Raw genomic sequence first — 103,571 nt, 5'->3', positions numbered from 1 at the left:
AAAACAAAAAAAAGCGATTGTCTGCTATTGGCTGATGGAGAATTTTTGACAGGAATTTGGCCAAATAGATTTATTTTAAGGAAATTCTTGTAAATTAACATCTAATAACAATAGGAAACCAAAAAATCATTGTTATTCAACAAGTTAATTTTTTAGAAGCTATAACTCTCGAAAAAACTAAAAAAATCGATTGTCTGCTAATTGGCGGATGGAGAATTTTGACAAGGAATTTGGCCAAAATTATTTATTTTAAGGAAATTCTTGTAAATTAACATCTAATGAACAATAGGAAACCAAAAAATCAATTGTTTATTAACAATTTAATTTTTTGAAAGCTATAAACTTCGAAAAACTAAAAAAAATCGATTGTCTGCTAATTGGCGGATGGAGAATTTTGACAAGGAATTTGGCCAAAATTAATTATTTTAAGGAAATTCTTGTAAATTAACATCTAATGAACAATAGGAAACCAAAAAATCAATTGTTTATTAACAAGTTAATTTTTTGAAAGCTATAAACTTCGAAAAACTAAAAAAAATCGATTGTCTGCTAATTGGCGGATGGAGAATTTTGACAAGGAATTTGGCCAAAATTATTATTTTAAGGAAATTCTTGTAAATAACATCTAATGAACAATAGGAAACCAAAAAATCAATTGTTTATTAACAATTTAATTTTTTGAAGCTATAAACTTCGAAAAACTAAAAAAAATCGATTGTCTGCTAATTGGCGGATGGAGAATTTTGACAAGGAATTTGGCCAAAATTATTTATTTTAAGGAAATTCTTGTAAATTAACATCTAATGAACAATAGGAAACCAAAAAATCAATTGTTTATTAACAAGTTAATTTTTTGAAGCTATAAACTTCGAAAAAACTAAAAAAAATCGATTGTCTGCTAATTGGCGGATGGAGAATTTTGACAAGGAATTTGGCCAAAAATATTTATTTTAAGGAAATTCTTGTAAACTAACATCTAATGAACAATAGGAAACCAAAAAATCAATTGTTTATTAACAATTTAATTTTTTGAAGCTATAAACTTCGAAAAACTAAAAAAAATCGATTGTCTGCTAATTGGCGGATGGAGAATTTTGACAAGGAATTTGGCCAAAATTATTTATTTTAAGGAAATTCTTGTAAATAACATCTAATGAACAATAGGAAACCAAAAAAATCAATTGTTTATTAACAATTTAATTTTTGAAGCTATAAACTTCGAAAAACTAAAAAAATCGATTGTCTGCTAATTGGCGGATGGAGAATTTTGACAAGGAATTTGGCCAAAATAATTTATTTTAAGGAAATTCTTGTAAATTAACATCTAATGAACAATAGGAAACCAAAAAATCAATTGTTTATTAACAATTTAATTTTTTGAAGCTATAAACTTCGAAAAACTAAAAAAAATCGATTGTCTGCTAATTGGCGGATGGAGAATTTTGACAAGGAATTTGGCCAAAATTATTTATTTTAAGGAAATTCTTGTAAATTAACATCTAATGAACAATAGGAAACCAAAAAATCAATTGTTTATTAACAATTTAATTTTTTGAAGCTATTAACTTCAAAAAACTAAAAAAATCGATTGTCTGCTAATTGGCGGATGGAGAATTTTGACAAGGAATTTGGCCAAAATTATTTATTTTAAGGAAATTCTTGTAAATTAACATCTAATGAACAATAGGAAACCAAAAAATCAATTGTTTATTAACAATTTAATTTTTTGAAGCTATTAACTTCAAAAAACTAAAAAAATCGATTGTCTGCTAATTGGCGGATGGAGAATTTTGACAAGGAATTTGGCCAAAATTATTTATTTTAAGGAAATTCTTGTAAATAAACATCTAATGAACAATAGGAAACCAAAAAATCAATTGTTTATTAACAATTTAATTTTTTGAAGCTATAAACTTCAAAAATACTAAAAAAATCGATTGTCTGCTAATTGGCGGATGGAGAATTTTGACAAGGAATTTGGCCAAAATAATTTATTTTAAGGAAATTCTTGTAAATAAACATCTAATGAACAATAGGAAACCAAAAAATCAATTGTTTATTAACAATTTAATTTTTTGAAGCTATAAACTTCGAAAAACTAAAAAAAATCGATTGTCTGCTAATTGGCGGATGGAGAATTTTGACAAGGAATTTGGCCAAAATAATTTATTTTAAGGAAATTCTTGTAAATTAACATCTAATGAACAATAGGAAACCAAAAATCAATTGTTTATTAACAATTTAATTTTTTAAAGCTATAAACTTCGAAAAACTAAAAAAATCGATTGTCTGCTAATTGGCGGATGGAGAATTTTGACAATGAATTTGGCCAAAATATTTATTTTAAGGAAATTCTTGTAAATTAACATCTAATGAACAATAGGAAACCAAAAAATCAATTGTTTATTAACAATTTAATTTTTTGAAAGCTATAAACTTCGAAAAACTAAAAAAAATCGATTGTCTGCTAATTGGCGGATGAAGAATTTTGACAAGGAATTTGGCCAAAATTATTTATTTTAAGGAAATTCTTGTAAATTAACATCTAATGAACAATAGGAAACCAAAAAATCAATTGTTTATTAACAATTTAATTTTTTGAAGCTATAAACTTCGAAAAACTAAAAAAAATCGATTGTCTGCTAATTGGCGGATGGAGAATTTTGACAAGGAATTTGGCCAAAATATTTATTTTAAGGAAATTCTTGTAAATTAACATCTAATGAACAATAGGAAACCAAAAAATCAATTGTTTATTAACAATTTAATTTTTTGAAGCTATAAACTTCGAAAAACTAAAAAAAATCGATTGTCTGCTAATTGGCGGATGGAGAATTTTGACAAGGAATTTGGCCAAAATAATTTATTTTAAGGAAATTCTTGTAAATTAACATCTAATGAACAATAGGAAACCAAAAATCAATTGTTTATTAACAATTTAATTTTTTGAAGCTATAAACTTCGAAAAACTAAAAAAAATCGATTGTCTGCTAATTGGCGGATGGAGAATTTTGACAAGGAATTTGGCCAAAATATTTATTTTAAGGAAATTCTTGTAAATTAACATCTAATGAACAATAGGAAACCAAAAAATCAATTGTTTATTAACAATTTAATTTTTTGAAGCTATAAACTTCGAAAAACTAAAAAAAATCGATTGTCTGCTAATTGGCGGATGGAGAATTTTGACAAGGAATTTGGCCAAAATATTTATTTTAAGGAAATTCTTGTAAATTAACATCTAATGAACAATAGGAAACCAAAAAATCAATTGTTTATTAACAATTTAATTTTTTGAAGCTATTAACTTCAAAAAACTAAAAAAATCGATTGTCTGCTAATTGGCGGATGGAGAATTTTGACAAGGAATTTGGCCAAAATATTTATTTTAAGGAAATTCTTGTAAATTAACATCTAATGAACAATAGGAAACCAAAAAATCAATTGTTTGTTAACAATTTAATTTTTTGAAGCTATAAACTTCGAAAAACTAAAAAAAATCGATTGTCTGCTAATTGGCGGATGGAGAATTTTGACAAGGAATTTGGCCAAAATATTTATTTTAAGGAAATTCTTGTAAATTAACATCTAATGAACAATAGGAAACCAAAAAATCAATTGTTTATTAACAATTTAATTTTTTCAAGCTATTAACTTCGAAAAACTAAAAAAATCGATTGTCTGCTAATTGGCGGATGGAGAATTTTGACAAGGAATTTGGCCAAAATATTTATTTTAAGGAAATTCTTGTAAATTAACATCTAATGAACAATAGGAAACCAAAAAATCAATTGTTTATTAACAATTTAATTTTTTGAAGCTATAAACTTCGAAAAACTAAAAAAAATCGATTGTCTGCTAATTGGCGGATGGAGAATTTTGACAAGGAATTTGGCCAAAAATATTTATTTTAAGGAAATTCTTGTAAATTAACATCTAATGAACAATAGGAAACCAAAAAATCAATTGTTTATTAACAATTTAATTTTTTGAAGCTATAAACTTCGAAAAACTAAAAAAAATCGATTGTCTGCTAATTGGCGGATGGAGAATTTTGACAAGGAATTTGGCCAAAAATATTTATTTTAAGGAAATTCTTGTAAATTAACATCTAATGAACAATAGGAAACCAAAAAATCAATTGTTTATTAACAATTTAATTTTTTCAATCTATTAACTTCGAAAAACTAAAAAAAATCGATTGTCTGCTAATTGGCGGATGGAGAATTTTGACAAGGAATTTGGCCAAAATTATTTATTTTAAGGAAATTCTTGTAAATTAACATCTAATGAACAATAGGAAACCAAAAAATCAATTGTTTATTAACAATTTAATTTTTTGAAGCTATAAACTTCGAAAAACTAAAAAAAATCGATTGTCTGCTAATTGGCGGATGGAGAATTTTGACAAGGAATTTGGCCAAAATAATTTATTTTAAGGAAATTCTTGTAAATTAACATCTAATGAACAATAGGAAACCAAAAAATCAATTGTTTATTAACAATTTAATTTTTTCAATCTATTAACTTCGAAAAACTAAAAAAATCGATTGTCTGCTAATTGGCGGATGGAGAATTTTGACAAGGAATTTGGTTAAAAATATTTATTTTAAGGAAATTCTTGTAAATTAACATCTAATGAACAATAGGAAACCAAAAAATCAATTGTTTATTAACAATTTAATTTTTTCAATCTATTAACTTCGAAAAACTAAAAAAAATCGATTGTCTGCTAATTGGCGGATGGAGAATTTTGACAAGGAATTTGGCCAAAATATTTATTTTAAGGAAATTCTTGTAAATTAACATCTAATGAACAATAGGAAACCAAAAAATCAATTGTTTATTAACAATTTAATTTTTTAAGCTATTAACTTCGAAAAACTAAAAAAATCGATTGTCTGCTAATTGGCGGATGGAGAATTTTGACAAGGAATTTGGCCAAAATATTTATTTTAAGGAAATTCTTGTAAATTAACATCTAATGAACAATAGGAAACCAAAAAATCAATTGTTTATTAACAATTTAATTTTTTCAATCTATTAACTTCGAAAAACTAAAAAAATCGATTGTCTGCTAATTGGCGGATGGAGAATTTTGACAAGGAATTTGGCCAAAATATTTATTTTAAGGAAATTCTTGTAAATTAACATCTAATGAACAATAGGAAACCAAAAAATCAATTGTTTATTAACAATTTAATTTTTTAATCTATAACTTCGAAAAACTAAAAAAAATCGATTGTCTGCTAATTGGCGGATGGAGAATTTTGACAAGGAATTTGGCCAAAATAATTTATTTTAAGGAAATTCTTGTAAATAAACATCTAATGAACAATAGGAAACCAAAAAATCAATTGTTTATTAACAATTTAATTTTTTGTAGCTATAACTTCGAAAAACTAAAAAAAATCGATTGTCTGCTAATTGGCGGATGGAGAATTTTGACAAGGAATTTGGCCAAAATATTTATTTTAAGGAAATTCTTGTAAATTAACATCTAATGAACAATAGGAAACCAAAAAATCAATTGTTTATTAACAATTTAATTTTTTCAATCTATAACTTCGAAAAACTAAAAAAAATCGATTGTCTGCTAATTGGCGGATGGAGAATTTTGACAAGGAATTTGGCCAAAATATTTATTTTAAGGAAATTCTTGTAAATTAAACATCTAATGAACAATAGGAAACCAAAAAATCAATTGTTTATTAACAATTTAATTTTTTGAAGCTATAAACTTCGAAAACTAAAAAAATCGATTGTCTGCTAATTGGCGGATGGAGAATTTTGACAAGGAATTTGTCCAAAATATTTATTTTAAGAAATTCTTGTAAATTAACATCTAATGAACAATAGGAAACCAAAAAATCAATTGTTTATTAACAATTTAATTTTTTGAAGCTATAAACTTCGAAAAACTAAAAAAAATCGATTGTCTGCTAATTGGCGGATGGAGAATTTTGACAAGGAATTTGGCCAAAATATTTATTTTAAGGAAATTCTTGTAAATAACATCTAATGAACAATAGGAAACCAAAAAATCAATTGTTTATTAACAATTTAATTTTTTGAAGCTATAAACTTCGAAAAACTAAAAAAAATCGATTGTCTGCTAATTGGCGGATGGAGAATTTTGACAAGGAATTTGGCCAAAATTATTTATTTTAAGGAAATTCTTGTAAATTAACATCTAATGAACAATAGGAAACCAAAAAATCAATTGTTTATTAACAATTTAATTTTTTGAAGCTATAAACTTCGAAAAACTAAAAAAAATCGATTGTCTGCTAATTGGCGGATGGAGAATTTTGACAAGGAATTTGGCCAAAAATATTTATTTTAAGGAAATTCTTGTAAATTAACATCTAATGAACAATAGGAAACCAAAAAATCAATTGTTTATTAACAATTTAATTTTTTAAAGCTATAAACTTCGAAAAACTAAAAAAAATCGATTGTCTGCTAATTGGCGGATGAAGAATTTTGACAAGGAATTTGGTCAAAATTATTTATTTTAAGGAAATTCTTGTAAATTAACATCTAATGAACAATAGGAAACCAAAAAATCAATTGTTTATTAACAATTTAATTTTTTGAAGCTATAAACTTCGAAAAACTAAAAAAAATCGATTGTCTGCTAATTGGCGGATGGAGAATTTTGACAAGGAATTTGGCCAAAATATTTATTTTAAGGAAATTCTTGTAAATTAACATCTAATGAACAATAGGAAACCAAAAAATCAATTGTTTATTAACAATTTAATTTTTTGAAAGCTATTAACTTCAAAAAACTAAAAAAAATCGATTGTCTGCTAATTGGCGGATGGAGAATTTTGACAAGGAATTTGGCCAAAAATAATTTATTTAAAGAATTCTTGTAAAATAACATCTAATGAACAATAGGAAACCAAAAAAATCAATTGTTTGTTAACAATTTATTTTTTGAAGCTATAAACTTCGAAAAACTAAAAAAATCGATTGTCTGCTAATTGGCGGATGGAGAATTTTGACAAGGAATTTGGCCAAAAAATTTATTTTAAGAAACTTCTTTAAAATAAACATTTGAACAAAAGAAACCAAAAAAAATTGTTTGTTCAATTTAATTTTTTGAAGCTATAAATCGAAAAACTAAAAAAAAGTCGATTGTCTGCATTGTCGGATGGAGAATTTTGACAAATTTGGCCAAAATAATTTTTTTAAGAAAATTCTTGTAAATTAAACTAATGAACAATTGGAAAAAAAATCAATTGTTTATTAACAATTTAATGTTATTCAATCTATTAACTTCGAAAAACTAAAAAAAATCGATTGTCTGCTAATTGGCGGATGGAGAATTTTGACAAGGAATTTGGCCAAAAATATTTATTTTAAGGAAATTCTTGTAAATTAACATCTACTGAACAATAGGAAACCAAAAAATCAATTGTTTATTAACAATTTAATTTTTTCAATCTATTAACTTCGAAAAACTAAAAAAAATCGATTGTCTGCTAATTGGCGGATGGAGAATTTTGACAAGGAATTTGGCCAAAATTATTTATTTTAAGGAAATTCTTGTAAATAAACATCTAATGAACAATAGAAAACCAAAAAATTAATTGTTTATTAACAATTTAATTGTTTGAAGCTATAAACTTCAAAAATACTGAAAAAATCGATTGTCTGCTAATTGGCGGATGGAGAATTTTGACAAGGAATTTGGCCAAAAATATTTATTTTAAGGAAATTCTTGTAAATTAACATCTACTGAACAATAGGAAACCAAAAAATCAATTGTTTATTAACAATTTAATTTATTCAATCTATTAACTTCGAAAAACTAAAAAAAATCGATTGTCTGCTAATTGGCGGATGGAGAATTTTGACAAGGAATTTGGCCAAAAATATTTATTTTAAGGAAATTCTTGTAAATTAACATCTACTGAACAATAGGAAACCAAAAAATCAATTGTTTATTAACAATTTAATTTTTTCAATCTATTAACTTCGAAAAACTAAAAAAAATCGATTGTCTGCTAATTGGCGGATGGAGAATTTTGACAAGGAATTTGGCCAAAATTATTTATTTTAAGGAAATTCTTGTAAATAAACATCTAATGAACAATAGAAAACCAAAAAATTAATTGTTTATTAACAATTTAATTGTTTGAAGCTATAAACTTCAAAAATACTGAAAAAATCGATTGTCTGCTAATTGGCGGATGGAGAATTTTGACAAGGAATTTCGCCAAAATTATTTATTTTAAGGAAATTCTTGTAAATAAACATCTAATGAACAATAGGAAACCAAAAAATCAATTGTTTATTAACAATTTAATTTTTTGAAGCTATAAACTTCGAAAAACTAAAAAAAATCGATTGTCTGCTAATTGGCGGATGGAGAATTTTGACAAGGAATTTGGCCAAAATAATTTATTTTAAGGAAATTCTTGTAAATTAACATCTAATGAACAATAGGAAAACAAAAAATCAATTGTTTACTAACAATTTAATTTTTTGAAGCTATTAACTTCGAAAAACTAAAAAAAATCGATTGTCTGCTAATTGGCGGATGGAGAATTTTGACAAGGAATTTGGCCAAAATTATTTATTTTGAGAAAATTCTTGTAAATAAACATCTAATGAACAATAGGAAACCAAAAAACCAATTGTTTATTAACAATTTAATTTTTTAAAGCTATAAACTTCGAAAAACTAAAAAAAATCGATTGTCTGCTAATTGGCGGATGGAGAATTTTGACAAGGAATTTAGGCAAAATTATTTATTTTAAGGAAATTCTTGTAAATAAACATCTAATGAACATTAGGAAACCAAAAAACCAATTGTTTATTAACAATTTAATTTTTTAAAGCTATAAACTTCGAAAAACTAAAAAAAATCGATTGTCTGCTAATTGGCGGATGGAGAATTTTGACAAGGAATTTGGCCAAAATAATTTATTTTAAGGAAATTCTTGTAAATAAACATCTAAAGAACAATAGGAAACCAAAAAATCAATTGTTTATTAACAATTTAATTTTTTGAAGCTATTAACTTCGAAAAACTAAAAAAAATCGATTGTCTGCTAATTGGCGGATGGAGAATTTTGACAAGGAATTTGGCCAGAATTATTTATTTTAAGAAAATTCTTGTAAATAAACATCTAATCAACAATATATAACATAAAAATCAATTGTTTTTTAACAATTGAATTTTTCAATGATAGCTATCTTTACGGCACCATAAATATTCTTATCAGTTGTTAAATTTCAAAAGGCTTTGAATTTGAATGTTTTTGCAGAATTTTAATTCATGTGGAAAAATAATAATAATTAAATATTTATAAAAAAAAGAAGTTATTGATCTTTTCGAATAATTTTACAATCGTTTTTAACCAATAGAAATTTTGTAAATTCGTTTTCCAAAATAAATTTAAAATTTCTTAAACAAAATTTGATTTAAATTTTTTTTACTTAAAACTTGTACTTTGTTCATGAATTGTAATTGAGAAGCAGAAAATGTGCAGAATATTTTCATTTTTTTTAATTTTACTTCTCCAACAATTTTTTAATTTTTTTTAGAAAAAAGGAAAAAATAGCCGCATAATTTCGATTTGTCAATCAATATTAATTTTTTTTTATTAAAAAAAAGGATAATATTTTGCAGGATTTACATTTGTTAATTACCTAAAACGTTTGTTACAAAATGCTAATTTTTTTAGAAACAAAGAAATAATGAATAACAAAATTAATCATATTTTTAGATTAATAAAAATATAATAAAACTTAGTCTTTCCATCCAGTAATAAGAATATTTTTTAATTATTTGAAAAATAAAGATAATGTTATTTAATTAAAAAACAGTAAAAAAATAAAGAAGATTTTTATATTTTATAATAATACAAATAATGAAAATAATAATTCATTTGAATTAAAAAATATCCTGTATAATATAAATAAATGTTCTATTTCCAGAGCAAAATTGTTTTCCTTAATTGAAATAAAATATATACATATATATATTTAGAGGTAAATTTTCAAGTAATAATGACGCTCAAGACGTGACAATCATAGAAATGTCCCCTGATCAAAGCAGATAAATTTAGCGGAATCATAAAGACCTATAACTTGTCTATTATCTTGCACAATTAGATCCTCTTTGACAATCGGATCGCAGAAATTTCTAAAGGAAATTGTTCGTCCAGAGCAATAGCATTGAGGCGTATGCGGCTTTTTTCTTGCAAGATACAGAAAGGAAGAAGAAGAAAAGATAAAAGAAGAAGGAAAAAGAAGAGAGAAAGAGAAGAAAAACTGTCTCCTTCTCTTTTCTGAATTCTCAAGATGGGCGAGTACCTTGGCAGCGTCCAACGATGCATAAAAATCTGCTACGTTGTCCGCAGCGCCAACTCTAAATTATCACGATAGCAAAAGAGGAGAGCGAAGAGTAAGAGAGGACAGAAAAATAGTTCGATAAATAGGATAGATAAGGGAGGAGGGTGGAAGCGAACAAGAGCGAGCAAGAAAAAGAAAGAGATAGGTAAATTGGTTTTTTACATTCAGAGCTGGGTTACGTAAGAACAGTAAATTACAAATGCATGACGCTTCCCTTGACGAGAAAAGTTAATATTCAGACTGAAGATTACTTTGCGATCCAATGAAAATGCGCAGATGGCTATTTGAAAATCTCGGGAGAGTCTGACAAGTTTTTTCTTGCTTTTATGGTTTAATTCGTAATTTGCTACTTATGGACGTCGCTAAGAAAGTAATGATCCAAATAAACTTTCTCATCTCCTCGCGCGCGCAAACTGTAGAAATAAAAATTCCTTCTCAATTGATTTTACAAAAGTACATTATTCTAACGCTTCGTTTAAGAACACAAACATTTGTTTAATTATCAGGGCGATAAAAAGAAAATTCAATTTATTCTTAGAAATTGGTTTGCAATCTAAAGTCTTTAATTTTAGATTCAGTTGCGCGCGCATCATCTAAATAGACGAGCACGGAGAAAATTTATTTATTATATTATACCGAATTTTTAAAAAAAGTTGCAATTTAGTGTCATAATTGTAATTTTCAATAACTTTTAAATTATTTCCTCTGACTTTAAGTTTAATTTAAAAGAGAATACGAAAATTTTTTTATTACGTCTGACTTAAACCTGTTTTCACTACTAATTCAGGAAAAGTACGAAAAATAGGATTATGTCTGACTTAAATGTGTTATCACTACTTATTAATGAGAAAAACGAAAAACCACTTGTAAACCATTATAAAAAAGAAATCATCATTTGATGGATTATCAAGTATTTCGTAAAAATAATAGCCCACGAATTTCTGATTGTATTTACGTCTGACTTAAACTTGCTATAACTACTGATTAAGGAAAACTACGAAAAATCTTATATTATGTCTGACTAAAATTTGTTTTTACTACTGATTGAGGGAACATAATACTAATAATTTTTTCAAAATTATTTTCATCTTTTCAATTCAATTATTATTCTCTAGAATTTTAAACTCAAATTCTTCTTTGAATCAATTATTTTTAGTAATTTTTGAAAAAGTCATATCCTATTTTTCGTGTTTTTCTAAATTAAGTAGTAAAAACAAGTTTTAGTCAGACATCATATACTATTTCTCGTATTTTTCTAAATTAAGTAGTGAAATAAATTTTAGTCAGACTTAATTTCATATTTTTCGTATTTTTCCAAAATAAATAGTAAAAAACAAGTTTTAGTCAAAAATTAAAATTTTTGAAAATAATTGAATCCTTGTAAAAAATTTATTATTTATAAAGATAATTGAAATTTTCAAGAGAACTTTTTTTAATTTCTGAGTAAATAATTGAATTTCTGCGAAGAATTCTATTACTTTTTAAAAATAATTAAATTTCTGTAATCATTTGCAACTTCTCCAAAATTAAATTATTTTTTTTTTTTGGTCTTCAACTAAAGTTCTGCTATAAATCCATTATTTTTAATATTTAATATCAAATTTTCAAAATTTTTTATTTGAAACATTTTCAAAATTCAATTATTTCTAAAAATTTATTTTTAAATTAATTATTATTTAAAAATTATATTTAAATACAAAGATAAATAATTTATTAAATAATTGTATGTTTCTGAAAATTGAATTTTCATAAAGAACTTTATCAACAAATTTTTAAATAATTAAATTCTTTTGACGAATTTTAATAAAATTTTGAGAAATATTTAGATTTTTCAAAGAATTTGATTAAAATTCTATTACAAATAATTAAAATTCTGCGTATAGTTTAATTATTTATGAAAATAATTGAATTATTGTGAAGAAATTTATAAAAAAATTTATTAATAATTTAATTCCTGTGGAATTTTTATTAATTTATAAAAATAATTAAATGTTTGCTTAGAATTATATTAAACATTTTTTTTAATTATTAAATTCTTTTGGAAAATTGTATGAAAATAGTAGATATTTAAAAATCATTGAAAATAATTGAAATTTTGTCGAGAATTTTTTTTTTAATTTTTGAACATAATTGAATTTCTGCAAAGAATTTTCTTACATTTGAAAATAATTCAATTTCTGCAAATTCCAAAATCCAATTGTTTTTAGTGTTTTTAACTAAAATTCTTCTATGAATCCATTATTTTTAATAATTAATTGAAAGGATTTTAAAAAATGTAACTAATTTCAGAAGAATTCGAATAATTAAAACTTTTCAAAAATCTAAGTTTTTCAAAATTTCTAATTAAATTCATTCAAAACTTAAATTTTATAAAACTTTAAAATTTAAATTGAAAGCTTTTGAATTTTATCTATGTATAAAAATAATTGTAATCGACACTTTTTTAAGATTCAATTAATTTTGCAATATTTAAGTAAAATTATTCATTAAATAATTTATTAGTATTAAATGATAGTTCTTGAAGAATTGTTATTTAAAAAGAAATTATTGTCAGTAAGTTATTGTGTTAATTTTGTATTTTTGTTCTCGAAGTTTTACCGAACTATTCAGTAAAATATAAATACAGCAAATCTTACTATTTTGGCCATTCAACTCAATTTTAGCGAACTAAATTCAGTAAAACTTTAGGAATAAATTTTCTTTTTGCAAATTTCAATAATACGAATTGAATTAATGAAAATTAATATTTAATTTCTATTATAATAAATACTATTTGGAAAATTCATTATTGTGTTTTGCTACGTATATTTCACGAAGCGAATAAGAAAATGTGTATATTTCAGTAAATTGAAATGTCGCAAACTATATTGTTGAACATGTCGTTTACATATTTCACATATTGTGACACACCAGCGTGGCAAGTGTGATATTCTCGCAGTAGAATAAATCTGGTCTAGTCAGGCGAGGTGATAGGAATACAGAAAAACAATATCACATCGTTCGAACGTATTTTCTTTGGCTACCGTCTGACTACACGAAACTCGTTCTACTTCCCACTGTGAAATCCCCCTTCTCACTGCTTCGCTCTTGTAGCATTTACACCCAACTGAATTGCTCACAAATTTCCCCAAGAAAGAAAGTCCCACTTGAAAGTAAAAAATTTCCCTCTTAATACGAAAATTTTTATGTTTCAGAAACAGAAAATGTTTTTTTAATACGAAAAAAAAGAAAAAAACCTTTTTCAAAATAAAAAAAAAATATTTTTCAAAATGAAAAAAAATATTTCACCAAATAGTTAAAATATAAGTAAAAATAGAAAAAAAACTGTTTTGTTTGTTTAACGCAATAAAATAAAGATTCGTTATTCCATTGTCCATTTTAATTATCGTGTGGCTCAATTTAAAATTAACATTCTTTTATTCTTTTGTTTTTTAAGCTTAGCGAATGCAGGAGAGAATTCAAACAGTGCTTAGCGCTTGAACGGTGAAACTTTGAAAAGTGGTTCATAATCCCATTACGCATGCATGGTTGGTTACTGTCGCCTTGTCATTTCCCAAAGGTCGTCGACGATGTAATTTCCTTTCCCTTTGTGTGCAATTTATAGAAGTGTCTCTTACAATCTTGTTAACGTTCTTTTATCCAGACCTATTATAATCACAACCTGGATTGATTTTTAATGCAACTCTTGAGTACCACTTTTATACAAGCTGTGACAGACTGAATTTGCCCGTTAAGGGAATTACTATCAAAGAAATGTTACTAATTACGTAAAGAGTATTTCTGTTCAAGTTTCCATCGAAAAACATTCTTTTGACCTATTTTTCATTATTCTCCTCATTCAATTGGTGTATCTTAGAGATTTTTCTCTCACTTTTAAATTTTAATGTCACTTTACTTTACTATCTCAGTTTTTGCACTCATCTACTAAAACCTACTATTTACTACTTTTTTTACGTTATACTATCATTTGGATACTTTTTTTAAAATTTCAGCTACTAAAAGCTAATATTTCTGTATTTTTTAAAATTTTGAACTACTCTCTAAATTTTAGTTAGTAAAAATGTTTACTAATTTAAATTATTGACTGACTTTTTGCTTTTAAATTAGTAAAATTTACTAAAAAATCAGTAGAAATTACTATTTATAAGTAAAACTATTTACTATTTACTAATTCAAAAGCAAAAAGTCAGTCACTAATTCAAATTAGTAAACATTTTTACTAATTCAAATTTAGAGAGTACATTAAATTCGCTTATACTAGAAATCAAAAAACTATTCTCAAAAATTATAATCAAATTCTTTAAAACGATTCTATTATTTTCAAGAAATATTTAAAATTCAATATCACTACGTATTTTCACAAAATTTTGCAAAAGAATTCAATTATATAAATAAAATTGATAAAATTAATCCAAAATCCCATTATTTTCATAAATAATAAAATTTCCACAGGAATTCAATTGATTTTAAATAGAATTTTCAAATAAATTTCGAAAAAATCATTTATTTAACAGAATTTATTATATAATTCTTCACAATAATTCAATCAATTTCACTAATAATAACATTTTTCATGGAAATTCAATTTTTAAACAAATTTTTTGTATAAAATTCTAAGCATGAATTCAATTATCTTCATAAATAATAAAACTCATCAAAGAATTTCAATTATTTTTAATTTAATAATAATATTTTAAATTAATTAATCGAAAAATTTAGTTATTTTCACGATTAATTCTATCCACAAAAATTTAATTATTTAAAATATTATTTAAAACGCAATATTTATAAAAATCTTATAAAGAATTCAATTATTTTCAAAAATAACAAAATTTTTCACAGAAATCCAATTCTTTTCAAACATTTAAATAAAATTTCTCTCAATAATTCAATTATTTTCAAAAATAAATGAAAATTCTTCTCAGGAATTCAAATTATTTTTAAAAATTTTAATAAAATTCTTAGCAACTATTCAATTATTTTTATAAATAATAAAATTTATCGCAGAATTTCAATTATTTTCAAATATTTTAATAAAATTGTTCGAAAAAATTGAATTATTTAAAAAAATTCTGATTAAATCATTCGCAAGAATTTAATTATTTTCATTCATAAATAATAAAATTATTTTTAGGAATTCAATTATTTTTTAAAAACTTTAATAAAATACCACACTGACATTTGATTATTGTCAAAAATTTTAATATCATTCTTTGTAAAATTTAATTATTTTTTAAAACTTTTTTCAATATCTACTATTTTCATAAAATTTATACAAGCAGAATTCAATTATTTTCGTAAATAATGAAAATTTCTTTCAAGAATTCAATTATTTTTAAAAATAATGAAAATTCTTCTGAGAAATTCAATTATTTTTAAAAATTTTAATAAATTTTCTTAGCGATTATTCAATTATTTTTATAAATAATAAAATTCTTCTCAGGAATTCAATTATTTTTGAAAATTTTAATAAAATTCTTATCAACTATTCAATTATTTTCATAAATAATAAAATTCATCGTAGGATTTCAATTATTTTTAATTCAATTTTACAGGATTTGATCAAAAAATGTAATTAATGTTAAAAATTTAATTTCAATTCCTCGAAAAAATCAATTATTTAAAAAATTATTTTTTTTAAATTCTTTCAAACAATTCAATTATTTACAAAAATATTAGAATTTTTCACAGGAATTCAATTATTTTCAAATATTTTAATTAAATCGTTCGAAAGAAATTAATTATTTTAAATACAATTTGAATTAAATTTTTTTTGAAATAATTCAATTTTTGTTTTAGATTTTAATAAAAAATTCTTCACAAGAATTCAATTATTTACATAAATAATTCTTCGAAAGAATTCAATTATTAAAAATTTTTGAAAATAATTGAAATTTTGACAAGAATTTTCAAAAAATTTCAAACATAATTGAATTTTAGCTAAGAATATAATTATTTTTTGAAAATAATTGAATTTTCACAATCATTTGTAACTTCTACAAAATTTTTTATTTTTTATTGTAATAATATTCTGCAAATAATTGAATTGTTGCGAAGAAATTTATAAAAAATTTGAAAATAATTTAATACTTGAAAAATTTGTTTTAAGCAATTCAATTGTTTTAGAAATTTTTATTAAAATAGTAGAGATTGAAGATCATTGAAGTGAGGGAAATTTTTTTAAAATAATTAAAAATTTAACTAAATTGCAGAAGAATTTTAATTATTAAAATTTTTCGAAAATATAAGTTCTTTCAAAATTTCTAATTAAATACTTAAAATATTAAATAATTTATTAGTAATAATTTTATGATAGTTGTTGAAGAATCATGTTATTTAAAAAGAAATTATTTACAGATATATAAAAAGTTGAAGGTTATTTAATTAGAATTCGTGTCATTTTCCTAATTCAGGGAGCAAACAAAAAAGTCATAAAAATTCAGAATTTTCTTATGAATTATAAAAATTTATTAAATTAGTACTTTAATAGTGATTCAGAGTAAGCAAATCTCTTTAATATTCTGTAACAATTTTTAGATTCTATTAATTTTTACAGCTTTAATGGATTTTTTTCTTTGATTTGTACGCCTAATTGCAATTAGCATAATGGAAATGTTTTGTTTTTATTTTTTTATGAAAAAAAAAATGTTCAACAAAACATGTCATATCAATAACAGATATGTGTAAAAATAATTTTTTATTTGTAAATTAAAGTAGTTAGGAATAAGAAAAAGGATATTAGACAATTTTTTTCCTTTAACATTAACACAAATAATAAAAATTAATCATCATCAGAATTAAAATGGAATCAAAAGTGAAAATCAAATTAAAAAATCGCTGCCCCTGGTGTAGAAGTTGAAAATGAATAAAAAATAAATTAAGCAAACGGAATGCTCAGGTGTATGTTTGATCTAATAAAACATATCACTCTGTTTGCGCGGTAATAACCTGAAATCGAATTCAAAAAAACTTGTTGCAAGAGACTTTGGCGTTAACAAAAGTAAAATTAGTGAAAAGTGATTATATGGAGGAACGAGAGTCTAGTGCAATTCGAAGTGAACGTAATCCTCGCAACAAATCACTTTCGTGCAAGTGTTAAGGCGATAATCCGTTTGACGTGTACACCCTACTTAATCGATACTGGGTTTTCCGTATTTCTCCCATTCACACTATTTCTTTATACTTATATTGCAGTACACAAGCGATAGTACTCAATATCCTCCTAACATTTTCACTGCCAATACCTTTTACTTTTTTTTTCTGTTACACTCATAAAACGTCAAATTACGTGACATTAAATAACTGGCACCGTCAATATAAACGCCGAGGTGCGCGGCGCATACCATTTCGATTTGACGATTACTGCTTATCGTGGAATTGCAATTTGCAATTGCCTCAAGCAAGGTTTCGTCCCAATACAATTCGAAAAATAACTCGAGAGATATCGATATTGCGCACGTGCCTTTCTAAGTTGCCTGTCGCAATTTTTTTTTTTTTTTTTTTTTTTTTTTTGAAAGGTAAAAAAGGGGAATGGAATTTTCGATACGAGAGCTCTGGTTATTTTTATAAAAAGCAACTTGAATAAATCAATAAATTCGCGGCATTGAGGTTTTAACTGTCACTTTATTTTAATTCACACTCACTTTACTGTCACTTCACTTTCAATTCACTATCACTTTGCTCTCACTTCACTAACACTTTATTCTCTGCGCATCAATTCACTTTCTTTATACTCTCACTTCACTTTAATTCTTACTCACTTTACTGACACTTCACTTTCACTTTACTCTCACCTCACTTTAATTACGCTACTCACTTTACTATCACTTCACTTCAAATCACTATCACTTTAATGACACTTCACTTCCATTCACTTTCACTTTAATGACACTTCACTTTCATTCACTTTCACTTTAACTGACTTTATTCTCACTTCAATTCATTAGCACTTCACTTTCACTTCACTATCATTGTTCTTTCACTTCACTTTACTGTCACTTTATTTTCACTTAATTACTTAAATTCTTACTCACTTTACTGTCAGTTAACTTCACTATCACTTTAATGTCATTTTACTCTCACTTCACTTTAATTCAATTTCACTTTAATGACACTTCACTTCCATTCACTTTTACTTTAGTGTCACTTTATTCTCACTTCAATTCACTAGAACTTCACTTTCACTTCACCATCATTGTTCTCTCACTTCACTTTACTGTCACTTCATTTTCACTTTACTTCAATTCTTACTCACTTTACTGTCACTTTAATGTCATTTTACTTTCACTTCACTTCAATTCACTATCACTTTAATGACACTTCATTTTCATTCACTTTCACTTTAATGACACTTCACTTTAATTCAATTTCACTTTAATGACACTTCACTTCCATTCACTTTTACTTTAGTGTCACTTTATTCTCACTTCAATTCACTAGAACTTCACTTTCACTTTACCATCATTGTTCTCTCACTTCACTTTACTGTCACTTCATTTTCACTTTACTTCAATTCTTACTCACTTTACTGTCACTTTAATGTCATTTTACTCTCACTTCACTTCACTTTATAAATTTTTTCGCAACAATTCAATTATTTTCGAAACAATATTACACTAAAAAATAAAATTTTTTGGAGAAGTTACAAATGATTGTGGCATTCAATTATATTAAAAAATAATGATATTCTTAGCTAAAATTCAATTATGTTTGAAAATTTTTTTAAATTCTTGTCAAAATTTCAATTATTTTCAAAAATTTTTGCCAGTTCAATTATTTTCCAATATTTACTATTTTTAAAAAAACTTTTCCTAGATAATTGAATTTAAAAAAAAAATTCAATAATATTGTACGTAAACATTTAATTATTTTCATAAAAAATAAAAATTTTACATGAATTGAATTATTTTTTAAAATTTTTTATAAATTTCTTCATAACAATTCAATTATTTTTATAAATTATAAAACTCATAGTAGAAATTCAATTATGTTTGAAAATTAAAAGAAAAAATTCTCATCAAAATTTCAATTATTTTCAAGAATTTTTTTCAATTAAATTATTTTCAAGAATTTTTTTTTTATTAAATTATTTTCAATATTTACTATTATTAATAAAATTTTCCAACAGAATTAAATTGTTTAAAAAAATTTTTTAATAAAATTGCACGTAGACATTTAATTATCTTCATAAAATAATAAAAATTTCACAGGAATTTAATTATTTATAAATTTTTTTATAAATTTCTTCGCAGTAATTCAATTATTTTCATAAATAATAAATTCTTTACAAGAATTCAATTATTCTCGTAAATAATAAAACTCATCGCAATATTTCAATTACCTTCAAACCACTTTTAATGAAATTCTTTGAAAAATGTAATTATTCTTAAAAAATTTATTAAAATCCGTCAAAAGAATTTAAATATTTAAAAATTTGATGATAAAATTCTTTATGGGAATTTAATTTTGAGAATCATTTAATAAATAAAAATATTTAATTTTAGTATTTATGTAATTGAATTTTTGTAGAATTTTCTAATAAAAATTAATTAAAAAACGACTTTTAGTTCAAATTTTAGATAATAATTGAATATTAAAATCATTATATCGTGATTTTTTAGAAATAATTGAATTTTGAATAGGTTACAAATTGAAATCTTTACAAACTTGAATTTTTCATACTTTTAACTAATAATTCGATAGATATAATTTTTTTGAAAAATTTTAATTGAATTTTTTTAAAATTATTTGATGGTTTTATTTTCTAATATATATTTAATTGAAGAGTTTCCGAATAACCAAAATTTCCGTAAATTTTAATTGTTAACAAATGGATTTGAAAATTCTCAAATGACTTTTTAAAAATTATTAAAAATAATGGGTTTTTAGAGACATTTTAGTTAAAAGCACTTAAGAAAATTTATTTTTAAGAAGTTACAAATGATTGCAGAAATTCAATTACTTTTAAAAGGAATAAAATTCTTTGCAGAAATTCAAATTATACTAAAAAAATTTTAAAAATTCTCGTCAAAAATTAAAAAATAGGTATTTACTTATTTTTGATACACGGAGAGAAAATATATATTAAATTTTGTAAAAGTATTTTACAAATTGGGAAAAAAGTGCGACAAAGCGAAATTTTAGTATAAAAAATACTAAACTTTAAAAAAACTTATGTGAAATATAGTAAAGTTTTATTAGAATTTAATTAATATTCTTGATATTTGATATAATTATACTACATTTCACATAAGTTTTTCTAAATTTTAGTATTTTTTATATCAAAATTTCCCTTTATCGCACTTTTTCCCCAAATTGTAAAATACTTTTCCAAAATTTAATATATATTCTCTCTCCGTGTACAGAATTTGAAAAATATTGTTTTAAAAAAAAATTTTTTTTGAGTGAAAATTTCACGGAGAATGCCACATATACTTGTGAACACATTTTTTCACATTTTCTTCAGCAGCATATTGTCAATAAGTATAAATCTGTTATCAAATTATTTTCCTGACAAACAAAAATTGGCAAAACACAATATTGAACACACGTGAATGGAAGAAATTTATATGAATGAAAAATGATGGGGTTTTTTTTTGTGTGGGTGAGTGGAGAAAAAAAATTGGTTACACGCGGTATAATTGTTTGATCTGGTTTGAATTTATTTGATATGCATTGGTAGCGGGAGTAGATCGAACGAGTAAAATCGATATATAATTCAAAGTTACTGCGGGTTTCGAGAGAATTTGACCGAAGCAAATAACGGCGAGTATGTTGATTCGCGGGCAGCACCTGTAAACACGAATAATGGAGAGTACCAATTGGTAAATTGTGTACTTCGGGTTGTCGGTGAGTGGCGCGAGTTGTTTCGTACCTACATTGTCCAACGAAGACAAATGCTCTCGTTAAATGCTGTATGCATAATGATACGAATGTATACAGAGTGCGAAACTTTCTAAAAGTTTTAATTATGTTGACCCTATCATTGTAAATTAATCTTAAATCTTTTATTTCTTTCATTTTTTACTTAAATCTCCATTTCTTTTTTTTTTAAAGAAAAATATTCAAAGTTGACAACAAAAATTTAATTTTGATTTTCCCTGACTTTTCCCTGGTTTCCAGACAAAATTTTTACTTTTTTCCTGAAGCTAAAGAATATTTTCATTCACTTTAAAAATTATTAGATACTCAAAAAGATATTCTTTTACATTTATTTACGAATTTTTTCAAAAGTAAAATTATTCGAAAACACCAATAACTTCTTTTTTAAATAAATATTCAATCAATAATATTTTTCCATAGGATTTTTTTCTTTTTTTTCCATTTTTGATTATTATAGTTAATCATAACTTCCGTAATTTTAATCAAATAAAAAGAAAAAAAACAGGTATTTACTTATTTTTCATATAATTCGAAAAAAATTGTCTTAATAAAAAAAAAAAATTTTTTAGTGAAAATTTCACGAAGAATGCCCCATATATTGTATGTGTGAGTATATATCACAGATGTCACTGTTGGAAAAGATAAACATAAAGTAAATCGTGTGATGCAGCTGTCATGAGAGAGAGGGTAGAATGTAGGTGCAGAAATTGCAAATTTATCAAGTTTTCAGGAAGAGAGGGGAGGGGAGATCCTTCTACAGAGGATAACATTCTGGGGGGATACGCCTCGAAAGTCTAATTGCGGACATTTAGATTCCCATGAGACTTTGGTGGAATCCCTTCCCAAAACTTAGTGGTGAATCTGTGGTTTGTTCCAAATGTTTCTCAGATTTGTCTCTCCTGAGTAACTTTAACTTTTGAGCTTAAATGAGTTGATGTTACCATTGATGCAGAAATTCAATTAAAAAACTCTTTAAACAAGTTTTATGCCAAAAGATTTTAACATTAAATTCTAACAATGTTAAAATGTTAAAACAATCTTAAAAATAATTTCAAAAAAATAACAAAAAAATTTTTTCTTTTCCGAAACATGATCTTTAACAAAACAATTAAATAATTATTCAATCTACAAGACTAGAAAATGTTCATTGAAAATTTCAATCACGAGTTAATGTTTTTATTGAAAAAAAAGAGAACTGAACGAGTAATCTGTTAATTGATTTGGTTTTATGAAGAGCGATCAATTGTTAATGAGAAACGGTTTTGAAATCACCAGAGGGAGATGAGAAATGATTCGTGAAAAAGAAGAAAAGATGTTGGAAAGAAAGAAAGAGCGAAGGAATAATTTCTATAGACGTTTAAGTGATCTCGTTTTCTTCGGTTTTTTATCCTTGTTTCTCGGAGAATACCGCAGCGTCGATGGCAAGGAAAATCCAATCGCTTTTCAACGATATACGTCATTGTAACTCGATAAGTTGCCCGCCAGTAATGCCAAAGGGAAAAGAATATCAATACACGCTCAAAATCCTTATCACGAAAAATGTCGGGTCATAAGATCAAAGCTATGACCAAGCAAGCAATAGAATTTTCCTTTTTTCATATAATATACACAAATCCTTTACTATAAATTTTTATGTGTATCAGGCTTAGAAAAAAAATATTTCGCTACTACACTTTATATTGTATGCATTTTTGGTTATTATCAGTAATAAAATGTAGGTTTCATCAGACATAATAAAAAATTTATAGTACTTTTTATTTACTGACTTATAAGTCAGTAGCAAAAACAAGTTTTAGTCAAACGTCATATCCAATTTTTTGTATTTTTCCAAAATAAGTAGTAAAAACAAAATTTCGGTCAGACATAATATCGTATTTTTTGTATTTTTCTAAATTAAGTAGTAAAAATAAATTTTAGTCAGAATTCAGATCCTTGTTTTTGTATTTTTCCAAAGTAAGTAGTAAAACCAAGTTTTAGTCAGACTTAATATTCTATTTTCCTTTTTTGACTGAATTAAGTAGTAAAAACAAGTTATAGTCAGACATAATTTCCTAATTTTTATATTAAGTAGTAAAAACAATTTTTAGTCAAACACAATTTCCTAATTTTTATATAGAGTAGTGAAAACAAGTTTTAGTCAGACTTGATATTTTTTTAAAGTAAGTAGTAAAACCAAGTTTTAGTCAGACTTAATATTCTATTTTTCTTATTTGGCTGAGTTAAATAGTATGAATATATTTTAGTCAGACTTCATATACTACTTTTCATATTTTTTCATAATAAGTAGAAAAACCATGTTTGAGTCAGACGTAGAACTCAATTTTTAGTACTTTTTCGTAATAATTAGTAAAAACAAGTTCAATTCAGACATATTTTTTTATATTAAGAAGTAAAATTAATTACAGTCAGGATTCATATAGTATTTTCTATATTTTTCCAAAAAAAGTAGTAAAACAAGTTTTAGTCAGACATAATTTGCCATTTTTCTAAGTTAAGTAGTAAAAGTGTAAATTTTAGTCAGACTTCGTATCGTATTATTTTTTTTTCCAAAATAAGTAGTAAACACAAGTTTTAGTCAGACTTAATATTCTTTTTTTCGTATTTTTTAAAAATAAGTAGTGAAACCAAGTTTCAGTCAGACTTAATAATCTATTTTCCTTATTTGGCTGAATTAAGTAGAAAAAACAAGTTTTATTTAGACTTCATAACCTAGTTTTCGTATTTTTCCAAAATAAGTAGTAAAACCAAGTTTCAGTCAGACTTAATATTCTATTTTCCTTATTTTTCTCAATTAAGCAGTAATAATAAATTTTAGTCAGACTTCATACTCTACTTTTCGTATTTTTCCAAAATAAGTAGTAGAAACATGTTTTAGTCAGATGTAGGAGTCAATTTTTAGTACTTTTTCTAAATCAATAGTAAAAACAAATTTAAGTCAGACATTATTATCTATTTTTCTATACTAAAAAGTAAAAGTAATGACAGTCAGGCTTCATATCGTATTTTTCCAAAATAAGTAGTAAAGCCAAGTTTTAGTCAGATTTAATATTCTATTTTTCTAAATTAAGTAGTAAAAATACATTTTAGTCAGACTTCATATCGTATTTTTTGTAATTTTCCAAAATAAGTATTAAACACATTTTTCAGTCAGACTTAATATCCTATTTTTCATATTTTTCCAAAATAAGTAGTAAAAGCAAATTTTAGTCAGACGTATTGTTCTACATTTCTAAATTGAATAGTAAAAACAAGTTTTGGCAAGACGTTACTTAAAATTTTTTGTGTAATTTCTAATCAGTAGTAAAGACTAAGTTTTGTCAGACTTTATGATGTTTTTTTTTATTTTTCTATATTAAGTAGTAACAATAAATTTTAGTGGACTTAATATTCTATTTATTGTGTGTTTTACTTTAAGTAGTAAAACAATTTTTAGTCATACGTTATACATTTTTTTTGTATTTTTCCAAAGTAAGTAGTAAAAATAAATTTTGTTGTCACAATAATATACTGTTTTCCTGAATTATGTAGTAAATAATTTCACTAAATAAATTTTAGTGAAAAATAATATCATATTTTTTTTGCATTTTTCCGTATTTTCAAAATTAATTAGTATGAACACGTTTTAGTTGGACGAACATATCATTTTTTTAATATTTTTCCAAAATAAGTAGTAAAAATTAGTTTTGGTCAAACATAATATTCTATTTTCGTTTTTTTTTTAATTTAAGTAGTAAAAATAAATTTTAGTCATACTGCATAGGTATCCTATTTTTAGTATTTTTAAAAAATAAGTAGTAAAACCAATTTAATTATTATGTAATTATTATTTTTTTTCAAATGAAATATTCAATTTTTCAGATTTTTCTACATTAAGAAGTAAAAATAAATTTTAGTCAGACCTATTTTTCGTATTTTTCCAAAATGAGTAGTAAAAACAAGTATTAGTCTTATGCAATATCCTACTTTTCTAAATTGAATAGTAAAAACAATTTTAAGCCCGCCCTATCCTATCTATTGTATTTTTTATATTAAGTAGTGAAAACAATTTTTTTTCCATACTTTTCTGTATTTTTTCAAAATAAGTAGTAAAGAACAATTTTTGTCTGACAGAATATGCTGTTTCCCTGAATTATGTAGAAAAAATAAATTTTACAAACAAGTTTTAGTCAGAAGAAAGAATAAATTTTTAAGAATTTTTCTAAATCAGTAGTAAAAACAGGTTTTAGTCAGACTTCAATTTTTTTTACTTTTTCTAAATCAGTAGTGAAAACTAGGTTTAGTCAGACATCATATTATATTTTTTGAATTTTTACACATTAAGTAGTAAAAACAGGTTTTAGTCAGACTTCAATTTTTTTTTTCTAAATCAGTAGTGAAAACTAGGTTTAGTCAGACATCATATTATATTTTTTGAATTTTTACACATTAAGTAGTAAAAACAGGTTTTAGTCAGACTTCAATTTTTTTACTTTTTCTAAATCAGTAGTGAAAACTAGATTTAGTGGGACGCATGATTATTCCCCAAATGTCATTTTTCCGAAATGTCATTTTACCGAACTGCACTTTTGCGAATAGTCATTTTTGCGAAAAGCCAATTTTGCGAAATGTCACTTTTGCGAATTGTCATTTTTGCGAAAAGCTATTTTTGCGAATTGTCATTTTTGCGAATGGCCATTTTTACGAATTGTCAATTTTCCGAAAAGTCATTTTTGCGAATCGCCATTTTTCCGATTTGTCAATTTTTCGAAAACTCATTTTTGCGAATTGTCATTTTTACGAAAAATACAATAGAAAACTTGTAGGTCTATAAATTCACTATTGTATTTTTCGCAAAAATGACAATTCGCTAAAATGACTTTTCGAAAAATTGACAATTCGTAAAAATGGCGATTCGTAAAAATGACTTTTCGGAAAATTGACAATTCGTAAAAATGTCGATTCGCAAAAATAGCTTTTCGCAAAAATGACAATTCGTAAAAATAACTTTTCGCAAAAATGACTATTCACAAAAATGACAATTCGTAAAAATGGCGATTCGTAAAAATAGCGATTCGCAAAAATGACATTTCTTAAAAATGACAATTCGCAAAAATGGCAATTCGTAAAAATGACAATTCGCAAAAATGTCTTTTCGCAAAAATGACATTTCACAAAAATGTCTTTTCGTAAAAATGACAATTCGCAAAAATGACTTTTCGGAAAATTGACAATTCGTAAAAATGTCGATTCGCAAAAATGACTTTTTGGAAAATTGACAATTCGTAAAAATGGCGATTCGCAAAAATGACAATTCGCAAAAATAGCTTTTCGAAAAAATGACAATTCACAAAAGTGACATTTCGCAAAATTGGCTTTTCGCAAAAATGAGTATTCGCGAAAGTGCAGTTCGGTAAAATGACATTTCGGAAAAATGACATTTAGGGAATAATCATGCGCCCCAGGTTTAGTCAGGCTTCATATTATATTTTTTGAATTTTTACACATTAAGTAGTAAAAATAATTTTTAGTCAGACTTAATATCCTATTTTTCGTATATTAACTTCAAATAGAGTTTTTATTTGAAGTTGCAGCTTAAAGTTTGTAAGTTACAATTATGCAATAAATTGTTTCAATTTCAAAATTTTACTAACCAAATTTTCTATAGTATATACTTAAAAGTTGTTCACCACTTAAAAATCTTGAAAATCTGTAAAATCTTGAAATTACAGGTGAACTATCGTTTACATTGAAGTTTTTGGACGATTTTATTCTGTTATTACTCGCCAAGTTAAATTTAAATTTAATGACTTATTTTAATTTGATATACAAAGTTCAACAAACACACTTCTCTCGACGTGTGCAATTCCCGGGCCCTAGACGACTACTCGCAAAGTTTTAAACACAAATGGAATTTCCAATTAGTGTAATTAGCCTAATTTAATTATTAAGCACTCGTGTTATAAAAAATACGTCAAAGGGTTAATTCTAACTTGTGATTCGGTGGAATAGGGATAGATACATATATGTATATATGACGAAGTTTGCGCGAATTGAAACTTGGCGAAGACAATTCGTGAAAAGCAAACTTGGCTTCTATCGTATCTTTTGTCTCGAAATTCATTCTCCCGCACTGGGTTACTTTTCAAACAAACAGAAAAAAAGAAAAAAAAGGAAAAGAAAAACGAAAGAGTGAAGTGGATGAGGGAAAAAGAGGCATTAAAAGAAGGAAAAGAGGGTTGAAGTGCAGGGTTATCGCGTTTGACCACGATGGACCTAACCCAAGCGATTCCAAGACATTAGTCGACTGCACCTTTTCTCCAAACTACCCCTTACTTGCCTCGCTCTAGTGACCTCTGATCTCCTCCCACTTTTCTGCCAATCCCTTTAACCCTCTTTCTTCGATCGTCGGAAATCGTAATTCCATCCCCCTTTTGATTCTTAGTTTTGTACGTGAGAGCAGGTGCTCTAAAGTACAAGGCGGTAAAAACAAAGGAAAAACGAAGAAGTGGTTCCTAGTCAGAATATAGGGTCGGGGGGTTAGTTGTTGGCAAAAAAGACGATAGAGAAGAAAAAAGAAGAAAAAACCTCGACTGCCACGGGTGCGAAACCGCCTTCGAGTCGACGGCGGAACGAGAGTTCCGCGGAACACATTTCGCCTCTCGAATAAATTGGAGAGAAACGTGAAGGGGGAAGGGGAGGGGAAGGGGGTAAAAATAGGAGTACGGGGTTTTTTTCAAGGCGTAAGGACGAGAACAACAGAGCAATAAAGAAAAGGGGTGTCGGGTAACCCCACGACGAGAGGCACTACGTTATTCCTATCCCGTAACCAAAGAACCTTGTTTCGCTCTCGGTTGTATTGTGCGAGCTCTTTTTCATGTAAAATGTCAAGTACGAGAATTTTTAAGGTGTAGAATAATAAAATCTACTTTAATGAGAAATCTCTCTTCTACAAAGACTTAAAGTCTTATAGGATGTTTCAAAAATACAAGAAAAAGGAATAGTGTAATTTTTCTTAAGCTGGATTAAAATTTAAAATAAATTCATTCATTCATTCATTCATATTTTCACATAAAAATAAGAATAATTCATTTCATTCACTTCATTCATTTCATTCATTTTATTTATTTCATTTATTACATTTATTGTTTTGTTTATTTTATTTATTTTGTTTATTTTGTTTGTTTTCTAACTATTTAGATTCTCATTTTACGAAATAATTATATTTTTATTTTTACGTTTTTAGTTTATCTAAAAAGTTTTTTTTTTAAAAAAGCACAGGAGAAAGGAGTAGAGAGTGCATTACACGGACAACTAAGTTTTTTCTCGAGTAAACTAATCCGGCTAATTAAAAATATTTACCATGCGATGACTTTAATAAAAGTTTCAAACAAGTTTACCAGTGCAATTAAATTACATAATGTAACTAAGCCCTTTAATTTAATAAGCAAACTTCATAAATTTAAGTTTTCAAAATAATTTCTATATATAATCTAAAAAGTAAAAAAATTAATCTCTGACTAATTTAATTTATAATTATGAGGGTTACCACGAAAAATTTAATTTTCATCCTCCCTGACTTTTCCGTTTCCCAGAGAATTTTTTTACACTTCCCCTAACCCTAAAGAATATTCTTCTTCACTCTAGAAATTATTATCAAAAAATAATCTATTACATATTTACAAATTTATATAATTATTTTCCTCATTTTAATTAAATTAGGGTAGAGTGGGGTAAAAAAGCCATGGTGTAAAAAAGCCATTTGAGTTTTATTTAAAAACTATTAAGCCGATTTATCAGCTGTTTAGAATATAAATACTATTAGGTAATACGCAACTTTTGAATCTAATTTGAATGTTGTACCTAGATTAATATTGTTTTTATTGTAATTTTAATTTTTTGTTGCTTTTTTGAAAACATTTTGGTGAACTTTTCAAACATATTACAATCTGATTAAGTGAACAAATAATAAAAGTAAATGTTTGTACATAAGGAGAAAAGTATACCGAAAACGTATACAATGTTAATTTTTGGAAATTGAACTGAATTAACAATTTATTTTTGCTTTTTTTAATAACTGGTCTTGGGTGTAAAAAAGCCAGGGCAAAAAATCCATTGAATATTTTGTGAAATTCACTTGTTTTCTATTTAAACTAACCTTCTTATTTTACAAAATTTCTCGTGTTTATTTAATAAAATAAATTAAACACGACGAAAAAGTAGTTCAAAGTGCATTTAAAAAATAAACAATGAATAAACGGTTGCAACGAAATATGTTATCTGTGGTAAAACTTAAAGAGAACTTCTAAAAAAGGTACGAAAAATTGGCAGTGCAAATCGAAAACAGGTAAACTTAATATAATTTTCAATTTTGCTTGCTAAAAACTCTTTCATAATTATTAAAATATTTTTCAAATAAGACTATTTGTCATATAAATAAAGGAAAAATATAAAAATACCTAAATTGATAACATGTTTTGCTAAAATCGTAGGGTGGCTTTTTCACCCCACCAGGTGGTGCAAAAAAGCCACTTGCAGTGCTTTCGTAAAACTCTTATAACTTAGTCCTTTCATGGAATAAAAAATATTTCTGTTAAGAATATTCAAGCTTAATAACTAAACTTTCAATAACAATTGGAAATTTGAGAAAAAAATTTTAAATACAGATTTTACAGCATCAAAAGTAAAAATGTGGCTTTTTTACCCCACTCTACCCTACTATTTTCTGGAAATTTTTAACTAAAATTCTTCTCCAAATCAATTATTCTTAATAATCTTTCAAAAAGTTTTTTGAGAATTTTCAAATCCATTTGTTTACAATTCAATTTTTCGAAATATCGATTATTCAGAAATTCAATTTAAAACCTATTCAAAATTCAATTATTTCTAAAAATTCACACTATAATGCCTATAATATTTAATTATTATCAAAAATTTGAACTCAAATTAATTTTTTAATAAATTTTTATTGAAAAATTCTACCAGGTTTCATATATTTAAATACAAAAATTAAATGTTTTATTAAATAATTGTATGTTTCTTAAAATTAAATTATCATTTAAAGAATTTTACCAATAAATTTGTAAACATTTAAATTCTTTTGACGAATTTTAATACATTTTTTAAGAATAATTACATTTTTCAATAAATTCCATTAAAAGTGTATTAAAAATATAATTGAAATTCTGCAATGATTTTTATTATTTACGAAAATAATTGAATTCTTGTAAAGAATTTATTAATTATGAAAATAATTTAATTTTTCCGAAGAAATTTATAAAAAATTTGTAAATATGTCAATTCCTGTAAAAATTTTATTTTTTATGATAATAATTCAATGTTTGCGTGTACAATTTTATTAAAATTTTTTTTAAAACATTCAATTTTGTTGGAAAATTTTATTAATAATAGTAAATATTAAAAAAATTTTGAAAATAATTGAAATTTTGCCAAGAATTTCATTAAAATTATTGAAAATAATTGAATTTTAGAGAAGAATTTTATTATTTATCAAGATAATTGAAATTCTAACAAGAATTTAAAAAAATGTTTGGATATAATTGAATTTCTAGGAAGAATTTTATTACTTTCGAATATTATTGAATCCTTGTAAAAAATGTATTACTTATGAAAATAATTGAATTCCTAAGAAGAATTTTATTATAAATAATAATAATTGAAATTTTTTTGAGAATTTAAAAAAATTTGTGAATATAATTGAATTTCTACGAAGAATTTTATTACTTTTGAATATCATTGAATCTTTATAAAAAATGTATTATTTAAGAAAATAATTGAATTCCTAAAAAGAATTATATTAATAATGAAAATAATTATAATTTTGCTGAAAATTTTTTAAAACTTTTGAATATAATTGAATTTCTAAGAAGAATTTTATTACTTTTGAATATAATTGTATTTCTTAAAAAGAATATTATTATTTATAAAAATAATGGAATTCGTAAAAAGAATTTTATTAATAATAAAAATAATTGAATTCCTAAGAAGAATTTTATTATTAATGAAAATAATTGAATTATTGCGAACAAATTTATAAAAAAAATTTGTAAATAATTCAATTCTTGAAATTTTTTTATTATTTATGAAAATAATTAAATGTTTACGTAGAACTTTATAAAAATTTTTTTGAAACAATTTAATTCTTTTGGATAATTTTATTAAAATATTAGAGATTGAATATCATTGAAGTGAGAAAAATTTTTTTAAGGTTTAATTCCAGCAAAAAAGAAATTATTGTTGTAAATTGAAAAAAATGAAGTATTTGTATTGGAGTTCGTGGTAATTTAATTGTTTATGATTCAAATAAAAAAGAAAACAAAATTCAGAATTTTTTTATGAATTCTAAAAATTTATTTTTTTTCATCACTCTTAATAAAAATCCCTGACTTTTTCTGAATTCCCTGACTGCTCTGATCTGTGACAATCCTGATTATAGACTTCTTTTATATATTTAAAAATTCGGATAAAATATTTTCTACCAGTGAAAACTATAATTAATAACAGCCAGCAAATTCATATTCTTCTTTTATAAATTTTGCAGAATGTAAAAAGAAGAATTTTTTTCCAAGTAGAGTTTTTCTTAATGAAAAGCACGTAAATTAAAAAGTAAATAAAATATCGTCCTCTACCTATATTCTCCTTAATTTTGATAGTATACGGTGTGTATGTGATAAACGGTGATAACTGTTACTTCGCCAAGTAATTGGCATTCAGTTGGCAATAAATAATTGTCATTGAAGTGGAGCGCATCAAACCCGGAGTGAAACTTTGAAACCTGGTGCCATCGTGAAATTTCCCAGGTGGCCATCACGTGGCATGAGAATACCAAAACCCCTACCACTTCCTTTTACCTCAGAAAACCAGAACTGAAGATCGAAAGGGTGATATGATACGAACACGTACATTGCGTTTACGCCATCCCATGTGCCCAAAGCGTGCTTCGAATTCACATAATGCATAGAAAAAAGGTGAACCCTTCCATTCGAAAGAAAGATACGAGAGCAAAGAAAAAAAAATAAAAAATAATCTAAAAGTATCAAGGACTTGAAATTAATACTAAATCAAAAATAAACATAAAATATCCAATAAGAAAAAAAATAGTAAAGGAAAATCTTCAAAGAAATTTTCCTCATTACTTTCAATTAAATCTCTCTTTAAAATAAAAGAAATAAATAGTTAAATACAAAAATTAGATGTTTTATTAAATAATTGAATGTTTTTTAACATTTAATTCTTATGAAGAATTTTATCAGCAAATTTTTAAAAAATTGAATTCATTTGACAAATTTTAATCAAATTTTTAAGAACCATTACATTTTTCGGGAAATTCGATTAAAATTATACTAAAAATAATTAAAATTCTGCGATGAACTTTATTATTTATAAAAATAATAATTGAATTCCTAAAACAAATTTATTATCTATAAAATAATTGAATTCACAAAAAAAAGTATTATTTATGAAATTAATTGAATTATTGCGAAGAAATTTATAAAAAATTTATTAATAATTGAATTTCTATGACATTTTTATTATTTATAAAAATAATTAAATTTTTTAGTACAATATTAAAAATTTTCTTTAATTCTTGAATTTTTTTGGGAAATATATTTAAAATAGTAGATATTGTAAATCATTGAATTTTGGAAAATTTTTAAAAATAATTGAATTTTGGAAAAGAATTTTGTTATTTATAAAGATAATTGTGATTTTGACGATAATTTTTTTTTTAATTTTAAACATTAACGGAACTTTGCAAGAAAAATTTAATTACTTTTGAAAATAATTGAATTTCTGCAAATAATTTGTAATGTCTCTAAAATTCAATTTTTTAGTGTTTTTAACTAAAATTGCTCTATAGATTTATTATTTTTAATAATTTTTTAAATAGCTATTTGAGAAGTTTCAAATACATTGGTTTACAATTCATATTTGTTTAAAAAAAAATTTGTTTTTTTTCAAAAAAATTAATTTTAAAATTCAATTATTTCTAGAAATTTCAGCTTTTATTGCTTTTAATATTCAAATTATTTTCATACAATTTTAACTGAAATTCATTTTTAAATCAATTTTTAAAAGAAAATTCTAATAGAATTCAATTATTTAAATACAAAAATAAATAATTTATCGAACAATTGAATTTTTTTTAAAATTCAATTCTCATAAAGAAATTTATCAACATATTTTTAAATAATTGAATTCTTTCGAACGATTTTTAATAAAATTTTTAGGAATAATTACATTTTCCGAGAAATTCGATTAAAATTGTATTAAAAATAATTAAAATTCTGTATTGAGTTTTATTATTTATGAAAATAATTGAATTCCTAACAAGAATTTTATTATTTTTTAATATATATATATCTAATTCAATTTCTGCACAGGATTTTATTCCTCTTGAAAACAATTGAATTTCTGCAATAATTTGTAACTTCTTCAAAATTAAATTTTTTTTTAGTGTTAACTAAAATTTTTCTATAAATCCATTATTTTTTATAATTTTTCAAAAAGTTTTTCGAGAATTTTCAAATTCATTTGTTTTTAACTGAAATTCATTTTTAAATCAATTTTTTTTGTTTTTGAAAATTCTACTAGAATTCAATTATTTAATTGCAAAAAAATTATTTTTTTGAATATTTGAGTGATTCTTAAAATTGAATTCTCATAAAGAATTCTTTTGACGAATTTTAATACATTTTTTAAAGAATAATTACATTTTACATGAAATTTGATCAAAATTGTATTAAAAATAATTGAAATTCAGCGATGAGTTTTACTATTTAAGAAAATAATTGAAATCCTTAAAAAGAATTTTATTATTTAAAAAAATAATTGAATCGCTGTAAAAATTTTATTATTCATAACAATTATTGACTTATGTTGCCAAGAAATTTATAAACAGTTTGTAAATAATTGATTTTCTAAGAAATTTTTTATTATTTTATAAAAATAATTAAATATTTGCGTAGAATTTTATTTAAATTTTTTTAAATACTTGAATTTGTTTGGGAAATTTTATTAAAATATTAGATTTTGAAAATCATTGAATTGAGTAAATTTTTTGGAAATAATTGAAATTTTGCAAAGAATTTTGTTAAAATTTTTGAAAATAATTGAATTTCAGAGAAGATTTTTATTATTTATAAAGATAAGTGAAATTTTAATGAGAACTTTTAAAAATTTTTGAATATAATTGAATTTTTGCGAAGTATTTCATTAAAATTATTAAAAGTATGTAATTGAATTTCAGAGAAGAATTTTATTGTTTATAAAGATAATTGAAATTTTGACGAGAATTTAAAAAAAAATTTGAATATAATTGAATTTCTAAAATAAATTTCATTACTTTTGAATATAATTCATTGAATACTTATAGAAAATTTATTATTTATATAAATAATTGAATTCCTAAAAATAATTTTATTATTAATGAAAATAATTGAAATTTAGCGGAGAATTAAAAAAAAATTTCGATTATAATTGAATTTCTACGAAGAATTTTATTACTTTTGAATATAATTGAAATCCTAAAAAGAATTTTACTATTTATAAAAATAATAATTGAATTCCTAAAAAGAATACAATAATATAATGTTAAAAAAATTCTTTCACGTAATTTATATTCTTTCCAATTAAAAATCACTAAAATTTATTAGAATTCATGTAGAAATTGTATAGAATCATTCTAGTGAAATTCTAAAGAATATTCACTAGAATTCAAATAGAATGATTCATATAGAATGATTTTAGTAAAATTCTATATACAACTTTTACAGCCGGGTAATTTGAAACATTTGAATATTTTTTTTTCACTGCAATTCTTCTCTCTTAAAACGAAATGTAAAGCTATGGCAAAAGCAGGGAACTAACGCAAATCCATTAATCATTTCAATTACACTAGTTTTCTTCACAGCTATACTGGGAACTTGTGACAGTTATATACGAAAGTGGATTGAACCAACTAATATAAATCTAAATAAAATTAGAATACAAATGAAATTGTTGAGAGAAACGAGATGTGCGAGATTTAGAAAATGAATGTGCACAGCGCAAGAATAAATAATACAAGAAAAAGAGATGAGACTCTAGAGTGAATGAGAGTAGAGATTTCTGGCGAATATGAAAAATAAAGTGACAAAAGCTAAATTAAATTGAAATATGCAAAATATATTACATGTTTATATACATTTCTCTAGCACTCACTCTAGGGCGTACATATTGTTATATTCTATATATACAAAAACAAAATTTTAAATTTCCACTTTAAAAAAAATTCCCACAACGCTAAGAAATAGTAAAAAAAAAAAACTCCATTAAACCAAAATATGTAAAAATTAATTACTCAGTTAAGAAATAAGAGAATAATTTAAAAAAAATTAAATTAGAAGAAAAATGTTTAATCAACATTTTTTAATGAAATTATTAAAAATACTCTCTGTGTTTAAAATAGTAATTAATTTTCAAGTGGTTGGAAAGTGGTTTTACATCATTATGTGTAACATTTTACAGAGCATTTCTGAGGATGATGGAATGAACCCTTAGTATCGTGTATATGAAAGGGGAATTACCTAGTATCGTTGAACACTTTATCAAGGGCACTCTTGAGGGTTATCTCATCAAGCTCGTCGTATCTCACGATCACTGCAGCACCCCTGGCAGCAGCTGCTGCTGCATTATGAAACTGATCTCCATACATAGGAACTATAACCATTGGTAAACCCACGTAAACACCTTCAGTTAAACCCAAAAGTCCTCCATGACTCAGGTATGCCTTAACGTTTGGATGATCTGAAACAAAAAAGAATTCATAATTAATTAAAATTGTTATTCTCATTTTAATTGGATGCAAGGCTAATTGAAGTTGGAAAATTTCCAACATGAGTAATTAAGAAATTATTCTCATACACTTGTACTTATACACTTTATATTTCTATTAAAAATAGTGGAGATATAAAAAAAAATTGTTTAAGAAGAATTAAGGAAAATTAAATTTGAGGAAAATCCTCAAATTTAACTTTCTTTAACTTTTCTTAAACAATTTTTTTTTCTATATTTTCGTTTTTTCTCCATTTTGTCTGCGAAAAGTGTTCGAAATTTATCTATAGAGAAAAAGAGCAATTATAGCCCAGGTTACTTTCAGTAACTGCCAGTTAATACTGGCATTAATCGTCTCGGCTTAGTGAGACAGTACTCATTAATAATCATGATTTATTGAATGCTTTCAAAAGAGGAATCTATCTATATTAATAACACTGGTTTTACAAATTTGGTTCAACTTTTTAAAAAATTATTCAAAAATTAAAGTTGATATTTGAAAATATAAAAGATTTGTAAAGTAATTTTTTAATTTTCAAAATAATAATAATAATAAATTGAGTACCACGTTTCGTGTAATATTTGCTAGTAGATAATAATTTAATTAGTATCATTTCATTATACGAATACAAAAATATTCATTAAATCAAATTTTCTCCTATACAATTTCCAATAAGGCATTTCGAAAGTCAAGAGAAATTTTTCTAGGAGACAATTACCATTTCACCTTAACGAGAGGCTGTGAGCCGCTTTATACCAAAGCTTAAGAAAGAAAATCCCTTAATTTTAAAAATCCCCATAATCCATTTAGAAAATTTAGCAATTCATATCTGGAACCAAGAATCGTAGCATTAAATTAAAATTAACATTTTTTCATAATTAGGAAAAATGTGTCTAAAACAACCAGTCAAATAAAATTGTAAATTCTTAATTAATCGCTCTTGCATAAGACATAATACTAAATTATAATACTTTTTCCAAATCAGTAGTAAAAGCCAGTTCAGGACAGACGTAATATCCAATTTTTTATGCTTTTTACAAATCAATAAGGAAAATTTTTGGTCAAATCTAATATCCTATTTTTTCGTATTTCTCTAAATTACTTAGTGAAAACAGGTTTTAGTCAGACATCATAATATTCTTTTTTTTCGTATTTTTCCAAACGCAAATTTAAGTCAGACACTATAGTTTTCGTACATTTTTAAAATCAATAGTAAAAACAAGATTCAGTCAGATGTAACCTAAGGTTTTTAGTACACATTTCCTGATTCTATTTTTAGTATTTTTTTAAAAAATAAGTAGTACAAACAAGGTTTAGACAGACATAATTTCTAATTTTCCGTATGTTTCCTAAATAAGTAGTACAAACAAGGTTTAGTCAGACATTATATCCTATTTTTAGTATATTTTCCAAAAATAAGTAGTTTAAGCAAGTTTTGATCAGACATAACATTTTATTTTTCTAAATTAAGTAGTAAAAATACATTTTAGTCAGTCAGCATCTCCTATTTTTAGTATTTTTCCAAAATAAGTAGTACAAACAAGGTTTAGTCAGACACAATTTCTAATTTTCCGTATATTTCCAAAATAAGTAGTACAAACAAGGTTTAGCCTGACATTATAACTTATTTTTAATATTTTTTCCAAAAATAAATAGTTTAAGCAAGTTTTGATCAGACATAACATTTTATTTTTCTAAATTAAGTAGTAAAAATACATTTTAGTCAGTCAGCATCTCCTATTTTTAGTATTTTTCCAAAATAAGTAGTACAAACAAGGTTTAGTCAGACACAATTTCTAATTTTCCGTATATTTCCAAAATAAGTAGTACAAACAAGGTTTAGCCTGACATTATAACTTATTTTTAATATTTTTTCCAAAAATAAATAGTTTAAGCAAGTTTTGGTCAGACATAATATTCTATTTTTCTAAATTGAGTAGTAAAAATATACAGTCGGGCCTCTGAACTGTACGCTTTCAAACTGTACGCTGGCTTTAGTTTTTAAGTGCTCCACAGTGTACGGTGGCGCTACTAAATTCAGTGCCGTATATTTGAAAATGTTGCCTTTTAAGGAAGAATCTGACGGACAGTCAAATCAAAAGTTATTCCAATGTCATAATTTCGTAATTTAAAAAAACAAATTAAATTTTAAATTCGTCTTGTTGGAAAGGCGAAGAATTTATTTTTGAATATTTAAAACAATTAAAAGTTTCATTTGAATAAAAATTACAATTTTCTGTCAATAAGAAACATTTGTTAAATTTTAGGTTATGTTACTTAAATCATTCATTATTGACAAAAAATTATCATTTTTATTCAAATATATATGTAAAATGTTCAAAATTTAGAAAATTAAATTCCTTACGCTTTTACCAAAAGGAATTTAAAATTTAATTTGACTTTTTTTTAAAATACGAAATTATGACATTAGACTAACTTTTGTTCCGATTGTTTATCAAATTCTTGGTTATGTCAAAAAGTTTTTAAATTGAAAATTCGCTGTTAATAAATTTTTTTTTAAATTTAACAGGGACATGATGATTTGTGAGATATTTAAATTATTAAATTTATGTTTATCTCGATTTTAAAAAAATTATATTTATCAACTTTTGAAAACTTGCTCCTTAAATATATAAGTGTACAGTCCTGAAAATTAAATAGTGGGGATGAGTTCGTCAGCGTACAGTTTGAAATCAAGTGGAGGGGTTATTTCTGGGGTACCGTACAGTTCTGCGGCCCGACTGTATTTTAGTCAGTCAGCATCTCCTATTTTTAGTATTTTTCCAAAATAAGTAGTACAAACATGGTTTAGTCAGACATAATTTCTAATTTCCCGTATGTTTCCAAAATAAGTAGTACAAACAAGGTTTAGTCAGACATAATTTCTAATTTTCCGTATATTTCCAAAATAAGCAGTACAAACAAGGTTTAGCCTGACATTATAACTTATTTTTAATATTTTTTCCAAAAATAAATAGTTTAAGCAAGTTTTGGTCAGACATAATATTCTATTTTTCTAAATTAAGTAGTAAAATATATTTTAGTCAGTCAGCATCTCCTATTTTTAGTATTTTTCCAAACTAAGTAGTACAAACAAGGTTTAGTCAGACATAATATTCTATTTTTCTAAATTAAGTAGTAAAAATATATTTTAGTCACATGCAGTACTCAATTTTCAGTACTTTTTCTAAATCATCAGTAAAAACAAGTTCAAGACATGCTTCATATCGTATTTTATGTATTTTTCCTAAAATAAGTAGTAAAACAAGTTTTAGTTAGACCTCGTATCCTTTTTTTTCGAATTTTTTCAAAATAAGTAGTACATACATGTTTGTGGTTAGACGTAATAACCTATTTTTCTAAATTAAGTATAAAAAACAAATTTTAGTCAGACTTAATATCCTTTTTCTTGAATTTTTCTAAATTAAGTAGTAAAAACAAGTTTTCGTCAGACGTCAGATCCTATTTTTGAATTTCTCCAAAATAAGTAGTAAAACATTTTTTGGTCAGATATAATATTCTATTTTCCGTATTTTACTAAATTAAGTAGTAAAAACAAATTTTTATCTAACTGAGTATCCTACATGTTCCGTATTTTCTAAATTAAGTATTAAGAACAAGTTTCAGTTGGACGTCATATCCTTTTTTTTCAAAATAAGTAGTAAAAATAAGTTTTGGTCAGACATAATATTCTATTTTCGTAATTTTCTAAATTAAGTAGAAGAATAAATTTTAGTCAGACTGCATATCCTACTTTTCGTATTTTTCCAAAATAAGTAGTAAAACCAAGTTCTACTCAGACGTAATATTCTATTTTCGTATTTTTCTAAATTAAGTAGAAAAATAAATTTTAGTCAGACTGCATATCATATTTTCAGTATTTTTGCAAAATATGTAGAAAAACCAAATTTTATTCAGATGAAATTATTTTTTGGATTTTTCTACTAAGAATATTAATCATATTCATCATATTAAAAATTAATAATTAGTTTAACAATAATATTTAATAATAATTATAATTAATAACAATTAATAATTACCAAACAAATTTTAGTCAGACGTTTCCTTAGAAGTCAAAATTAATACTAAATTCTTGGTATTTTTTCAATACTAGTAGGAAAATTAAGTATAAATAAGTAGTGAAAACAAGTTTCGGTCAGACTGCGAATATCCTATATTTTCCGTATTTGTTAAATTAAGTAGTAAGAACAAGTTTTAGTTGAACGTCATATTCTTTTTTATATTTTTCCAAAATAAGTGGTAAAAATAAGTTTTGGTCAGACATAATATTCTATTTTCATATTTTTTTTAAATTAAGTAGTAAAAATAAATTTTAATCATATTCCATAACCTATTTTTAGTATTTTTGCAAATTAAGTAGTAAAAACAATTTTTAGTCAGACAAATTTTTCTATTTTTCTAAATTAAATAGTTAAAACAAGTTTCAGTCAGACATAATTTCCTACTTTTCGCAAGGCTTTCTTTTTCTTTAATTTTGATTGATTCAAACATTTTCTAACTGAATTTGAATGTCTTTGATTTATAAATTAAATATAAAATCCAAATTTTTCTAAGGATATCAAATTGAGACAGAAAACGAATAAAAAGTGTTGCGAAGCAACATTTTTGATTCGTTTTTTGTCTCAATTTTGATATCCTTAGAAAAAATATGAGAACACTTTATCGAGTTCATTTAAAATCAATAGAATTAAAATTTATACAATCTAATAATCACAACACAAATTTGGACATTTTACACATTTTTCCTAAAAAAAAAATCAAAATTTTTAATTTTATCTCAGTAAATAAATTTTTTACGAATAAGTCAAATTATATAGAGATAAAGGCAAAAGATTAAATTTTGGGGATAATTCTTTGTGTCAGAAGATATAATAGAATTACTTTTCAAACTCTGACATGCGTTTTCTCCCCAATCAGAATGAACACATGAGATAATAAAATTTAAGCTTTATATAGAACCAAATTTTGCGTCAGTGTGTTCGGCCCCTAAGGAGTGGATATACATTGATGAAGGATGAAACTAACGAAATCATGAAACCACGTTTTCACTTCATCACCCTTACTCAGTCTCGTAACTTCTCTCGAAACCGCCAGCCCCTATTCTAATGTCAAATTCCATTATTGAACAGACACAATCACCTTATTGCACTGATATTCCTCACAGTATTATTGTATTATTAACAAATCGTAAGGAAGAAAATTTTTTTGTTGTTGTTGAAATTTTATGTTAATGCATTGAAATTATTTCTTTTGAAATTATACCATTTTCATTTTTGTGAACAAATTTTTTTTCTAATAAAAAAAAAAAGTAAAAACTTTTTCACATATTAGAAGTAAAGAATAAATTTTATCCATTCACCAAAAAACGGATGTCAAATATATGCGGAAAAGTTCATTTATCGTAATATTCTCACGTCTCTTTTTTCGCGAGTAGAAAGAAATAAGTATGAATACGAAGAGGAGTAGAAGAAAAAAGTGGCACCGTCTTCTTTCTTCTGAAAAGCGACTTTTCCCAACTGGCATGTTTTGCTTATTCCGGAGAAAGTTTTCAAATGTCATCCATTCTTGAATGATGTAAAGAATTCAAAATTTCACATCTTCAAAATTTTCACATATTATATCAATACAATATTTGAACTGAAAATTATTTTTTAGAACTTTTTCCTTTCCAACTGAACAATATTCTAAACACGTTTAGAAAAATATAATTATCATCATAATTATAGTTTTTTTTAATAAAAAAAAATATGTTATTAAATTAAATTATTATTATTATTGTTATCGCATATTATAGTAATTAATTATAATAAATTCTATCATATAGAAAAAAGTTTCGAGTCAACGACAACTATTTAGTAAATAAAATATTGATTTTTGGAGAAAAAACACATTTCTCACAAATCATTATTTCATTGTAAATTGGATCCTCGAATCCACAATTCTACAATTTATTGAGAAAGTAATTTCGTGTTGACAAGATTGAACATGAACAAGCTGGTAATTGGCCAATTCTATCAAAGCATTCTATCTCGAAGTATTCTCGAACACAATTGGCCAATTACCTGTCTGTGACATCCTTGAAACCGTTACGCTGCTCTCGACAGCATTGACTTCATAAGAAAGATCCATAATTGACATATAAATTAAAAAAGAAAATAAATAAATATATTTTAAATTATTTATACTCCCATTTTTTGTATACATAGATAAATTTTGTAATATAAATAAAAAGTACACAATTAACAATTAACAATTAACAATTAACAATTAACAATTAACAATTTAATAATATACACACTACAATTATCGATCTGTTAAATAAGAACTAATGTAGGAAATTAGTGATGAATTGAATGTGAAATAACAAACATGATGAGAGAAATTAATGGCTAAATTCTCAAATGCATTATTGTTTCAAGTTAGAACTTGAAGTGAAGCTTACAATGCTTTCCTTCTTCCTGTAAGACATTGACTTGAAGCTGACAACTTCTCTTTAGAGTTGCTAACTCCTGTTTAAGTTTACAACAATTATTTTCATATTGTAAGGCAGGTTTCTATGGAACCAGAAACTTAAACATGGTGTTGGACAAGTATCCAATTGCTGTTTTAAAGTTTACGTATACATTCATTTTTTTTTTTTTTTTTTTTTTTTTTTTTTTTTGCTAAAAGAATAGACGAAGCACGAAAAAAAAGTTTCTTTTTTGTTATTTTTCTTTTATTCTAGTGTGCGAGCAGATTTTATTTTTACGCAATCTTTCTTACTTTTAAATATAATATAAGATTGCACCGAAAAAAAAGGAATTTAATTTTAGAAAGAAATCTGAAAAATTTACTGCAGAAAATAACAATTTAACAAAATGAAAGTGTTCAAAATAATAATTTACGAATCATACAAGGGAGAATGTGACTAAAAAGGACAAGTTAAAAAAACACTTTGGGATGAAAATAAACTATAACAATGAAAATTTATATTACTTTTCAAATTTTTAAATAATAAGTAGTAAAACCAAGTTTCAGTCAGACGTGAAATTCTATTTTTCGCATTTTAACAAAATAAGTAGTAAAAACTTGTTTTAGTCAGACGTAATATCCAATTTTTCGATTTTTTTTCAAAATAAGTAGTAAAAACAAGTTTTTGTCAGACATAATATTTTACTTTTTGTTTTTTTTCAAAATAAGTAATAAAACAAGTTTTCTTCTGACGTAATATTCTATCTTCCGCATTTTGCAAAATTGAGTAGTAAAAATAAATTTTAGTCAGACTTCATATTCTACTTTTCGTAATTTTCAAAAATAAGTAGCAAAACCAAGTTCTAGTCAGACGTAATATTTTATTTTCCTTATTTTTACAAAATAAGTAGTTTCGAAATCATTAGTAAAAACAAGTTTAGGTCAGACATAATTTTCTATTCTTCTAAATTAACTTGAAAAAATAAATTTTAGTCAGGCTTCATATCGTATTTTATGTTTTTTTCAAAATAAGTAGTAAAACAAGTTTTGGTCAGACTTAATTTCCTATTTTTCTAAATTAATTAGTAAACATAAATTTTAGTCAAACTTTATATCTTATTTTCTGTTTTTTGCCAAAATAAGTAGTAAAGCCGAGTTTTAGTCAGACATAATATTCTATTTTCCTTATTTTTCGATAATGAGTAGGAAAAACTAGTTTCAGTCAGACGTAATATCGTACTATTCGTATTTTTCAAAATAAGTAGTAAAAACTAGTTCTAGTCAGACCTAATATCCTACTTTTCGTATTTTTACCAAGTAAGTAGTAAAAACAAATTTTAGTCAGATGTAGGACTCAATTTTTTGTATTTTTTCGAAATCATTAGTAAAAAAAAGTTTAGGTCAGACATAATTTTCTATTTTTCTAAATTAACTTGTAAAAATAAATTTTAGTCAGGCTTCATATCGTATTTTATGTTTTTTTTCAAAATAAGTAGTAAAACAAGTTTTAGTTCAATTATTAACACATAAAATTTTTAACTAAAATTTTTCTTTAAATCAATTATTATCTTTAATATATTTTGACAAAATTCTTTTAGAATTCAGTTCTTTAAATACAAAAATAAATAATTTATTGAATAATTGAATGTTTCTTAAAAATCTTAAAATTGAATTTTTTCAACAAATTCTAATAAAATTTTAAAGAATAATTTCATTTTCCGAGGAATTCATTTAAAATTAAATTAAAAATAATTAAAATTCCTCTATCAGTTTTATTATTTATAAAAATAATTGAATGCCTAAAAAAAATTTTAATTTTTAGAAAAAAATTGAATCTCTGAGAAAAATCACATAATTTTTTTTTACATAATTGATTTAATTTGAAAAATTGTGTGCAAATTTTATTTTAAATAATTAATTTTCTGTGAAATTTTTATTATTTATGAAAATAATTGAATGTTTGCGAAGAATTTTATAAGAATTTTCTTGAATAATTGAATTCTTTCGGTAAACTTTATGAAAATAATAGATATTGAAAATCATTGAATTGGCAAAAACTTTTAAAAATATTTTAAGTTTTCTCAAGAATTTTATTAAAATTTTTAAAAACAATTGAATTTAGAGAATTTTGTTCAAATTTTTTTTTTTTGAATTATTAAATTTCTGCGAAGAATTTTATTTCTTTTGAAAATAATTGAACTCTTTCAGAGCGAATTTTATTAAAATTTTAAAAAATATTTTAATTCTTGAAAAGTGTTATATTATTTATAAAAATAATTTAATTTTACTTTGCTTCGTTACTTTTTTCGTCTACTTTTATGTAAGGTTAATTTATTTTTTTTTATTTTTTAAATTTCATTTTTTTATCTATCAAAAAATATCTAGATTAAAAGTTAATAATTTTAATCAGAATATTGTCAAAAAAAAAAAAAATATAACTCTCTTTCAGCAGAATTGCATAAAAATATTGTATGTTTATTCCTTTATAAAATATGTCGGAATTATGAAAAAAAAATCTATCAAAAATGATAGATTAAATTTATTAATTTTAATCAAATTATTCTCAAAGTTAAAATACATCTCTCTTTTAGCAAAATTGCATAAAAATATTCTGTGCTTATTCATTTAGAGAAACAATCGCATGTAAATTCAATTAATTAATTATCTCCACATGAAGCAACACTAAAATTGAAATCTAATTACATTAGAGAAGATATAGCAATCGTTGCAAAATAAATTATATTTAAACTCTGTAATTATCATTATTGCTGCGTATACACTAAATATGGAAATAGAAATATAAACTACGTAATATTACATTTACTCCATTCCTAGTATACTATTTATCTATATAATTATTATTAATTAACATTATTTTAAATATCATATTTAACCATATCATCATTTTCAATCATCATCATCAAGTAGATTGGAAAGAGATTTTTCTGAAAACAAATTTTAAAAAAAAATTGTCACGCAATAAATAATTTTTCCCAACTACGGACCTCGAAAGTGGTTTGCAAAAGTTTTATGAAACATTTGATCAAAGTTTTCTGAAACGTTACAATCCTAATTATCCATCTGTAGAAGCTCTCGCCTGGGTTAAAAAAAGAAAAAAAAAAGAATCCAAAGGAATGGCTTTCTCGAAACTTCTTCAAGCAGCAAGTAATTATCATATTTTTCCAACTGCCGTTAAAAACACCTGGTTTTCTCAAGTAAACTTTGCGCTTTTACTTTAAATGAAAACGTTAGAAAAAAAAGAAGGAAAGAAAGCAAAAAAAAAATTTCGTAAACGTATAATTTGACCACTTGATATATTATATTCCAGAAGGGGAAAAAAGAAAAAAGTGAATTTTTCCACAATTTTTCTCGAATTCTTTATTTCATCACGAAGGTTATCCATGAGGACATTTGAAAATTCCTCGAGAAGAAGCTTTTGCATCTTATACTATATAGAACATTGTGCATAATGACGCCCGAAAGCGACAACCTAGTAGACAGTATCTAAAAGAGCTGCAGTAATAAGAGAGAGAGAGAGAGAGGGGGGGGTGGTAAGGGGTTAAAGGGGAGAAAGTGAGAGAAACAAGGAGAGTATGAAAGAAAGAGACAGAAACTAATACTCGAAGAGCTGGGCGATGCGAGATGCAATAAGTTGAGCTTCACAGCAAGCTCTCGTAGAGAAGTAGGATAATAAAATTAAAACGATCGATCTTAGCTCCCGGCTAAGTTCTCTAGACGTTGCAGGTACAGTATCCAAAGTGCAAAACTAGGATGAGACATTATCGCTTCGTAGCACTTTACTCGGGCGCGACGACGCACGTAACCCACCATCTTAAACTATCTATACCGTGTGATGCGCCGTTCTCGAGTGATAACTACAGTTCACTGATGATGGAACGTGCTTTCAAGCAGGAGAGTAAGTATTACGATTCTAGTTTCAGTAATACTTCCTTTATACAATAAACAAATTTTATATATAGTTACACTTAGAGTGATTTTACCTGTCGCTGACAATCCTGTTAATTTTCAAATTCACTTTAAATTCATTCCTTATTCTCTTTTGTCGTCATTTTTGGAAACACTTTTAACTTTTCTTAAATTTTCTTAAATTTTCTTTTTCTTAAATTCATCGATTTATGAATTGATTTCATCCATATTTTTTGTATCAAATTCGTTACACGGAGAAAAGAGGATAATTAAAATTACCCTGAGGAGTGTTAAACTTGAAAAAATTGACATTCCTCAGGTTGAGTTTTGAACAGAATACTGTCAATTTTTTTTCAACTTTTTCACTCCTCAGGGTAAATATAATTGTTTTTTTATTATATTTGTTATATTCTTAAAACGAAATTTCCATGTTCTAGGTCAAATACACGAAGAATTTAATTTAAATACAAATTTTAAAATCCTTAGATTGTTGGAAACTTAATAATTAAAATTCTTCTGCAATTACTTAAATTTTTAATATATTATTTAATTAATTATTAAAAATATAAGGGTAAAAATTCGTGAAGTGGGCAACTAATTTTCAGTTGGTCAATATTTTTTATGAAATTTATGTTTTTCTGTTTGAAATAATAAATAAAAAATACAAGTTGAACAATTTTGCAAAATTCGTTTTTTTGTTGTACATATTTGTTAAAAACAAACATTTTTGCATGAATTTAGAAAAGTTTTTTTTTTAATAAAGTAATAGGTAAAATTTAATGATTTTTAATATACTATATAAAAATAACACGATTTTTGATTAACATTTTTCATTTTAAAATTTAATGTAATTTGATAAAATTATAAACAATTTATTTAAACAAATGAAAATAAATGCAACTTCTCGATCTGTTATTTTATTTTTCAAAATTAAATATTGTTCCTTATTTAATGCCCAAGTATTACCAAAAAGAAAAAATTGGTATTTTACATTTGTTCAAAAGAAATAAATAATTATGTTAATAACAATAAGCATTAAAAAATCATAAAATCTTAAAAATATTTTTTTTAGCTTCATTAATTAACAAAATTAATTAAAAAACCTATTAAAATAATGTTTGAGTGTTTCTGATGTATGAAAAAAGTATAACAATTTACTAAATTGTTTAAACAATTAATTGTTGTTATTTTTTTAAATCTGCACTTAGGGCTAGAAATTTCTAGTTTTTTCACAATAATTGTGCAATTTGTCATGAGTAAAACATCTGCTAATGATAAAAAAAATAATTAATTAAACATTGTCTAAACAATTAATTGTTGTTACATTTTTCATAAATTGTACTTGGGATTAGAAATTTCTAGTTTTTTCTGTATTGTGCATTTTCTTGTAACTACCACATTTAAGTATCAAAGAAAAACAAAAAAATTAAATATTTAAACATTGTTTAAACAATTTATTCTATTAATTTTTCAATTTACTGTACTTAAAACTATAAATTCCTAGTTTTTTCTTAATTGTGACATTTTTTATATAACTTAAACACTTAAGTATAATAGAAAAACTAAAAATTTATTATTTAACCATTGTTTAAACAATTTATTAACATTTATTTTATTTTTTTTTATTTAATTTTTCAGATGATTGAATTTATAAAAAACTGGATATTTTTAGCCCTAAGTACACTTTATGAGAAAAATAACAATTAATTGTTTAAACAATGTTTAATTAATTTATTTTTTATTTTTTATCATTACCAGATGTTTTACTCTTGACAAATTGCACAATTATTAAGAAAAAACTAGAAATTTCTAGCCTTAAATACAGATTAAAACAAATAACAACAATTAATTGTTTAAATAATTTAATAAATTTTCATACTTTTTTCATACATAAAAAAAACTGAAACATTCTTTTAATAAGTTTTTTGATTAATTTTCTTAATTAATGAAGCTAAAAAAATATTTTTAAGATTTTATGATTTTTTAATGCTTATTGTTATTAACATAATTATAATTATATCTTTTGAACAAATGTAAAATACCATTTTTTTCTTTTTGGTAATACTTGGGCATTAAATAAGGAACAATATTCAATTTTGAAAAATAAAATAACAGATCGAGAAGTTGCATTTATTTTCATTTGTTTAAATAAATTATTTATAATTTTATCAAATTACGTTAGATTTTAAAATGAAAAATGTTAATCAAAAATCGTGTTATTTTTATATAATCATACCAAAAATCATTAAATTTTACCTATTAGTTTATTAAAAAAAAAAAACTTTTCTAAATTCATGAAAAAATGTTTGTTTTTAACAATATGTACAACAAAAAAACGAATTTTGCAAAACTGTTCAACTTGTATTTTTTATTTATTATTTGAAACAGAAAAACATAAATTTTATGAAAAATATTGACCAACTGAAAATTAGTTGCCCGCTTCACGAATTTTGATCCATAATGGATTTACAGGCAAATTATAATTAATAGAAAAATTGAATTTTGGAGAAGTTTCAATCGATTGCAGAAATTCAATTATTTTCAAAAAAAATAAAATTCTTGTCAGAAATACATTTATATTCATAAATTTAATAAAATTCTCATAAAAATTCCAAACATCTAGTTAAAATTAATAAAATTCTTTATAAATTCAATTACTTCTATAAGTAATAAAACTCATTCGAGAATTTCAAATATTTTTAGTACAATAATTTTAATCAAAATTCCTCGAAGAATGTGTAGATTCTTCAAAATTTTATTAAAATTCGTCGAAAAAATTACATTATTTAAAAAAATGTTTATAAAATTTTTTATGAGAATTTAAGTTTTAGAAACATTCAATTATTCAACAAATTATATATTTTTTTTGTTTAAATCATTCAATTCTCATAGAGTTTTCTAATAAAAATTGATATAAAAATGAATTTCAGTTAAAATGGTTTAAAATTAAAATCTTTGAAAATATAAATTTTTCGAAACTTTAATTTATAAGCAAATAGATTTGAGAATTCCGAAAGAACTTTGCCGAAAATTATTAAAAATAATTTATTTCAAGAAGAATTTTAGTTAAAAATTCTAAAAAATAATAAGTGAGTAGAAATGATGAAAATAATTTTAATGAAGTTGCAGTAACAATATTTTTACGAAGAATTTGATATATCCTACAATGTCTGACTAAAACTTGTTTTTACAACTTCTTTTGAAATAATAAAAATTTTAGGAAATTAAGTCTGACTACAATTTATGTTTACTATTTAATTTAGAAAAATACAAAAAATAGGATATTAAGTCTGACTAAAACTTATCTTTACTACTTATTTTGAAAAAATTCGAATAATAAAATATAACGTCTGACTAAAATTTGTTTTTACTACTTAATTTAGAAAAATAAAATAGTATGTCTGACCAAAACTTGTTTTACTACTTATTTTGGAAAAATACGTAAAATACGATATGAAGACAGACTTAAACTTGTTTTTACTGATGATTTAGAAAAAGTATTAAAAATTGAGTCCTACTTCTGACTAAAACTTGTATTTCCTATTTATTTTGAAAAAGTAGGAAAAATAGGAACTTACGTCTAACTAAAATGTATTTTTATCATAGAAAAATACGAAAAATAGGATATTTTTCTTATCACAACATTTTTTACTACTTATTTTGAAGAAATTCGAAAAATACGATATAAAGTCTGACTGAAATTTTTTTTTACTACTTAATTTAGAAAAATACAAGAAAAAGGATATTAAGTCTGACTAAAATTTGTTTTTACCACTTATTTTGGAAAAATACGATATAAAGTCTGACTAAAATTTATTTTTACTACTACATCTAGAAAAATACGAAAAATTGAATATTGTGTCTGACCGAAACTTGATTTTACTACTTCATTTGGAAAAATACAATAATACGATACGAAGTCTGACTGAAATTTATTTGTACTACTTAATTTAGAAGAATAGAATAGTATGTCTGACAAAAACTTATTTTACTACTTATTTTGGAAAAATTAAAATAATAAAATATAACGTCTGACTAAAATTTGTTTTTACTACTTAATTTAGAAAAATACCAAAAATAGGATATGAAGTTCTTACTAATATTTATTTTTACTACTTAATTTAGAAAAATACGAAATTTAATTGTTATTAGTAGAGTAATTGTTCATTAGTCTTAAATATTTGAACAATCGCAAAAATGTGAATAAATAATAATTAAAAATAAAATAACAAAAGCTAGGAGAAATTATATTTTATTCTAGAATTTGAATAGAAAACTGTCCAGTTACTTTTTACAGTCACTGGCCAGTTAGTACTGACCGGCCAGTACTAAGTTGAAATTTCTACCTGAGTAGTTAAAATTTTTTGGCTAAATTTTTTTCATTTTAATATTTGTATGAAAAATTCACTTCCTTTTATATTGCATTAAAAATAGTCATTAATATCAGTATTTTAGGTTTAAAAAAAAGAAGGTGAAAAGAAAGTTATAAGTAAAAAAGATTGTTTAAAATTTGCAGAAAAAATGAAAAATTCTATATATACTTTAATTGAATGGCGCATCTTTTTTAGGAGGAATAAAAAAAAAGTAAATTGAAATACACAAATCTTATATCTTAACGAAACTTTTATGAAATGTTATCGAATGGAAATATCAACTTAAAGAGACTTATTTCCATATTTCTTGCGAGTCTTATTCATAAAGCATGATATATCGAGAGAAAGCTCTATATATACATAAATGGCAACATCCATTCTAGCTTGTAATCTTCTTAGTTGAAGAAAAATACATATATTTCAAATATTTTACATGAGGAAGAATCTATATGGAATTGTGCTTTACAATAATACGCGCTAGAAAAAAGTATGTTATACATATAACATGTATACTATATACATTTTTTCTGTCAGTTGTTTATGAATACAAGAGGATTCTGAATATGAGTTGAATGTACACTATATATATAGTCTTCAAAATCCGTGAACAAGGCGCATTACAATTTTTTTTCACGAATAAAAGATTTCTTGAACCATGACCAAGCGCTTCGTCGATTCAGAATAAAGATTGCTGGTATTGTCGTCATTTTCAGATAGTATAAATCGATTGATGAAACGCATAGTTTCTTCTAACTATATATACATCCAAACTCATCACAATGTTTGAATCGTTGGATTTTGATTCATTCTTTACCAAAAGAGAGAGAGAGAGAGAGAGAGAGAGAGAGAGAGAGAGAGAGAGAGACAGAGAGAAAAGAGAATAATTCTACAAGAATGGAAAAATTTTACACACACAAGAATAATTTTTAGTTAATTTTTTTAGGAAAAGAAGAAGAAGAAGAAGCAACAAAAAAACTGTATCGAATGTCAATTGTTCAAATAACTTCATAAAATAAAAACGACCCTACAATAAAAGTTACTTCTAATGTTTTATTATATTTAAAATAATTAAATAACATTACATGAAAATACAATTCTCTATATTTAACATCAGAATGAAAATTTATTGGAAAAATTGAATTCCCATCTACCTCATCAATCAATAGAATTTGATTCATTTTTAGTTATATTTTCATTTCTAGTTGCAAAAACCTTTAAATTAAATATTCAGTCTCTTCAATTATATAAAACAGAATGAGAAATTATATTTATATTTTATATAACTTAAAAGGAAATCAATATCGAGAGTTATAAATATAATCTCAACTTCATAATAGAACTGATAACAAAAGGTAAAGAAAGATTTAAATTTAATCAATTATCAGTTAAGATTGCTGATAACCTTTTAAAGAAAACGGAATTCAACCCTATACATTAATTAAAATGGAGTTAACAAGCATGCAATCTTAATTTTCTCTCATAATGAAGATTGAGTGAGATTAGTTTTAATTTAAACAAACTGAAATCTAATCAAATTAAAAGAATTTTATTCTATACATTGTTTCAGAATAGAAATTTATCTTAATAATGGTATAAATAATAAGGTAGTAATTAGTAAATAATAATACACGTAATATAAAATAGTATAAAACTAAAAATATGTATTTTTTTAGACTATTTTCAATAGTTTAATAATATGAATATTTTTTCTATTTATTTATTTAAATATATTCGACAGCACTGGAATATTACTTTTGCTAAAATGCAGTGTAGAATTTATAGCTGATTGAGTTACAAATTTGTTACCGTGCAAGGTAGTTATTTTAGCTTAAATTTACTGAAAATCAATATTCCTTGATTAGATTTTTAGTCAATTTTACAGGCCATTTGAAGTTCTAAATTTTCAAATGGATAGAAAGTTCTCCAATATTTTTGGTTATATTTTACAATAATAATATTTCTAAAAAAAAGAATAGAGGGCGGACGGTTTATCAAAAATCTTCAGATAAGTTTTGAAACAAATGAAAAATTAGTTTTTCTTTTTTAAAATTTCACAAAAAAAAATTGATGAATGAATTGTATTTTCACCAATAATGATAAAAATGTTTTTCTACTAAAATTCGAGGAATTTGATTAAAATTTGATTATAAAATAATTGAAATTCTGCTATGAGTTATTTATTATTTATGAAAATAATTGAATATTACTAAAAAGAATTTTATTATTAATGAAAATAATTGAATCTTTGTAAAAAAAAATTTATTATTTATGAAAATAATGAAATTATTAGAAAGAAATTTATCAAAAACTTGTAATTAATTGAATTCCTGTGAAATTTTTATTATTTATGATAAAAGAATTGAATGTATGAGTAGAATTTTCTCAAAATCTTTTTTAAATAATTGAATTCTTTTGGAAAATTTTATTAAAATAGTAGATATTGAAAATCATTGAATTAAGAAAATTTTTGAAAATAACAGAAATTTTACCAAGAATTGTATTTATTTATTTATTTATTTAAGTATCAACGGTTTTAATTTTATTAAGATTTTTAAATAATTGAAGTCCTTCAAAGAGTTTTAATAATATTTTTATTTTTTAAGGGTAATTACCTTGTTCGAGGAATTCGATAAAAATTGTACTAAAAATTATTGAAATTCTGCGATGAGTTTTATTATTTATGAAAATTAGTAAATTCCTAAAAAGAATTTTATTATTTACGAAAATAATTAAATCCCTGTAAAAATTTTATTATTTATGAAAATAATGGAATTATTGCAAAGAAAATTATAAAAAATTTGTAAATAATTGAATTTCTTGCGAAATTTGATTGATTATGATAAAATAATTATATGTTTCAGTCTTTCAATAGAATTTTCTCCAAATTTTTTTTGAATAATTGAATTCTTTTGGGAAATTTTTAAAAATAATTGAAATATTGACAAGAATTTTATTCAATTTTTGAAAATAATTGAATTTCAGAGGAGAATTTTATTATTTATAAAAAAAATTGAAATTTTGACGAGAATTTTTTTTAATTTTTTAACCTAATTCAATTTCTATGAAAAATGTTATTACTTTTAAAAATAATTGAATTTATTCAAAACTCAATTTTTTTAGTGTTTTTAACTAAAATTCCTCTATAAACCCATTATTTTTAACAATTTTTAAAAAAGTTATTTCGTTATTTGAGAATTTTCAAATCCATTTGTTGACATTTAAAATTTACGGAAATTTTTTTTTATTCGGAAATTCTTCAATTAATTATATATTAGAAAATAGAAATTTCAAATAATAAAGAAAATTGAATTAAACTTTTTTGAAATATTAATTCTACAAAATTGTAACTAAAAAGTACGAAAAATTCAAATTTTCAAAGATTTGATTTTCAAACTTTTTCAAAATTCAATTATTTCTAAAAATGCATGCTTTAATGCTCGGAAAATATTTAATTATTATCTAAAACCTTAATTAAAATTAATTTCTAAATCACTTTTTATTAAAAAATTATACGAGAATTTAATTATTTAAATACAAAAATAAATAATTTATTGAATAATTGATTGTTTCTCAAAATTGAATTCTCATACCTATTATTTATGAAAATAATTAAATATTTGCGTAGAATTTTATAAATTTTTTTTTTTTAAATAATGGAATTCTTTTGGAAAATTTTTGAAAATAATTGAATTTTTGACAAGAATTTAAAAAAAAATTTTTGAAAATAATTGAATTTCAGAGAAGAATTTTATTATTTATAAAGATAATTGAAATTTTGCCAAGAAGTTTATTAAAATTATTGAAAATAATTTAATTTCAGAGAAAAATTTTATTATTTATAAAGATAATTGAAATTTTGCCAAGAATTTTATTAAAATTTTTGAAAATAATTGAATTTCAGAGAAAAATTTTATTATTTATAAGGATAATTGAAATTTTTCAAAGAATTTTATTAAAATTTTTGCAATTAATTGAATTTTATAGAAGAATTTTATTATTTATTAAGATAATTGAAATTTTGACGAAAATTTTTTTAAATTTTGGAACATAATTGAATTTCTGCGAAGAATTTTATTACTTTTGAAAATAATTGAATTTCTGAAATTATTTGTAACTTTTCCAAAATTTAATTATTTTTTAGTGTTTTTGACTAAAATTCTTTTATGAATCCATTATTTTTTAAAAATAATTAATTAAATAGGGTAAGTGTACCAATTGCCGAGGGTGTTCCATTTGTCGATGTTACCATGGTAATAACCAAAAAATATTGTCTAAAATGTCTCATTTGTTTGTTTATATAATATTAATATATTTTTTTCACATTTATAACGCATAAAAAAATTAATATTTATTACTTTTTTTGATTTACAATGTGCTACACTGTTTAAATAAAATTCAAAGTTTGTTTACTCGACAACAGGAACCATCCTCGACAATTGGTACGTTTACCCTACATTATATTTAAAAATTTACATAATTTCAAAGAAAAATTAAATTATTAAAATTTTCAAAAAATCTAAGTTCTTTAAATTCTCTAATTAAATTCATTCAAAATTGAAATTTTTAAAAATTTCAAATTAAAACCTTTTGAAGTTGATCTATTTATGAAAATTGTAAACCTAACTCTTTTAAAAATCTATTAATTTTAAAATATTTAAGTAAAATTATTTCTTAAATAATTTATAAGTAATAATTTTATGATTCTAGTTCTTCAAGAAATTAAGTTATTATAAAAGAAATTATTTTTAGAAATAGAAAAAATTGAGGGTTTTGTATTAGATTTCGTGGTAATTTCACAGTTTATGTGACAAACAAAAAATACACCGAAATTTAGAATTTTCTTATGAATTCTAAAAATTAATTTTCTTTCTGTACTTTTAATAAAAAATCCCTGACTTTTCCCTAATTTCCCAGACCAATTCTACTTTTTCTATAACTTTTCCCTGAATTTCCTGACCTGCAGCAACCCAGTAAAAAATAAACGCTGAGAATTAATGACTTTTCCAATATATATAGACAGTTTTGAGGAATGCGCGCAAAGGGGCAAAAGAAACATTATCGAAGTGTAACAAATCTGAAGCTTTAGAAATATGTGATGTAAAAGGGCAATTCGTGAAAATCAAGAGCTAAAACACCAGTTGAAACCTAGTTCAAGTTTAAAAGTTTTCTTATGGGCCATAAAGTTTGCGTCATAAGTCTTAACAACCTACATTGGACATTGGTTTAAGTTCACATTAAACAAGACTGAGGAGAAAAGAGGAGCACTAATGGCTTGAAAATAGCGAGACCAAACTTGTATATTAAACAAATATGTTTACATTAGCGCAGTTAGCGTTGCTTTTCTCGAAAGCGCGCATAGTGATAATTAGAGTTGCGTTTATATTCATATTCATTTATCAGCTTTTGCTTCTGCGGTGTACATCATCGCAAATTATATATTATATATATGTACCTATATAAATTCCCTTATTTTAGTTAAGGTTCAATTTTCTATAAGTTAATAATTACTAATTATCCTATTTATACAATGGTGTTACATCAAATCTAATTTCAAATTAATTATCCTTGGCTTTGGACCAAAACAATTTTGGGTGATATTCATTGTATATGTATCACATATAAATGGATAATACAGTACAGGTATAAACTATGCGCGTTCGTTAGTGATACCTTGTTACACCGGAATACTCATCATTCTATCAAATTAGTTAGTGGCTTCCTCCTGTTTGTCATTTCATGTTAAAATAAACAGTTTTGATTTTTTAAAATGCATCCACAATATATGTATGTAGCTACGTGAATATTTTCTGCTTCGACAAAATACTTATTCGTTAGCTTTTTTTCAATTATTCGATACTGAATAACTCAAATATATTTGCATTTATTTTTTTTAAACTAGCAAAAATTCGCTGTCTAAAGCGCGCAGCTAACTTCTTACGCGTACTTTTTTAAATAAAATTAGCAATTTTAAAAGAACAGAATTTAAAAATTATTCATTCAAATTTTTTTTTTCATAAAAATAAAATATGAATTGGAATATAGATTATTACTATTATTACAACAATAATAATATATTCTGAGACAGGAGATTCAAGGAAAAGTTAGAAATTTTTATTAAAAGTACAGGAAAAAATTAAATTTTTAGAATTCATAAACAAATTCTGAATTTTTTTGTCTTTTTTGTTTGCCTAATAAACTATGAAATTACCACGAATTATAAATTTATAATACAAAACCTTCAATTTTTTCTATTTCAATTGTCTTTATAAATAATAAAATTCTTCTCCAAAATTCCAAATTTTCCAAAATTTTCATAAAATTCTTGAAAAACTTTCAATTATTTTCAAAAACTTTCCGCAATTGAATGATTTCCAATATTTACTATTTTAATAAAACTTCCCAAAAGAATTCAATTATTGAAAAAAATTTCTAATATAATTCTACGGAAGTATTTAATTATTTTCATAAATAATAAAAATTTCCCAGAAATTCAATTATTTGCAAAATTTTTTATAAATTTATTCGCGCTAATTCCATTGTTTTGAGAAATAATAAAATTTTTTACAGGGATATTCAATTATTTTCATAAATATAATAAAACTAATAGCAGAATTTCAGTTATTTTTCATTTTAATACAATTTTATTCAAATTCCACGAAAAACGTAATTATAAAAACTTTATGAAAATTAGTCAAAAGAATTCAAATATTTAAAATTTTTTGACAACATTTTTAATTAGAATTTTATTATTTAATTTTGAAAAATATGAGAAATACAATATTACGTCTGACCAAAAAATTTTTTTACTACTTATTTTGGAAAAATTCGAAAAATATGATATGATGTCTGACTAAAAATTGTTTTTACTACTTAATTTAGAAAAATACAAAAAAATATTATATGAAGTCTGACTAAAATTTATTTTTATCACTTATAATTTAGAAAAATATGATATTACGTCTGACTAAAACATGTATTTACTACTTATTTTGGAAAATTTTAAATTTCGGTGTCTTTTTTGTTTGCCTCATAAACTATCAAATTACCATGAATTCTAAATACAAAACCTTCAATTTTTTCTATTTCTGACAATAATTTCTTTTTTAATAATTTAAATCTTAAAGAACTATCATTTCAATTTTGAATGAATTTAATTAGAAATTTTAAAGAACTTGGATTTTTGGAAAATTTGAATAATTCAAACATTTCTAATTATTTTTATAAATAAAAAAATTTTCACAGGAATTCAATTATTTAAAACAGAATTTTCATAATATTATTTTTAAAAAAATCAATTATTTAAATAGATTTTTATAAAATTCATCGCAAAAATTCAATTCTTTTTTATAATTTTAATAATCGTTGCAAGAATTCAATTATTCTTATAAATAATAAAACTCATTGTAGAATTTCAATTTTTTTTTAATACGATTTTAAAAATGAATTCTTCGAAAAATGCAATTATTTAAAATGATTTTGATGTAATTTGTTTCATAGATTATAATCATTATTTTCAATTTCATTTTTAATAAAATTTCTTGAAAGAATTTAATTATTTTCAAAAATTTTAATGAAATTCGTCGGAAAAATTTATTAATTCTCGCGGATAATAAAATTATTAACAGGAATTTAATTATTTTCAGAAATTTGTATAAAATTCTTGGCAAGAATTCAATTATTTAAAAAAAATTAATAAAATTCCTAAGAATTTAATTATTTAAAAAAAAAAAAATTTTTCTCAGGAATTCAATTATTTAAAAAAAAAAAATTTTTTTTCTCAGGAATTCAATTATTTTTAAAAGTAATAAAATTTTTCACAGGAATTCAATTATTAACAAATTTTTTTATAATTTTTTTCTAAATAATTCAAGTAATTTCATAAATAATAAAGCTCGTCGCAGAATTTTAATTATTTTTAGTACTCTTTTAATCGAATTCCTCTAAAAAATAATTGTTCTTAAAAATTTGATTAGAATTCGTCAAAAGAATTAAATTATTTTAAAATTTGTTCATAAAATTCTTTATAAGATTTAAATGTTAAAAAACATTCAATTATTAAATTCAATTTATATTTAAATAATTGAATAATTTTAAAAAGGTTTCATATTTAAATATTTGAAAATTTGAATTTTCTATACTTTTAACTGGCAATTAAGAATTAATTTTTTTTTGAAAATGGTTAATTTAATTTTTTTTTATTACTTGAAATTTTTATTTTTCAGTATATAATTAATTGAAGAATTTCCAAATAATCAAAATTTTAAAAAATTGAATTATGTAAAAAAAAGTGGATTTGAAATTTCTCAAAGACTTTTTCAAAAATTATAAAAAATAGTTGATTTAGAGAATAATTTTAATTAAAAATTATAGAATATAATAATTGAATTTAAAATTAAAATTCATGATAAAAATAATTTCTAAGAAGTTACAGTAACAATATTCTTAATATAAAATAATGATTATACTTTTATAAGTTGTTTAATTTTAGAAAGGTTTGAATTTGAAATTTTTAATATCTTAATTCCTGTGAAAAAATACTAATAATGAAATATTCATTTAAAAAAGAAGTTATTGATGTTTTCGAATGATTTATCCCTTATTTTCTAAAAATTTTCAAATTCATTTTCAATTAAAATTTGCAATTGACAAATAGAATTTATAAACATTTCCTTCCTTTATTTTTAAAAAACTTCGAATTTTATTACAGCAATTGTAATTAAAAAATAGAAATGATGCAAATTATTTCCTTATGAAAATTGAGAATTGTCTACAAAAATATTGTTAGTTTCGTAACAAATGAAGAACAAAAATTATCACAGTTCGTATAAACAAATTCGGTATATTTGACAGTTCTAAAAATTAATGTTTGTAACAAATATAATTTCAGAACATTTATCACAATTTTTCTCCAACAGCAAGCGTATTTTTAAACTTATTGACAATATAATTTTCAGCCATATAAAAGTAATAAATTTTTCCCAACCATTTTTCTCATATACTCATCGTTTCGTGTAAAATTTTAATTTTAACAAAAATTTAAACCGCGTGTCAAAGTTTCAGTGAAATTCCACTAAAATGGCACACACATTTTTGGAATACAGCTGAAACTTCAAAAGAAATTCTCTGAACGGTTTAGAAAATTTTCATAAAAGGGAGAATATAATTTTTGAAATAGTTTTCTTTTAACGGAAAAAAGTATATATAATGAAAACATAATTATAACAAAAATTGTTCTGTATGCGATGAAACAAATATTAATTAGAAACAAATATTTTTCTAATGAAATTATTTCTTCATTTTCTCATAAAAAAATGTGTTTGTTGAATTTTCTATTATTTAATTTTATTTCTGTCTCTTTGGTATGTATTGAAATGTATATAATTTTATTGGAATTCCGCAATTTCCAATAAAACAATCAATAATGAGAATGGTGGCATCTTTTTTTTTATTAATCGGTATATAAGGCACTCTCGATAATTACCAAGCGAGCGTCTCATTTATTTTTACCTCTCTTTCCTATTATCAAACGCACGGAGCGTGCACATAATTTCAGCATATAGTTACATATTCTGCGGAAAACAGATGTTCAGAGATACGGGAAGCAGACTAATTTTTCCGGGACATACCAACTCTTTTCGCTTTACCTAATGAAACGGCAGGATCAATATTTCCGTCTTTTTATTGCAAATCTCGTTTGCAAAAAAAAAAATGGGGGAGAAAAAATATTAATAGTCACGCACAATGATTTTTAATTTGAAATAAAATAACGTTTTTCAAAAATTGTTATTATTTATCAATTTTCATTTATGAAAAAACGTGTTTCAAATTTTGATTTTTATCCTGCCGTTTAATCGCACTTCAATGTTACAGATATTGACAATTTTTCTAAAAGTGATACATTTGAAGTTCGATTTTTAAATTTATTTTTTACTTCTTGAAATTGTATGGTTCTTTCCATTGAAACTTCTTAATTTCATACTCAACAGCGAGCTCAAGAGTAAGAATTTAAGTTGCGCAAAATAATATTGTTAAATAAATATTAATATTTTTTTTTGAAGAGGATTGACTTTGTTGATCCTTTTTATTATTTTAATTTGATTCGCGAATTTTTCTGTAAAAAATACTAGAAGTTGCCACAGGTCAGGGAATTCAGGGAAAAGTTAAGGATTTTTCTTACAAGTACTAGAAAAAATTAAATTTTTAGAATTCATAAGAAAATTTTGAATGTTGGTGTCTTTTTTTGTTTTTTTCCTAAACTGTAAACTTACCACGAAATATAATATAAAACCTTAAATTTTTTCTATTTCTATAATAATTCCTTTTTAAAATTTAAAAAAAACTAAATTCTTGAAGAACGATCATAAAATTATTACTCATAAATTATTTAATAAATAATTATATTTAATATTTAAATATTTCAAAATTAATTGAATTTTATAATAGTTGCGTTTATAATTTCCATAAATTGGTGAAAGTTAAAAGGTTTTAATTTGGCATTTTAGAAAATTTCAATTTTTAATGAATTTAATTAGAAATTTTAAAAAACTTGGATTTTTAGAAAATTTTAATAATTAAAATTGTTTTGAATTTAGTTAAATTTTTGAATGTATATTTAATTATTTATTAAAAATAGTGGATTTGCAGAAGAATTTTAGTTCAAAACACTTTAAAAACATTGAATTTAGGAAAAGTTACAAAAGATTGAAGAAATTTAATTATTATTTTCAAAAGTAATAAAATCCTTCGCAGGAACTTAATTATGTTCAAAATTTTAATTATCCTTAGAAATAATTAAATTCTTCTCCGAAATTCAATTATTTGCAAATTTTTTTTATAAATTTTTTCTCAATAATTCAATATTATTTTCATAAATAATAAAACTATTCGTAGAAATTCAGTTGTTTTTAATATTAATACAATTTTCATCAAATTCCATGAAAAACGTAATTATCGTTCAAAATTTTATTAAAATTCGTCAAAAAAATTTAATTATAAAAAAAATTTTGACAAAATTCTTTATAAGACTTTTATAATTTAATTTAGAAAAATACGTAAAATAGAATATTACGTCTGACCAAAACATTTTTGTACTCTTTATTTTGGAAAAATTTGAAAAAATAAAATATGACGTCTGACTAAAATTTGTTTGTACTACTTAATTTAGAAAAATACGAAAAATAGGATATGAAGTCTGACAAGAATTTATTTTTACCACTTAATTTAGAAAAATAGGACATTACGTCTGACCATAACTTGTTTTTACTACTTATTTTGGAAAAATACGTAAAATAGCATAAAAAGTCTGACTATAATTTATTTATACTACTAAATTTAGCAAAATACATACAAAAAATAAATTATTATGTTTGACTAAAACTTTTTTTTACTACTTATTTTTGAAAAGTAGGAAATTATGTATGACCAAAACTTGTTTTGACTACTTTTTTTGGAAAAATAGGAAAAATAGAATATAAGACGTCTAACTAAAACTTATTTTTACTACTTAATTTAGAAAAATACAAAAAATAGGATATTAAGTCTGACTAATAGTTATTTTTACTACTTAATTTAGAATAAAAACGAAAAATAGGGTATTACGTGCGACCAAAACATGTTTTTACTACTTGTTTTAAAAAAATTTGAAAAATAGGATATGCCGTCTGACTTAAACTTGTTTTTACTACTTAGTTTAGAAAAAAACAAAATAGAGAATTGCGTCTGACCGAAACTTGTGTTTACTACCTATTTTGGAAAAATTCGAAAAATAAGATTTGACGTCTAACTAAAATTTGTTTTTACTACTTAATTTAGAAAAACACGTAAAATAGAATATTTGGTCTGACTAAAACTTGGTTTTACTACTTATTTTGGCAAAAAACGGAAAACAAGATATGAAGTCTGACTAAAATTTATTTTTACCACTTAATTTAGAAAAATAGTATATTACGTCTGACTAAAACATTTATTTACTACTTACTTTGGAAAACTTTGAAGAATAGGTTATGACATCTGACCAAAACTTATTTTCACTACTTTTATTACTTATTTTGAAAAAAAAACAAAAAATAGCATTTAAAGTCTGACTATAATTTATTTATACTACTAAATTTAGAAAAATACGAAAAATAAGTTATTGGGTTTGACTAAAACTTGTTTTTACTACTTATTTTTGAAAAGTAGGAAATTATGTCTGATCAAAACATGTTTTGACTACTTTTTTTTTGGACGAATAAGAAAAATATGACGTCTGACCAAAACATGTTTTTACTACTTGATTGGAAAAAATTTGAAAAATAGGATATGCCGTCTGACTAAAAGTTGTTTTTTACTACTTAGTTTAGAAAAAACCAAAATAGAGAATTGCGTCTGACCAAAACTTGTGTTTATACTACTTATTATAGTAAAATACAAAAAAAACGATATAAAGTCTGACTGAAACTTATTTTTACTACTTAATTTAGAAAAATACAAAAAATAGTGGATTACGTCTGACCAAAACATGTCTTTACTACTTATTTTGAAAAAAATTCGAAAAATGGGATATTCCGTCTGACTAAAACTTTTTTTTACTACTTAATTTAGAAAAACACGAAAAATTGGATATGACTTTTTTAAAAATTATTAATAGTAATTGATTTAAGGAAGAATATTTTAGTTAAAAATTCTAGAAAATAATAATTGAATTAAAATGATGAAAATAATTCTGAAGAAGTTACAGTAAAAATATTTGTATTATATAAAATAGTTATTTATCACTCTGTAATTTTGAATTATTATAAAACACAAAGAAATTTAAAAAAGTCAAAATTTAGTCTAAAAATCAGAGAAAAGTCAAGGAAAAACAAAATAAAAATTTTTTTTTGTCAACCCTAATAATGTTTATTATTTTACATAATTATTGAATATACTTGAAATCGAAAAATTGAAATTTGATCAGTGTTGCACTAGTCGTTGACTTTTCCCACTTTTAATTATAAAATTTGTCGAAAGTGTGGAATTTGCAAGCAGGCATTCTATTTTAAACAACAATCTAATCTAATATTCTATTATCAAACTCGCGATTTGTTACCGCGTGTATATAAAGTATGACGGGTTGCCTGCATACGCACAGTAAGCCGGGGAACCCCCGTAGCGTGCGACGACCCCTGCTGCGCAAAAGCCCAGGCAACCTGTCATACTGTCACGTCTATCGCCAGCAATCTGCTTGGGTATTTTCATGCTTTTGTATTATTTTCACATGTACACAATTTACTTAATCCTATTGTAATTTCTACGATGATTATCATTTGAATTTACCAGCATCTATACACAGTCTCAAATTAAAATAAAATTATACTTTCAAAAAAATGACAAAAATTAAATTAGATATTTATTTCATTTATATTTATTTTTAGTATTTATTTTATTTATTTTATTTATTTTTAATATTAGTTTCAATATTTTTATTTTAATTTACCTATTATTCGATTTTTCTGATGTTATTTTTTTCCCCCGCTAATTAAAATACAGCTGAAAAAATAAATAGAAATTATTTTATCACAATGTGTAGTTGGAAAAATCTAACAATAATGAGAGAGCGTAATTAAAAAAATACAGGAAATAAGAAACAAAAATATTTAAAAAGAAAAAAAGAAAAAAGAAATGCGAGAGGCAACGGTCATTCAGATCGCAATTGCAGGTGCAGAGTACTGGGGAACCTAGCGGTCGATAACGAGGGCAGCTGATAACGCGACGACGCGACAATCTACGACAGAGATGCTGCCTGCCCAGCGAACAACATAAATCGCTTTAGCTAAAGGGATATAGTGACACAATCACTTTAAACTCAAATCCAACTTTTTTTTATCTATATAAATCAGTTAAAACTTTTTTTTTTTTTTGCAAAAAAAGAAAAACTTTTTCTTCAAGTACGTTTTATTCTCAAATTTTCTCCTCTTAATCATCTGATTAAACAGAATTTAAATTATCTTATAAAAGTAAGATAATTAAAATTAACTTATACCTATTATATATATATTATATCTTATATTAATATAATTTAATTATCTTCTGTTTGTAAGATTAATTAAAATTATCATAATTACCCTTTTTTCGATCTCAGAAGACGAGGGAAGAAAAACTGAATTTTATAAAAATAAGTTAATTAAAATTATAAACAGTAAACAATACCGATTTTCATCGCAATTATTTTTAAATGAAAATTCTTCTCGATCTGTTCGCTATATAAATATTACAAAAACACTTTTACGTAATCAGTTTGACTTTGATAGTAAAAAGAAAAAATACTCATTTTAATTTGATTTCTTTTGAAAAACTAATTACGAAACAAATTGGAAAATTTATCATTGAAGAATGCAGAACCATGAAAATTGGAAATAATTGAATATTTATTAAATATTAATATGTCGGATGAAAATATGTGAGATATTATTATTCACTCCAAGCACACTCATAATTATAATATTAACTTTTTATCAAATTAACCTAGAGATTCAAAATTTATTTTAAAATACACCTATACAGATATACTTGAAGTCAATTCTTAACTAAAGTTAAAATACAATTCACTTTTTTGTATTTAAATATTCTATAAAATTAATTTATAAATTAAAAATTTCAAAAGAGAATAGCAACGATCGTTAATTTGAAGAATATAATTGAGTTTATTTTTTTAAATGAGAATTTTATGAATGACAGAATGACGACAAGTAATAAGTAATTATTCGTGTGATATATGCACGAACTAATGACACACTTTTACGCCTCTAGTTTTATTACTGTAACCAACCCTCTTTCTGATGAACTTTAACCATAATATAAACTCACGTGATCTTTCGAGTTTAAGAGAAGCTCATGCGTCATCTATGCTATATAATTCCAAGATACTTACAGGTAAGATATATAATATTGTATACAATATATATATATATATAGTATTATAGCCGGAAATTTCATCTACGATTTGTCGATAATCCGACGAGTTTCACTTCTATATGTGAACGTTTCATAAAATAAAATTTATCATCATTGGAAATTTGATACTAGCAATAAGAAAATACGAGAAAGCAAATCATTAAAAAGAACACTGTAAAAAGAGGTGTTTTTTATATTTTAAAAAATAAGACGTAAGATGGAAAAATGATATGTTCTATCTTAGTTTAAGATTTTTTTCCAAAGCATCTTATTGATGCCTGTGATTATTTTTTTATTTGAAATTTTTTTAAACTAAAAGATTACTTTAAATGCTTCTTTTTTAATTGAAACTATCATAACTATACTAATTTTTATTGCCATTGTTATACTTTACAAGATTTTCTTTTTGAAATTTAATTTATTTATTTATTTCATATACATTTTTCAGCTTTTAAAAAATATAATTTTTCTAACACTTTTTCTTTAAATTTAAAAAAAGAATTAAAAATTATTTAAACAACTGGTGGTGTAGAAATCGAAAAAATTTTTATAACAAAAAAACTTAAATTTAAGATATTTTTGAATAAATAATTAAACTTTCGAGTACCACTGGAACAACCCTGGTAATAAGTTTAATTCTACATTTTTTTTTTAAATTCAATTATTCTCCAAATTTTTAATTAGAATTCTTTAAAAATAGGATTATATTTCAAAATAAATTTTAAAAGTAAACAAATAAAATTCATTGAAATAAAAAATTCATTTCAATGAAATTTTCCAAAATATTTAATTGTTTCAATTATTTAAAATTATTTTCGGTAGTACAATTTATTATTTTTAAAAGATTTTAATTAGGATTTTTTCAAGAATCGAATTTTTTCGAAATTTCAAAAATTAAATTATTCAAAACTTCAATACTTTTTCTTAAACAAAAATTTAGAAACTTATTCCTATTTATTTTTCCACGGCAATTAAAATTTCAAATAATTTCAATTAAAAAATCGTATGAAATTTAATTATTTCTAAAAATTGCAATTGTAATCCTTCTAAAATTCAATTATTTTTTTAGAATTTTTTAATTTAATTATTCAAAACATTAAGAATTATTATTTGTTTCCTGTAAAATTTGATTCTTTACGATACAATAATTGTATGTTTAAGTAGAATTTTATCAAAAATTTTTTTTTAAATAATTGAATTCTTTTGGAGAATTTTTAAAAATAATTGAATTTTTGAGAATAATTTTATTAAAATTTTTAAAAATAATTGAATTCTTGGGAAGTTTATTAATTTTTTTTAAATAATTGAATTATTCCGAAGAATTTTATAAAAATTTCTGAAAATAATTGAATTCCTGCGAATAATTTTATTATCCGTGAAGATAATTGACTTTTTCCAAAGAATTTCATTGAAATTTTTGAAAATAATTATATTCTTTCAAGAAATTTAAATAAAAATAAAATTAAAAATAATGACTAACTTCTAATAAACAAATTATATTAAACTGATTTATAATTGCATTTTTCGCGGAATTCTTTTAAAAATTGTATTAGAAATAATTGAAATGCTGCGATGAGTTTTAAAATTTATAAAAATAATTGCGATTTTTCTTGGAATTTTATTTAAAAAATAATTAAATTTCTGTGAAAATTTTTTTATTTATGAAAATAATTAAATGTTTAAAGAATGTTTAAAGAATTTTATAAACATTTTTTTTAAATTATTCAATTCTTTTGGGAATTTTTTTATTTAAATAGTAAATATTAAAAATCACTGAATTACGAAAAATTTGTAAAAATAATTAAATTCTTGTAAAGATAATTTTTTAAAACTTTTATTAAATAATTGATTTTTGTCTGAAAATTGAATGAAAATTCATTTTTGAATAATGTATCGAAAGTTTTGAAAATAATTGAATTCTTCCAAAGAATTTTACCATTTTTGAAAATAATTGAATTTTCGGGAAGAATTTTATCAAAATTTTTAAAAATAATTGAATTCTCGCGAAGAATTGTATCAAAATTTTTGAAAATAATTAAATTCTTCTAAAGAATTTCACTATTTTTGAAAATAATTTAATTCTTAAGAAGAATTTTCTTATTTATGAAAATAATTGAATTTTTGAAACGAATTATATTACAATTTCCAAAAATAATTGAGTCCCTAAGAAGAATTTTATTATTTTAGAATATAATAAAATTTCCCTGAAGAATTTTATTATCCTTATATAAATAATTAAAGTCCTGCAATAATGTCAAATTTCTCAAAAATTAAATTTTGTTTTTAATACTTTAAACAAAAATTCTTCCATAAATCCATTATTTTCAATAATTTTTGAAAAAGTTCTTTTAGAAGTGAAGAATGTGAACAATTCAGTTTTTCAAAGATTTTAATTTAAAACCTTTTCAAAATTCAATTATTAATAAATTTACACTATATTGCATTTAATATTCAATTATTATGTAAAATTTTAACTGAAATTCATTTTTATGAAATGAAAATCAATTTTTATTTGAAAATTCTACTAGAATTCAATTATATAAATACAAAAAAAAATAATTTATTGAATATTTAAATGTTTCTCAAAATTTATATCCTCATACAGAATTTTATCTACAAAAATTTTTAAAAACTTGATTTCGTTTGACGAATTTTAATAAAATTTGAAATAATAATTACATTTATCGAGGAATTCAATTAAAATTTTATTAAAAATAATTGAAATTCTTCGATGAGTTTTACTATTTATGAAAATAATTAAATTCGTAAAAAGAATTTTATTATTCAGAAAAATAATTGAATCCCTGTAAAAGTTTTATTATTTTGAAAAATAATTGAATTATATTGCAAAGAAATTTATAGAGAATTTGTAAATAATTAAATGTTTGCGTAGAATGTTATTAAAAATTTTTTTTAATACTTGAATTCTTTTGGAAGATTTTATTAAAATAATAGATATTAAAAATCATTGAATTGAGTAAATTTTTTAAGAAAATAATTGAAATTTTGCAAAGAATTTTATTAAATTTTTTGAAAATATTTTAATTTTGGAGAAGAATTTTATTATTTATAAAGATAATTGAAATTTTGATGAGAATTTTAAAAAAAATTTTGAACATAATTGAATTTTTGCGAAGAATTTTATTACTTTTTTTATTTATTTATTTTTTTTTATTATTTTTTAATTTTATTTTATTTTTATTTTTTATTTTGAAAATAATTGAATTTCTACAATCATTTGTCAAATTCTATAGAACTTTTCCCTTTTGGGAAAGTCCCTTTTAAAATTTTTTTTTAAGTCTCTTTTTATTTTTAAGTCTTTTTTTGTCACTTTTTGGCACCTTTTTAATTTTTTTTAAAATCATTTTATTAAAGAGTAATTCATCAAAAGAATAAATATTTTCTTTCGATAAAGAAATGCGTTTCTTTTTTCGAAAAATAGAAGAAAATATTTTAAAATTTGAATATTTCGATGAAAGTGAAGAGAATATAAAGTGAATTTCAAAAACGAAAGAATATTATACTTGAGTCACTTATTTACATACGTGCAAAAGGAAGGCACATACGTATGGAATCTTAGACATGGAAGTGCTTTTTCATAATTTAGCATCCCAGTAGTCTAAAGCACCTAATTCCACTGACAATTTGAGCTTACTTTCCTTCCCAAAGCTACTGTGCTCTAATTTTGTAAATGTATCCCTTCGGGCAAAATATTCTCTCTATATGCGTATTCTATACACTGCGAACAATTTGTAATTAATCAATTTAAAATCCACAAAGAAAAAGCTTTCATTTACTAACAATGATTACAAAATAATTCAATACCACTAATGGATATTATATCTATAATTCAAGACCATTTTTTTTTTTAAATAAATTTTTTTAATTCTTGAGAAACGGAAATGTAAGTCGATTCACAATGTTGAATGTTCATATTTCTCATTTATAATTCTACACTTTATAATTAGAAACAATCCGGAATTTAATTATTAAATTTCTCACTATTCAGAGTTGTTCGTAACATTTATTGGATCAGTGTCTTTATTAAGTGAAAGTTTAAATCTGCTTTTAAAAAGTTTGTGTTATATTTAAAAATTTGTCATAAATGTGACTGAAAAATATAGTTTTTAATTTATTGATGTTTATTTTTTAATTTTATTTTATTTCAAGTTAAACTTCTGATTTGCACTGAAACTTTAATAGGAAAAAAAAAATGACAGTTTTGATAACTTTGATGTAGATATGGCGACCTTAAAGAAGAACATTTATTGGTTTAATTTAAAATCACGAAAATTAAAAATTTAAAATAAATTTTATAAAAATAAATTACAAAATTTAAGAGTATAGTTTGTATTTTTCTTTTCTCTTTAGGAAAAATTGCGAATGCGTTCTCTTTTTCATGGCTTTTGGTTTATTCACCCTGAAGGGAAGCGATACAAGAAGAAAGAAAATTATCTACTTGGAAAAGTTTTATTCGATCCCAGAAATTAGTAAAATTGATTCTAAAGTTACGCTTCTTGAGCCAACTTCGTTGCATTCTTGAATAGAATTAGTCTCCAAGTTTTCATAATCTGCTTATATTAAGAGGACTTAAAGTGCGGCTTTTTCCCTGACTGCTTTACGATTCCAGACATGGACAGTTGAAAGTAATTAAGATCAAAGACTCAAGAATGAGTTAAACTTAATTAAATGATAAATATAGTAATTGAACACAATATGAAAATGTTGAAGAGATTTTCGAAAAAAACATTTCTAAATATACTCCAAGAAAGTATATAAAAAATATAAAATACTAGACAATAGGTAAAAAAATTTTTAATTGTTTAAATCTTTAACATAAAATTAATATAGATACAATTTTTAAATTTACATATTATTAAATAATTAAAAATTTTTTTTTTTAATTTCGTGGCAATGCAGTTCATTGAATTGAATTCATCTTTAAAAATTATCTATAAATATAAATAAAATTGTATTTTTAAAAATTCCTTATTTTATGAATTTAGAAAAAATTTTCTATTTAAATAATTCAATTCTCGTAGTTGAATTATGATAGGAAATGATTTGAAAAAGAATTTCAGTTAAAATTAAAAAAAATAATTGAATATTTAAAGCCTTATAACAGAAACTTTTAGGAATTAATTAAATTTTAAAAGATTTTTAAATATTTAAATTAAATTCTTTGAAAATTTAAGGGAAGCCAGGCCAGATATTTTTAATATCTACTATTTTAGTAATAAATTTCTCAAAAGAATTGAATAATTTAAAAAAAGATGTTTATAAAATTCTTCGCAAACATTCAATTATTTTCATAAATAAAAAAATTTTCACAAGAATTCAATTATTATTTAAAACAGAATTTTTCTAATGTTTTTCAAAAAAAATCAATTATTTAAAAAGATGTTTATAAAATTTTTTGCAAAAATTTTCAAAAACAATAAAAATTTTCACAAAAATTCAATTATTTAAAACAGAATTTTCCTAATGTTTTTCGAAAAAAAATCAATTATTTAAATAGATTTTTATAAAATTCTTCGCAAAAATTAAATTATTTTTATAAATAATAAAATTTTTCTCAGGAATTCAATTATTTTTTAATAATTTAAATAAAATTCCAAAAGCAAAATTACAATTATTTTTATAAATTTTAAAACTCATCGCAGGATTTCAATTATTTTTAATACAATTTTAAAGGTATTCCCCGAAAAATGCAATTATTTGAAATTACTTTGATATAATTAGGAATTTAAATAATTTCAAAAATTTTAATTCAAATTCATCGGAAAAATTTAATTAACTGTACGGATAATACAATTATTAGCAGGAATTCAATTATTTTCAGAAATTATTATAAAATTCTTCGCAAGAATTCAATTATTAAAAAAAATTAATAAACTTCCCAAGAATTCAATTATTTTTAAAAATAATAAAATTCTTCTCAAGATTTCAATTATTTTTTATAATTGAATAATCGTTGTAAGAATTCAATTATTCTTATAAATAATAAAACTCATTGTAGAATTTAAATTATTGTTAATACAATTTTAAAAGAATTGCGCGAAAAATGCAATTATTTAAAATGAGTTCAATATTATTTGTTTATTAGAACATAATCATTATTTTTGATTTTATTTTTAATTAAATTTCTTGAAAGAATATAATTATTTTCAAAAATTTTAATGAAATTCTTCGAAAAAATTCAATTATCTTCACGTATAATAAAATTATTCGCAGGAATTCAATTATTTTCAGAAATTTTTATAAAATTCTTTGCAAGAATTTAATTATTTAAAAAAAAATTAATAAACTTCCCAAGAATTCAATTATTATTTTTGAAAAATTTTTAATAAAATTCGTTGCAAAAATTCAATTATTTTTCAAAATTTTAAAACTCATCGCAGGATTTCAATTATTTTTAATCTAATTTTTAAAAAATTCTGCTAAAAACGCATTTATTTTTAAAAATTTGAATAAAATTCTTCGAAAAAATTCAATTATTTAAAAAAATTTTATATAATTTGTTTCTTAGAGTTTAATAATTATTTTCAATAAGAATAATTGATTTAGAATTAAATAAAATAAAATGATTAAAGTTTTAAATAATTTTATTTATTAATGTCAAAAAAAAATATGATAGAATTTTGAAAGAATTATTTTTGTAATTTTAAGAAATAGTTAAATTTTAAAAATGCGTTTTATTGAAATCATTTGAAATATTTTAATTCCTGTAGACAAAATAAATTGTCGAAAAAATAAATTTTTCGATAGCTACTTTTTTACTACTTTTTTCTGTCTTTAAGCTACATTTTTGTTACTTTCTTAAAATTAATTATCGAGTACGAAGAGCTTGGTAAGCAGAAGTAGAAAAATATTAAAAAATTTTATTTAAAAAAATTATTAATTACATTATTTTTCTTTACAAATAATTACAAATAATAATTCTTAAAGTTTTGAATAATTGAATATAAATCAAATGTAAAATTCAATTACACAGCAATATAAAGTTGAAAATTATTATTTCACGAATTTAAATTCTTTCTAATTGAAAATCACTAAAATTTAGTAGAATTCATGTAGAAATTTTATAGAACGATTCTAGTGAAATTCTATAAAACTTTTTCAGCTGTGATTAAAAAAAAAAAAAGATTTCAAAAGCGACTTAAAAAGAATAAAAAGTAAACACATTTATAGAAAATAGAAATATAAATTTTTTCTACTAAAAATCTTTAATAACGTGAGAGAATGATTATTCCTATCTTATGGCATTCATTGCTTTCGTGTTCAACATTTGAGCGTGCAAAAGGTTGTTTGCATGTTAGTTGTAACTTTCTCTCGTTAAGTAGACTCTGGGAATCGATTTGATTGTGTTCCAGTTTTACTACAAACAAATGATTTCGACCCTTTCTCGCACCGATAAATGCGTTGCTGCTGCAAAGGGTCTGAAGCAAATGACATTTTCAAAACTGTTGAATCTACATCTGTGCATGAGTTGGATGGACGTTCATTCATTTTCAACTTTGCTAACGAGCTAGCGGTCTCATGAATTGTACTTATATCGATTAATTTTTTTTTCCTTTTTCTCTTTAAATTTTCAAAGTAAAAATTACGATTCGCTCGACATTCATTTAATACAAAAAAGGTAGATTTTTAATAATATGCCAAGTCCGATGTATACTTTTTAAAAAAATAAATTCGATAGGGAAAATGTGTCTAAAATGTCCACTTTAAAATTTTTAGAGCCTTAATATTTGGTACACAGATTAAGAATTTGCAATAAATTAACTTGTTAAATGATTCTTTATACGGTTTTTTTTTCAAAATGCATATTTTATTCGATAAATTTAACCGAATCAATCGAATCATTAAAATTTAGTGAATATTTTAGAGTTAAATGAAATGTTCTGTTATAGCTAATGATAACATTTGAAAAACATATAAATATTAATTAAATAAATATTATAAACTCAACTCCTAATTATTATTTCACCATTTGGAAATGAAATATTAAAATTATTATACTTATGAAATATGAATAAATAGCAATGATAATGGAAATATAATACACTAAATAAAATAATTAATTTAAACCATTGAAGTTAAAATTTAAAAATCATAGTCTGTACTAATTAGGCCAAAATATTCATTAATATTAATTTCATATAATTGCCAAGCAATTAAAATGAAAATAAAATTAGATATGATTACATTTAATAAAATAAATTTATTGCATAATTGTATCTTACAAACTTTATAGTATAATTTTAAATAACAACTATCTTTGAATATTTCATCTGACCAAAACATGTTTTTACTTATTATTTTGGAAAAATACAAAAAATACAATATGATGTCTGACTAAACCCAGTTAACTGATTAAGAAAAATTACTAAAAATTGAATCCTATACGTCTGACTAAAACTTGGTTTTACTACTTAAATTTTAGAAAAATACAAAAAATAGGATATTACGTCTGACCAATACTTGTTTTTACTTATTATTTCGGGAAAATACAAAAAATACAATATGAAGTCTAGCTGAAATTTATTTTTACTACTTATTTTGGCAAAAGAAAGAAAAATATCATATAAAGCATGACTAAAATCTATTTTTACTACTTAATATAGAAAAATACGAAAAATAAGATATTACTTTTTAACTAGAACTTGTTTTTACTACTTTTTTTTGAAAAATAGGAAATTATGTCTGACCAAAACTTGTTTTACTACTTATTTTGGAAAAATACGAAAAATATCATGTAAAGTCTGACTAAAATCTATTTTTACTACTTAATATAGAATAATACAAAAAATAAGATATTATGTTTGACTAGAACTTGTTTTTACTACTTTTTATGAATAATAGAAAATTATGATTACAGGACAAAAAATCCAATTTAATAAATCCAGACCGGAAAGTCCAAGAAAAAAAGTCCAAAGTACAAACAATCTAAAATAAAAATGTCCAAAGTCAAAAAATCAAAAATAAATAAAATCGTCCAAAATAAATAATGAAACTTGTGAAAAAACCACATTTTTACTTATGTGCTATAAAATCGGAATTATTTTCAACATTTTTGATAAAATTTTTTACAAAAATCCAATTATTTTCATAAATAAAAAAATTTCTAAAAAAATTTCAATTTTTCTATAAAATTTTTAAAACAATTATTCCAAGAAATACAATTATTTTCAACAATTTTGATAAAATTCTTTACAAAAATTCAATTATTTTCAAAAATAAAAAAATTCTTTACAAAAGTTCAATTATTTTCATAAATAAAAAAATTTCTAGAAAAATTTCAATTATTCTATAAAATTTTTAAAACAATTATTCCAAGAAATACAATTATTTTCAACAATTTTGATAAAATTCTTTACAAAAATTCAATTATTTTCATAAATAAAAAAATTTCTAGAAGAATTTCGATTATTCTATAAAATGTTTTAAAAAAAGGAAAGGTACTTTTTGACCAGAACAAAAAATCCAAAAAAAAATAAATCCAAAGTGAAATTATTTGCTATTTTAATTTTTTGGATTTCATTTACTTTGGATTTTTTGGTTTGGACTTTTTGTTTTGGACTTCTTGTCCGGATACCGAAAATTATGTCCGACTAAAACTTGTTTTGACTACTTTTTTGGAAAAATACGAAAAATCGAATACATGACGTCTGAAAAAAGTTGTTATTACTACTTATTTTGGAAACAAGCAAAAAATGGGCTATGACGTCTGACTAAAACTTGATTTTACTTATTATTTTGGAAAAATACAAAAAATTTAATATGAAGTCTGACTAAACATAGTTTTTTCTACTGATTTATAAAAATTACTAAAAATTGAATACTACGTTTTACTAAAACTTGTTTTGACTACTTTTTTGGAAAAATCAAATATATGACGTCTGAAAAAAGTTGTTTCTACTACTTATTTTGAAAATAATCAAAAAATGGGATATCACGTCTGACTAAAACTTATTTTACTACTTATTTTGGAAAAAATTCAAAAAATAAGATATGACGTCTGACTAAAATTTGTTTTTACTACTTAATTTAGAAAAATACGATAAATAAGATATTATGTTTGACTAGAACTGGTTTTTACTATTTTTTTTCGAAAAATAGGAAATTTTGTCTGACTAAAACTTGTTTTGACTACTTTTTTTGAAAAATACAAAAAGTCGAATGTATGATGTCTGAAAAAAGTTGTTTTTACTACTTATTTTGAAAACAATCAAAAACTGGGCTATGACGTCTGACTAAAACTTGTTTTTACTACTTAATGTAGAAAAATAAAAAATTGGTTTTTTATTACTTTTGTTATATAGGAAACCAAAAATTATTTTTGAAATAAATATTCAAATTTTGATTCAATACATAATAAGTTTGATTCAATAAAAATTACGTTTAATTCAAATATAAAATTTAATTCAAACATATTTTTTTCATTGACTAACTTATTTTTGGATTAGAAAAAACTTTTTTCTCACTGAAAACTAAAAGTATTAAAGGTTAAATATTTTTGTTTAAAACATGGAAAATTATTTGAAAACAATTTCTTTTCTATTTAAAATGTTGAGATGAGTGCATAGGAAAAAAATTACTTTCAGTAAAATGTATAAAATCTCAAATAGCTCGCTTTATATTTTTTGAGAAAGCTTCTATCTTGTATTATGAAGTTAATATATATTCTCGAGTACTACATGCGCACGTACTATAAAAACACTATTATAATACAAAAAGTATGAATGTATTCAAGCACTTATTTAAATGAAACTCGGATCGTTAAAACGATGCTAATTACCAACATTTCTGTTTTACTATTATATGTGCCAATGAGGCTTGTATGTACGTTTAACAAAACATTTCAAATGTACGATACCCAGTTGTATATACAATATAAATGTGAGCAATAAAACAGTAACAAGCTATCGTCTCTGTATTTTGCGGTTAATGCCCAATGAGACTAAATCGTCCCGGAAATTTGTTTGAACATTTTTTTTTTCAAATTCAAAACATTTTTATTTGATCATTTATAATATTTATATTTTCAATGTTTTCAACGTTCGACAATTTAGTAGAGATTCGATCATTTTTGATTATTATTAATTATTATCATTATTTATTAGTAATAAAATTTTTCTTTCTTTGAATGTCACACCTTTTCAGTAAATTGCCGCCTAGAAGTCAAGAAAAAATTTTGTTACTCTTTTTTTCACCAAAAATTTAAAGTGTACAAAAAAAATGTTATTCAAACATATTGTGAACATCCTTCTAAAGATTTCCACCAAGTAAATAATTCTTATTTTCTTAATAATGGATAAAATTTGACAGTACTGTCTAAATTTGAATTAGTAAAAATTATTTACTAATAGTAGATTTAATGACTGACTTTTTTCTTTTGAATTAGTAAATTTTACTAATAAATTAGTAGAAATAAATATTTTTTAGTCAAATTTACAAAAAGTCAGTCACTAATTTAAATTTAGGTTTGATCCAGACAAGAAAAATATTTAAAAATTTTTTAAAACCCACTTTCGCTTTGTAATTCATATTATCATATTAAGCTTATTATTATCGACTATTGAGTAAATCATAAATGCGATGGTAACTTGAGAAGAAGGAAGAAAAAAAAAGGTTGGAACTTTTTAAAAATTAATTCTCCCACGACTTGCAAATAATATATGAGGATAAATAACTAATTGAAATTATGGTTATAAACAGGGGATTATCCGTACATACTATATACATTATTAGCTGAAAACAAATAATGAATAGCAATCTATGCAAATGTGAATGTAGTCTTTGCACGTGTATTTTATGAATAGACGAAATGCCATATACTATAGCGGAATATAAACCAATATTGTGATTGCGACAAGTCAGTCATGCTTTACATTTATGAACACGTGAACCACGTAAATTTACTCTCCACATATATATATGTATATGTATTACTCTCTACAGAGGCATAAAGTGCAAATTTTGAGCCAATAAAACAGGCAGGCCTATAGGAAGGAAATATTTATATGTTTATGACAATCAGAGTAAACCACTGAAAATATTTTTAATTTTTTCATATTGAAATTTTACGTATAATTTTCATTTTCTATAGCACGGTGAATTTTTATCAATCCTTTTAATTATTAAAAAAAATCTATTCAATTAAAGTTACAGTTTTCAATTTCAATTTTCAGTTTTCAATTACAATTTTGAATTTCAATTTCCCTCTTGTGAGAATGTTGTTGATAACTTTTTATAATTTTTTGGTAACTATATAAAGTTTTTTATTTTAAAAAAGTTGATAGCAAACAGATGACGTTGATTAAATTGATACCTTTTCAAACAATTTTGCCTCAAAGGTAGTGAAATATAGAAAAAAATAGAAAATATATAAATAATAAAAATAATAACAGTAAATAAAATCCATAAGATCCGAGTGGGGAAAAAAACATTAACGTCTCGAGAAACGTTCCTAAAACGTTCAATGTCTGACAAATAACGTACTAACTAACATTTAATGTTTTTAAAAACGTTTCGTTTTTAAATTTTTAATTTGTCACACATGAAACGTTTTAGAAACGTTCCTCGAACGAAATTTTCCCCACTAGGATTGAATTTTGAAATTTTATTTGAAAACAGCGTTCTATTGAGAACAGGAGTTGATTGTTTAAATATTTTTGTTGCTTTGTTTAAAATTTTTTAAATATTTATTGTTACGCGAAATGTAAAATAAAAGAGAAATTTATGAATAATGGATCATTGCTTTCACTTATCTCGATTTTTACAGGAATGAAAAGAATAACTATAGACAAAACTTTCAAAAATGATTTTTAAATAATTTCTCAAATTAAATTTTTGAAATATACAATTAAAAAGATTTTTAATACTAATTGAAATTTTGTAAAATTTAATTGAAAATAATTGATTTTTTTCAAAATATTTTATTACAAATTTTCGAAAATCAACTATTTTGAACAATTTAAATTACAAATTTTAAAAATAATTGCATTCACAAAAATTTTAATAATAAATCTTCAAGTGTAGATGTAAAAATGCAAATTAATGAAAATTAGCTTTTCGAAAAATTATATTAAAGAAATTTTTTGAAAAAAGTAATCTTTAAAAAATAATTGAAATTTTGTACAATCATTACAAGAAAACGATTTTTAAAAAATTTTACCTTTAAATTATTTTTTAAAAATATTTTACCAATTTTCAATTATTTTTTAAAAATATTTTACCAAATTTCAATTATTTTTAAAAGATTTTACCTAATTTCAATTATTTTTTAAAGATAGTAGCAAATTTTAATTTTCTGCAAATATGATTATATTTGTTTTAAATAATCAAATTTTTTTATATTTTTCAAAAATTCAATTATTTTTAAGAGGTTTTACCAAATTTCAATTATTTTTATAAGAAAGTAGAAAATTTCAATTTTTTGAAAATTTATTTATTTTTTTTTTAAATAATCAAATTTTTTTATATTTTTCAAAAATTTAATCATTTAAAAGATTTTACCAAATTTCAATTACTGATAAAATATTCTACCAAATTTCAATTATTTTTATAAGATTGCAAATTTCAATTTTTTGCAAATTTAATTATTTTTTTTTAAATAATCAAATTGTTTTATATTTTTCAAAAATTTAATCATTTAAAAGATTTTACCAAACTTCAATTACTAAAAAAATTTTTTACCAAATTTCAATTATTTTTATAGGATAGTAGCAAATTTCAATTTTTTGCAAATTTAATTATTTTTTTTTAGATAATCGAATTTTTTTATATATTTCAAAAATTCAATTATTTTTAAAAGATTTAATCAAATTTCAATTATTTTTAAAAGATTTAATCAAATTTCAATTATTTTTAAAAAGATAGTGACAAATTTCAAATATTTTTAAAGGATTGTACCAAATTTCAATTTTTTATAAATTTGATTATTTTGTTAAATTATCAAATTTTTTTATATTTTTTAAAAACTTAATTATTTAAAAAATATTTTTCCAAATTTTAATTATTTAAAAAATTTTTTACTGATTTTTAAAAGATTGTATAAAATTTTATTTGTTTTTGTTAATTTTCAATTTTATATATAATTTTAAAAAACTATTAACACTCAAAAATTACATATTTAAAAATATTTTTAGAAAATTAATTTAAAAATTTTCTTTATTATAATTTTGGAAAATGTGATATCTTATTAACTTAAAAAGCAGTCAATCACAATTTTATTTTATTATTAGAAATTTAATTTTTGTGTATAAATAATTGAATTGTAAAACTTTCAGTAAATAATTAAAAATAATTGATTTAGATATGAAGATCAGTTAAAAATTGTAGAAAATAATTGAATTTTGAAGGGGTTACAGTTGTAATTATCAGAAATTATTAGGTTTTAAATTGAAATTCTTTAAATTTTATTTGCCTTGGAAAACCAAATGAGAAGTATTTTAAATTTTAATATTAATTTAATACAATAATTATTCAATTTTTGTATGATTTTGAATTTAGAAATTTGTAAACCATCAGGTAAATACGGAATAAAATTTTTATGCTTTTAAATAAAGGACTTTTTTCTATTCTTAATTATTTGTTAATTATTATTAAATTATTAAGAAATAAAAAATAAAATAGAATTTTTGTATCAACAATGAAAAAGAGATCAATTCTCATTCTAAATTTTCTAAACCTATAAAATCTCATTTTATAGGTAATCGCGGACTTTTTGAGAAAATAAATTTTCATATCAACACACTGATTATAATTAAAGACCTTTTATTACTCACTCAATAAATCAAACTGAGGAATCCATTTCTTAATCATTACATTCTTGGGCAACTCTGGATGCTCGTTTCCTTCCCACTTCCAAACAACCTTCCTTGGAATTTCACTGAAAACCTTGAACAGAGCTTTCAACTTTTTTTCCGGAAGAGTTGAGCTCTTAATCATCGACCCCCAACTAAATACAATAACGCCCTCCGAAGCATTATCCAAAAATTTCTTTAAATCCCCCGGCAGTGCTTTCACCTTCCGAATATGTATTCCCCCAATTTCAATAATATTTGGATTATACGGTCTAGCACCAAAAAGTGAATAATGTGAATTAATTAACATTGCCGATGTTTTTTTGGCAATTTCCAAAAGATGTGGTGTATCATGACCAAAAGTTTCCTTAACAATTTTATCAATATCATTCTGCCAAAATAGATGATAATAATTTTTTAAAAACCACAAAAAGAATGTATTCACAGTTCTTTCGATAAATGTCATTTTTGATTTATAAGTCATCAATGTATTTGGAATATAACTGGGATTATCGGGATTTCCAAAGCGTTCATTGGCCCAGGGCACAATTTCATGTGATGTTAATGCTACGAATGGAGCTTGAAACTTGTGCACAAATCCTAGAAAGCAATCACTATTAAACAATTCTGTAATAATTAAGTCGAATTTTGAATCAGATTGAATTAACTGTTGCACACCGGGAACATTTAGAGCTTTCTGACAATGACGCAGTGCCCAATGACGAAGCACAATGGCGTCATTCACTGCTCTGAAGATGGAATAATCAATTTCTGAGAGGTCAATCACTTCTGTCCATGTGGGACCTAAAAGATCAATATCCTTGTAATTTTCGAAAGGAATATTTGTATTATTCATGTTCTTGGGGAAATGTGACACGACCGTTAATTCATGACCTCTTAATGCAAGTTTTTCTAATAGTGGTTTAAACACTTGAAAATGACTTTTTCCTGGATGATGAAACACTGCAAGTATTCGGAGTTTTTTCTTCTTCACCATTGTAAACTTTTCAACTATCTTATTTTTAATTTCTTCTTTTTCTTCTTCATTTTTTTCTTCTATTTTTTTCTCTTTTCTTTCTTCTTCTTCTTCTTCTCTTATTTTGTAAAAAAAACTAGCTTCATTTTTTTCATCTCTTTCCGCAGTTGTTGATAATTTTTCTTCTTCTATTTTTTCTTCCTTTCTTTCTTCTTCTTCTCTTATCTTGTAAAAAACACTAGCTTCATTTTTTTCATCTCTTTCCGCAGTTGTTGATAATTTTTCTTCTTCTTCTTCTTCTTCTTCTTTTACTTTGTAAAAAAAACTAGCTTCATTTTTTTCATCTCTTTCCACTGTTGTTGATAATTTTTCTTCTTCTTCTTCTTCTTCTTCTTCTTCTTCTTCTTCTTCTTCTTCTTCTTCTTCTTCTTCTTCTTCTTCTTCTTCTTCTTCTTCTTCTTCTTCTTCTTCTTCTTCTTCTTCTTCTTCTTCTTCTTCTTCTTCTTCTTCTTCTTCTTCTTCTTCTTCTTCTTCTTCTTCTTCTTCTTCTTCTTCTTCTTCTTCTTCTTCTTCTTCTTCTTCTTCTTCTTCTTCTTCTTCTTCTTCTTCTTCTTCTTCTTCTTCTTCTTCTTCTTCTTCTTCTTCTTCTTCTTCTTCTTCTTCTTCTTCTTCTTCTTCTTCTTTTACTTTGTAAAAAAAACTAGCTTCATTTTTTTCATCTCTTTCCACTGTTGTTGATAATTTTTTTTCTGTTTCAGCAAATACAAAAGGAATATTAATCACCAACAGAGCAACTAGTACTAGTTCCAAAAGGGATAACCGAAAAAACTTAATTTTTTTTAATTGACACAGCGTCATATTTACAATTTTTATTTGTGTTTAACACTTTATAACGTAACGCAAATAAAATTGTGATGTGCAAAATTTATTACGTTCGGTGGACATTAGACTTTATTGTATCTACCAAAAGTCACAATAAAATTAATTTATCAGAGTTTTTAAACGTTTTATTTACTAAAGAGGAAAGAAATTTTATCAGATTATTTTTATCTTATTTGAAATTTCTTCATTGTAAATAAAAAATTTTATTTTATTTACAGAGAGAGTGTCTAACATTTTTGGCAGAAGATGAATATTCTAATATTTTGCATTTTGTGCAGCAAAAAAAAAGGAAAAGAACTGATTAGAATTATGCAAATTTTTATCCTTTTTATTTATTAGAATTTTAGAAATATTAGAAAATTGTGAAAAAAATTCTCAATTTTCATAAAAAAATAATTTGCATCATTTCTATTTCTTAATTATAATTGTTTTAATAAAATTCGAAGTTTTTTCAAAATAAAGAAAAAAAAATGTTTATAAATTCTGTTTGTCAATTACAAAATTTTAATTTAACATGAAATTAAACATTTTTGGATTTTTAGAAAATAATGGAAAAAATCTTACTAAATAAAAATATTCTGTTACATTTATTTAGGAATTTCTTTAATTGTAAATTATTCAAAAACATCAATATCTCCTTTTTTAAATAAATATTGAATTATTATTATTTTTCCATAGAAATTAAGCTTTCAAAAATTTCAAATTCAACAACTTTTATGAATATTATTAGAAAACATAAAAAAATAAAGATGATCAAGTAATTAAAATCATTATTTTAAAATAAAAATATTGTCACTGTAATATCAAAATTATATTTCGAATCAATTATTTTTTTCTAGAATTTTTAACTCAATTTCTTCTTTAAATCAATTATTTTTAATAATCTTTTAAAATGGTTTTTAAAAATTTTCTAATCCATTTGTTTACAATTCAATTTTACGAAATTTCGTTTATTCGAAAATTCTTCAATTAAATAATATATTAGAAAACAAAAACTTCAAATAATTTTTTTTTTTAATTTAATTACATAAACTCTTTTAAAAAAATTAATTCTACAGAATTTTCAGTACGAAAAATTCAAATTTTCAAAGATTTTTATTTGAAACCTTTTCAAAATTCAATTATTTCTAAAAATTCACTCTATAATGTTTTTAATAATTCAATTATTTATAATCTAAAATTTTAACTTAAATTAATTTTTAAATCACTTTTTATTAGAGAAATTCTACGAGAATTTAATTATTTAAATACAAAAATAATTTACGAAAATAATTAATTTCCTGTGAAGAATGTACTGATTCAAATTTTTTTTAAATAATTGAATTTCTCAGAATTTTTTAAAAACCTTTTGAAAATAATTAAATTTCATCGAGAAATTTCATTAAAAAATTGAAAATAATTGAAATCTGAAGACGAATTTTATTAAATTTTTTTCTTAATAATTGAATTTCTGTGAAAAATTTTATTTTTTTAAATAATTGAATTGAAAAATTTTATTTTTTTAAATAATTGAATTCTTGGGAAGAATTATTTACAAATTTCTTAATTAATTGAATTATGCTTAGAAGAATTTTATTTTTTACGAAAATAATTGAATTGTTTCGAAGATTTAAATTTTTCGAAATAATTGAATTTCTCAGAACTATTTTCTTCAATTCTCTAAATATATTTGAATTCTTTCGAGAAACTTCATTAAAAAATTGAAAATAATTGAATTGGTGCGAAGAAATTTATAAAAAAATTGGTAAGTAATTGAATTCGTATGAAATTTTTATTAAAATTAGAGAGGTTTCTACAGTTCCCCTCTTCTCTGGCGAGAAAACCCATTGACGGGTGGTCCAGATGTAATGCGAGTACTCCTAATAAAGTCGGCTGTAGACGCAAATTAGGTTAATATATAGAAAATTTCTAAGTAGAATGGTTATGCTTAATCCAAAAAAGTATTTCTCGGGGACTCTTGACGAAGTGCGTAAGGCCAATAGGGCAGGAGTATAAACAATAAAAAAAAAAAAATACAAAATTAAATAATTTATTAAATAATTAAATGTTTCTTAAAATTTATTAAAGAAATTTTTTATAATTTTGAAAATAAAAATAAATAATTAATTGAATAATTGAATGTTTTTTAAAATTCAATTCTTATAAAGAATTTCATCAACAAATTTTTAAATAATTGAATTCTTTTGTAAAAAGTTATATTATCTACGAAAATAATGGAATTATAACGAAGAAATTTATAAAAAAAATATTTTAAATAATTTAAAATAATTAAATTATTGTGTAAAATTTTTCGAGGAATTTGATTAAAATTATATTAAAAATAAATTTAAATTCTGCTATGAATTTTATTATTTATGGAAATAATTGAATTTTTGTAAAAAAATTTCATCATTTACGAAAATAATGGGAACGGGAAAATATGTAAATAACACATAATGTTTAATTTATCTGAACAAATAAGAGAAAACACAATTTTGATCTACTATCTTAACCTTCTATAATTTCATCCTTGAACAAGTTTTTAAATATTTGAATAAAACTTTTCAATAGATTGCACAAGACAATACATTGTTAAAAGAAAAAATTTGAATAAATAATTTGAATATTACAATAGGCCTGCCTTTAATCATTTCTATTTAAATATCTTCACTCTACTTTTATTTCATCATACTGTCTAGTATAATTATCTATCTTGTAACTAAATGTTCAAAAATCCAAAATTTTATAAAATCAATATGAATATTTCCAAGTTTTTCTTCTTATTCTGTACTTTATATTTTGCATTTGTCAATTCAGTTAGTGTTTCAGAAAAAGAACAAAAAGGTGCTAATCTACAAGAAACAAAACCTATATATAAGTATGAACTTCCACAGAATTTAAGATATTATAAAACATTACAAGAAGCTCAAGGTAAATTGAAAAATTTAATTTTTATAAATATATTTTTGTTTATTTATTATTTTTATACATATATATTAAATCTGAAAAATTAAAGTAAAAAATATACTTATGATTAATATTTCAACATTGTTTTTAGATTATTGTGACAATGGATACACAATATATAATAAAGATTCATGCATAGATGTAATAATGGAAACTTTGGAAATACCTCTGGAATGTCATTTTCGGTGCATCTAATTGTAAAATTTATCTAATAAATTTTTTTTCTAACATAAAACAAGGTGAAATTGATTTTTTTCGAAAATAATCTTTTAATACTTCTACTTTAATTTCTCACAATAAAACAAAAATTTTAATTCAATTCAAATACAATTCAAATTCTTGAACTATTAATTCTTGAACAACTATCATAAAATTAATACTTATAAATTATTTAATAAATAATTTTACTTAAAAATTTCAAAATTAATTGTATTTCAAAAGAGTTGCGTTTACAATTTTCATAAATAGATAAACTTCAATGGTTTCAATTTGAAATTTTAGAAAATTTCAATTTTTAATGAATTTAAATAGAAATTTTAAGAACAACTAATTACGAAAATTCAATTATTTTCAAAAGTCATATACTTATTCGCATAAATTCAATTATGTTCAAAAATTAAAAAAAAATTCTCGTCAAAATTTCAATTATCTTTATAAATAATAAAATTCTTCTTCGAAATTCAATTATTTTCAAAAAATTTAATAAAAATCTTGGCAAAATTTCAATTATTTTCAAAAATTTTCCTCATTTCAATTATTTTCAATATCTACTAATTGTAATAAAATTTTTTAAAAGAATTTAATTATTTAAACAAAATTTTAATAAAAATTTCATACGAATTCAATTACTTACCAATTTTTTTATAAATTTCTTCACACCAATTCAATTATTTTTAATTTTTTAATGAAGTTTCTCAAAAGAATTCAAATATATTTAGAGAATTGAAGAAAATAGTTCTGAGAAATTCAATTATTTCGAAAAATTTAAAAAAAAATTTAATGCTTCGCAAAAATTCAATTTCTTTTATTAATAATAAATTTTTTATCAAGAATTCAATTATTTAAAAAAATTTGAATAAAATTCTTCGCGAAAAATCAATTACTTTCATAAATAATAAATTTAGTCTCGAGAATTCAATTATTTTTAAAAATTTTGATAAAATGCTTTATAAATTTGAAAAAATTATAATAAAATCGATCAAAGAATACAATTATTTTCGTAAAATGTATCATTCTTTCTAGAAATACAATTATTTTCAAAAATATTTGTATAAATCTTCGAAACAATTCAATTATTTTCGTTAAAAATAAAATTCTTCTAAGCATAATTCAATTAATTAAGAAATTTGTAAATAATTCTTCCCAAGAATTCAATTCTTTTCAAAAATAAAATTTTTCAGAGGAATTTAATTATTTAAAAAATAAAATTTTTCACAGGAATTCAATTATTTAAAAAAATAAAATTTTTCACAGAAATTCAATTATTAAGAAAAAAATTTAATAAAATTCGTCTTCAGATTTCAATTATTTTCAATTTTTTAATGAAATTTCTCGATGAAATTTAATTATTTTTCAAAAAGTTTTTAAAAAATTCTGAGAAATTCAATTATTTAAAAACAATTTGAATTAAATTCTTCACAATAAATTAATTATTTTCGTAAATTATAATATTTTTCTCCGGAATTCAATTCTTGTCAAAATTAAAATTTTTCACAGGAATTCAATAATTTAAAAAAAATTTAATAAAATTCTTCATCAGATTTCAATTCTTTTCAATTTTTTAATGAAATTTCTCGATGGAATTTAATTATTTTTTAAGAAGGTTTAAAAAATTCTGATAAATTCAATTATTTAAAAACAATTTGAATAAAATTCTACACAAGAAATTAAATATTTTCATAAATTATAGTATTTTTCTTCGGAATTCAGTTATTTTCAGAAATACAATTCACCACAGGAATTCAATTCTTTAAAAAAAAATTTAAATAAAATTCGTTGCAAGAATTCAATTATTTTCATAAGTAACAAAACTTATTTCAATTATTTTTTGGACAATTTTAAATAAAATAATAGAAAATTGCATTTATTCTTAAAAATTTTTTTTAAATTCACCGAAAGAATTCAATTATTTTTAAGAATTTTGTTAAAATTCTTCATAAAAATTCAAATTTCAAGAAATATTCAATTATTTAATAAATTAATTATTTTTCTATTTAAATGATTGAATTTTCGCAAAATTTTCTAATAAAAATTGATTAAAAAATGAATTTCAGTTAAAATTTTTGATTATAATTGAATATTAAAAGCATTATAGCCTGAATTTTGAAAAGGATTCAATTTAAAATATTTAAAAATTTGAATTTATAGTTACAATATTCTTATGATATAAAATAATGATTTTATCACTGTGTCATCTTAAATTTATTATAAGTTATTGAATTGCAAAAGGTTTTGGATTTCAAAATCTTAATTCCTATAGAAAAATAATAATGATTAAATATTTATTTTAAAAATAAATTATTGATGTTTTCGAATAATTTTACTTTTAAAGAAATTTGTATATAAATGTAATAGAACATTTTTTGGAGTATCTAATAATTTTCGGAGTAAATCAGAATATTCTTCAGGGTCAGGGAAAAAATCAAAATTTTGTCTAGAAATCAGGAAAAGTCAGGGAAAAACAAAATTAAATTTTTGTGGCAATCCTGTTGACTTTTTTAAATTATTATTTAATATCTAAACTAAAAATTAAAAAATTGTTTATACAAGATTAAAAAAAAGAGTTAAGCTTAAATATAAACAAAATAATTATATATATTATATAATTATATAGTAAAAAAAATAATTATTTATATTATTTTCAACCTTTATTAAAAAGATCTACATATGAGGCATTATTCCTGAACTGCCCCAAAAATAAAAAAAAGTTCTTGGATTTCCTTTATACTTTGGAAATATGTTACCCTAGTAGGTACAAGTTACTACACCAATTTACAGGTCCAACCCCCCACTTCAATCAAAAGGGTGGGTGGTTGAAATTTCAGCTTCAACTCGAACATGCATTCTTTAAACATTTGTAGTTTCTACTTAAATTATTCAATTAAAAAAAGTAAGTAGGGTGAAGGAACCAGTTGTCGAGTCGACACCAGTTTTCGAGTCTTGGTGACTATTTATGTCTATAAATAGTAAATTATATTAAATACGTAAAATAAAATAATATAACAATATTCCCAATTAATATAGTTATTCATAAAAAAATGTTTTATTTTGTAATGTTAAATTGTTTTTCTTAAAAAAAATAATTTTATATGCATTACTCACGAAATCAGAGGAATGACACCATTTGCTATTTTCATTCGTAATGTGACTTGTGTTATTTAACTTCTAAGTACAGTTTATTTTTTAATATTTAAAAAACTTTTTTAATACCATTAAATTCTGAAGAAAACAAAGAGTATCTAACTGTTGATAATTACTTTATATGACTATTTATTAGTTTAAATAAAATTAATACTCGGTAACTGGTACTGAATTTTGATTGCTCTCCAATTGTCGATTTGTTGACTCGAGAAATGGGTTTGGCATATTTTATTATTTGACACCATTTTTCGATTGTCAATTAAAAACGTAAGCATAAATATTATTTGTCATTTTCGTAGGTTAATATATGGTTAGGTTTTTGTAAACATCTATTAATTAATTTAATTTTCTAAATACTTGAATTTGGATAAAAAAATTTGTATTGAAGAATTAAATTCATGGAAATTTTGTAAAATTATATTTAGAGTAATTAAATTTGTTATATATACAGTTTTTTTTTAAATTTCTATTATGTGACAAAAAAAACGACAACTGGGTCAAGAAATCGAGCAATTGGTATCTGAGCCTCGACAAATGGTATTTTACAAACAATTTCTTTTATATTAATTATTTAATATATAATTTATTTTTTTAACGAAATTTTATCAAGTATACTAGCTTAGATACTCCTCTTACTTAAATTATATTTTTTAATTTACATGGATGGTTTTGATTGTGATTAAAAAATGTGTAAATGTTGAACCTCACTATTTCCTCGACAAATGGTTCCATCACCCTAGTGTTTTAGAAATGTTTTTTTGTGTACTTTTAAAATATTTTATTTATATAATAGAAAAAAAATTTTTTTTGCAAAAATTTTTTAAAATAAATAGTTTTTTGCAATTTTGTGCAAGTTCGGTAGTTTTTATTTTCTTTTTAATAATCTCAAATGAAAGCTTGGGAATTCCCCTAAAAGAAGATATAAGTCTGAAAATGGGCCGAAACAATTTGCCAAAGATATAGTGTAATAAGTAAAATTTGTCCGTCCGCTCGCGCACTCCAGCGCGATGAACAGTGGGATTTTTTTTCAACTCACTATTGAAAATTGTCTAGAAACTACAAATTTTATCGGATGTTGATGTTCTTGATTTAAAATTACTAAGAGATCCATCAAAGTCGATTTTTGAATTTTTAATTGTTTATTTTTTTCTTGTTACTCAAAAATTTGACAAATTACAATATTTTTAGAAAAAATCATGTTAGTTTTTTTATTTTTCCATTACACATGATCGAAATCAATTTAAATTAGTCTAGTATGACCACCGGACAATTAATAAAGCATAATACAATTTATTTAAATTGTTGCAAACAATGTTAATTAACAAATAGATTACTTCGGACCTTCTTCATAAAAAAATTGGTTTTTTTGCAGACAAGTTTAAATTTATGTCTAATTTAGTAAAAAACTATTTTACAGTTAAAAATTATCATTAATATTAACAATTATATAAACAATAATCAACTTCCTTTTGTATTTGTAAACATTTTCGTCATTTTTCAAACTTTAAATATTTATATCATATGTACATTCTTTAAAAAACTTAAAAAATTTATTTGCTTAAACAATTACATTTGTTATAAACAAATTTTTCATTTTTTAACAAATAATTAGCTTTTTTCATCAAACAAAATTTTTTCCTTTTTTATATTTACTATCATAAAAAAGAACTCCTTAATGAAATGGGAATACTATAAATTATTCATTTAATTTTAATAAACATTATAAGTTAAGAAATATTTAACTTTGTTCTTTTTTCACAGAAAAAATATATTTATTTATATGCATTTAAATGTAAACTGTTTTAACTGAATAATGGTTTACTTCATTAAAAATATAAATATTTCTTAACTTATAATGTTTATTAAAATTAAATGAATAATTTATAGTATTCCCATTTCATTAAGGAGTTCTTTTTTATGATAGTAAATATAAAAAAGGAAAAATTTTGTTTGATGAAAAAAGCTAATTATTTGTTAAAAAATGAAAAATTTGTTTATAACAAATGTAATTGTTTAAGCAAATAAATTTTTTAAGTTTTTGAAAGAATGTACATATGATATAAATATTTAAAGTTTAAAAAATGACGAAAATGTTTACAAATACAAAAGGAAGTTGATTATTGTTTATATAATTGTTAATATTAATGATAATTTTTAACTGTAAAATAGTTTTTTACTAAATTAGACATAAATTTAAACTTGTCTGCAAAAAAACCAATTTTTTTTATGAAGAAGGTCCGAAGTAATCTATTTGTTAATTAACATTGTTTGCAACAATTTAAATAAATTGTATTATGCTTTATTAATTGTCCGGTGGTCATACTAGACTAATTTAAATTGATTTCGATCATGTGTAATGGAAAAATAAAAAAACTAACATGATTTTTTCTAAAAATATTGTAATTTGTCAAATTTTTGAGTAACAAGAAAAAAATAAACAATTAAAAATTCAAAAATCGACTTTGATGGATCTCTTAGTAATTTTAAATCAAGAACATCAACATCCGATAAAATTTGTAGTTTCTAGACAATTTTCAATAGTGAGTTGAAAAAAAATCCCACTGTTCATCGCGCTGGAGTGCGCGAGCGGACGGACAAATTTTACTTATTACACTATATCTTTGGCAAATTGTTTCGGCCCATTTTCAGACTTATATCTTCTTTTAGGGGAATTCCCAAGCTTTCATTTGAGATTATTAAAAAGAAAATAAAAACTACCGAACTTGCACAAAATTGCAAAAAACTATTTATTTTAAAAAATTTTTGCAAAAAAAATTTTTTTTCTATTATATAAATAAAATATTTTAAAAGTACACAAAAAAACATTTCTAAAACACTACTTAATTTTTTTAATTGAATAATTTAAGTAGAAACTACAAATGTTTAAAGAATGCATGTTCGAGTTGAAGCTGAAATTTCAACCACCCACCCTTTTGATTGAAGTGGGGGGTTGGACCTGTAAATTGGTGTAGTAACTTGTACCTACTAGGGTAACATATTTCCAAAGTATAAAGGAAATCCAAGAACTTTTTTTTATTTTTGGGGCAGTTCAGGAATAATGCCTCATATAGGAAATTTTTTTTTTGATTAATAAATAGTCAAGTAATCGTTTATATTTGAATAGAGTAATTTTTTTTCCAAGTGTAAGAGAGATCTAAAAGTAAAAAATCAATATTAGCGCTATCTGTAAAAACGTGATGTAAAATAAAGGGGAATCACTACCTAGTTGATGCATTCCTTCTATTCTCAGCACGCGAGTGCGAATCAAATTCTCTTCCTGTCTCTCTCTCACTCTCTCTCTCTCTCCCACACCTTGAAATAAGACACATTCCGAGTTACATAACTTGAACTCTAGCCAACTCTGTGGTCTCTGGTCTAGTTTACACCGTGCACTTGCATCGTGGACTAAATTGATCATGAACTAAATTGGTTTGGAATATTTGATATAGTTCCAGGTTTACATTATCTCAAGTGTTTTGGTTTATAACGCGTGAAATTGATTTATGTTTAAAGTTTTTGGAAATTCATATCCAACATAATTCATAATTGATGTTCTGAATAAAATAGAACTGACCAGTGCAGTGCTACAGTATGGAGTTGATAACGCAGCATAAATTTGATGATAATAAACTTTAATAGCAAGTGAACTGTACATTATTAAAATCTACATAATATAATAAATAAATAAGAAACATTTTTCTATTTTAAGAATATTACACTGAGAAAACGATTTATTTTTTATTCAAAACTATTTTGTTTAAATCAAACTTAAAATATCTTTGCTATACAGTAAAACAAAATAAAACTTTAATTGAAACATATTTTTCGGTTTATTTAAAGAAATAATATATTTAATTCAAACATAAGTTATGATTGATTTTAAATTATTTATAATCAACTTTTAAGTTTGAATCAAACATAAAATTTTTAAATATAATTTTTATTTAAATCAAAACAGATAAACAGAAAATATGTTCAGGACTCGAAGCAGTGAAAGTATTTAAAATTACGGACTTTACGGACCAAAAATTAAAAATTACGGATTATTTACGGACCAACTGACAAAAATAGAATCAGACCGAATCAAATAAGAGAATATTTTACTTAAAAATAGAAATTCAATTTTTCATAATTCTATAAAACATGAAGAAATCTATAACTCCGAGTCTTCGACTCGAAGTCATCGATTTCTTCATGTTTTGTAATAATTAATAATAATTATAAATAAAAATAATTTATAATAATTAAAATCATTACCAATTTAATTATTATTTTTAAGAATTTTTATATCTAAAATTCTTTTTATATCGATTATTATTAATTATTTTCGAAAAAGTTCTTTGACAATTTTCAAATTCATTTCTTTACAATATTCAATTTCATGAAATTTCAATTATTCGTAAATTCTTTAATTAAATAAATATTAAAAAATAGAAACTAAAAATAATATTTAAAAAAATTAATTAAACTTTTTCAAAAAAATTAATTACAAAATTCAATTATTTTTTAAAATTCACGCTCTATTGCATTTAATATTCAATTATTATCTAAAATTTTAATTGAAATTCATTTTTATGAAATGAAAATCAATTTTTATTAGAAAATTCTACTAGAATTCAATTATTTAAATACAAATTTAAATGTAAAAATGCAAATAAATAATTTATTGAAGAATTGAACGTTTCTTAAAATTCAATTCCCATAAAAAATCGTTATTAACGAATTTTCAAATAATTCAATTCTATCAACGAATTTTAATAAAATTTTTCAGAATAATTACATTTTTCGAGAAATTTGATTAAAATTGTATTAAAAATAATTGAAATTCTGCATTGAATTTTATTATTTATGAAAATAATTGAATTCTTGCGAAGAATTTTATTTAAATTTTCAAAAATAATTAAATTCTTGTAAAAAATTAACAGGAATGCAATTATTTGAAAAAATTTTAATAAAATTCTTGGCATAAATTAACCCTAGAAGGAGTAACTGGGGTGTCTGGACACCCCAAGCAAAATTCAAAGTATTCCCATGGCTTAACCAATAATTTTTTTGCGCTCAAAACCCGTTGATAATTTAGTTTGAACCTCTATCTTTTGACACCTGTATGTGCCGCCAAAAGTTTTGCTCTAGGAAGAGCTCTATCTCCTTTTAAAATACGTCTGGGGTGTCTGGACACCCCAGTTACTCCCTAACGTTAGTAAAATTGTCAAGATAAGTAAATTCAAATTTTTTTAAAAAATCGTTTTTAATCAGTTAAAATCATCTGATAAAGTGTAAATTGATAGGTTATGCATAAAAAAGTTGTATTTTATAAAAAAGAAACATTTTTATACAAAAATTATATTTTTATGAAAAATAGACATTCCGTATTTGTAACAACTTATGAAATTTGAGTTAAGATTTATTAAAAATTTCTGTGCTCTCTCTACAGTCAGAAATTAAATTCTAATACAGAAAAATGTAGTATATGACAGTCAAATTTAAATTATAAATTCTATATTGTCAATAATATCTTAACATATATTAGAGGTATTAAGAATTGTTAATTAAAACTTTGATTAAATATTAATTTACAGAATCATTTCATAAGTTATTAATTTTAATGTTAATGTATTCAGATATATTAAGTTTGTAAAATTTTAAATTTATAACATCATTTTTAGTAAATATTAATTGCTTAAGTCTATTTTATAGTTTATTTTTATGATTTTCACTATTTCTTTCACTTCAGATGTTCAAATAATTATGTTTTTTGGAAGTAAAACAAAAACTAATTTTTTCCCCTAAAAGTGTATCTATTTAACTTTCAAAACCTAAAATAGTTTTTAAATTAGTCAAATTTTTAAGAAACTACAACGTTTTTTGTGAAAAAAGTCAATTTTGCAATTTTTTCGTGTTTTTTTTTGGGTTTTTATGGTTTTTTTCAAATTTTTTTTAATTTATCAAAATATGAATAATATTATTGTATTCCTTACTAAAAAAACCAATCAATTCATTACAATAATTTTTTTTACGTCAAATATAAACCTTATAAAACAAGTTTAAAGCGTGGGGTGTCGGGACACCCCAGTTACTCCTTAGAGGGTGAGTAAATTAACGTACTCCTTCTAGGGTTAAAAATAACAAAATTCTTAGCTTAGATCTTCAATTACATTCAGAAATTTTAATAAAATTTTTCTCAAGGATTTAAATATTTTCGTAAAATAATAAAAATCTTTGGAGAGATTTAATTATTTTCATAAGTTTTATTAAAATTCTTCGCAAGAATTTAATTATTTTCAAAAATATCATAATTTTAGCAGAAATTCAAAAATTTTAAAAAGTTTTGATAAAATTTTTTTTTGATAGAAATTCAATTATTTTTAAGACAATTTTACAAAAAAATGTCTCGATAAAATTCAATTATTTTTAAAATTTCAATGAAATTCTTCAAAAGAATTCTATTATTATAATCTAAGATTTTAACTGAAATCTATTTTTAAATCAATGTTTATGAGAAAATTCTACCAGAATTCAATTATTTAAATACAACAATAAATAATTTATTGAATAATTGAATGTTTCTTGGAATTCAATTCCCATTAAAAATTTTATCAACAAATTTTTAAATAATTAAATTCTTTGGAGGAATTTTAATAAAATCTTTAAGATTTTTTTCGAGGAATTCGATTAAAATTCTATTGAAAATTATTTTTTGAAAATAATTAAAAGTTTTTGTAGAATTTTATTAAATTTTTTTTTTAATAATTAAATTATTTTGATAAATTTTATGAAAATAGTAGATATTGAACAATATTTCATTTTTGCGAAGAATATTATTACTTTTGAAAATAATTGAAGTTTTTCAATGGATTTTATTAAAATTTTTTGTAAATAATTGAATTTTGTCGAAGAATTTTGCTATTTATTTATAAATATAATTGAGATGTTTTGACCATTTTTTTTAGACTTTTTGAAAATAATTGAATTTTGGAGAAAAATTTTAATATTTCTAAAGATAATTAAAATCTTGAAGAGGATTTTTAAAAATGTTTTGAAAATAATTGAATTCTTGAGAAGAATATTGTTAATTATGAAAATAATTGAAATTTTGTAATGAATTTTAATAAAATTTTTGAAAATAATCGAATTTTGTCGAAGAATTTTGCTATTTATTTATAAAGAAAATTAAATATTAAATGTCAAACAAATAATATTTTTCAATCAAAGCAGTAGATATTTTCTATATATTGGGATGAAGCTTACAAACTAATTTCAATTAAACAAAATCGCTTAAAAATTGTTTTCTATTTGAATTAAAAATAATGTTCTCTCAGTGTAAGAATATTATATTCTATAAATTTTCTACATCTTAAAAATGTATTTTAAAATAAATAAGTCTGGAAATCGGTAAATATTTAATATTTTGATAAAATTATTTTATCACAGTCTCTCTCCACGCTTCTACAATGAATTTCAATTATTTAGATTAGAGACTACTACGTTTCACTATTTTTGATTATTTTTTATACCCCCCTTCCCTCCCATCTCCCACGTGACACGCGCCTTTTTTCCTGCAGTTTGACAGAAATTACTGGAATATTGATATAAATGAAAAACAGGTTGTGGTAATCAGTAGATCAAACTATTACAAGGTCTTTTAAAGAAGAAAAAAATTATTACATAATAGACAAATTTTTTTTTCGTATAAAAGGAAAAGACGTATTTTTTTTCTTTTTAAGAAAAGTATAAAGAAAATGTATAATAAAAATTTCTTTTTTGAAATTTACATTATTTATTAAAGTGTTAATTATATGTTAATGTAATTGACAACATATATAAATAATGAGTTTGAAATTAAACTACAGGTAAAGAGCTTCTTCATTATCTCAATTATTGATTAATGCGGACGTATAAAGCGTGTACGTGCTTCATATGCATTATATAATTAAATGAATATTTTATCAGTAAGTTAATTGAAGAGTCAACTGATGATAATGAAATTATCTCCTTTTAGTGAGTGAAGAAACAATTTTTTTCGTTTACAGATATAACGAGACCATTAATTCAACTCAATTGATCACGTTGCGTTTTATCAGCTTTATTATTATTATACTCAATTACTCAGCGGAAATTCAAATGTGACAAAAGGTATATATATATATATTATTCAAGCAAACATTTCGCTCACTTTTTTTTTGTTTAATATTTTAATGGTAAATAGATCAGAGTTGACACCAAAAATTAAATTTTGCTTTTTCTTGATTTTATAGATTTTCAGACTAAATTTTGTCTTTTTCCTTGATCCTAAAAAATATTCAGAATCACTCTAAAAATTATTAGATACGAAAAAAATGTCCTATTACATTTATTTACGAATTTCTTTAATTGTCAAATTATTGCGGAGAACATCGATATAACCGCATTTTTTTAATAAATATTTAATAATTATTATTTTTCCATAAAGATTAGGATTTCTCAAAAATATAAAATTCAAACCTTTTTCAAATTCAACAACTTATAAAAATATTATTACAATACATGAAGATATCGTTCTCTTTCTTCATGTTTTATAATAAAATAAAAATGATCGAGTGATAAAATCATTATTTTAAATTAAAAATATTGTCACTGAAACCTCAAAATTATTTCCATCATTTCAATTTAATTATTATTTTTTCTAGAATTTTTAAATCAACTTCTTCTTTAAATCAATTATCTTTAATAACTTTTGAAAAAGTTCCTTGAGAATTTTCAAATCTATTTTCTTACAATTCAATGTTACGAAATTCGATTATTCGGAAATTCTTCCATTAAAAATATTAGAAAATAAAAAATTCAAATAATTTCAGAAAAAAATTCAATTAAACTTTTCAAAAAAAAATTAATTCTCCAGAATTGTTAGCTAAAAGTATGAAAAATTTATATTTTCAAAGATTTTAATTTGAAACCTTCTCCAAATTCAATTATTTCTAAAAATGCATGCCATAATGTTTTTAAAATTCAATTATTATTAATTATTATCTAAAATAGTAACTGAAATTAATTTTTAAATGAATTTTTATCAATATTAGAAATAAATAATTTATTGAATAATAATTACATGTTTTGCAAAATTGAATTATCATAAAGAATTTTATGAACAAATTTTTAAATAATTGAATTCTTTTGACGAATTTTAATAAAATATTTAAGAATAATTACATTTTTGGAGGAATTCGATTAAAATTGTATTAAAAATAATTTGAATTTCTTCTATAAGTTTTATTATTTATAAAAATAATTGAATTCCAAAAAGAATTTTTTTATTTATAAAAATAATTGAATTTCTGAGAAATTTTTATTATTTACGAAAATAATTAAATGCTTGTATCGAACTTTATTAACATTTTTAAAAATAATTGAATTTTAGTGAAGAATTTTATTATTTATAAAGATAATTGAAATTTTAACAAGAATTTAAAAAAAGTTTTAAACATAATTGAATTTTTGCGAAGAATTTTATTTCTTTAGAAAATTCTAAAATGAGTTTTATTATTTATGAAAATAATTGAAACCTATAAAAAATTTTAATATTTATGAAAATCATTAAGTTGAGGAAAATTTTTGAAAATAATTGAAATTTTGACAAGAATTTTATTATAAACTTTTTAAAAATAATTGAATTTCAGAGAAGAATTTTTATTATTTATAAAGATAATTGAAATTTTTACCAGGATTTTTTTTTGAATTTTTGAGTATAATTGAATTTTTGCGAAGAATTTTATTACTTTTAGAAATAATTGAATTTCTGCAATCATTTGTATTACTTCCCAAAAATTCAATTATTTTTAATGTTTTTAACTAAAATTCTTCTACAAATTCATTACTTTTAATAATTATTTAAAAATATATTTTAAAAAATTTAATTAATTTTAGTTTAAATTAAATTCAATTTTTATTATATTAAAAAATTTAATTAATTTCAGAAGATTTTGAATATCTATTATTAAAATTTTCCAGAAATCGAAGTTCTTTAAAATGTTAAATAAATAAATTAAATTCATTCAAAAAAGAAATTTTAAGAAATTTAAATTTATATTAACAAATTTTTAAATAATTGAATTCTTTTGACGAATTTTTATAAATTTTTTAAGAATATTTACATTTTTTGAGGAATTTGTTTAAAATTACATTAAAAATAATTGAAATTCTTCGATGAGTTTTTTATTTATTTATTTAAGATACTTTTACGGACTCTTATATTATTTATATGAAAATAATTGAATTCTGTATTACGAAGAAGTTTATAAAAAATTTGTAAATAATTGAATTCCTATGAAATTTTTATTATTTACGAAAAAAATTATAATATTTGCGTAAAATTTTATCAATTCTTTTTTAAAATAATTCAATTGAGGAAAATTTTTGAAAATTTAAATTTTTCGAAGAATTATATTCAAATTTTTGAAAATAATTGAAATTTTGACAAGAATTTTATTAGAATTTTTTGAAAAAAATTGAATTTTTGAAAAGAATTTTATTATTTTTAAAGATAATTGAAACTTCGACTAGACATTTAAAAAATTTTTTAATTTAATTGAATTTCAGAGAAGAATTTTATTATTTTTAAAAATAATTGAATTTCGGCAATCATTTCTAATTTCTCGAAAATTTTTTATTTTTTAGTGTTTTTAAATAAAATATTATTCTATAAATCTACTTTTTTTAAATAATTAATTAAATATATATATATTGAAAAATTTAACTAATTTTAGAAGAATTTGAATTATTAAAATTTTTCAAAAATCTAAGTTCTTTATACCTTTCTACTTAAATTCATTAAAAATTGAAATTTTATAAAACTTCAAATTGAAACCTTTTGAAGTTCATCTATTTATGAAAATTATAAACGCATCTTTTTTAAAAGATAATTAATTTTGCAATATTTAAGTAAAATTATACATTAAATAATTTCTAAGTAATAAATTTATGATAGTTCTTGAATGTTATTTAAAAAGAAATTATTGTGAGGAATAGAAAAAATTGAAGGTTTTGTATTAGAATTCGTGGTAATTTTATAAAATTACCATGAATTCTAATACAAAACCTTCAATTTTTCAAACTATTGTTTATGATGCAAACAAGAAAGACACAAAATTTCAGAATTTCCTTATGAATTTAAAAAATTTAATTTTTTCCTGCTCAATGTATTAAATATTTATGAAGAGAAAAGTGTTCGAAAAAATTACCATTCAAAATCTAACAATCACAAGCTATTAATTTAATTGAGGCAATTAAAAAAGAGTTACTCACTCATGACGTCAAACTGCGGCAACCATTTCGTAATCATAACATTCTTCGGTTTCATCGGCAGTTGATTGGTTTCCCATTTCCAGATGACTCTCCTCGGTATATTCCCAAGTACCTTGAGAATAGCCATCAGCTTCTCTTCCGGTAAACTAGATGCCTTGACCATTGAACCCCAACTAAACAAAAGAGCCCCATCATTCGCATCGTCCAGAAATCTCTTGATATCCCCAGGCAATGCTTTTGCTTTTCCAATATGAATACCACCGATTTCCACCAAGTTCCCAGCAACCGGTTTCGCTCCATGCAACGAATAATGTGTATTATGTAAATAAGCCGCCGTCTGCCTTGCTATTTCATCCAAAGGCGGAACATTTGGTCCAAATGCATCATTAACAATTTTCTGCGTTGACCATTGATAGGCCGTGTTAAATGTCAATTTAGCAACACTCGTGAAAACCGTATTAATAACTCTCTCCTTAAAATTCATTCTCGACGAAAAACCCAAAAATGTACAAGGCACATAACTCGGATTATCCGGACTACCCATTCGTTCATAACCCCATGGCATTATCTGATGCGAAGTCATGGCAATAAAAGGCGCTTGAAATCTATGAACAAATCCTAGAAAACAATCACTATTAAAATTCTCCGTCAAAATGAGATCGTACTTTTCCTTTGAATTTATTAATTTTTTCACATTCGCCAGCTTAAAAATTGCCTCGCAATGTTCCAAACCCCATTCGCGAAGTTTTGGTAATTCGATAATATGGTTCATGAATGAATAGCTCATTGTTTCCAAATGAACAACATTCACCCAAACATCCACCGAACCAAGTAGACTTATATCTTTATAATTCGGCAGTACTTCGACTCCCGTGTCATTTACTTTTCTTGGGAAAAATGACAGAACTGTCACATCGTGACCACGTCTTGCCAATTCCTCCAAAAGTGGTTTAAAAACATCAAAATGACTTTTTCCTGGATGATGAAACACGCCTAGAATTCGAAACTTTTCCTTCGCCTTGGATGTGAATTCCGTTGATGATCTTCCGGTGGCTATGAAAATCACCAGGAGCACCAGGATCATTCGTAAATTTTGTTCCAGCATTTTTGTACATGCAGCACTACAACTGATCACAAAGTTTGTCACTGACCTTATTTTATTATCATTAATGGTTTTTAACGGATTATCACTCACTTTATTTTATTATCATTAATGTTTTTTAACGGATTATCAATTCTGAATTGTTTGAATGGTTTTTAACGGATTATTAATTCTGAATAGTTGGAATGGTTTTTAACGGATTATCACTCACTTTATTTTATTGTCATTAATGTTTTTTAACGGATTATTAATTCTGAATTAACGGATTATCACTCACTTTATTTTATTGTCATTAATGTTTTTTAACGGATTATTAATTCTGAATTAACGGATTATCACTCACTTTATTTTATTATCATTAGTGTTTTTTAACGGATTTATCAATTATGAATGGTTTTTAACAGATTATTAATTCTGAACGGTTTGCATAGTTTTTAACGGATTATTAATTCTGAACGGTTTGAATAGTTTTTAACGGATTATTAATTCTGAACGGTTTGAATGATTTTTAACGGATTATTACCTAATTCGGAATAGTTCGAATGGTTTTTAACTGATTATTAATTATTACCGATTTTTAACGGATTATCAATTTTGAATGGTTTGAATGGTTTTTAACGGATTATTAATGCTTCATCGACTGTTGACGATTACTTAACAACTTCACACTCTAAGCACAATGTAACTTCGTCCAACTATGAACACACTCTTAATGTTCATGAGTTAAAAATTTTTCCACAATCATATTAACCACATTTTACAACTGTATTTTGGAATATTTTTTTTATCTTGATTTATGAATGACTATCAAGCGGCAAATAAACCTCACATGTCCCACGTCATCAGAGACACTCGATCTAATATATAAATGGCCGTTGAGTTGGGAGTTTAAAATCAGATTGTCATTGTATTGTATCCCACAGACACAAATACTTAGTTGAGGGTCTGTGCACCGTTCGACCCATTTTATATTTATTATTTCACTTCCGCGACACGCTGCTCGCGAGACCTTCTCGAATAACGTGCTCTCGTCTCACACATATATATAGAATGAAATTTCACGTTTTGCAAGACGAATAATTGTAATTAAAAAGCACTCATAGTAATATGAATCTTTTGCGGCTTTAGAGACAGGTTTTTAATCAGTTTCTTATTACGACGACGAAGTTTCTTATTATAAGAAAGTTGATGTGTGAAAATATAGCAGAAATTATTATTATTATTATTATTTTCGCAGAAGAAATATGAGAGATGAGTATATGTGAATAAATAGAAAATTGTTGGAATTGTTTCAAAAACTTTCCAAAGTGCTTCAAAAGATTATACAATACAATTATACAATTTTCTGTCGGTGAATATATGACCGTGTTACTTGACCCTGCAATTTATTCAAAGTCAGCTCTAACATAATCTCGGAGAATTATCTGAATGACGAGATTAGAATTTTTTTTTTTTGCCGATTATAATTATTGTATAGAGGAAAATATAATTCGTAGAATTATGTTAATTCTAAGAAATAGAGAAGAAGCAGTTAATTACAGGCTAGCATTTTTTTTTCAGAAATCTTTCATTTTCTTTCACTCTTTACAAAATTTTCCTGAAAGTATCAAATTGATACAAAAGTGGATTAAATTGATGCGAAAAATTTGGATCAATTTTTTATTTGATCCACATTTTTGGTATTCGTTGCAATTTGATACATTCAAGTTTTATTAATAAATATAATTAATAAACATATTGTTTCATTAAATCATCTATAATACCGATTCATATTTTTTCTAAGGATATCAAATTGAGACAAAAAAAAAAAGAATTATGTCAATTATGTCAACAGTTTGACGTAGTTAATTTGTAAATAACTAAATAAGTTTATAAGATAAGATAAGAATTGATTTAAAATAGAAAACATTTAGAAAATAATTAGAAGTGTTATAAAGTAGGATTATTGAGAAATAATTAAATTTCCAAATGTTTTTTAATTGAAATCTTTGAAATTCTAATTACTGTGAAAGTATAATAATACATAAATATAAAAAATATTAATTTCTTAACTTCCTTAAGAGTTAAAAGTTTTAAATAATATTCAAAAACTTCTACAAAATAATTGAATTTTGGGTTTTAAATATTTATTTTACAAAAATGATTGAAATTTAAAAGATTTAATTTAAAAATTCTTTAAAAAATTAGGTTTTTGAATAAAAGTAATTTAAACTTTTTGAAGATATACTTAAATTCTCGAAAATAATTTATAAAAAATTGAGACAATAGGAAAAACATTATTTTTCTAATTTACAAAAATTATTCTATTTAAATAATTCAATTCTCGAAAAGCGTTATAACAGAAATTTTAGGTATTAATTGAATTTTAAAAGATTTTAAAATTAAATTCTTTGCAAATGTATAAAAATATTAAAATTTTTATTTTACAAAAATGATTACCTAATTACATTATTTTTCTTTAAAAATTCTT

The 103,571-nt window shown here is 22.8% G+C and overlaps 2 protein-coding genes across 2 annotated transcripts; both read right to left on the bottom strand.

Moving 5' to 3' along the window:
- Window positions 1-35,767: 35,767 nt before the first annotated feature.
- LOC122498096 (UDP-glycosyltransferase UGT5-like) lies at window positions 35,768-102,442 on the bottom strand. The gene is made up of 2 exons (XM_043605706.1): window positions 100,000-102,442; window positions 35,768-36,039 (listed from the first exon to the last, which is right to left on the bottom strand). Exons 1-2 carry the CDS (start codon window positions 101,102-101,104, stop codon window positions 35,816-35,818), a joined length of 1,329 nt encoding a protein of 442 aa, XP_043461641.1. The 5' UTR covers window positions 101,105-102,442; the 3' UTR covers window positions 35,768-35,815.
- On the bottom strand, window positions 80,476-81,918 carry LOC122498169 (UDP-glucosyltransferase 2-like). The gene has a single exon (XM_043605829.1). It carries the CDS (start codon window positions 81,553-81,555, stop codon window positions 80,533-80,535), a length of 1,023 nt encoding a protein of 340 aa, XP_043461764.1. The 5' UTR covers window positions 81,556-81,918; the 3' UTR covers window positions 80,476-80,532.
- Window positions 102,443-103,571: the final 1,129 nt, after the last annotated feature.

Source organism: Leptopilina heterotoma, unplaced genomic scaffold (genome assembly GCF_015476425.1).
Source record: "Leptopilina heterotoma isolate Lh14 unplaced genomic scaffold, ASM1547642v1 Lhet_0, whole genome shotgun sequence".
NCBI classification, from domain to species: Eukaryota; Metazoa; Arthropoda; class Insecta; order Hymenoptera; family Figitidae; genus Leptopilina; species Leptopilina heterotoma.
This window is presented reverse-complemented; position numbering and strand designations above follow the sequence as displayed.

What these genes read in the sequence shown, in the direction of transcription:
- LOC122498169 (XM_043605829.1), bottom strand. Translation starts at nt 81,555, where the DNA reads ATGGTGAAGAAGAAAAAACTCCGAATACTTGCAGTGTTTCATCATCCA.
- LOC122498096 (XM_043605706.1), bottom strand. Translation starts at nt 101,104, where the DNA reads ATGCTGGAACAAAATTTACGAATGATCCTGGTGCTCCTGGTGATTTTC. An exon ending in GCCGCAGTTTGACGTCATGA is followed by an intron (nt 36,040 to 99,999) that starts GTGAGTAACTCT and finishes TTTTTGTTTCAG; the next exon opens with ATCATCCAAACGTTAAGGCA.